General features: G+C 42.2%; 1 protein-coding gene, 1 long non-coding RNA gene and 2 pseudogenes across 12 annotated transcripts; 2 read left to right on the top strand and 2 right to left on the bottom strand.

Annotated features, from left to right (window-relative positions):
- Positions 1-37,746: 37,746 nt before the first annotated feature.
- Positions 37,747-41,372, bottom strand: LOC103563422 (dual specificity protein phosphatase 5 pseudogene; annotated as a pseudogene).
- A 5,558-nt stretch (positions 41,373-46,930) lies between these two features.
- Positions 46,931-49,787, top strand: LOC103563423 (dual specificity protein phosphatase 5 pseudogene; annotated as a pseudogene).
- Positions 49,788-57,281: 7,494 nt separating this feature from the next.
- LOC103563420 (solute carrier family 28 member 3-like) lies at positions 57,282-131,877 on the top strand. Of its 11 annotated transcripts, none has more exons than XM_070590786.1 (20): positions 57,282-57,490; positions 89,773-89,863; positions 93,914-94,023; positions 99,668-99,835; positions 100,829-100,920; positions 102,342-102,531; positions 103,699-103,843; positions 105,095-105,208; positions 105,827-105,904; positions 107,971-108,051; positions 109,425-109,505; positions 111,430-111,555; positions 113,183-113,313; positions 116,056-116,224; positions 116,624-116,821; positions 120,937-121,018; positions 121,749-121,847; positions 122,076-122,196; positions 123,079-123,230; positions 130,610-131,877. In XM_070590786.1, exons 4-19 carry the CDS (start codon positions 99,726-99,728, stop codon positions 123,203-123,205), a joined length of 1,944 nt encoding a protein of 647 aa, XP_070446887.1. In that variant the 5' UTR covers positions 57,282-57,490; positions 89,773-89,863; positions 93,914-94,023; positions 99,668-99,725; the 3' UTR covers positions 123,206-123,230; positions 130,610-131,877. The 11 variants fall into 11 exon arrangements, 9 of the variants coding, with proteins under 9 accessions (XP_070446887.1, XP_070446888.1, XP_070446886.1 ...); XM_070590787.1 differs by having other exon boundaries at positions 57,287-57,490; positions 89,776-89,863; positions 93,784-94,023; XM_070590785.1 differs by having other exon boundaries at positions 57,289-57,490; positions 93,784-94,023.
- On the bottom strand, positions 96,082-117,974 carry LOC139078785 (uncharacterized). Its single transcript, XR_011531899.1, has 2 exons — positions 117,840-117,974; positions 96,082-96,477 (listed from the first exon to the last, which is right to left on the bottom strand). It is a non-coding gene; the product is annotated as an uncharacterized lncRNA (long non-coding RNA).
- Positions 131,878-139,881: the final 8,004 nt, after the last annotated feature.

Below are 139,881 nucleotides of genomic sequence, written 5' to 3'. Positions count from 1 at the left end.
AATGGTGTTGGGTGGGTAATGGGGAGGGGAGATTGGTGGTGGCAACTATCTCAGACAAAGCATAATAAACATTTAGATGAGGATAAAACAATCACTCTGTTTAGGAGGTAGGTGGGGTTATTTCTCTGGTTGAAACTGGTACCCTTTTGAATGTGTCTCTTGATCATCCTTTTTGTCTTCTTTTTTCCTGGAGAATCCTGCTCAAAGGTGACCTGTTCTTCATCCTGGAAATCAAACAGTGGAGCAGAGATGGAATAATGAGAATCCTGGGCATAATGGGCCCTGATCTCTTTTGCTCAGAATTTTGGCAAAGAACTTTTAAAAGGTCCTTTTAAATCATTATGCAAGAAGATGGCTCTGACTGTCTACTGCACAGACAATTTTTCCTCTTGTCACAAAAAAAACAGACCACACATCTCTTCCTTCACTTCCAAAGGAGCTGTTGGTATTATCTGCTTTTCTTTAAGAACAGGCTCATATCTCTGTTTTTTTCTCCTGCCTCTACTGTAATCATGCAACCGTCACTCTGTTTTCAGGCAAGTGTGAAATGAAGTTAACAACAGAGCTGCCTACATATCTCTTTATACTCTGCCAGCCCCAGTTTCCAAAGGACTGAGATGAAGGCAAACAAAATTTGCCACCTCAAAATGTGTCTCTTCAACATGAGAATTATTTTAGCTGACTATTTTTAAGAAACAAAAGACTCAGAAAGTTTTTCTTGTTACTTCCCCCTTAACTGCCTAACAGAATTGAGGAAAAAAACCTGTCTCAGGAAGCACCCTATTGCCTTAGCATAACATGAACTAGGTGGTACACAGGGAGGAACCCAGAAAAGCCTGTTTGTTGGGCTCCCCTCTGTGTTCTTCTGATTCTGTGTGGCCAAATAAACACTTGTTTTCTAAATGTTTGCTTCTTTTTCACCTACCTGTGAATTGCCTTCCTTTCCTTTGAAGTCCCTGACTCTCCCCACCCCCAACATTGTCTTTTGTCTTTAGCTGAGGATTCACCTGAAGATGGTTACTTGGTTTTCCTGGGTCTCTCCCATGTATGTGTGTTATTAATCTTTGTTAGATTTCCTCCTGTTAATCTGTCTCATGTCAATTTAATATTTCCCTTACTCAGCTAGCCCTTTCTCTCATTAACTGAGTGAAGAGGATACCTGGGTCATCTTCCATGGACAATCTTTCTAGATACTGTTGGAGCTCCTAAATATCCATGACCCATCCTAATCTCAGGATGGCCAGAGGATTTCCAACCTCCCTCCATTCTGCAGCAATGTCTCCAATAGGTCCAGTGATTGTAAGCAACGGTGAGGGTACGTGGGGAGGAAGTATGCAGATGTGGAGCAGTTTTGAACATGCTCCAATAGATATCATGCTAAATGTCAGCTTTAGTTTTCTGTCATATTCTATGAGGCCTTTGATTCTCTTTACATCAACAAAAATTATAGAAATAAGTCATTAGCATGTTTCTGAGCCGAAGGGATCCTCAAAGATCACATAATCCTTTGATGCCAAACTCCACTATACTTCTGACTTAGACAGCCTTCATTTTCTCCCTGGGCCTTGGGAACTGGGAAGGCGAGGGGACAACTGCAAGAGAGACCAGCTGAGTCCAAGCTGCAGCTGCTAAGGTCAGGGCTGGACACAAGCCTTATTCATTTTCCCCTCAACACTTAGCTTGGGCAACAAAGTTTGGTAAATTTTTTATTTAAATGATCATTATTATTTTCTTACAGTGAAATTCCCAAGCTACCTACTATCTATGGAACATCTAACATTACTATTGTTTTCTTTCCTTCTTTTTGCCCAACATTCTTATCTTTAAAACAAAACATCAACAAAACCACCACCACCACCTTCCTGACCCCACAGTTATGGACCTCTGCCCCCTCCTTCCCTTCACAGCCAGACCACCTGAAAGAGTTGCCTTTACTCTTCATGATCCGCTCCCTCACATCCTTCTCCCTCAGCCCCCTGTGATCAGGCTTCCACGGAGACAGCTTCTGTCAAGGTCACCCAAGGACCACTGTTGCCAAGTCCAGTAGCTACTCCTCAGTCTTCATATTTCCATTTATGATAGTAAAGTATTGAATTTTTGTTTTTGATTTTTTTGTGAAACAATATTGAACAAAAAAAGACTTTCTTTTATAGAGCAGTTTTAGGTTCACAGCAAAATTGAGTGGAAAGTAGAGATTTCCCATATATCTGCTGTCCCCACACACGCATTGACCCCATCATCAATGTCTCCCACTAGAGTGGTACATCTGCTGCAACTGATGAACCTACATTGACACATCATTATCTCAAAGTCCATAGCTTACATTAGAGTTCACTCTTGGTGTCGCACATTCTAAAGATTTGGACAAATGTATAATGACACGTATCCACCATTATAGTGTCACATAGAGTAGTTTCACTGCCCTGAAAATCCTCTGTGCTCTTTCTATTCATCCCTCCCTCCCCTCTTGATAACCCCTAGTCTTTTTACAGTTTCCACAGTTTTGCCTTTTTCAGAATGTCATATGGTTGGAATCATATTGTGTGTAGCCATTTCAGATGGCTTCTTTTACTTAGCAATAACATTTAATGTTCACCCCTGTCAACAATACAGAGCAGCTCAGCCTGCTCTGTAAACTTAAATGTCACTGAGGAACCCTAGGGCATGATAGACAGTTTTAGAACCACGTCTTAGAGCCTTCCTAATGAGCCTTATTTACCTTAAAATTGAGACGCTTTTGTTTAAGACAGTACCTTCGGCCTTAGGATGGAGCTTGAGATTGGTAATAGTGAGGTGTCAGAGGAAGCCTGGGTACCCTCCCCATCAGAGAACTCTGAGGACAGGTATAGAAACACAAAATCTCTTTTGGGACTATGTGTTTTCTTTATGACTCTGCCTAACACACTCTAATGACCATTTAATTCATTCCTCCGAGTGCCAGCCAAGCGCCATGCTTTCTGTCTCCGTAGATCTCAGGTACTCCTTGCACAGCTGTTCCCATGGTAACAGATTCACTCACCACCCTCCTCCCCTACCTGTTTGGCCCTTCCATGTTCTCCGTTCTGCACACCTCTGCTCCTCAGTGAGTTGTCATTTCCTGGTGTGTTCTGGTTTTCACAAAAGTCTTCTTCACTCCAAGAAAAATTACAGATTGCAAAAGTAAAATTTTATAACCAAGAAAACAAATGTTCATTCAATGAATGATACCTAGAAGACTTTTGAGGGATGGGACGGCAAAGACGAGATGCTTAGACGAGTCAGCTGGTTAAAGAAAGAACCAGTGAGTGGCTGGCCCAGTGGTGTAATGGTTCAAGCTCACATGCTCTGCTTATGTGGCCCGGGATTCACAGGTTTGGATCCCAGATGTGGCCTACACACCACTCATCAAGCCATGCTGTGGCAGGTGTCCCACGTACAAAGTAGATGAGGATTGGCAACAGATGTTAGCTCGGGGCCCATCTTCCTCACAAAGAAACCCACAAGGACCAGTGAATCTTGGCTCATGAAGATATATAGATGAGTTTTGCTTTGTTTTGTTCTGATAGAAAGATTGTTATGGTCCAACTTGAGGGAGAGTTCAAGGAGGACAATTGCCCTCGTCTAGACCACAGGACTTTCTAATCAGCAGAGCTGAGACCAGGGGGCAGGTTTCCAGTCTCCTTTCTATCACATCACACAGTCTTTTAACTTATAAAATAAAACAAAATATAGTAACCCTAGGATGATAATATTATTCTTAGATGTTAGCTTAATGGGATGTTAAAATGTGTTGTGTTTGGTTTAAAGCAGTCTCCGGTAGTAACGAGTACGGGACAAATACCTCCTCTTGTGAGGCTGGTTTTACTTTGAGGAACTGAGTGAGGTGTGCTCTGGGAGGGGTGTGCTGACCCCCAGCTGCTTTTTCCAGATGTGACAAACGCCTGTCTCGTTTCTCTTTAATGCTTTTGGAGGGGGGTCCAATTCTTCTCCCATCTCATCCCAGCTTGCCTTTTTATAAGATACTTTTTATATGGCAACAGATAGATAGATGGTGTCAAGTGAGTCCTTATATCTTTTCAGGAAATGTCCCCTGCTAGCCCTATCCGCTGTGACTTTGTCTTTGAAAAACGAATAAGTATATGACTTGATTTTAACTTTAGGTCTCTGACTGGCCCCAAGAATCTGGAAGAAATTACAGTTCCAACTTGTGTTGCATTTTCCATTTAGTGAAACTGTTGGGGAAGTGGCAGAATTCCCCCATTTTCCTTAAGGTTCTTATGGCTGGTCAAATAATTAAAAAGGCATGTCAGCAGGAGAAAATCAAACAAAGTTTAATAGCATGTATACATGGGAGAAACTCAGAAGAAACTGAGTAACTCAGCCCTCTGGCCAAGGCTGCCTGTTTAAATATCTTCAGTTACAGACAAGGAGGATGTTGGGGTAGTGGTTTGGGGCTTCAAAGGGGAGGAAGGCAACTCACATGGAAATGGAAAAGCGAATGTTTGGTAAATAGAACTTTGGTAAGAGTGGGCTTAGCAAGGCCCCTCCCAGTCTACCGGAACCCAGAGTTGTCTATGGTGATGGTCTGTCCTGGCGACAGGCCTTTATTTTAAATTTCTTTTTGGCAGTTGTGGGGGGAGGGTGGAATGTTCTCCCTGAATCTTCTGAGCCTTATTGTCTTCCACTCTGAATAATCTGCATATCAGAGTGGCACATCTTGGGGCGGCCCCTCCCTGAACCCCATCGAAACACAAGGGTGTATAAGCGTGAATAAAATCTAACTTCCAGGGCACACATGTGGGGGGTCAGAGTGTGTCTCCCACCCCAAAATGCGTCTCGTTGGCTCATTATTTTTAAGGATAAAAGCCTCTGAAAGCAACTTAACCTTCCCCCTAACTGCCTAAAAGTTTAAAATAGAAGCCCTGTCCCAGGACAGGCCATCACCATGGATAACTCTGGGTGTAACAGATGGGAGGGTCCTTGCTAAGCCCGTTCTCATCAATGTTCTCTCTCTCTGGGTCACCTTGTCTATAAATGACCCAGCAAACATCTGTTTATCAAGCATTTGCTTTTCCATCTCAATGTAAATTGCCTTCCTCCCCTAGAAGTCCCAAACCACTACCCCCAACATCCTCCTCTGTCTTTAGCTGAAGATGGTATTTAAGGTGGCGGCTTCAGCCATTTTGCTGAGTTGTTCAGTTTTCCTGGGTTTCTCCCATACACACCTGTTATTAAACTTTGTTTGATTTTCTCCTGTTATTCTGTCTCATGTCAGTTTAATTCTTAGATGAGCCAGAAGGACCTAGAGGGTAGAGGAATAGTTCTTCCTCCCCAACACACACAGAAGTCTTGTTGCCAAACTGCCCTTTTTTCTTACAGCTGTTTACATCTTCCTTTAGGTATAGTTCCTTGCATGTGGCAGACACTAACAATTACTGTTGAATTAATGAACCACAGTGATTTTAATTTTGCACTAACTGGAACAGCAATGTAATACCTCTGGGAACTTGGTATAAAGATATGGCAGGGAGGGACAATATATACAGTATGGAAGGATGACAAAGTGTTGCTAATTGCTGAAGCTGGCTGATGGATACTTAGAGACTCATTTTACTGCTCTGACTTTCATGGATGCTGAAAGTTTCCTCAGTAAAAAGTTAAAAATAAAACTGAGCGTAAGTTGCTACAAAAACAGGACACAGGTAACTGAGGGGCTGGTCCTCAGGGTCCCAAATTACAGGTGTGATGCTGCGCAGGTCCCATCATTCTAAGCCTCAGTCCACTCATCTCTACCACCCTTTCGATTTGGTGTCCTTATGTCCCTTCCAGAATCCTGACATTTTCTGGTTCCATGAGAACCTTCAGCTTCCTGATGCTGATTATTCCTGCCACCTGGTGGCAGAATCTGAAACTTACTTGTGGAACACGTGGATGGAGCCTGCATTGTTAAAGTTAATGAAAGAGGAAGGGGTGTGAGTGTGTGTTTGTGTGTGTGTCTATGTGAGTGTGTGTGCGTGCATGTGTTGAAGGGGAGGGTAGAGTCAGCAGAAGAGGTAACAAGAGCACCCCTGGGTGTATTTTGTATCATGGAATGAGATTGTTCTACTTCCAATAGGATACGTGCTTTGGCTTTTAGCATTTTCAAGAAGAACAATGTCTCCTGTTAGAGGATTTCCAATGGAAAGAAAGGGGGTGTTGTAGGTGTTCATTGGTGCCTGAAAAATGACCATTAAGACACTTGTTTATCTACTTCTTTTCAAATTGGAGTCACAGGGCCAAAGTCTGTGGCCCATAATTGATGCCAGCCCCGATATTAGTTCCCCTAGCTTAGACCCAGCATATATGGGGTTAAAACCAAAGCACTCATTCCCTGCTTACTCCCTGGCTCCCTGGCTCCAGAATCCACTGTCTGCCATGGGCATACATGGCCAAGGTCGCCCACCTGGATTCCTTTTTATCTCTTCCTCCCTGCATATAGCATCCCAAGGCCAAATGCAGGCTGGTGGGAAAGCTCTGACCAGCAAGGCTGCTGACTCCCCCTGCCATCCACAAGCAGCCACATTACTCACAAACCTTTAAAACCCCTCATCTCCCCTCTTTCAGGGAGATGAGATGAAATGAGACAAAATTTAGGGCTCACTCTCGTCTCCCGGCTGATGTCATCTGAAATAAAAACCCTTTCCTTGCCATAAGCCTGGCATTCCGGTTTTATTTGGCTCCTCCTGTGTGGTGGGTAAAGAACCTATGGTTGCAAGTGGTAACTTCTGAGCCCATTGCTTCTTTCCATCTATTGAGCAATTCCGATTACTCTATACCTTACTGCACTGAACTAGAACCGTGACCTTGCTCCAGATGGAAGCCGGTCATGCAACTGAAGCGTAACAACTCGTGGGTGTTGTGTATGGGTATTTCTAGGCAGTTTAAAGCAGGCTACTTTTAATTTCCCTGGTCAGCATTCATTCCTGGGTGTACTCAACCCTGGATTGAGACCTCTCTGAAGGGCACATCCTTGAGCCGGGAGTACAATGTGCCTGGGGTTTGCTCTTGCACTTTCCAAGCTTCTCAAGCAAGTACAGATCAACAGGGGGTGTCACAGGAAGCACAGATGGACAGAGGGATTTTTATGAATTTCTTCCTTTCACTCAGTTTCCAAACCATATAACTTCTAGAACACAGGAAATTACTGAAATCCCTCCTTCTCTCTTTTTGTGATGTCCCCTTCCATAGAATTTTAGCTGAACCCATGGCCACCCAGAATAAAAACTAATTTCCAAGCTTCACTTTCAACTAGATCCTGGCCCATGAAATGAAAATAGAAGTGGAGCCCTGAGTGGGGCAGCTCAGAGATGCTCCTTAGGAGACGGCTGGTGGGTGCTCTTTGTCCCTTTCCTGCTTTCCTCCATCCTGCTGCCTGGTGTGTGGATGGTCCCAGCTGGGCTATGAGCACAAGGGCCCAGTCCTGGTGAGGTCAGAGTGGTGAGTTGGGGGGACTTGAGTCCTAAAAACCTTGAGCAGCACTTCCCCTCCAGCTCTCTCCTTCCTACTGCCTGACTTTTATCTTCAGGAAACAGACTCCTTTGCTACTTTTGGATTTTGCTGTTATTAGCACGTGGATTGATATAACAATTAGTAGGTAAAAGACACTGTGCTAAACCCTTTGCAGATTCTGTATTTGATCCTAAGAGGCCTGTGAGGTGGGTACTGTGATCTCCATTTTACAGATGAAGAAACTAAGGCAAAGATAAGTAATCACTTGACTCAGCTGCACAACCAGGAATGGCCGAGATGGGAGCTGAACTTGGACCTTCCAACCCCAGACTGCATTGTGTCTGTGGTTTTTGACCCCTCCTGCCCAATAACTGGTTTTAAGTAGAGGCTATCCTTTAAATAACATGAGTGGGAACGACTGCATTTGTGGACATGTCTTGTCTCCATGATTAGTCTGATGTTTGTTCTTCGCTCTGTGTCTGCACCACCCACTCCATCTCTCCTTCCCTGTGGCCCTGATGGCACCATGTGGGTCCCGTGTCTCAGCTTTTGTGGCCAGGCTTTCTCTGCTGCAGACTCAACATCACTGTTCCAGGGGAGCCCTTCTTCCATCTTTGTAGAAACTGCTCTGGCCAGCGTGCTCTGACTGTGGGACTAGCCTTGCTGAGGGGGCACAGCCTGGCTTTGAGGCCCGGGGCCAGAACAGACACCTTCACCCCCAGGAGACTTCCCTCCTGACCTTTGGTGGGACAGAGATCGTGTAGGTTTATGGGAAGACGGGACTTGTCCAGCAGGCAAATGTGATGTTGACAAGGACCCTGAGGAGTCGCTGTGAAGACCTTTAACTGGTTCTAGAGCCTGACACTCACACAGTCTTCCTAGAAGCAGTCAATGTGGTGCATTCTGAGAAGGGGTGATGCCTGAAATGTCACCACGGATGTCAGAGTCCCAACGCCTGTGACAAAAGTGGGCATGTGATGATGTCAGTTGGACTGGGGACCGTGTAAATCTCTATTGTAGATTTACACCCACTGGACTCTAAGCCAAGAAGCCAGAGACTCTGTCCCCTGTTCTCTGCATAGCACAGTGCAGGCAGGAAGTGCTCAATAACTGTTTCTGAAAGGATGGGAAACGCATTCCTAGGGGCTGTTGAGCTGATTATAGTAGCAGCTAAAACAGTATCTCTACAACTGAGTAGAGACCACATGGTACAGGACAGCTGTCTCTACTTCTCCAAGACAGTTCCCTTACGTTCTAATATTCTAAGACTTCGGTGCCTACATCAAGGTGTCAGAGATACATCTCTACTTTCTGTTGTTTTTCTCAACATCTTCAATGATCTTCCTGTATCCATTTCTCTGGGCACAGAATGGGACCAGACCAGAGAAACTGCCTCAAACGGTAACTTAAAATTCCAAAGTGCAACACAAATAGGTCATAGGAAGAGGTCATCATAAACCTGAGGTGACTGCTTTTTGGAATATTGATAAATTGTCTACATTAATTGGTGCTCCACTGTGATGAAAATCTTGGGTTCCACCATCCTACCTGGGTTCAAATCCAGGCTTAATTTCTTGAGACCTCATACCTTGCTTCATGGGAATGTAGGATTCCTCACCTTCCTTTGGGGCAGGGGCTGTGGGGCTGTTCCAGGGCCACACGTAATGAGAGCTCCTTGACCTTTCTGTTGATTGTATGGTTTAGTTTACTACTCACTTGCTTATCCTGGAGAATTTGCAGTCAGCTCGCTCTCTGTTGTTGAAATTTGGCTGCCGAAAGTGAACTTCTGTTTCATGAATCTGATGTCTTCATTTTGCTTAAGATCATTCCTCTCTTCTTCCTCTTTTCCTATTTTTTTACTTTTAAAATCTACAGATGTCAGGGGGCTGGCCCTGTGGCCAAGTGGTTCATGTTCCGAGTGCTCTGCTTTAGCTGTCCAGGTTCACAGGTTCGGATCCCAGGTGTGGACCTCCTCCACTTATCAGCCATTTGTGGAGGCATCCCATGTACAAAGTAGAGGCAGACTGGCACAGATGTTAGCTCAGGGAAAATCTTCCTCACAACAACAACAACAACAACAAAATCTACAAATGTCGAATATTTTAAGGCCATTTCTCTATAACGTTTTCCTCCAGATTGCATGGGCTTTGCCTTGGAGTGATTGCATTTTCAGAGGCGGCATTCCTGAAGTCTTTAAGCTTCCCGTTGCCCTGATCCTCCTGCTCCTGTAACTTCTGCCTCCAGTCCTGGGCTTAAGGAATCCTGAATGTGAGTTGTGGGGGCTGGCTAGACGGTTCCTCCCTGGGGTGTTCCTGCTTTTCCGGCTGGCCTGGATGGGCTTATGGACTGAGTGAGGAGCAGCAGTGCTGTGGGAGCGAAGCACCTGGTCAGCCTGGGGCTCACTGCCACACTTCCCTGGCACAATTCTCTGTCGCCCTGAGGGCTCTGAAGGGAGCTTTGAATTGGGTGCAGGGCGTCAGGGCTACAGAACACTGATGACCTTCTCGTCTTATGATCCTTCTGAGCCAGGGGCAAAGGGAACCTCTAAGTCCAGGATGCGAGGGAAAGGGGAAAGAGGCTGAGCTCTGTGCCTGGAGGAGAAAAGTGAGAGGAAGGTTCCTATGCATCAGATTCACAAAATAAAGTGAGCACGCAAGTCCTCCTAGAATGTGGTTTCTCCGAGCTTGCTTGAAGAAAGCACTCGAGGAAGAACTTCAGCCAAACAAATGACAAATGGAGAAATTAGGGCAAAAGCAGTGACATTGTGTGTTGAATCTATTTAATAATTTAAATCTAAGACAACTCCAGAGTTTCTGACTCCAGAAGAAATTACAAACATAACCCCTGACAACGTAGAAAAGATAATCAGAAGACTACTTGAAGGAGAAGGAAGAGATAACGTGGAAGGTAGAGTAAGTAGACCAGTTTCCCCATCTTTGAACTTCTAGGAGCTGAAAGAGTTTGTAAGTAATAGTGTTGAAGATAGAAAGGTAAACGCTCAAAGATACACATTCAGCTAAAATCAACTGGTGGAACAGAAGGGAAGAAAATAAGGGAAGGTGGAAAATATGCTAGTTTTGTGATTACTACTCATAGTCTTAAGCTGGTTATAAACGAAACGATTAAAACAAAACAATACAAGGCTTCAGAGAAAACCAAACAAAAATAAAGAACATGCAAACCACACAGGGGAAAGATTTTTAAAAAGCACAACATGAAATTTGATGAGAGGAGCCAGGAACAAACAAGCACATCTGGCAAATCAGCAGTGGATTTGATGGAGTCAGATGGAGTGACAACAGCACAGCCCTTGACTGAAGATGACTCAGACGGGTAAACCTGCGGTGGTCAGGATCTCAACCAACCTGAATACAGGACCAGAAAAGCAATGAACACGTCCAAAAAGAGGCGGTGGTCAGGACACAATCTCACACTCCGAGAAGCACGGCTCTCTATGGACAAAAGGCATAGATGAACATAAAGGAAACATGAGAGAAATATCTAGAGACACATTTGGAAAGAGGCTGAGAGAAGCTTTAGGTCTGTGACAGACGAAGTGGGCAAAAGTAAGGATAAGGAAGACCAAGATAAATAACATGAATTTTGTGAACAGCTATTGAACTCTATAACCTGAATAGAAAACACACTGTGGCCAAGAATGTTAGCTGTCCCCAGTATCTCTTCTTCCCCATTTCTGTTAGAAACAGAGCCCTGAATTTTAGCAAGGCCTAAGATTTCCCAGAATAAAGGCACATTTCTAAACCGCCCTGTGGCTGTGATTAAGTTCTCCCCTGTGACAGAAGCCGTGTGGAAGTTCTGGGAAGGGTCCTAAAGCAGGACAACCGGTGGAGCCTATGTGATGTGGATTAAGGCTGCCCCAGCTGGAGAAGCCCAAGGTGACCTGGCCTACATGCCAAACTATACGACCCAGTAGACTTTTTTTATGGTATGAATTAGGACTGCCCCAGGGAGAGAAGCCCAGGGCATCCTCACCTGCATGCCGATCTATATGGCCAGATTCATATCTATAGTTATATGACCGCACAATAACCAGACCCCATCTGCACTGAAATCATTTAATGACTTTTTACATCATCTTTTTCTTTTTCTTTTTTTCCAGTAAAAATAAGTCACGTACCCATGCCTTATAAAATTAGCCCTAACCCTCAACTCAGGGCAGCAGCAGAAGCTCTGCCTGCCCATGGGTCCTGTCCCCATGCTATTCCACACTATTCTCTAAATAAAAGAGCACTACTGCCAGATCTTGAGAGTCTAAGAAATCTTTCTTTCGACTCCTGGCTCACCGACCCCGCATCATTTCGACCCTTTCACAATGTTTTAAAATACATAAAATTAAATATATATGATTAAAAGGAAACTGATTATATTGAAATACAGTTATTAACAGATTAAAATTAACTTGTTGATAGAATAATGTATTTGCAGTTTTATTAACACATTAAAAAACAGGAAAAAACCTCCAACAAAGTCCAGTGGGAAGTTCTAATAACTACCTTAATTTTTGTACCATGGGTGTAAATTATATTTTGAGGTATTTGCAACAACTAAGAATTATTTCTACTACTTGTATGTGTTAACTCCATGCAGTGAGTGTCCTTTTGCATCTTTCATATCCATTTCAAACAAGCAGCTCCACCTCCTCTTGGTCGGTGGAATGGAATGTGCCCCTTTCCCCCTCAGGCCACGTGGAAGGCTCTCTTGCCCCTCCCCCACATGAATGTGTCTCTTAGTTGTGAAGCAACTCTCTAAATTGATACATCTGGGAGAATACGGACCTTTTCTCTTATTTGAAATTGGATATCTTGGTTTTACTTCTGAATCCATCTTTATTATCATCCAGTAAACCTACTAGTGGGGAAAATCAATAGCCAGTAATATAGGCCTTAGCATGGTGTTCATATAGATTCTTGAAATAAACAGCAAGTGAGCGATGTTTAAGCATCTTGCAATTTTAATTACCTCTGAGGCTGATGTCATATGATTTTTCTAAAAGTGGTCATTTTTCCTCAGAATTCATTAGAGTCCTGGGTTATATTTATAAGATGAAATGTAGATTAGCTTCTGATGTTAATTCTTGTGCCAGAATAGACAGGTTCATGTAGGCTGGACACCAGTGCTTGCGGCATGACATGTCCACTTGATGGTCTCACTCCATCTAGGCTGTAAGATGCAGCTGCCACGAAAGCCAACGCTTGTCCCCACTTCTGATTCTGGCAGTCTGTTGGCTCTGAAAGCAGGAACCTAATTAAAAGCATTTGTATGCTAAACCAGGGTCTCAATTTTATGTAAATGTTTACTTCATATATTTCTGGGGTGGTTATACCTAATGAATAAATTCAATTTTTGTCAAAAAGAACTCTAAGGTCACTGGCAAAGATTGTTACAAATTGAGCACCAAAAAGTCAAAAACGTAAATAATGTCTGTTACTTACTTGTGTCAAAAAATAAGATGGATTGGTGGGTGGATAGAGGGTAGCACAGATGAATAAATATGTGAGAAAGCAAGTGTAGTAAAATATTACTACAGGATGTAGGTGGTGGGTATATAGGTGTTCACCATGAAATTCTTTCAACTTGTCCTTATGTTTGGAAATTTTCGTAAAAAAATGTTGGAAGAAACAAGTAATGTTGGTATTTGATTATAAAAGATTGAAGAAAAGAGAATGTTAGTCCAAAATGAGACTCAAAAAGAGAAAGAAAGATGAATAATGGAGAAATATATTCTTTTCAGGAGAATGTGAAGTAAGGAATGTTAAAGAAATGAAAATCATCATTTTGCAGCTCCCAAAGTACTAGTTGATTCAGGAAAGGGTCCTTAATGGATGCTAAAACCATCGGGTGAAATGTGTTGGGGAACTGGATATTCACATAGCCTCGAAATATCACCCCCCAGGTTACCTACTAATTAGAAAGAGAGAAATGTACTTTGATAATGAAGCGGTCTACTCATCACCACCCCAACCAAGTCAGGACCAATGGCGGAGTAAATTTCTCCAAATGTGTTTAAGTATCTTTTAGAGCGTCTTTTTTAGGTGTAGTTTCCAGAGCCAGGGGCTAAAAGTCATGTAAATGTAGAATCACACATTCAAAGACTTCACTGCCCCTCTCCTGCTCTGTTGCCTTTCACTCTAATGGTAGCTGTAGATATTTGTGTTGATAGTTTGAGTTTGATATTATAAAATTATTTCAGCCTGGTTCTAATGTCCTGTTATTGTTTCTTGCCTTTCCTTGACTTAGGCTGATTTGTCTGAATAAAGGAAGACCCTCCCAGAAGAGCTTCTACTATATATTTGAGAGAGGGAAGACCAGAAGTCTCAAGACACCCATGGAGAAGCCAATCCTGAGAGCAGTATGGCAGCACCTGGACTCCTGACTCTGGGCCGGGCATCATGCCCTGTGCTTCCACACACACACCTTACTCAACCCCTTCTTCCCTTGATTCTCAAAGATTTGCATTTTTGTTAGTTTTTTATTGCCCTGAAGCCAAGAATTCAAAGATAAGCATCCTTTCTCTTCCCATTAAAAACCAGTCTTCTATCTGCACTTACTCGTTGCTATGGCCTGAATGTTTGTGTCCCTCCAAATTCATATGCTGAAATTCTACCCCCAAAAGATGATGGTATTAGGAAGTGGGGCATTTGGGAGATGATTAGGTTGTGAGGGTGGAGCCCCATGAATGGGATTAGTGCCCCTATAAAAGAGACCCCCACAGAGGTCCCTAGCCTCTTCCACCATGTGAGGACACAGTAAGAATGGGCTGGCTATGAACTAGGAAGAGGGCTCTCAGTAGAATGAGATGACACTGGCACCTTGATCTTGGACTTTCAGACTCCAGAACTGTCAGAAATAAATGTCTGTTGTTTATAAGCCACCTGCCTGTGGTGTTTTGTTATAGCAGCCTGGATGGACTAAGACACTGGTTCCATTTCTTGCCTCATATTCACTCTTCAACCCATTCCAATATGGCTTCCACTTTTACCACTCCATGGAAATCACCCTTGCCAAAGTCAGCGATGGTTTCTGGGTCCCTAAATCCAGTTTTCATCGTACACAGTGGACTGCTTCCTCCTTAAAATATTCTTGTCCCTGTGGGGCTGGCCCTGTGGCCGAGTGGTTAAGTTCGCGTGCTCTGCTGCAGGTGGCCTGGTGTTTCATTGGTTCGGATCCTGGGCGCGGACATGGCACTGCTCATCAAATCTCGCTGAGGCAGCGTCCCAGATGCCACAACTAGAAGGACCCACAACGAAGAATATACAACTATGTACTGGGGGGCTTTGGGGAGAAAAAGGAAAAAAATGAAATCTTTAAAAAAATATATTCTTGTCCCTGACTTCTGTGATATCACACTTTGCTAGTCTCCTCCTACCACCCAGACATCTCCTCTCTTTCCTGTACCATTATCAGCTTTTTCACTAATCCCCAAATGTTATGAATACTTCCTCTGGGTTTCATCCCAGACATTCTCATTCACTCCTCTAACAAATATTTATTGTGTACCTACTGTGGGCTAGACACTGTGTTGATTGCTGGGCATTGCATATATGGTTCTTGTTCTCAGGGACTTTAGAAGAAAAGCTGTCAACCATAAATTATACAATTGGTTATTTAATTATAGTCATGATTGGGAATATTAAGAAGTTCAAGGCACTACCTCTATAGATTAATTGGAATGAACTTGACTGTGTCTGAAATTCCAAAGATGTAATCTGTTTAGTCCTGGAAGAACTGGAACTGCTCTTAACCAGCAAAACATCTTCCAACAGTTGAGAAAAAAAGTAAGAAAGAAGGGTATAATTCTTTGAATCTATCAATCAACTAACATTCTTCTTAGTCTCATTTCTTTCTCTGCTTTGTTTGTAGTAGACAAATCTCTAGTCTGTCTAAAGGGATCAAAATCCAGACTGCAAGATGACCATAGATTGGTTTTTGTTCATAAAAATGCTTTCAACCTCGGCCCACCAGGCCAGCACTGGGAAGTCTTTTTCCTGTAGAGTTTCTGATCTTCAATCAAAGATCAAGAGATTAAGAAACACAATACGCTGTCTAATATTTACAACATACAAAAAGATATGAAGAACCTAACAACACCTGTCTGTGAGGCAATTTGTATAGACAAGTCACTAAATGACTTATTTCTAAAATTAAGAGCAGGAAACATGGCTTCAGCTCTTAAAGTCTGTTATTGGAATAAGACAGACTAAGAAGGAGGAAAATGGAAATAGAGAGGGAGAGACATAAGTGGTGTCAAGAGACATTGGATGTCATTAGCGATACCTTCATCTTGTAACTTTGTGTTGTATCACTTGAGTAGCCCCCAAGCTGTTCAAAATTTCATTTTGCTTTTGCCGCCATTGGCTCTTACAGTGAGTATAACCACTTGGGACCTTCTTGCAAGTTCAGTGACACTGACCTCAAGTCTACATTTGGTCCATGCTTTAGTCACACTCCAGCTCTGTTTATATAAATGAGTCTTTTATGACAAAGCCTGAATCATCTGCAGGATGAAGCCTGGGTTGGTTCTGCCAGCTTACTCTCATGCGATTTTGGAGAATTATAGTCACTTCCGTAAGTATTAGCCTTACTATGAACTAGACTATTTTATGCCATAGTGGTTGACAGTAAAGCACTAAAAGAGGCTACATCATTATGTCAGAGGCATTTGCATTTGCTCATGTTCAGAGAAAAGTTGCTTTTTTGGTGATTTCTAAAATCACCTTGGCCATCAAGCATTTCTTTCCAAAGAATGTTGACTAAATCAATGTAAATTAATTAGAAACACATGGAATAAATTTACAGTATATAAAAATTTTTTAAGAAACACATTTGACTAAATAAGAAGTGGATCAGAATGAACCAAAATATTTGAAAATAATCTTATAAAGTTCTTCGAAGTGACACAGATTTTGGGAGCTGAGCTCTCCCAGTCTGGCAGGGACCTACAGGACTTGAGGTTTTACATTTGGCTGACAGGGTAACAATTCAAAACTGTACGACGGCATCTCCCATTGTTTTTCCATCAGTGGATTCCAGTATTTTCTATTAGAAGAGGTGGACTTCACACCCAAATTTCAAATTTTGGTTTGGTCTGCACCAAAATATCATCCTCCATCTAAAGGATTTGATTGACAGTTGCTGACACTTGAGCAAGTGCTAGATGCTGAAGCTTCACAGTAATCTCCAAACAGTCCCACGATGCAAGGTATTAGTCTCTACTTTTGGATGAAGAAACAGGTGCAGAATTAGGTAACTTGCCTGAACGGTGGGCCTGGCAGTCTGGCTCTGAAGCCTCAACTCTTCATCCAAAGAACCTATGTTTTGCCTTCCTTATAGTGATCCAGTATGTGGCCTCAGCATCTGTGTCTGTTGTCACTCCCTACCCTAATCTGGCTTTTTTCAGAAGCTAATCCCTTTCTTCCCTCTCCCACTTCCTCCCTAACAAGAAGCCCTTGAAATCTCCACCCAAGGTCAAGGCCACATAGAGTAGAGTCAGGACTTGGATCATTGCAGACTATCTCTTACTCCCACCTGTGCTTTGTCAATTCTTCCTCCACTACTCCTTTCTTCCCTCTTCTCTGACCTGAATACCTCATGCCCTGCAGGAGAACAAGGAAGTAGCCCTATGTGCCAAAAGGAAGCTTACCATTTGCTGGCTCCTAGAAATGTCTTTTGTTGGCTTTTTGTGTGTCTTTGTTTATCTATCCCCTCCTTGCTGGATCCAACATACCACGTGACAAGATTTTTGCCCCCACTTGCTTTATCTGCGTGGGTCTGGCCCTTGTTTAGGCAATTTTTTTTTCAAACTTCCCTGGCGGCACAAGTTAGATGGGTGCTCTCTAACCAACTTCCTCCTTGCAAATGTTCCTGAACCAATGGACTCGGGTGGATGAGAAACTCAGGAAGCAATAACTCAAATTAAGAAGACAAGAATCTTTTAAAAGCTAGCAAAGTTGTAAAGTGGTATAATTGAAAGAGAGGGACATTAACAAGAAATGTAGGACCCATCAGTGCACAGCTGCACAACTTCATTGGAGTTTTGTGTGCTTCCAAATTTGAGCCGTTCAGGAGAGTAAGGCAACTGGATAGTCTGAAAGGGGAGCAGATATGTATGTCTGTCTTGGCCCTTTTGGACTGACACTTTCTCATGGTGCACAGAGCTTGCCTCACATTAATGGGTTGCTTTCTGATCTTGTTTCATGGAGAAGTTCATACCATTACTTTAGTTACAACTCCTTATAATCTGGCTGGCTAGCTTATTCTAGAATGTTCCTGAATCCACAGAGTATATGAATTTAATTTCAAACCTAAACTTATCATTGGTTTTGGATTCTTGGGTCCAGGATTTTGAAATTAGCAAAGAGCCTTGAGGGAAATCAGAACTTGCCTCTATTCCCGCTTGCCTCTCTTTACCACCTTTCTGTCTCCCTCCTCATGCCTCTCATGCTTCCTATTCAGGGCCTTGACTCCACCCAGTGTAACATGGAAAACAGTAGTTCTTGACACAGGAGCTTGGGAAATTATATCCTTTGTGCCCTACTGAATATTTTCCTTCCGCCTAGCACAGAAGAAGTGCTAGATATACATTTGAGAATGAGTGAGTGAAGAAATGAAAGCCTGTAAGTGTTCATTTGAAACATCTCAAAAATATCCCCCAACTCTCAGTCTAGGTGAGATCACCTTCTGTCATGAACAGCAATTTTACAAACCATGTTGTGCTCCTTTGCCATTGTTAACTAATTTTAACCCAATAGAAGCTCTCCATTACTTGCTCCTAGCATAATGCCTGACACAACATCAGAGCTCAATAAATTTTTGTTGAATCAATAAATGTCCAGTGGGTCAGAAGCACAGGTGATAACCTGGACTTGTGATTCCCATTTGAAGTCAGGAAGTGGAGCGGGGGGGAGGTGAGGAGAGGGGGTGAGTTGGCGCAGTCTTGAAGGATTGAGCCCTTAACTTGTGGGATTTGACACTATCTGCAGGTAAATAGTGTCAGAATGAGATGAACTGTAGGACACCCTGACGGTGTTGGAGAACCACTTAGACTTGTGGGAACTACACATTGGAGTTGGTGACCAGAACCTTTACATACCATCTTTTTTACAACTTTCTTTCAAAAGAAAAGTAAAGAACGATGAGTCATGCCAAGGCTATCAGTGGCTTCTGAGTCAAACACCTTAGCCCATGTGTGGGGTGGAATTATCTGCCTCCAAATAGGGATCCTGTCTTTCAGTGGAAATTGTGCTGTACTATGTCTGCCTACATGTGCGATCTGAAGACAGAGTTCCAAACTTCTGTGGCACGATAGAGACTTGGGATCATACACACAATTCTCTGCTCTGTATAAAATTCCAAACACTCCCAACTTTGATGTTTTCAGTTTGACAAATAACAGTTTTACTAGCATCCAGGGCCTAGATCTCTTCAACATCAAGAGTGTCTGGATGAGATGGGTCAGCAGGTACCACCATGCTTATTCTAAATTGAGGGACTGTGGGGTGGAAGTTTCATAATCAGTAGTGGAAAAAACAAATCTAGAGCCTGGTAACCAGTCTGGCACTTGACCTACTTGAGACAAGAGTATTTTTCTGAAAAACTCTGCCGCCTACCCTCTGAAGGTTGTGGATGTGGGCGATGTACTTGCAAAACATATTGCCTTGTAAGCCACTTGAAACTGGTGTTCCAATGGCTGATTGGGGGCTTCCAATCATTAATGACACGACATCTACATGGAAATCATTGCAGGACCAGAGATGGACAAAAAACCAGGTTTTATGCCATGCAGTCAACACGTAGAGCCTCAGAAGAAGCCTCTTGGAATCAGGAGGGTATCTCTCTTGGGACACTTATGGTAGAAAACATAGCATTTAATCTCCCTCTTCTCCTTTCCTTTTCTTGTGACCATTAGATGCCTGAATTTGACTCCCAGTTTGGGTAAAAGGAAATGGCGATGGCTGAAAGCCTCAAAACTTCAGTCCTTGCTCTACTGATGACTGATCATCTGAGGTATTCCAGCCTAAGGTACTTTCACTCCCTTGAAACCAGAAATGTAACCAGCACCATTCATCACTTGATCATACATATATCCCCTTGTGACATGCCTGACTTTACTGTTTGAATATAAGGTTGTTGGTGACATGAGCAGGAATGGTGGAATAAGGACCTCCAAAACTCCTCTCCTTCATTAAAGCAACAAGTGGTCCAGCAAAATAACTTCCTTAGAACTCTGGAAATTAAGCAAAGTCTTGCAACAATCCACAGAGTGTTTTTTTTTTCCAAGTAAAACGGTTTAATCTCAGAATAGCAAGCTTTGCAGCATCTTAATTCCCTAGTGCTCTTTCCCTCTCCCCAGACTCATGATAGTCTTGAAAAACAACAACTCTGCAATCACAGTGAAAACTAGCAGCCCAACACCCAATGGAGGGGGCAAGATGGGGTCGGTACTAGATGACTGGCATTATTTGACCTGTCTCTCAGTTCCTTACAAAATCCCACTCACGAAATTTGTCTTTATTTGATCTGACTTACATCTCACTCAGGACTATTTCCAGGGGGCAATTGTTTAACATAGGCAGTTGCCTGAGGTAGTGATAACTGTGGGAGAAAAAAACAAGTTAGGCAAAAATTTAAAGGAAAAGCTGGGGAATGAGATATCCATAAAGGGCTTTGACATTCCTGGGAGTCTAGAAGCCCAGGCATATGCCAAGGTGTGTTCATGCTGGGAAAGACCTGAGAAGAACAAAGCTTTCTCTCTGGCTGATCGTGAGACTTGACAGAAGCAGGAAGCAAAGGTGAACACAGAGCTGTAAACTGCCTGCCTAAGCACTGAAGAAAAGCCTCCAGCGTGCACACAGAGCCCTCAGCAAAGACTCGGAGACTACTGGTTCCATGTATAGTGGAGTCCCAGAAAGAGAGGAGAGAGATAATGAGGCAAAAGAATATTTGAAGAAATAACATTTGAAAAATCCCAGTTAATTAATGAAAAGCATTAATCTACACATTCAAGAAGCACAGAGGGCTCCAAGGTGAATAATCAGACTGTTGAAAGCCAAAGACAAGGAGATAATCTTGAAAGCAGCAAGAGAGAGAATATTCACATACAAGCCATCTTCACAGAGATTAACACCTGATTTCTCATCAGAAACCATGGAGGCCAGAAGCCAATGAGATGACATACATATTCAAAGTGATGAAAGAAAAAGACTCTCAATCAAGAATTCCATATTTAGCAAAACTGTTCTTCACAAAATTAGAAGACATTACCAGATAAACAAAAACAAGATTCATTGCTAGTAAATCTTCTCTTCAAGAAATACTAAAATGGTCCTTCAGGCTGTAATGAAAAAACCAAACAGCAACCCAAATCCACATAAAGACATCATAACACCAATAAACACAACTACACAGGTAAATATAAGGTATTTTTATTTGTAACCTCTTTCTTCCATCTGATTTAAAATACAATTTCCTGAGGCAATAATTATAAAACTGTGTTGATGGGCTTACAATGTATAAGGATGTGATTTCTATGACAATAGCATAAAGAAGGGGGAAGGGAATGAACTATACTAAGTTTTCGTATAGTAGTGAAATTAAATTGGGATTAGTCCTAACTAGTTATAAATTGTCATGTTAACTTTAATCCCTAGGACATCCTCCAAGAAAATAACTTAAAAATATATACTAAAAGAAATGACACAAGAATTAAAGTGGTACACTAGAAAATATCTATTTAACACAAAAGAAGGAAGTAATGGAGAAATTTAAGGAAAAAAACATGAGATTTATAAAACACATTTGCAAAATAGCAGGTGTAAATGTTATCTTACCAGTAATTACGTTAAGTAACCAAAGAGAGCTTGAATGGGACAAAACAGATTTTAAGCAAAAATTGTTACTGGAGACAAAGATAATTCTATAATGTTAAAAGGGTCAATTCATCAAAAAGATCTAACAATTATAAACATATATTCACCTAATAATAGAGCTCCAAAATACATGAAGCTAAAGCTGACAGAATTCAGGGGAAAAATAGACAATTCAACAATAATAGTTGGATACTTCAGTACTCCACTTTCAATAATGGATAGAGCAACCAGAGATGATCAGTAAGGCAGCTGAGGAATTGAACAAGGCTCCACACCAACCACGCCCAACAGACGTACACAGAGCACTCCACCAGCAACAGTAGGATACACATTCTCCTCAAGTGCACCTGGCACGTCCTCAAGCTAGACAACATATTGGGCAAAACAAGTATCAATAAATTTTGAAAGACTGAAATCACACAAAGCACTTTCTTCAACTACAATGGAATGAAATTAGTAATGAATGACAGAAGAGAATGGGAACTTTACAAAATATGTGAAAATTAAAAAAGACATACTCCTAAATAACCAATAGATTAAATAAGAAATCATAAGGGTATATAAGAAATAATTTGATAAGACTGTAACTAAAAACATAACATACCAACATTTATGGAATGAAGCCAAAGCAGTACTTAGAAATTTATAGCTATACTTGTTTATATTACTAAAGAAGAAAGAAAGAAGAAAATCATTAACCTAACCTTCGGCTGTAAAAAAAAAAAAGACTAGAAAAAGAGCAAATTAAACTGAAGCTAGAAGAAGGAAGGAAATAATAAAATTTAGAGTTGAGAGGCTGGCCCTGGGGTCAAGTGGTTAGGGTTCTGCACGCTCTGCTTCAGCGGTCTGGGGTTCCCAGGTTTGGATCCCAGGTGCAGACCTACTCCACTCATCAGCCATGCTGTGGAGGCAGCCCATGTACAAAGTAGAGGAAGACTGGCGCAGATGTTAGCTCAGGGACAATCTTCCTCACACACACACACAAATTAGAGTTGAGTTCAATGAAACAGAGACTAGAAAAACAGTGGAACAATAAATTAGTTCTTGAAAAGAAAAAAATTGACAAATCTTTAGTTATACTGACAAAGAAAAAAGGAGAAAAGATACAAAAATCTAAAATCAGGTATGAAAATGGGGCCATCATAACTATTTCATTGCAAAAATAAAAAGGACATTAAGAGAATACTATGAATAATTGTATGCCAACAAATTAGATAACCTAGATGAAATGGGAAAATTTCTAAAAACACACAAATTATCTAAACTGACTCAAGAAGAAATAGAAATCTCAGACTTACAACAAAGGAGATTGAATTAGTAACAATAAATGCCCCAACAAAGAAAAGTCCAGATAAAAGACCAAGGAAAAGTAAAGACAAATTACTAAAATCGGGAATGAATGAGGGGATATTGCTACTGATCTCACAGAAATAAATCTAAAGATCTTACTTGACTTGTAACTTGGTGACTGGGTGATCAAGTCCTTGAATGACAGGGATCATTGGATTTTGTGTGTTGTGTCCTCCAAAACCAAATGCGTGAATCTTTCCTGATCCATCCAGCACAACAGTCACGAGCCAGCTGTGGCTACTAAGTACCTGGAATGTGACCAGTGCAAGTGAGGGCCTGAATGTTAGTTTTATTTAATTTTAACAAATTTAAATTTAAAAATGGACACTAGGTTTGTTTATTGGAAAACATTTAAGTATGTTTGGAACTTGGGTATGAACTGACTTTTTCAATTATAAACATTAAGAAACTTAAACATAGATCAAGCATTTCTGATAAAAAATTAGCATTAGAATTGACATGTACTATAAGTGTAAAGCACACATTGGATTTTAAAGACAGTATGAAACAAAGAATACAAAAAATCTCATTAATAATTTTTACATTGATTATGCGTTTCAATAGTATTTTCAATATGTTACGTTAAAAAATTTATATTCAATTTACATTTTAAATAGACTTATAGAAAAATTTTAAATTACATGTGGATGCACTATATTTCTATTAGACAGTCCTGTCTTAGCCCTTAGCAAATATCTACGTTTATCCACATTAGTATTGATTTCCTGTTTTCTTATCAATGCCTTACCCACTGTTGAGTAAATGGTTCCTCTTTTTTAAAGGGAACCATTTCAGGAATGCTTGAATGAGGGAAAAAAAGGAATCCCTACATCCTTCCCCTTTGAGATGTCATGGAAGTGACATGGGTTACTGTCATCTGGGCTGTTTCCCCCTGGAAATAAATAAGTCTCAGTGTCATCATACAGATTGGAGGAAAGAGTAGAGAATGTATCTTTTTAAACCTCTTTCACAAAAGTAGATTATTGTCATGTGTTTTCTGTGTTTTAATTTACTTATGGGGGAAAAAAGCATCTCAATAGCTCCAGGCGAGATGGTCTTGATCATGTGAAAACCCACTCAATAATCCGAGTGTGATTCATGTTGGCTTCCCCGACTAGTGTGTTGGAGAAACAATTCTCTTCTTCTTTACTTTGCATAATTACTTCCAACCTCAGACTCTTATCTTCAAAGTGTCTCGGTTAGAAGTCTGTGTCAATGTTCCACACCTACATAACCTCCCAAATTTTGACGTACATTCAACCAACTCTCCCAAGCCGACTGGCTCTCCAGGCGGTTCACGCAGTGGGTCAGCCTCCCTCTGTGTGTGCAGAGTAGAGTCAGTGGGTCCCACACAACTGCCGTCAGAGCAAGTACAGGCTCTGTGCCTCTGAGGGCCGCCTGTGGCAACAGCGATGCTGACTCACGGGCAGGAGGGAACTTGAATTGGGATTCTAATGGACACCCTTTAGTAAAAGCATTCTTTCAAAATTGCCAGAATTTTCTCTCTTAGAAATTCTGAGCTTTATCAGACCTCTTTTGTGGTCAACTTTCATCTCTCCCTCTTCTCTGAATCGTTCCCCTCCACCTTTGAGTTTGGAAAAACCTTTCAATTGCCCTATTCTGAAGACTTGCCCCAAATCTGGACACATGACAAATGTGGTATTTGTCGAGTGGGCAAAAGATGATTTTTAGAAGAATTGATGCTGAAATAATTGGATGTCCATGTAGAAATACAAAAATCTTGACATCTACCTTACACTATAGGTAAAAATCAATTTCAGGGGGACTAGAAGCCTCACTGTAGAGGAAAAGAACAAGTTTTAGAAAATAAGAGAGAGTATCTTTATGATCTTGCAGGATAGGAAAAGATTTCTTAAACAAGATATATAAAACAAAAATACCTGATAAATGGGGCCAAAATATAGTTACCTTTCAAGCTGGCCTGGTGGTGCAGTGGTTAAGTTGGAACATTCCACTTTGGCAGACTGGGGTTCGCCACTTCAGATCCCAGGTGCGGACCTATGCACCTCTTGTGAATCCATGCTGTGGTAGGCATCCCACATATAAAGTAGAGGAAGAGGGGCATGGATGTTAGCTCAGGGCCAGTCTTCCTCAGCAAAAATGAGGAAGATTGCTGGCAGATGTTAGCTCAGGGCTAATCTTCCTCAACCAAAAAAACGGAAAAAAATATAATTACCTTTTATTTGTCAAAATATTAAAGAGTGAAAGACAGTTCAGAATGGTAGAAGACATCTGTAAACCATACAACTGAAAAAGGGCTTGTGGGGCTGGCCCCGTGGCCAAGTGGTTAAGTTCGCGTGCTCCGCTGCAGGCGGCCCAGTGTTTCGTTGGTTCGAATCCTGGGCGCGGACATGGCACTGCTCATCAAACCACCCTGAGGCAGCGTCCCACATGCCACAACTAGAAGGACCCACAATGAAGAATATACAACTATGTACTGGAGGGCTTTGGGGAGAAAAAGGAAAAAATAAAATCTTAAAAAAAAAAAAGAAAAAGGGCTTGTATCCCAAACATTTAAAGAATTCTTTCAAATCAATTGGAAAAAGACAAAATCCAGTAGAGAAAATGGGCAAGAGACTTGAAGAAGTATTTCATAAAGTAGGCATGCAGTGGCCAATAACATAAGAAAATTAAAATCAAACCTCAGTGATACACTACTACATACCTACAACAATGACTGAGATTAAAAAGGCAGATAAATATTGGTGAGGCTATGGAGTAACAGGAAATCACACTGCTGATGGGAGTGTAAATTGGTAAAACCACTTAGGCTTTATTACTAAAGTTGAAAATATATGCACATTCCCAATGACCTAGCAATTCCACTCCTAAGTATGACTGCAGACTGAATTTGTTACATATGCACCAGGAGACATGTAGAGTGTCTGTTCACAGCTGTGTTGTTGCTAGAAGCTCCCCCAAAGCTGCAAACTTGACCAACCAAATGTCCACTAACAGCGAAATAGATAAGTTGTGTAATATTTAAGGAAAATGCTGTGTATCAACGAAAGCGGAGGAACTGTAGTGACATGCAACGCCGGGCTGAGTCTCAGAAACACAAAGCTGAGCAAAGGAACCAGATGCACAAAGATTCATCTGGCCTAATTCCATATAAATGTTTCACGATAAGCAAAGAATTTTTCTTGTAAGTTTCTACTTATATAAAGTTCAAAACAGGCAAAGGCGGTGCTTGAGGATTCACAGCTGGAAGCGAAGGTGTGAAGCAAGCAGGGATTCACCACAAAGTGGGGCGGGTGCTGCCCTGGGGGAGGGAGGCAGTGGGGACAGACTGTGCAGGGTTGGGGCGTCCGAGCTACGGGATGACAGTGTCCTGTTTCTTGACCTGGGTGGCACTTTATTTTTTTATTTTATTTTTTTTCCGAGGATGATTAGCCCTGAGCTAACATCTGCCAATGCTCCTCTTTTTGCTGAGGAAGATTGTTCCTGAGCTAATATCTGTGCCCATCTTCCTCTACTTTATATGCGGGACGCCTACCACAGCATGGCTTGCCACGCGGTGCCATGTTCGCACTTGGGATCCGAACCGGTGAACCCCGGGCCACCAAGAAGCGAAACATGTGAACTTAACTGCTGCGCCACTGGGCTGGCCTGCGGTGGCACTTTATAATAAGTTGCATATTTGGTTTTATGTGCTTTTCTGTATGTTATGTCTCACAACAAAAACATTTTTTTTTAAATAGAACAGCCCCCTGCCTACATTCCTGATCTTGCCTCCCCAAGCCCGTCTCTCTTCCCTCTTCTCCTCTGTGCCAGAGGAGCGTCCTTTCTGCCCTCATTTTCTCCAGTCTCTTAACTCTTGCTCATAGCACAAACTACTCCCTCCTTGCCCGCACCCCGGGGTCACCAGTCGCCTCCTAGTTGTCAAATCAGATGAACTTGTTTCATCCTATGGGACAAGTGGTTGAACTTGCAGTTAGTTCTCCGGACCCTTCCCTTTCCTGGTTCTGCCCCTCTTTCTCTCCCTGTGGCCTCTCTGCTTTATCCTCTGACTTTTCTCACCTTCCTGCTCCTTAAACACTGGTGCTTCCCGGGTTTCCCTCCCTGTGGTCTCATCCATGCTCTAGGCCCATCTCTGTGCTAACAGCCCCCAGATGGATGACATCCCTCCCAGGCTCCAGATGCATATATGCATAAGCTTCCTGTTTCTTCTCCACCTTTCTCTAGATGTTTGGAATCATCTTAATTTCAACCAACAAGCTTCAAAATGAACTCATTCTCTTCCTTGCTCCACCCCTATTTGTGGATTTTCTATCTAAACAAGAGGAATCACTTCTAAGTTGGCATCTCATGCTAGAAATGTTGACTCATCACCCTCTTTAACTTGCCCAAGCACCAACAGCTGCTACTACCATGTTCACACCATGTACTAGGAACTTGCTATGATCTGAATGTTCGTGTCCCCCCAAAATGCCTATTTGAAAATCTAATGCCCAATGAGATGATATTAGGAGGTGGGGCCTTTGGGAGGTGATGGCCAACAGGGTGGAGCCCTCAGGAATAGCATTAGTGCCCTTATTAAAAAGACAATGTAGTGTTCCCTTGCCCCTTCTGCGATGTCAGGTCCCAGTGAGAAGATGGTTGTCTATGAGGAAGTGGGTCTCACCAGACACCGAATGTGCCAGCACCATGATCTTGGGCGTCCCAGCCTCTAGAACTGTGGGAAACCAGTTTCCAAATATGAGCCATCCAGTCTGTCATGCTTGGTTACAGCAGCCCAAATGAATTACGGCAGCACTCTTTTATTTTAGCAGATATTTCATACTTTTGTTTTCTTACCATATATTAACTCATTTAATTCTCTCAACCCCAAGATGGGATATTACTCTCCTCCTTACTGAGGAGAAAAGAGAAATATTCATAAGCAGAGTAGCTCTTACTCCCTCACCCTGACTCCTGCCGATCCCACGTTGAGGGGGCCTCTCAGCAGTGTTAATACTTCCACCCAGCATCTGTTTCCACCACCTCTAACCCAGTTCAGATTAGACCAGCTTCCTAACAGGTGTCCCAACCACACACAATTGTCTTTCCATTTTTGTCCACCTTCAGTGGAGCTGGTAGAGTACTCAATAATAATCTGATAGGGTAAATTTTGATCGATTCCATCTCAAATGTCTTAGCACACAGGCGGCCACGTGATCTGGTGCCAGCCTGCCCCCTTTCCCTGCTCCCCAGCGCCACCTCCACATCTTCTCCATCCTGGAGACACATGCTCTTTCAGGCCCCTGGGCCTGTGCAGACAGTTCTCTGCTTGAATGCTCTGCTGACATCCTTCCTCTTCAGCTGGGAAATTCCTGCCCCTCCTCTAAGTCCTGACAGGTGGCCTCTCTCCCACTGTGACACCGTCACAGACTCCCCAGCCGGCCCAGCTCCACCCACATAATTATTTACCATGTACTGGATACCAACCTCCTGCATCGTTTTGTTTTCCTTTTGTTTTACATCACATCATATTGTAATTGCTTATTTATTTCTTCCTGTCCTGCTCCTGGAGGGCAAGAATACTGTATTATTCCTCCTTGAATTGGGGTCTCTTCCTAGAGGTGGCCTTATCTGGGGAGCAGTTAATGATTCTGCTGAGTAAATACACCTCTCTGGAAATGCTTGTTGAAAAGCAAGCATTGGAAGAAATAACCTGGCTGCTGCTCCTTGGCGTTGGTGCATGGACTCTGCTGGCTCTCACATGCCCTGCTCTGCACCCTGAGGCTTGGAGATGCTCTGCTTTGATAGAAGAGAGTGAGGGATAGAAAGCAGGGCCACGGTTGGTAGGTGCGTGTCCTCCTCACTGACTCTGAGCAGCCAGGCACTGGTGACAGGGTGCCTTCTCTATTGCAGACGCCTTCCTCTTGCTGCCCTCTTCACTCTGACTCTTTATCCCATCTCATCCTTCCCACTCTCCTGAATCATAACAGGCCCTCTACTTCATGCAGTTTTCTCATTTAACCCTTATGAAGGGGATCAGGACATGTCACCTCAAAATATGCCACTTTGGCATAAGAATTCTTTTGAACTGAAGGCAATTGAGAAAAAGAAGATACAGAAAGCTCTCTGCTCTTCCTCTATCTGCCTAAAAACAGGGCACAAACTTCTCCCATACCAGAAAGCGGTGAAAAACCCTTATCACCAGAGACAGAGATGACGCCAAGATCAGACTGCATAAACAAATCTCACTAACAAAGCTTACCTTCCGTTAGTATCCCCCAAATATTTCCTAGTCACTTTCCCACAATTTACTGCCTCTAAAAGCCCAAGCCCCCTTTCCTTAGTCTAGTTACTTCTCCACAGTTTATCATCCTTTGTTAAAATGCTATATAAGCCCTGTCTTACCACTTCTTTGGGCTTTTTGCTTTTTTTCCCCGAAGCCCCATGCAAGTAAAATTAAAAATATTAATAAAATTTGTATGTATTTTCTCCTGTTAACCTATCATATATCAGTTTAATCCACAGATCCCAGGCACTGAATATAAGAGGGTAAAAGCAAATGTTTTTCCTCTCCTACACTTACAACCTATAGGATGAGCATCACTGAGACCATTGTGCAGACAACTGAACTGAGGCTGGGAGAAGTCATAATAAGTCGTGGGTGGAAGACTCAGGACTCATGTCAAAGCCCTTTTATCTTCCTTTTGCCTTTCTTTGCTAGTGCCTAAAAGTTTGTTCTACCTGGTTAGGGACCCTAACTCTCAAGGGGTTGCTGACGTCTGCTCATGCGGGCTCCCATGTTGTCCACTCAGGAAAGGAAGCTCACCCAGGAACAGGCCTGAAAAATCCCAGCCCAGACCCAGTCAGAAGTGCCAGTGTTTCCCGGTGTCAGCACTCCTTCCAGAGCCCTGCAGCACCAGCCCTCACCCAAGTAGCATTAATCACTCCGCGAGTTTTTGTTGAAGACATGAGACTGGTTTGCACAATCCAGCTGCACTGGTGCAGACAGCCAGGCCACCATCTGACAGGGCTCCAGGGCCTCGTTTAAGAGACGGGCCCTGAGGATCTGGATCCCCCTATTCTTTTGCACTGGTTCTTAGGGAAAATGTCTGCAAGTGAATACCGTATCCTGGTGGGAGCCCGTGAGCCGGAAACAAAAGCAGAAGAAGACAGTCTTGTTTCTAAGTGACAGGGCAAGTCAGGGATCAAAACAGCTTCCATTAAAAGAGACTTTTCAGGTTTGTCAACCCAAGAAGAACAAATAGTAGGCTTAAAGAGTGTCATTAAAACCTTATTGTGTTCCAACAGCCCCACTGCTTAGTTAAGGAACTTGCCAAGGAGGCAAGGCAAGAGCATGATTCCCACTTGCATGGTCTTAAACATGAGGTGAAACTCCTGCTCACCTGGTAGCCAGGGTTGCTGCAGCCCTGCACTCCAAGGGCTGTAGTGTTCTCCAGCTCCACGGCATCTGTGATGCTCATGGATTTGCCTGGGCGCTGAAATCTTTTCAGTTGCCTGGTCTGGAAGTGCTCTGTACCTGTGACAATGAACACAGCCTCTGCTGGTGTCAGAATGCCACTAGCTGCCGGGGAAGCTGGGCGCTGCTTCAGTTTGGAACTTCGACAATAATCCCCTGGTCTGGGCGGGGTGGGAATGGTGGGGACAGAGTGGAGCCTTCCAGTTCAGGTCCACCCACCTTCTTGAGCTTTCTCATTGTCCCCAGTTGCCTGCCCATGTTTACTTCAGGGAGAAATTCTTGTACTGCACAAAACAGAAAAGGACGCTTTCTCTACGGTCAGGAGTGAAACAGTTCATTTCCTGCGGGTGGTGTTGGAGCCTAGGAGTTGGGGTGGGGGATGGCCGGGAAGGTCAGGGCTGGTTGCCACCAAGCGACCACCTTCCGTGCTAGGTATGTGCTCCATGCTTTAGATATGGTGGTCGTGGTTTATCTTCAGAACAAGGAAAACTGAGGCGTGGGAAAGTCAACAATTTGCTCAGGCCCATATGGCTAATAAAGGGACAATGAGAAGTCAAATTCAGGTTTGGTGGATTCCAAAGCCTTTTTACTATATCTCTGTCTGCAGACTGGTTGCTTTTAAAAATCGAACTCCTCGAACTGCAAATATGTGGCAGATAAGTGAGGAGTGACCAAGTGCTCACTTAATAGAAGGTTTCTCTGCTTTATGAAATTACTAGCTGTAGGATTCTTCAAGATAGCAATTTCCCCTAGTATGTTTAAAATGAACTGTTATGTGTCTATTAATTATTATAATTGTGTAACCTGTGTGGAAATGTGGAAAATGCTTATGATGAGTGAAAATCTAGAACACATTGAAAACTGCATGTAGTGGACAAAAGAATGGAAGAAAGCATCAGATTTTACTAGTGGTTATTTCTGGGTTATGGTTTTATGGGTGGTTGTTATTTTCTTGTTTAAAACGTTGCTGAGTTTCCTGTAAAGAGCATGATACTATGACTCTCCTGGTACAGCCATGTACACACACATACATGGTTAAGAACTTGCTGGAACCACATTGCCCGGATTCAAGGCATGGCTCCACCACTTACTGCAGCAAACTACCGCTTGAGAGCTGAACCCAGCCTGCTGACTTTCTATACGGCCCAACCTAAGAATGGTGTTTAGCTTTTTAAATGGTTGAAAAAAGTCAAAAGGATGAATATTTTATGACACATGCAGACTATGTGAAATTCAAGTTTCAGTGTCCATAAATAAAATTTCGTTGGTGTGCCAACAGACCCATTCATGATGCATCGTCTAGGCTGCCATCCCTCCACAGGAACAGGGCTGGGTAGTTGAGACAGAGACTGTACGACTCCAGAAGCTAAAATACTCACCACCTGGCCCTTTATGGACAACGTGTGCTGATCCCTGACTTACTAGCAGTGCGAATTTGGACAGTTAACGTATTCTCTGGGCCTCTGATTCTTCATCTACAAGATGCGGGTAGTAGTACCCATTTTACACTGTGACTGAAATGACAAAATATGTAAATATACTTAAAAATACATGGAATAGTGCCTGGCATGTAGTAAATTTGTTGTTATAAGATAATACTTACCTTGAAATATTAAAAAAAGTGCCATGATCTCTCATCAGTGGCTTGCATGTGTTTTAGGAACACGCTTTCCAGGTGCGCCTGTGGGTGAGCAAGTGATGCGTTGCATGTGCACAGGAAAGCATCGCAACCCTCCCCGCCCTGCTCGAGTGGGGGTCAGGTCAGTCTCTCTCCAAGTCCTCCCTTAGTGACATTGTGGGAAAGATGATCTCTGACTTCTCACTTTGTGTTCCTGGAGTCCTGTTCCAATCCTCACCATTTATCAACACTAGCCGAGCTTTCTCTATGCTTTAGCTCTTTACTGATTATTACCGATGAATAGAGATGGGAATTTTTATGTTTCTCCCCATAATTGTGATGTGCTATAATAAGTAGTCACCATGTTAACAAATGTAAAAAACCCAGCTGGAAGTGATGGAGATACAGATAATTATAAAGCAGATAATGTGCGAAACCTTCATCGTAACATTGTTGGATAAACCAGTTGTTGCAACCAGATAGTCTAGCCTTCATGAACTCAAGAGTCAATCTAGGTTAAGGTTATGGAGGATTCTTACTCTTCTCACTGTGGAGGAAAAGGAAAATCTTCCTTCTGCCATTTATGGTTGTAATTGCAGAAACTTGACTCAAATGCCTGACATTCTTGAAGATGCTGTTACATGCACCTTTTAAAATTCAACAACCTGATGTGTTTTCTGCCTCTTGGCTGTGGACAGTGAGTGTGAAGAGAATGCAAGCATGTCTGAGAGCATGTCACAGCAAGCAAGAGCGCTGTCCAGTGTTGATGCAAGGACAGTGACCTGCCCCTTTTGTTCTCCAGGGACACCAGCTCACAGGACCCCTCGAGACCTAAGTAGAGTCAATTGCACACACAATCATGAGACTGAAATGTGAAAATGATGGACACATAGAGAAGTTTTAACCTAAAATGCTGTATGTCTGAAGCCTATGGTTAAAAGCTTTCAGAACCAAGGAAAATTCCGACTCTTTCTTTGCAGCCAAGAATTAACTTGGTTTACAGGGCTGTCACTTACAATGAGGTACCGTGGTAGAAGCTATGGCTCATTTTGTCCACTTTGGAAATAGAAATGGTGATCAGAAATGAGATGAAAGACTCTGTCAACTTTACAAGACTACATTTTAAATCATTCCGCGGGATGCAGAATCATTGTAAGGAAGAGCTCGTGCTAAGGCCTAAGGAAAACTCTTCCGAGCCTGAGCTGTTTTCATTGCAGTGTCCTTCAAACTCAGTTTGATACTGAAAACGTGGTGTAGCAAACAAATTCCTGGGATTTTCCCCCCTGGTTTTATTTTATTTTTATTTATTTATTTTTGATTATTTTATTGAAGTCAAATTGGTTTATAACCTTGTGTAAATTTCAGGTGTCTTATTTCAGCTTCTGTATACATTGCATCACGTTCACCACCAAAAGTTCAGTTTCCGTCCATCACCGTCCACCCGTGCCCCTTCACCCCTTTCCCCCTCCCTCTACCCCCTTGTCCTCTGCTAACCACCAATCTATTCTCTGTATCTATGTTTGTTTGTTTATCTTCCACAATCACTGGGCTTTTTAATCAAACAGTGGCTTATAAAGACTGAGAGCCCATGGGCTGTATATATACGAGCTCATTTCAGAAAAACAAAACAAAATAACCCCCCAAATCTCTCCAAATTAATTAAAAATATGAAAGTAAAATAAATGTAAATAGTTGGCAGTAGATCTTGCCTTATGCATGCAGTTCTAGAGTGAGCTCACTCTGTTTCTTTTAGGGGTAGTGTTTCCAAAATTAGTAAAACGAATTTTTAAAAACTGTGCCTAACACTTGTGCCATATTGAGAACGATGTATTACACATCACAACATGATTTTTATCTGCTCCCTGCTGTCTTCCCCCAAAGGACATTTCATATATTGCAGATTAACATTTGTTTATACATCTTGAAATAGTTTAATAAAGCAAAAATGTAATCCTTGGAGGTTTACAAAGCTTAATCTAATTAACCAACTCCAATTATTCAGATCATCCTAGAGAAAAAAGAAATCAATAGTGTATATTTGAAATAGGAAATACTTTAGAATGTTTTCCCAACAAAATCACCTTTGCAGTTAGAGTTTGCTTTTCAACACTCCCACTGTACAGCAGGAGCTAAGAAAGGCCAGCCAGAGCACTCATGCTGTCAAAGACCGGCCACAGAGTCTGCCGCCTGGACACACCTAGTTGTGATTTAAGATTGTTTGGTGGTCTGCGTCACTTTAGCCAGACCTCTGGGAAGGACAACTTTGGCACAATGGTCGACCAAAGAAGGGCAGAGAACGAGCATCTGTTGAGTGCTACCATGTGCCTGCTAGGTGTTTATATTGTTTCCACATCATCTTCACTACAACTCTGCAGGTGAGAAATTAACATCCCCATTTCACAGATGAAACAGCTGATGCTCAGGGAGACAGAGTGATTTTTCCAAGAACACAAGTAGTAAGTGGCAGAGCCATAATTTGAGCCTACACCTCTGAAATGTAGTCCTGTCAAGCACTAAGTTCTAGAAAGAAATAAAGCCCCGCGGAAGCACAGCTGAGTTAGTACCCAAAGTGCTCATTCTATTAGTGGGGAAAGCAAACCACAGGCAAAGTAAATGCAAAAAGGTCCCCTTTGAATAAAATGAATAAACGATGTGGTTGTCAGGACAGCAGAATTTGACCCCTCTGTGTACTGTGAAATCCTCAAAAACTGTGCCACTGCTTAGGCGAGGTGATTCTCAAGAAGGCCCAAGTATTGGCCTGCCATATTGATTCCATTGAAAAGGAATGCTTGGACCTGCAGGCTGCAGGAGGGCAGGGACTGTCCCCATCCTAGTCTCTGCTCTCTCCTGTTCCTAGCAGAGTGCTTGGAACAGAGTAGGCTCAAGGATGAATAGTTTGTCCATTGACTAAAAGAAGAAAACGGAAATCTCTACTTTCCCACGTATCCTAGGAACATATGTGATTTGCACTGAGTTGTTAGGGAGGCCAGTTGACACTGGCCAGCCCTCCCCGTAACCAGGGCTGGGAGGACGGTGAAGTAAGCAAAGAGCCTAGGGCACAAATTTTGAGGGGGCACCCACTCTCAGTGTCGTGCAAGTGCAAGGTTAGCACCTGAGAATGAGGACCTCCTTAAAGTTTGCTCCCTAGGCACCTTGCCTGGCTCAGCCTCCTACTGGCCCTGCCAAGAAGATCCCTGGGTTTGTCTTGGATGAGTATAAAGTAGCAGTTAAGAGTGCAGGCTCTGGACTCAGTCCAGCTTCCAATCCAGGCTTTGCCTCTTACTAACACTAACTAGCTGGAGCATCAGGCAAGTTACTTACCAGTTATCCCTCTAAGCATCTGTTGTTACCTGCAAAACGAGGTTAATAGTTGCACCTGTCTTACAAGGATCCTGCTGTGAGGGTTAAATGAGGTGCTGCCTGGAAAGAGCCCAGCATGTGTGGGAAGACTGCGTACACTCAAGATTCCAGGGGAAACCGCCAGTAGCTGCCCAAAAAGGAACCCAGAGTTGACTTCTAGGGCTCCCTAAGTGTCTGGAAGTATGTTATTGCTGTATCTAGTCAGATAAGGTTGACGAAGGGAGTGAAGAAAAAACGTTTAGTTTGGCCTGCGTTGTGGTAATGGCAACATACCACTTGTGGACGAACAAATACTTTCCAGGAAGCCCATTCTAGAGTCTGAGAAAATGAGATTACCAGAGGTAAAAATCTTTCCTCTTAATTTGTTATGATCTGTTTGCAGTGTTCAGAGAAAAAGACTGCCATGTGAGAGGTCTACAAAAAACAGTTTTATATCGGGTTGGGTCTATGTATAACTTTTCCCCGGTTCTTACCCATAACAGGGTTAGCGTTAGTGCCAGCTGCATTCGTCTGGTGTGATGAGGTGAGTTAATCTGGTGTGAGTTAAAGGTCCACGGACCCAGCCCAAGGTTTGACCACGTAGGCATTGATTCCTACGCACCACAGTGCTGGTCATTCTGTTGTGGGAAACACTCTGTCTCTTTTCATGGGTGAGAAAACAGGACATGATTCATGAGGGAACGGTGGGTGGTTTGGGATGATCAGCTAAAGAAGGCAGCCACTGGAAAAAAATACTGCAATCTCTGGAAAAGGGAACACTCAGATATGTTTCCTTCACTATTCTGTGACCATGATGGCAAGAATCATGAATGCATGCTAAAACTAGCAGCTGGAAAAATTTGATGAGGAGAAGGACACTTACATATCCTCTCAGTGTCTCCCCCCAAATTGCATATTAATCAAAGAAAAAGAATAGCTGAAACTTTATAATGGGGAAACCTGGAAGACATCATCTTAACCAAATGGTCACCAAGAATGGGACAAAGTGACAGCATGTGCCTCCTGATGTGATGCACTGAGGAGGACACAAGATCACTTTATGGTATTCCTGCCTGAAATGCATAATCTGAATCTAGTCATAAAGACATAAGACCCAACTGAGGGATATTTTAAAAAATAACTGGACCTTATTCTTCCAAATTGTTGAGGTCTGAAAGACAAAGAAAGCAGAGAGACTATTCCAGATTACACGATACCAAAGATTACACAATGAATAAATGCAACATGTCATCCTGGGGTGGATCCTGGACCAAGGGAAATGTTTGTTATAAAGTACGATGGAGGGACAACTGACCAGACTTGCATTTTGGTGACAGTAATGTACCCATGTTAAATTTCCTCATTTGATAATCATACTGTGGTTATGTAAGAGAATGTCCTCAAGTAATAGACATTGGAGTATTTAGGAATAAAAGGTACAATGTCTGCAATTTATTCCCAAATGGCTCAGAGAAAAAGCAACTTGTAAATATATGAGTATGATATATAATACAGCAAGTGAAGCAATATGTTAATGGTGAATCTGATTAACTTATGGGAGTTTTTTATGTTATTCTTGCAACTTTTCTACCCTTTATACTACTATACTGTATTTTGCACTATAAAAATCAATAACAACAACCAATAACATACTACTTTTCTGCATAGTCACATGAATTTTAGGAAGTTTCTGGCTTTTCTCCTGGAGAAATAACTTACAGATAAAAAAGAAGTAGCACCACATTGTGAAATATGCAAATCCAAGAGGTCAATAACTGGAAGACAACTCACAGGGACAGTAAAGAAAACAAGTGTCACAAGTGACACACAAGCACATACAAGGACAGCAAGGTGGGGGAATGACTGTTTTCAGTGCCTCTGACCCGGAATACAAAGTAGGTACCCTTTTTCTCCTGGTATCCACTGCCACCACCTCTAAGGGCTGATTTTTGGTCTGTGTCCTGAAGAACTCTTTTCAAAATGATGCAAGACTTGCTTTGAGGAGACATGCAACTAGAAAGGTTTATGAATAAGAATCAGGCCAAAGTCCAAGGTCAGAGAAGAATGCATGGTGAAAAGGAAACTAAGTCAATGTCTTACTGCTTCAACCAAGCGGGGATCTCAAAAACATTTGAGGGTTCAAATCAGCATATGTATAGTGTCCCTACAAACCCTGTAAGGTTACTTTCCTGATTAGATGGTGGTTAGCTTATGCCCTGAACCAACAGAGACAGAAACCAAGGCTGCCAAGTTTAAGATGGAAATTGTGCTTGCTTCAAAACAAATTGGCTTCCTAGCTGCCTTTTCTCCTGGCCTAACACCTGTTGTTGCAGGTAGTTATTGCCTTGTACTTGAAATGAAAAGGTGAACTTTGAAGTGCAAGGACTGGCTATTCCTGAGAGAGCAGGGAGTCTGGAAGTGAAGGAGTCACACATGCTGTGCTCTCCTAATGGCTCTGCCTTCCTTCAGTGCTGTGAACCTATCCCCCGGTCAGTCTGAAGTTCATCTGCAAGTCTAGTGGCCACTCTCTATCCCACTGGGGCTGCCAGAAAGAGTGAGGTTTTCATTATTGCACAGGTAGGAAATGTCTAGATTCTTAAAAAAATCCCAGTTGCTGGTGGGGCTGGGCTGGTTCCCCAATCCCAGTTTTAGGATGAGGCCACGGTCTTGGGGCTCCTGCTGAGCTCTGAGACTCTAGAGTGCGTGGGCACTGGTGCCAGCAGGGAGGCAGGGCATGTACAGTAGAATCCTGCACTTCAGGCCCAGTGGCTGCAAGTGGGCTGTAAATGAAAAGCCGCTGCCTCACTTGGCAGAAAGGAGCCTCAGGATGGACGTGGAGCATGTCAGATTCATACTGCACAAGTTGGTCCATGAAGGCAAAGTTGGGTGAGATCATATTGTTCTGCTTGATGCAGTCTAAGGCGTCCTTCAGGCCAACTGCTTGGTCTTCATGAGATAATCCTTGCAGATGGAGTATAAACGGGAGATCCCAGTTTCATAGAGGACCAAGATCTTGCTCCCTTTCCCCTGAAACAGTCAATGAAGTCTAGTGCTTCTCGAAAGTGGGAGCTAATGTTAATCACATGGCTGTCTTCCATGGGGGTCCATTTGTATTGTAGGTGGGCCACACAGACCTTGGAGGTCTGCTGAGAGACATTCGGCAGGACCATGATGTTCAGGTTGGTGAGGATTTTGCACTTGGATGCACGGTGGGCACTTCCAAAGTTGAGGCATAGAAGGATTGCAACTGGGCCACCCTGCTCATAAGCCAGCTTGTAGCTGGTTTCAAGTGCTGGTTTCCCACACTGGTTAATGAGGGCTTTTTCATTTCAACCTCCTCTTGTGAAATGGGATTTAAATCCACACAACACTCAGGAGATTCTGAGTAAAAGGTCTCATATCCCCCTTTCAGCAAGTAGACCCACAGGGCTGCTGCTGGCTGACCCAGCCACTCACCACCTCAGAAGCCCTGGTTTACATTTTTAAGTCTCTGAAACTATATATTCTCCAACATATTTCTCCCCATGTGGTTAAACGCAGATTCCTTGCAAATTTTATTATTTTAGTTCAGGGTTGAGAAGGATTTATATAACAACAACAACACAAAAGTGCTGCTGTTGATGGGGGTTAAGATTTTTGGTTTAGGGGTTTCCTCTTACACATCATATCCATAAAACGGTAAGATCTGTCAATACTAGGTCACCTATTTGGCTCAGAATTATAGAGTTGCCAAGTAATTATCAGTGGCGTCAAATTTAAGGAACTTAGAGATGAACCCCAAATATTGTAAGTCATCATTAAAATGTCCTGTTTAAATCTAAAAGTAAATGTATAAATCACATCTTGAGCTCACTTACATTTTCAGCCCCACCCATCTGTACCCAGTTGTTTCACATGTTGGTGGAAGCGTGACATAGTGTCAGGGCTCTTAAACCAGGTGCTGGAACATCTGGAAGTTGTACAATTATTTGACAGGGATATTTAATTTTATTCAATCTCTTATGCTAGAAACTATTTACAAGCAGAAAAGGCCTAAAAGATGGAGATACTATGTTTTGTCAAAATAATTTCCTATGTCCTAAAAGGCTGAAATCTCTCTATTAAAAGAACTAAGGGTTTTTTTTTTTTTAACTGCTTGCCTTTACCATCTGTTCTCACTGTGGTTAAATAGATAACTAAGCATTATTTCAAAGCAGCCCGTGTTTCATAGTGACTCAAGATTAGCAAACACTTGACCTTGTTTGACCAAGTGTTTTAAAACCTTTTGGTATTTTCGATATGCTTCCTCCCTCTAATTCAAGGAAGTTTTTATTTTTGATGTGTTGTTTGTATACATGATGAAGTAATTAATTTGTTGATCTGTTAAGTTGTCGCTCCTGTTCTTTTTTTCCTCCCTTCAATTCAGTGCCAGAAATGAAGAAGGAAATAACAAGTAAACTGTTTATCCCCACCTAGATTCTCTACTGTAAGTTCTCTTGTTTCAGCTGATGCAATTTAAAAGAAGAATGAAACTCCTAGAAATGTCAGCTACCCAGAGACCATAACACATTCTGTGGCCAAGTCAATCGCTAACTTCATCATGCTTTCAGAAAAGAAACATTTCTTTTCTTTTAGTTTTGGTCCCTTGAAAGCCAGTATTTATTATAGGTCAGTGTTTGGGTCCCTGTGTTTCTCCAGAGTGTGGCCACTGTGATAGGAACATGTGATGGGACTAGATCAAACCTTTACATGAAGATGCTCATATACATGACACAATGCATGGGCTTGGCCACTGCCACCTCTTGTCACACTCCCCACTAACTTTTTGGACATGAAATGCACAGGGTTCCAGATCCATTGCTGGTTTTACAAGAAGAATAACAAGGCTGGTATTTTCTCAAAATGTGTGTGTAAAAAAATTCATTCTCCTTTGATCAGGCTGTTAGTATTATAGTGTTGTAAAAGATCTCAAGGGTGATCTGGTCTCCCTTCCTGCCCAAAATAGAATCTCTACAATTTACATTAGCTAAATGTTGGCACCCACCATTACCTACAATGTGGACTTCATTCATTTATTTATTTCTCTTACTCCTTCATTGACAATTGATTATCAAGACTTTCTTTGCAAACTTTTCGTGACAGGATAGCCTTGAATACTAAGGGGATATTTGAACTAACAAATGTTACTTCTTTCATATTTACAAATGTGGGAGTGAGTGTTTGTGTGCTTACAAGTATGCATGCATGGAGGAGTTTTCATGTCAAAAGTGATCACTAATTTCACAAGATTCTCAAGTGACCACTTCTTTTCACTCCAAGATGATGATTGAGAAGTCTTTGTACCTTTTGTGGAGAAACATGTTTTCCTTTTTTTGTTCTTTGGAACTAGATTTCATAATTGGTCAATGTTTGGGTCTCTGTGTCCTTCAGAGTAGTCACTGAAGGAATACAACCTAAATTTATCTCATGTAAATTTGTCCTAAATCATCATTAAACATCAACATAATGGAGCTACCCTTGAACTTTCTTATTCTTCAGGTGATAAGCAGGCCATCCCAGGTTAGTGACCATTAACCTGGGGATCATTAACACTATTTCCCCTCTCTCTTTCTCTTCAAGGACATTCAATAGGCAGGCTTCTCCAGGAAGCTAGCAACTCCATGGGAAGCTTTCAAAGACATACAAAACAGCCTCAAGTGCATCATTTAATCAGTACACATCGAGATCTTGACTAAATTTTATTAATAGCTTGGGAATCAGCACGACACACACAGGGGGAAATTAAAAAAGAAGTTCTACATAAAAATGTGTGATATGATTCTCCCTGACACTCAGTCAGGCGTCTTTATTGGCATCTTTCCATTTTTTTCTATTACCTCCTTCCTCCCTCCCTCCCTTGCCTTTCATTTCCTCCCTTCTCTCCCTGAGAGTCAGACTGGCAGAGTTGGCTCTCTAGTCACATCTACCTTCAGACCCCAGCTTCCAGGTAGGGTAACCACAGATGCAGTAACTGTCAGAGTCCTGTTTTCCATGTCTCTACAGTGACAGAAAATGATTTATCCCTTACAGGACTGGTGTGAGGACTAAATGAGAGGATGTGTGTAAAGTGCACACATAGCAGATCAGTAAATGGCCATTCCTTTCTGCTTCCTTTCTCCTCTCTCCTGATTTCCTCACTTGTTGCCATTCTACCCCATTTCTGAGGTTTTTGCTTTATTTTCCACTCTCTCTTTTCTCTGTTCCATACCTGGAGTAACACCAGGAAGCATTGCCTGGTTTGTGTGATTGTGCTCATGGCTAATAAGCTGCTGATTCTTGCTACAGAGAAAACCACATTCAAAGATAGGTAGATATAGATGAAGATATAGATATAGAAGATAGAGATCAATAGAGGTAGAGAGAAATCACTGTTATCCTGCCATGCTGAGTGGCAGTTTTTCTCCTAGTTTGGAGAGAAAAATCTGCCCTGGTTTTCCAGTAGACTGACTGACTGACGTACTCTCCCTGGGGTATCTGCTAAGAGCTCAATTAGCCTTATGCAGAGCAATTCAAATCAAGGGATTTTCACAAAAGTGGTCTGCATGACTCTTGACATGAGGGAGTCTTTCCCTGAAGGCCTTTTTAACCTGACAACACCACTTAACCCAAGAGAGCAGGCAGCAGAGAGAGAAGCAACAAGTCTGTTGCTAACATCAGTCCTCACTAATCATCAGGGAAATGCAAGTCAAAATCACAATGAGATCTCGTCTCACACCTGTCAGAATGGCTCTTATCAAAAAGGCAAGAGATAACAAGTGCTGGCGAGGATGTGGAGAAAAGGGAACCCTTGTGCACTGTTGGTAGGAGTGTAAAGTGGTGCAGCCACTATGAAAACACTCTGGAGGCTCCTCATAAAATTAAAAATAGAACTACCATTGATCCAGCAATTCCACTTCCGGGGATAGAACGGAAGGAAATGAAATCACTATGGATATCTGAGCCCCCATGTTCATTGCAGCGTTGTTTACAAAAGACACGTCATGGAAATAACCTACATGTCCATCAATGGATGAATGGATAAAGAAAATGTGTACACATAACGCAATGGAATATTATTCAGCTATAAACAAGAAGGAAATCCTGCCATTTGTGAGAACATGGAGGACCCTTGAGGGCATTATGCTGGGTGAAATCAGCCAGTCAGAGAAAGACATATACTGTATTATCTCACCTATATGGGGAATCTTAAAAAACCTAACTCACAGAATCAGAGTAGGTTGGTAGTTGCCAGGACTGGGGTGGGGGTAGGGTGGGTGGAGGTGATCAGAGGGGACAAGCGTCCTGGTGTGAGATGAACAAGTTTTGGGGATGTACGTACAGCATGGTGACTGCTGTTGACAGCACAGTATTGGATACTTACAGTTGCTAAGAGAGTGGATCTTAAAAGTCCTCACCATACACACAGAAAGTTAACTATGGACATGATGGATGTGGACTGACATTATTTTGGTAATCATTTTGCAGTGTATACATATCTCAAATCATCATTTCTTCATGTTAAGCCTGCACATTATGTGTCAATTATATCTCTATGCAGCTGGAAAAAAAGATGCTTACTTAGTGGCTGAGAGCAGTTATTCAAAGAATAATAACGAGATAATATTCATCAGACATTGAGCACCTTGAAAATCTTTAATATATATCCAGGCCATGGGTTTTCTTTTGATTTTATAGTTTTTATACTAAAATGTTGTATATTCCAAATATTAGTTTTCATTCATTTTCTCATACTTGCGTAAAATATGATGTATATATCTACACATATACATGTATTCGTAATTTCCTGTATCTCACATTCTGGCAATTTATTTTGCTGCGATACCCTCGGTATAAGATTCTGTAATGTCCTCATGCCTCCACTAGAGGGTGTTCTGTACACAATTAACAGCAATTCGGGGTGGACAGTGGATAAGGTCATCCTCAGTCAGAGCTTTGTCATAAAAGATTAGTGGCTTAATCCCAACCAGTAAAGTCTGACCTTGATCATAGTTTCTCCTTTTTCTACTCCAGAAATTCTATACTGGACAAGACCTCAAAAAGAATAATCTTGACCAAGCAAATCTAATCTCAGCTCTTCAAAACTTAACTATGGCTCAACCATGTAAAACGGAGGTTCTTTTTATTTTAATTTTTCATTAAATAAACAATACTCACCTGGTTCAAAATGTAGATAAGGCATATACCATGGAGCTCCCTCCCGATCCCTTCTCCACCCTTTTTATACTAACTGTACCTATTCACACTGTTTACCGTGTTGCCCCCTTTTTTTGTAACAGTATATTTTGGAGATCTTTCTCCATCAGTCCATAAGGAACCTCCTCGTTCCTTCAGATGGCTCCACAGTACCCACGGTATGGATGTATCTTGCTTCTTTTTTCTCCTCTCCTGTTGGTGGCCATTTAGTTGTTTCCAGTCTTTGCTGTTTCAGATAATGCTGCCGTGACTGGGAAAACAAAAGGCACTTTTTCATCCTGCTCTTACAGATGCCAGGACACAGGCTTTTCCTGATAGCCTCTCCCAGGAAAACCACTTAGTGCCTCAGGAACGTGCATAATTGTTGGAGAAGTCTCCATGGCTGAATTTCCTCCCAGTCCTTCCCCTCGGGTGCCCGCTGATATTTTATGCCGTGGTCCCCTCCTCTCTCCATCTCTCTCTCACGACATCTGCATCCCCACGTGCTCCTTGCTGCCCAGCTTCTTGGACTCTGATCACAGAGACTCCTGATTGGCTGTGGTCGCCTTCTCCTCCCTCTGGCCCTGTCACCTCTTGTGATTTGAAACTTCCACCTTTGTGGCTCCTGCAGGCGGCTCTTCACCCAAGATGGGCTTGCAGTGGGCACAGCTTCTTTTCTACTAAAAGAAAGAAAGTCTTTTTTTAAAATACATTAAGGATAAAGAAGAAGGTAAACTTTTATAGATGATTTTACCACTCAGACATATCTTCTGTGTATATTTGTTTACATAGATTTCCCATCTTTATATCGAATATGTGAGTATAGTAACATATGTGTATATATGCGTGTAGCCATTTACATCTTCTACATATGTTATACCAACCCGACATTTTGCCTTTAACATTATAAATCTTATAGGCATTTTCTCTTGCCCTTAAAATTCTTCGTGAACATTATTTTTAACGGTTTGTGTATTTATTTGCATGTACTATAACTCTCTTAATTTTTCTTTTATTACACTTTTAGATTGCTCCCTTCCTTTTTTTTTTTTTTTTTTTTTTTGGTAAATATAAATAAAGCTGTCAGCTTCTTCCCGAGTACAAACTCTAGGTTGAGTCAAGACTCTGCCTGACTGCTGGGCATCCCTTCTGACCATTAACTGACCCAGCTGCCTTCCTCCTGGGATTGTCTCTCCCAGACGTGTATTACTCTCTAGGACCCACACTATTTTCTCTCATGAGCTAGGGAGGATGGTTTGAAAGTGACCGAGTGCTTCCTGTTCTGAAACTGGACCAGGTGAAAGGATCAGGGAATGGATTAACTTTTGTTGTGTCATATTACGTGCTGGGAGCTTTATATATACTCTCATTTAATTCTCAAAATGACCTTTTATGAGGTAGTTTCGTGTTCTCACTTTACGGATGGTGAAACTGAGGCTCAGAGAGGATGAGTGACTTGTTCAAGGTCACACAGCTAGTAAAGAACAGAGCCAGGATTTGAACTCAGGTGGGCCTAACTCTAAAGCCTACATCCACTAGAGAGACTTTCAATAATTAAGGTGGATTCTAAAATTGTTTGGTAGAGGCCAAGGCAGTGGTGTGCTGGTAAAATGGATCTTTGGAAAACAGAACAAAACAGAAACTGGATCTGTAGTGTTTCCCAATTCCCATGGTCTAAATATTCCCACCATCACTGATTTCAAGTTGCCAAAGCTTTAAACGATCCGCTTATAAAATTCCTGGACATGTAACAATCGGGGCACGGGGACACACACGGCTCCTTCATACCACGGGGCAAAGGTTCAGTTACTTACTTCCCCAGAGACGTGTGTTTTCTGCACTCTGAGTTCTGATTGGTTAATTAAGTAAAACTGATGTCCTCATTTGTAAGTTAAGTGAGGCAACTGTAGACATCCACAAAGTCCTTCTAAAACTCAGATTTTCGTGGCATCTTTGAAGTTCCCTGAAGTTCAGTTGCTATTAGGCAACATATCTCCCCACTACTGAGGAATTTTTTTCTACTGAGTGGTTTTCAGTGTTTGCGAGTGACTGTGGGAATCCAGTCATTCTCAGAGCACAGGAATTAAGATCAAAAGTCAGGCTAGTGATAAATTGTAGGATGTGGTCAAAGAAAAAAGTTAATTCACCAAGTCTGCCCTTCATAGGTTAGACTATCCATAGACTGTGTAATTAGAGCCTGCACAAACATGGTTTCAGTCAGTGATGGAAATAGGTGGGTGGGGAAATGTAGAGGAATTATTCCTAGGACTTTCCAGCACTACCAGGGGGAACCCACTTGAGAAAATCCAATTAATTGAACAATAATCAAGTAAAGCAGGCTGTTACAACTGGGCACGTAACATGTGGTACCTTGGATTCAGTTGGGGCGGGGGAGAGAGAATGATTGGGAAAGACGTTGTGTCTGTTTAGATGTTGAGGGTGTGAACCCTGATGTCAGACTTAAAGGCATAAAAAAGTTAATCACTCTTGATTGAAATGAACATAATTCCTAAATTTCTATCTTCAACTCTGACTTCACTCCAGCTCCATCCTCATAAATCCAGTTGCCTCCTTCCTCCTCTGCATGAGTGTCCAGTAGGCATCTCAATATCAGAAACAGCCCTGGATTCCACAATTGGTCCTCTCCCAGTCTCTTCCTCAAATCGCCTGAACTCTAGAACCGAGCTGGTGCACTCCACTAAGCAGAGAATCTGAAATTCTGTAGTCAGTAACCTCAGTAACACAAAAAGTACTAATAAGCCAGATCCCCCTCAGAAAAGGTACCTTAATCCTTATAATTTAAGAAAGCAGCATAATAGGATTGCAATAGCTAGGATGTGCCTCTTCAGCAAATTTCCAAACCACAAATTTCCCTTAGTAGTTACTAGGGATTAATTTTTTTTCCACAGCTCAAAAATCAGAGGATCATATTGTCTATCCTTCCAAGGTCTACCCTAGGCTGGGACAGATCAGGGTGGGGTGGAGCAGAGTAGAGGATGGAAACAAACAGCTCCTTTAAAATGAGTTTATCAAAGCAGCCAGCCAGTAGTCTCATAAGGCATTCTCAAAGGGTATAAAGTGTAGGGGAGCAGATTTTGTCATCCCAAAATGTGTCCCTTTGGCTTGATTATTTATTTATTTTGTGAGCTAAATCTGTTGCCAATTTTCTTCTTTTTGCTTGAGGAAGATTGTCACTGAGCTAACATCTGTGGCAATCTTCCTCTATTTTATGTGGGATGCTGTCACAGTGAGGCTTGATGAGTGGTGCTAGGTCCACAGCCTTGGATCCAAACCCTCACACCCTGGGCCACTGACGTGGAGTGCACCAACTTAACTACTGTACCACTGGGCCAGCCCCTGGCTTGATTATTTTTGAGAACAAAAGACTCAGGAAAAAACTTTGTCCTTCCCCCTAACTGTCTAAAAGTATTTACAATAGAAAGCCCGTTTCCAGAAGGAGCTATCACCATAGAAAACTATAGTATAATGTGAACTAGGCCCTTTGATGAAAGTCCTCTCCTTGTCTCATTGTCTCCGCTAGGCATGGCAAACATTTGCTTTCTATCTTCATATGAACTGCCCTCCTCTCCTTTGATGTCCCAAATCACCACCCCCAACATTCTCCTTTGTCTTTAGCTGAAGATGGTATTTAAGGTGGTGGCTTTGGCCATTCTGGTGAGTGACTCAGTTTTCCTGGATTTCTCCCATGTATATACGTTATTAAAATTTGTCTGATTTTTCTCCTGTTATTCTGTCTCATGTCAATTTAATTCTTAGACCAGTGTCACTGCAAAATAGCTGATATCCATTCTATAGATAAAAGAGATAATGTGAGTTTTATTTGAGCAAACTAAGGATTATAACTCAAGAAGGAATTTTCCAGAAAGGAAGAAATCTTCCAGAGAAGCATGGTTTTCAGTACATCTTCTACCTTTTTAGAACAAAGAGCATATATTAAACATGCCCAGGATACGTATTCATCAAAGTTTCAAAGAGCTATTCAGTTGCAAATTAGCAGGTCAACAAGACCCAGATGTCTGGAAAGAGACTAGTATGGGCATTACTGAACACAGAGATGATTAATAAGATATTAATATCCTTGAGATGGTGGCATTTGAAGACAGGGTTTCTTAGGAAAGGGAAAGTGACCTTGCAACCCATGAAGTGTTTTCCCAAGATTATATTTATGACATATAGTACAACGAGCATATGTTTTATGAGACTCTGTGGGAGAAAGTTTCCAAAAATATCGTTTTCCCCATAAAATCATCTTTTCAGGTGCCCAACAGGTAATTGATGTATATGCTGGAGCAGTGACAATTGTGCTCCAGTAGGCACTTGGTTTGTTATCAGATCCAAACCACATCTGCGTGCTTGATGGTGTCAAAAATTCTCCCTTTTTGTTGCCATATTTATTTCTCTTCTTCTGTGGTAATTTCTTGGGCCTGTAGAAGGAAATTTTTCACTGGGTTAGCAGGGTTAACAGAGAACAGTGGACATTCTTGAGGTTGGACAGTATATCCAGCCTGGTTGTGTCCCTGCTTACCTTTTCAGTAAGATCCATCAAATTACATAATAAAATACAGTCATGGTCATTTTCCACCTGTGGTGCTGAGAGCAAGGCAACAGGTTTAAGATAATGAATAACGTTTTCTTATGCAATATAACCCAGGAAGGTTTATCATGATTTACTTGACAATGCTTCCCAGGCAACTTAACATACCAAATAAACCTAATTAGTGTAGTATCTCCCTTTTTATGGGAAGAGAAGAAATTCTTTAAGAAGTCCCCAGGGTCCTCTGAGAATTCTCAAAGTTACTTTCAGGTCAAAAGAAAGACATCATTTAGGAGTTGAATTTTGGGGAAGCATGCTGAAAATATCAAAACAGTTTAAAACAGTTGGTCAAACAAGATCAAGTGTTTGCTGACCTTGTGTCACTGTGAAACACTGGTCACTGTGAAATAATAGTTATCCACTTAACCAAAGTGACGGCAGATGTTAAAGGCAAGCAGTTAAAAAAAAACCCTTGGTTCTTCTAAGGGAGAGATTTCAGCCTTTTAGGACATAGGAAATTATTTTGACAAAACATAGAATTTCTATCTTTTAGGCCTTTTTTGCTTGTAAATTGTTTCTAGCACAGGAGATTGAATAAAATTAAACATCCATATTTCCCAGTCAAATAATACTACAACTTCCAGATGTTCCAGCACCTTGTTTAAGAGCCCTGACACTATCTCAACTTTCCACTGATATGTGAAAAAACTGGGTACAGATGGGTGGGACTGAAAATGGAAGTGAGCTCAAGATGTGATTTAAACATTTACTTTTAGATTTAAACAGCAAATTTTAAGGACAACTTACAACATTTGAGGTTCATCTCTAAGTTCCTTAAATTTAATGTCACTGATAATTACTTGGCAACTCTATAGTTCTGAGACATATGGTTGACCTGATATTGACAGATCTTACCATTTTATGGACATGTTATGTAAGAGGAAACCCCTATACCAAAAATCTTAACCTCATCATTAGCAGCATTCTTGTGTTGTTGTTGTTATACAAATCCTTCCCAAATCTGAATTGAAATAATAAAATTTGCATAGAATCTGTGTTTAAACACATGAGGAGAAATATGTTGGACAATATATAGTTTCAGAGACTTATTAAATGTAAATTAGGGCTTCTGAGGTGGTGAGTGGTTGGGTCAGTCAGTCACAGGCCCATGGGTCTGCTTCCTCAAAGGGGGATATGATACCTTTTACTCAGAATCTTCTGAGTGTTGTGTGGATTTAAAACCCATTTCACAAGAGGAGGTTGAAATGAAAAAGCCCTCATTAACCAGTGTGGGAAAGCAACGCCTGACATCAGCTACAGGCTGGCTAATGAGTAGGGTGGCCCCGTTGCAATCTTTCTAGGCCCCAACTTTAAGTGCCCACCATGCATGCAAGTGCAAGATCCTCACCAACCTGTACATCATGGTCCTGCTTACTCTCAGCAGACCTCTGAGGCCTGCATGGCCCACCTGCACCACAGATGGATCCCCATGGAAGACAGCCACGTGACTGATGTTAGCTCCCACTTTCAAGAAGCAATAGACTTCATTGACTGTGTCAGGGGAAAGGGAGGCAGGTCCTGGTCCTCTGTGAGACTGGGATCCCCCATTCACGCTCCACCTGCATGGCTTACCTCATGAAGACCAAGCAGTTGGCCTGAAGGAGGCCTTGGATTGCATTGAGCAGAGGGGTGTGATCTCACCCAACTTTGACTTCACGGGCCAGCTCCTGCAGTGTGAATCTGACATGCTCCTCGCCTGCCCTGGTGCTCCCTTCTGCCAAGGGATGCAGCGGGCTCTTCATTTAGAGCCCTCTTGCAGCCAATGGGCCCTGATGTGCAGGGTCTTACTGCACATGCCCTGCCTCCCTGCTGGTACCAGTGCCCACGCACTCCACAGTCTCAGAGCTGAGCAAGAGCCCAAAGGCTATGGCCACATCCTGCTAAAACTGGGATGGGGGAACCAGCCCAGCCCCACCAGCAACTGGGACTTTTTTTCAGACTCTGGATGTTTCCTACCTGTGCAATACTGAAGACTTCACTCTGTCTGGCAGCCCCAGTGGGATAGGGAGTGGTCACCAGGCTTGCTGGAAAACTTCAGACTGACCTCAGGGATAGTTCACAGGACCGAAGGAAGGCGAAGCCATTATGGGAGCACAGCGTGTGTGACTCCTGCACTTCCAGACTCCCTGCTCTCTCAGGAATACCCAGTCTTTGCACTTCAAAGTTCGCCTTTTCATTTCAAGTACAAGGCATAAATACCTGCAACAATGGGGGAGAAAGCAATTGTTCAGCCAGGAGAAAAGGCAGCTACGAAGCCAACTCATTTTGAAGCAAGCACAATTTCTACCTCATTTTCTTAACTTTCGCAGCCTCAGTTTCTGTCTCTGTTGCTTGAGGGCATAAGCTAATCACCATCTAGTCAGAAAAGCAACCCTACAGGGTTTGTAGGGACACAATATATGTGCCCATTTGAACCCTCAGATGTTTTGGGGATTCCTTCTTGGGTCCAGTGGAGGCAGTTGGTTGAAGCAGTAAGACACTGACTCTCAGTTTCCTTTTCACCGTGCTTTCTTCCCTGACTTTGGACTTGGGCATGATTCTTATTCATTAAGCTTTCTCATTGCATGTCTCCTTAAAGCGACCTATGTGTCATTTTTGAAGGAGTTTTTCAGGTCACAGCCCAAAAATCAGCCCTTTGAGCTGGTGGCAGTGGATACCAGGAGAAAAAGGGTACCTACTCTGTATTCTGGGTCAGCAGTGCTGAAAACAGTCATTTTCCACCTTGCTGCCCTTGTATGTGCTAGTCTGTCTCTTGTGACACTTGTTTTCTTCCCTGTCCCTGTGGATTGCCTTCAAGCTATTGACCTCTAGGATTTGCAGATTTCACAATGTGGTGCTACTTCTTTTTTGTCTGTAGGTTATTTCTCCAGCGGAAAAGCCAAGGATTTCCTAAAATCCTACGAATGTGAAAAAAAAGCAGTATGTTATTGGTTGTTGTTACTGATTTTTAAATCTAGTGCAAAATATAGGATATAGTACAAAATATAGAAAAGTTGCAAGAATAGCTTAAAAACTCCCATAACTTAGTGAGATTTGCCATTAACATATTGCTTCACTTGCCTTACTATCTATCACACTCATACATTTACAGGTTGCTTTTTCTCAGAACCATTTGGGAATAAATTGTAGACATCGTACCTGTTTATTCCTAAATATTCCAATGTCTATTACTTGAGGACATTCTCTTACATAACCACAGTATGATTATCAAAGGAGGAAATTTAACATGGGTACATTACTGTGACCAAAATGCAAGTCTGGTCAATTGTCCTTTGTAATAAACGTTTCCCTTGGTCCAGGACCCACCTCGGGATGATGTGTTGCATTTATTCATCGTATAATCTTTGGTATCCTGTAACCTGGAATAGTCTCTCTGCTTTCTTTGTCTTTCATGACCTTAACAGTTTTGAAGAATACATTCCAGTTATTTTGTAAAATATCCCTCAGTTGGTTCTAATGTCTTTATGATTAGATTCAGGTTACTCATTTTGGGCAGGAATACCATGAAGTGATCTTGTGTCCTTCTCAGTGCATCATATCAGGAGGCACATGCTGTCACTTTGTCCCGTTCTTGGTGACTATTTGGTTAAGATGATGTCTTCCAGGTTTCCCCATTATAAAGTTTCTATTATTCATTTTCTTTGATTAATACGCAATTTGGCAGGAGACACTGAGAGGCTATGTAAGCATCCTTCTCCTCATCAAATTTTTCCAGCTGCTAGTTTTAGCATCCATTCATGATTCTTGCCATCATGGTCACAGAATAGTGAAGGAAACATATTTGAGTGTTCCCTTTTCCAGAGATTGCAGTATTTTTTCCAGTAGCTGCCTTCTTTAGCTGATCATCCAAAACTGCCCACCATCCCCTCATGACTCATGTCCTGTTTTCTCATCCATGAAAAGAGACAGAAAGTGTTTCCCACAACAGAATGACCAGCACTGTGGTGCTTAGGAAGCAATGTCTACGTGTCTGAACCTTGGGCTGGGTCCGTGGACCTTTAAGTCACACCAGAAGAATGCAGCTGGGACTAATGCAAGCCCCTGTTATGGGTAAGAACTGGGGAAAATTTATACACAGACTCAACCCAGTATGAAACTATTTTTTGCAGACCACTCACATGGCAGTCTTTTTCTCTGAACATTGTAAGCAGATCATAACAAATTAAAAGGGAAGATTTTTATCTCTGGAAATCTCATTTTCTCAGACTCCAGAACGGGCTTCCTGGAAAATCTGTGTTCGTCCACAAGTAGCATGTTGCCATTACCATAACCCAAGGGAAAGTCCACGTTTTTTCTTCCCTCACTTCGTTAACCTTATCTGATCAGGTGTAGTGGTAACATACTTCCAGACACTTACAGAACCCTAGAAGTTAGCTCTGGGTTCCCTTTTTGGGGAGCTGCTGGTGGTTTCCCCTGGAATCTTGAGTGCACGCATTCTGCCCACACATGCTGGGTTCTTTCCAGGCAACACCTCATTTAACCCTCACAGGATCCTTGTCAGACAGGTGCAACTATTAACCTTGTTTTGCAGGTAACAACAGATGCTTAGAGGGATAACTGGTAAGTAACTTGCCTGAGGTTCCAGCTAGTTAGTGTTAGTAAGAGGCAAAGCCTGGATTGGAAGCTGGACTGATTCCAGAGCCTGCACTCTTAACTGCTAAGTTATACTCATCCAAGACAAACCCAGGATCTTCTTGGCAGGGCCAGGAGGAGGCTGAGCTAGGCAAGGTGCCTAGGGAGCAAACTCTAAGGAGGCCCTCACTCTCAGGTGCCAACCCTGCACTTGCACGACACTGAGAGTGGGTGCCCCCTTAAAATTTGCGCCCTAGGCTCTTTGCTTACTTCACCTTCCTCCCAGCCCTGGTTATGCGGAGGGCTGGCCGGTGTGAACTGGCCTCCCTAACAACTCAGTGCAACTCACACAAGTTCCTGGGATGCATGGGAATGTAGGGATTTCTGTTTGCTTCCTTTGGTCAATGGACAAACTATTCATCCTTGAGCCTACTCTGTTCCAAGCACTCTGCTAGGAACGGGAGAGAGCAGAGACTAGGATGGGGACAGTCCCTGCCCTCCTGCAGCCTACAAGTCCAAGCATTCAACTCCAATGGAATCAATATGGCAGACCAATACTTGGGTCTTCTTAAGAATCACCTCACCTAAGCAGTGGCACATTTTTTGAGGATTTCACAGTACACAGAGGGGTCAAATTCTGCTGTCCTGACAACCAAGTTGTCTATTCATTTTATTGACCTTCTTGCATTTACTTTGCCTGTGGTTTGCTTTCCCCACTAATAGAATGAGCACTTTGGGTACTAACTCAGCTGTGCTTCCCCGGGGCTTTATTTCTTTATAGACCTTAGCTCTTGACAGGACTACATTTCAGTGGCATGGGCTCCAATTGTGGCTTTGCCGTTTATTAGTTGTGTTCTTGGAAAAGTCATGCTGTCTCCCTGGGCCTCAGGTGTTTCACCTGTGAAATGGGGATGTTAACTCCTCATTTGCAGAGTTGTAGTGAAGATGACATGGAAACAATATAAGCACCTAGCAGGACATGGCTGTGCTAGTTCTCTGCCCTTCTGTGTTTATTGGTCAACCCTTGTGCCAAAGTCGCCCCTCCCAGGGGTCTGACTAAAGTGACGCAGGCCGCCAAACAATCTTAAATGACAGTTAGGTGTTATCCAGGCGGCAGACTCTGTGGCCGGTCTTTGACAGCGTGAGTGCTCTGGCTGGCCTTTCTTAGCGCCTGCTGTACAGTGTTGAAAGGCAAATTCTAACTGCAAAGGTGATTTTGTTGGAAAAACATTCTAAAGTATTTCCTATTTCAAATACACACTATTGATTTCTTTTCTCTCTTGGATGATCTGAATAATTGGAGTTAGTTAATTAGATTAAGCTTTGTAAACTTCCCAGGATTACATTTTCAGTTTATTAAACTATTTCAAGATGTATAAACAAATGTTAATCTGTAATACATGAAATGTTCTTCGGGGGAAGACAGCAGGGAGCAGATAAAAATCATGTGACGTGTAACACATCACTCTCAACATGAGACAAGCCTTATGCACAATTTTTAAAAATTCATTTTACTCCTTTTAGAAACACTACCCTCAAAAGAAAAAGAATGACCTTACTCTAGAACCACATGCATAAAACAAGATCTGTTGCCCAGTATTTACGTTTCTTTTACTTTCATATTTTTAATATATTTGGAGGGATTTTGGGGGTTTCTTTAACGAAGTTGTACATATACACGCTATGGGTTCTCAGTCTTTATAAGCCAATTCTTGGGTGAATGGAATAGGATTTAGAAATTGTTTGATTAAAAAGCCTAGTGATGATGGAAGATAAACAAACAAACATAGATACAGAGAACAGATTGGTGGTTACCAGAGGACAAGGGGGTGGAGGGAGGGGGAAAGGGGTGAAGGGGCACGGATGGACGGTGATGGACGGAAACTGAACTTTTGGTGGTGAACATGATGCAGTGTATACAGAAGCTGAAATAGGACACCTGAAATTTACACAAGGTTATAAGCCAATTTGACCTTAATAAAATAATCAAAAATAAATGAATAAATAAAAATAAAATAAAACTAGAAAAAAAAAAGCTCAGGGATTGGGTTGCTACTCCGCAGCTTCACAGTATAAAACTGAGTTTGAGGGACACTGTAATGAAAACAGCTCAGACTCAGAGGAATTAGGAGAGCTTTCCTTAGGCCTTAGCACAAGCTCTTCCTTAGAAACAATGATTCTGCATCCTGGGGAATGATTTAAAATGTAGTCTTGTAAAGTTGAAAGAGTCTTTCATCTCATCTTCTGATCACTGTTTCTATTTCCAAAGTGGACAAAATGAGTCATAGCTTCTACCATGGTACCTCATTGTGACAGCCCCATAGACCAAGTCAGTTCTTGGGCTGCAAAGAAAGAGTCTGAATTTTCCTTGGTTCTGAAAGCGCTTAACCATAGGCTTCAGAGATAGAGTATTTTAAATTAAAACTTCTCTGCGTGACCATCGTTTTCACATTTTAGTCTCATGGTTGTACTTGAACTTGACTCTACTTAGGTCTCCATGTGTCCTGTGAGCTGGTGTCTCTGGAGAACAAAAGGGGCAGGTCACTGTCTTTCCATCCACACTGGACAGCGCTCTTGCTTGCTGTGACATGCTCTCAGACATGCTTGCACTCTCTTCACACTCACTGTCCACAGCCAAGAGGCAGAAAACTCATCAGGTTGTTGCATTTTAAAAAGTGCGTGTAACAGCATCTTCAAGAATGTCAGGCGTTTGAGTCAAGTTTCTGCAAATATAATCACAAGTGGCAGAAGGAAAATTTTTCTTTTCCTCCAGAGTCAGAAGAGTAAGAATCCTCCATAAGCTTAACCTAGATTCACTCGGGTTCATGAAGGCTAGACTATCTGGTTGCAACAACTGGTTTATCCAACAATTTTACAATGAGTGTTCCCCACATTATCTGCTTTCTAATTATCTGTATCTCCTTCATCACTGCCAGCCGGATTTTTTATGTTTGGTAACATGTTGACTACTTATTATGGCACATCACAATTATGGGGAGAAACATAAAAATTCCCAAGTCTCCATTCACCAGTAATAATCAACAAAGAGCTAAAGCATAGAGAAAGCTTGGCTGGTGTTGATAAATGGTGAGGATTTGAACAGGGCTCCAGGAGCACAAAGCAAGAAGTCAGAGATCATCTTTCCGACAGTGTCACTACGGAGGACTTGGGGAGAGACTGACCTGACCCCCAGTCCAGCAGGGCAGGGAGGGTGGCAATGCTTTCCTGTGCACGTGCAACACATCACTTGCTCACCCACAGGTGCACCTGGCTTCAGGCGGAAAGCGTGTTCCTAAAACACATGCAAACCCCTGATGAGAGATCACGGCACTTTTTTTTTAAATGTCTAAAGATAAGTATTGTCTTATAACAGTGAATTTACTACGTGCCCCACACTATTCCATGTATTTGTAAGTATATTAACACATTTTGTCATCTCAATCATCGTGTAAAATGGGTACTACTATCCCCATTTTGTACATGAAGAATCTGAGGCCCAGAGAACACAGTTAACTGTCCAAATTCACATGGCTAGTAAGGCAGGGATCAGCTCATGTTGTCCGTAAATGCCCAGGCCGTAGGTATTTTAACCTCTGGAGTCCTACAGTCTCTGTTGCAACTACCCAGCCCTGCCCTGTGGAGCGATGGCAGCCTAGACGATGCATCATGAATGGGTCTGTTCACACACCAACGAAATTTTATTTATGCACACTGAAAGTTGAATTTCACATAGTCTGCACGGGTCACACAATATTCATTCTTTTGATTTTTTTCAACCATTTAGAAAGCTAAGTACCATTCTTAGGTTGGGCCGTATATAAGTCGGCAGGCTGGGTTCAGCTCTCGAGCAGTAGTTTGCTGCAGTAAGTGGTGGAGCCAGGCCTTGAATCCAGGCAGTGTGGTTCCAGCAAGCGCTTAACCATGTACGTATGTGTACATGGCTGTACCAGGAGAGTCACAGTATCACGCTCTTTACAGGAAACTCAGCAAAGTTTAAACAAGAAAATAACCACAACCCAGAAATAACCACCTGTATTATTTGATGTTTTCTTCCATTCGTTTGTCTGCTATATGCAGTATTCAGTTTATTCTAGTTTGTCACCATGATAAGTATTTTCCACATTTCCACGCAGGTCACCCAATTATGGTAATTAATAGATACATAGTTCATTTTAAACGTACTAGGGGAAACTGCTGTCTTAAAGAATCCTACAGCTACTAACTTCATAAAGCAAAGAAGCCTCCTGTCAAGTGAGCAGTTGGTCACCTTTCACTTGTTTGCCACATATTTGCAATTCGAGGAGTTCGATTTTCGAAAGCAACGCAGTCTGCAGATAGGGATGTAGTAAAAAAGGATTTGGAATCCACCAGACCTAACTTGACTTCTCATTGTCCCTTTATTAGCCAAATGGCCCTGAGCAAATTGTTGACTTTCCCACGCCTCAGTTTTCCTTGTTCTGAAGACAAACCACGACCTCCATATCTAAAGCACGGAGCACGTACATTGCACAGAAGGCGGTCACTTGGTAACAGCCGGCCCTGACCTTCCCGGCCCCCCACCCCCCACCCCCCACCCCCCCAGGCTCCAACACCACCCGCAGGAAATGGACTGTTTCACTCCTGACTATAGAGAAAGCGTCCTTTTCTGTTTTGTGCGGTACAAGAATTTCTCCCTGAAGTAAACATGGGCAGGCAACCGGGGATAAGGAGAAAGCTCAAGGAGGTGGGTGGACCTGAACTGGAAGGCTCCACCCTGTCCCCACCACTCCCACCCCACCCCAACCAAGGGATTATTGTCAAAGTTCCAAACTGAAGCAGTGCCCAGCTTCTGCAGCAGCTGGTAGCATTCTGACACCAGCAGAGGCTGTGTTCGTTTTCACAGGCGCAGGACACCTCCAGACCAGACATCTGAAAAGATTTCAGAGCCCAGGCAAATCCATGAACAGCAGAGAGTCCATGGAGCTGGAGAATATGATACCCTCAGAGCGCAGGGCTGCAGCAACCTTAGCTACCAGGTGAGCAGGATTTAAGACCACGCAAGTGGGAATCATGTTCTTGCCTTGCCTCCTTGGCAAGTTCCTTAACTAAAGAAGTAGGATTATTGGAACACAATACAGTTTTGGTTTTTTTCTGATACTTTCAACACAATTCCAATCTTATTGTTTTTTTATTTTATTGCAGTAACATTGGATTATAACATTATATAGCTTTCAGATGTACATTGTAATATATTTTGAATTCTGTGCAGATTACATCATGTTCACCACCCAAAAAGTAATTATGGTCCATCACCTCACTTGTGAGCCTAATCACCCCTTTCCCGCACCCCCCCCTTCCCTTATGGTAACCACCAATCCAATCTCTGTGGCTATGTGTTTGTTTGTGATCGTTTTTATCTTCTACTTATGAGTGAGATCATACAGTATTTGACTTTCTCGCTCTGGCTTATTTCATTTAGCATAATGCCCTCAAGGTCCATCCATGTTGTCACAAATGGCTGGATTTCATCATTTCTTATGGCTGAGTAGTATTCCATTGTGTGTATATACCACATCTTCTTTATCCATTCGTCCCTTGCTGGGCACCTAGGTTGCTTCCAAGTCTTGGCTATTGTGAATAAAGCTGCAATGAACATAGGGGTGCATATATCTTTATGCATTTGTGTTTTCAAGTTCTTTGGATAAATACCCAGCAGTGGGATAGCTGGATCATATGGTAGATCTCTTCGTAATTTTCTGAGGATACTCTGCATTGCTTTCCATAGTGGCTGCACCAGTTTGCACTCCCGCCAGCAGTGTACAAGTGTTCCCTTCTCTCCACATCCTCTCCAATACTTGTTGTTTCCTATCTTGTTAATTACAGGCATTATGACCAGAGTGAGGTGATACCTCATTGTCGTTTTGATTTGCATTTCCCTGATAGCTAATGATGTTGAGCATTTTTTCATATGCCTGTTGGCCATCCATATATCTTCTTTGAAGAAATCTCTGTTCAGATCTTTTGCTCATTTTTTAATTGGGTTGTTGTTTTTTTTGTTGTTGACCTGTATGAGTTCTTTGTATATTTTGGATAGTAACCCCTTATCTGATATATGGTTTGCAAATATCTCCTCCCAATTGTTAGATTGTCTTTTCGTTTTGTTGACGGTTTCCTTTGCTGTGCAGAAGCTTTTTACTTTGATGTAGTCCCATTTGTTTATTTTTTCTTTTGTTTCCCTTGCCCAGTCAGACATGGTAGTTGAAAATATGCTGCTGAGACTGATGTCAAAGAGCGTACTGCCTATGTTTTCTTCTGGAAGTTTCATGGTTTCGGGTCTTACATGCAAGTCTTTAATCCATTTTGAGTTGATTTTTGTGTATGGTGTAAGATAATGGTCTACTTTCATTCTTTTGCATGTGGCTGTCCAGTTTTCCCAACACCATTTATTGAACTGACTCTCCTTTCTCCATTGTGGGTTTATTTCTGGGCTCTCGATTCTGTTCCATTGACCGGTGTGTCTGTTTTGTGCCAGTACCATGCTGTTTTGGTTACCATGGCTTTGTAGCATATTTTCAATCCTGGGAGTGTGATACCTCCAGCTTTGGAACACAATAAGGTTTTTAACAACACACTTTAAGCCTATTACTTTTCCTTCTTGAATTCTTCTTGGGTTGACAAACCTGAAAAGTGTCTTTTTCTTTTTTGAGAAAGATTAGCCCTGAACTAACATCCGCTGCCAACCCTCCTCTTTTTGCTGAGGAAGATTAGCCCTGAGCTAATGTCCGTGCCCATCTTCTTCTATTGTATATGTGGGACGCCTGCCACAGTGTGGCTTGACAAGTGGTGCCTAGGTCCGTGCCTGGGATCTGAAACGATGAACCCTGGGCCGCTGAAGCAGAGCACATGAACTGCTTTGCCACCAGGCGGCCCCATGAAAAATCTCTTTTAATGGGATGTATTTTGATCCCTGACTTGCCCTGTCATTTAGAAACAAGACTGTCTTCTCCTGCTTTTGTTTTGGGCTCTCGGGCTCCCACAGGGATACAGTATTCACCTGCAGACATTTTCCCTAAGAACCAATGGGAAAGGATGGGGAGAATCCAGATCCTCAGGCCCTGTCTCTCAAACCAGGCCCTGGAGCCCTGTCAGATGGTGGCCTGGCTGCCTGTACCAGTGCAGCTTGGTCGTGCAAACCAGTTTCACGTCTTCAACCAAAACTTGCTGAGTAATTAATGCTACTTCGGCAAGGGCTGGTGCCACAGTGCTCCGAAAGGAGTCCTGACACCAGGAAACACCGGCTGTTCCGACTGGGTCTGGGCTGAGATTTTTCAGGGCTGTTCCTGGTGTATGTCCCTTCGTGAGCTGACACTCAACATGGGAGCCCGCATGAGCAGACGTCAGCAGCCCCTTTGGCTTCAGGGTCACTAACGAGGTAAAACAAACTTTTAGGCGCTAGGAAAGAAAGGCAAAAGGAAAGCAAAAGGGCTTTGACACGAGTCCTGAGTCTCCCACCCACGAGTTATTATAACTTCTCCCAGCCTCAGTTCAGTTGTCTGCACAATGGTCACAGTGATGCTCATCCCATGGATTGTAAGTGTAGGGTAGGAAAGACATTTTCCTTTACCCTCTTAGATTCAGTACCTGGGGTCTGTGGATGAAACTGATATATGATAGGTTAACAGGAGAAAAGACATACAAATTTTATTAATATTTTTAATTTTACCTGCATGGGGCTTCAAAAGAAAGAAGTGAGAAGCCCAAAGAAGCAGTAAGACACAAGGCTTATATACCATTTTAACAAAGGACAATAAATTGTGGAGAAGTGACTAGATAAGGGAAAGGGGGGTTGGGCTTTTAGAGCAAATAGACTGTGGGAAATTGACTAGCAAATATTTTGGGAAAACTAATGGAAGGTAAGGCTTGTTAGTGAGGTTTGTTTATGCAGTCTGATCTTGTTGTCATCTCTGTCTCTGGTGATAAGGGTTTTTCACCTCTTTCTGGTATGGGAGAAGTTTGTGCCCTGTTTTTAGGCAGATAGAGGAAGAGCAGAGAGCCTTCTGTGTCTTCTTTTTCTCAAGTGCCTTCAGCTCAAAAAAATTCCTATGCCAAGGTGACATATTTGGGGGTGGCATGTCCTGATCCCCTTCATAAGGGTTAAATGAGAAAAATGCACAAAGCGGAAGGCCTGTTATGTTTCAGGAGAGTGGGAAGGATGGGACGGGATAAAGAATCAGAGTGAACAGGGCAGCAAGACGAAGGCGTCTGCAATGGAGAAGGCGCCCTGTCACCAGCGCCTGGCTGCTCAGTCAGTGAGGAGGACACGCACCTACAAACCATGGCCCTGCTTTCTATCCCTCACTCTCGTCTATCAAAGCAGAGCATCTCCAGGCCTCAGGGTGCAGATCAGGACGTGTCAGAGCCAGCAGAGTCCATGTGCCAACGCCAAGGAGCGGCGGCCAGGTTATTTCTTCCAGTGCTTGCTTTTCAACAAGCTTTTCCAGAGACGTGTATCTACTCAGCAGAATCATTAACTGCTCCCCAGATAAGGCCACCTCTAGGAAAAGACCCCAATTCAAGGAGGAATAATACAGTATTCTTGCTCTCCAGGAGCAGGACAGGAAGAAATAAATAAGCAATTGTAATATAATGTGATGTGAAACAAAAATGATGCAGAAAGTTGGTAGCCAGTACATTGTAAATAAATATGTGAGTGAAGCTGGGCCAGCTGGGGAGCCTGTGACGGTGTCACAGAGGCAGAGAGGCCACCTGTTAGAACTTAGAGGAGGGCAGAGATTTCCCAGCTGAACAGGAAGGATGTCAGCAGAGCATTCAAGCAGAGAACTGTCTGCACAGGCCCAGGGGCCTGAAAGAGCATGTGTGTCCAGGATGGAGAAGACGTGAAGGTGCTGCTGGGGAGCAGGGAAAGAGGACAGGCTGGCACCAGATCACGTGGCCCCCTGTGTGCTAAGGCATTTGAGAAGGAATCCATCAAAATTTACCCTATCAGATTATTATTGAGTACTCTACCAGCTCCACTGAAGGTGGACATAAATGGAAAGAGAATTGGGTGTGGTTGGGACGCCTGTTAGGAAGTTGGTCTAATCTGAACTGGGTTAGAGGTGGTGGAAACGGACGCTGGGTGGAAGTATAACACTGCTGAGAGGTCCCCACGACGTGGGATTAGCAGGAGTCAGGGTGAGGGAGTAAGAGCTGCTCTGCTTATGAATATTTCTCTTTTCTCCTCAGTAAGGAGGAGAATAATATTGAATCTTATAGTTGAGAGAATTAAATGAGCCAATATATATATTTTAAAAGTATGCAATAAGTGTTAAAAAAGAAACAGAGCTGTTGTAGTTCATTTCGGCTGCTATAACAAAACACTACACACTGGGTGGCTCATATTTGGTGCTTAGTTCTGTTTTTTGTTTTTTGTTTTTTTTTTTGAGTAAGATTAGCCCTGAGCTAACATCTGCTGCCAATCCTCCTATTTCTTCCTTTTTTTTTGCTGAGGAAGACTGGCCCTGAGGTAACATCTGTGCCCATTTTCCTCTACTTCGTATGTAGGATTCCTGCCACAGCATGGCTTGCCAAGCAGTGTGTAGGTCCACACCAAGGATCCGACCTGGTAAACCCCCGGTCACTGAAGCAGAACATGCAAACTTAACCACTGCGCCACCAAGCCAGCCCCTCTAAGGGTGGATCGTATTTGGAAATTTATTTCCCACAGTTCTAGAGGCTGGGAAGTCCAAGATCATGGTGCTGGCAGATTCAGTGTTTAATGAGACCCACTTCCTCATAGACAGCCGTCTTCTCACCATGACCTCACATGGCAGAAGGGGCAAGGAAGCACTGCGGGGTCTTTTTTATAAGGACAGTAATGCCATTCATGAGGGCTCCACCCTGTTGGCCATCACCTCCCAAAGGCCCCAACTCCTAATACCATCACACTGGGCATTAGATTTTCAAATAGGCATTTTCGGGGGACACAAACATTCAGACCATAGCAAGTTCCCAGCACACGGTGTGAACATGGTAATAGTAGCTCTAGGTCCTGGGGCAGGTTAAAGATGGTGATGAGTCAACATTTCCAGCTTGAGATGTCAACTTGGAAGTCATTTCCCTTATTTAGATAGGAAATCCACAAATAGGGCAAGGAAGAGAATGAGTTCATTTTGAGGCCTGTCGATTGAAACTAAGGTGGTTCCAAACATCCAGATAAAGATGGAGATGAAACAGAAAGCTTATGCATATCTGCATCTGGAGCCTGGGAGGGATGTCATCCATCTGGGGGCTGTTAGCACAGAGACGGGCCAAGGCTGTGGATGAGACCACGGGGAGGGAAACCCAGGAAGCACCAGTGTTTAAGGGGCAGGAAGGTGAGAAAAGTCAGAGGATGAAGCAGAGAGACCACAGGGAGAGAAAGAGGAGCAGAACCGGGAGAGGGAAGGGTCCGGAGAACTAACTGCAGGGTCAACTACTTGTCCCATAGGATGAAACAAGTTCATCTGATTTGACAACTAGGAGGCGACTGGTGACTCTGGGGTGTGGAGAAGGAGGGGGGAGTTTGTGTTATGAGCAAGAGTTAAGAGACTGGGGAAAATGAGGGCAGAAAGGATGCTCCTCTGGCAGAGAAGAGAAGGGGGAAGAGAGACGGGCTCGGGCAGGCAAGATCAGGAATGTAGGCAGGGGGCTGTTTTATTTTTTAAAAAAATGTTTTTCTTGTGAAACATAACATACAGAAAACCACATAAAACCAAATATACAACTTATTATAAAGTGCCACCCAGGTCAAGAAACAGGACACTGTCATCCCGTAGCTCGGACGCCCCAACCCTGCACAGTCTGTCCCCACTGCCTCCCTCCCCCAGGGCAGCACCCGCCCCACTTTGTGGTGAATCCCTGCTTGCTTTACACCTTTGCTTCCAGCTGTGAATCCTCAAGCACTGCCTTTGCCTGTTTTGAACTTTATCTAAGTAGAAACTTACAAGAAAAATTCTTTGCTTATCGTGAAACATTTATATGGAATTAGGCCAGATGAATCTTTGTGCATCTGGTTCCTTTGCTCAGCTTTGTGTTTCTGAGACTCAGCCCGGCGTTGCATGTCACTACAGTTCATCCACTTTCGTTGATACACAGCATTTTCCTTAAATATTACACAACTTATCTATTTCGCTGTTAGTGGGCATTTGGTTGGTTAAGTTTGCAGCTTTGGGGGAGCTTCTACCAACAACACAGCTGTGAACAGACACTCTACATGTCTCCTGGTGCACATGTAACGAATTCAGTCTGCGCTCATACTTAGGAGTGGAATTGCTAGGTCATTGGGAATGCACATATATTTTCGACTTTAGTAGTAATGACTGAGTGGTTTTACCAATTTACACTCCCATCAGCACTGTGAGTTGCTGTTACCCCACAGCCTCACCAATATTTATGTCTTTTTAATCTCAGTCATCCTCGTAGGTATAGACTAGTGCATCATTGAGGTTTGATTATAGTTATTTTTAATTGAGGTAATATTGGTTTATAATATTATATAAATTTCAGGTATATGTCGTTATATATTTCGTTTTTACTCCAACTACTCAAACTACCATTATTACACAGCCTCAAATGTTATATTAATGTATTACTAGGTCACTTTGTAAGAAATCACACCTGCGTACATACTCATATAATTGGGACAACATTTGTTGGGTCGTGTGGTCTAAAACCAAGACCGATTCCCAGAGCCAAATGTGATCTCAGACTATGAGTCCCTTTCCCTTCAACTCTAGTTTTTGTTTCTTGGAACAATCCCATGGATCATGTAGCAAGAGGAGAGGCTCTTTAAATTAAGACGTAATTAGTTTTGATCCCCCTTTATCAGTCAAATAATGGGAGGTCATCACATGCCAGCCTTACAAAACATTTATAAAATGCACCAGTGTGCTTTTCTCTACTTTTACTTCCTCAAGCAGCAAATTTGGTTGTAAGACTACTCTTTCTTTCTTATTTCCAGCCCGCTGGTAACACGTTTCTAGGTGCGATCCTTCAGAACACAGAGTGTGTGGTGTTCTTTTTTCAGGAAGAAGGCACGTCTCCATGTGCAGCTTAGTTAAGAGTGAGGAAAAAGGCCCTTCTTGGAGGGAAGAAAGAGAAAGGGAAGCCCTGCTCCATTACTGTTCTGTTGCATGGCTCTTATCGTTGCTGGCTTGAACGCTGGAGAAACATATGGCCATCGGGCAAAATAAATTAGAGGGCAAAATTTACACTAACGAAACAAATCGTAGGGCAACTTTTAATGGACTGGGGAAATTATCTTGACATCAATTGGCGGTGCCTGAGGTTGCCCATCTCTCCTTGGACAGCAAATGGGAATGCCCAAGGTGCACCACTGGGTCACTTTGGAGTAATTCAATTCCAAAAGAGCAGGGGCATTTCATGTCCCCGTCTTCAAAGTTCCCTGAGCATTGAATACAAAGGGACCATGTCCACCCTCCAATGGTAAGTGTTCCAGCTGTTTAAAAAAGCTGAATCTTAAAAATTATTTCTGTTTTATGCTTTAGGGGAAGTGAGAACCCAGATGATTTCCTAACACGTCTCTCCATGGTGAGGTTGTGGAATCCTCCCAGATTAGCCATTTGGAAATGGTTAGTTTTAAGAGTCCTTGCTGGGTGGTATTCATGCTAATAATGAGACCCCCCCCCCCCCCGCCCCCGCCAGCAGGTACTATGTTTTCGATCAACATCAACATTTCCCCCCAAGAAAGAATGTAAAAAATGTGAACAATGCATTGGTTTGGCTTGCTTGTATGTGTGTTTTTTAATCGTGTTCCTTGTCTTCCTTTAAGAAAAGGGAAACATTTCTCTGAGTTTCGTTTTCATTTTAATGAAATCTCAGTTGCTACAGGAACAGTGAACTTCCCTCCCAGCTCCCTAACACCTCTACAGGAGCAGATTCACTAACTCTCGTTTTCCACAACACATTCTCTCTTGGAGATCCTGTCATAGTTTTGTGCTTCCTAGGCAGACCTGGAACATACACAAGTCCTTCTTAATATTCCTGAGGTCATTATTTGAAATCCTGGGGTGATGTTAAGTGAAGCATGCGCCGCCTGCAGTCTGAACACCCATGTGTGTGTGGGAGACAGCCCAGACCATTGTCTCGCTTAATCGCAGCAGTGCTTGCTGGCTGCCTCCAGCGCCTTAATTCCTCTGCCTCTAAAGATGACTATTTTTAGAGGCTCAAAGTAAAGAGCCACATGAGTAAAAGCCAAAAAGATCTTGACACAGAGCTGGGACAGGGCTTCAAAAACCAAATGCGTTAGCCTAATGCTGACAGTAGAATAATGACTTGTTTATCCTGTTCTCTACCTATGGCTTTCCCAAATATACACACCACTGACTTTTTTAAAAAGCCTGTTAATATGCTACATATTAACTATCATATTGATGACTATCACAATGTTCCAGACATTCCACACACAAAAGTTGAGAATACAGGTGGGGAAACTTCCCCCAGCCATGCATTCTTCTTAATAAATATTATTGCTAAGATGGTTAACTCATTCTGTATTGCTTGTAATATACTATAACAAGTGCCATAGGAAAAGTATGGGTAATGAACTTTTTTAACAACACCTTTTTGAGACATAATTCATATACCCTACAATTCACTCAAAGTGTACAATTCAATGGTTTGTAGTATACTCACAGATGCATGCAACCATCATCACAATCAACTCCAGAACATTTTCTTCTTGTGTGATGAAACTTTAATGAGTTGCCAAACATCTAACTAGCCAAAATATCAGACTAAGTCATTAGAAAAGCTTGCTGCTAAATGCATTCCCTCTCCTTTTAAAGTATATATTTATATTTGGGCTGTGTTGTAGCTGCTTTGTTCTTTTTCCACTTAACACATGCTACAGAGTTTGGATTTGATTGAATAGCTTATGAGGAGCCATTGAAAATATTTGAGGAGGTGTAAACTCCATCACAGGAATCCATTAAGAAGACAGAGGCAGTCATGAGTGGATAGTTCAGATTTCATGAAGAGAAACTGTTTTTTAAATAGAATGAAAAAAAAACTGTTATAAAAATCCAGGTAAGAGACACAAGCCTGAATTTGTTGATGAAAATGGATAAGAAAGAAGGACTTGAACGATACTGGAAGGGCAGAACAGGCAGGTGTGGCTCTGGTCTGTGATGGAGTGGGAGAAAGAGGAGTCATGGAAGATGATGTGGATTAAGGCTGCCCCAGCTAGAGAAGCCCAAGGTGACCTGGCCTACATGCCAAACTATATGACCCAGTGGACTTTTTTTATGGTATGAATTAGGACTGCTCCAGGGAGAGAAGCCCGGGGCATCCTCACCTGCATGCCGATCTATATGGCCAGATTCGTATCTAAAGTTATATGACTGCACAATAACCAGACCCCATCTGCACTGAAATCATTTAATGACTTTTTACATCATCTTTTCTTTTTTTTCCAGTAAAAATAAGTCACGTACCCATGCCTTATAAAATTAGCCCTAACCCTCAACTCAGGGCAGCAGCAGGAGCTCTGCCTGCCCATGGGTCCTGTCCCCATGCCAGCGGGGGCAGCAGCAGGAGCTCTGACTGCCCGTGGGTCCTATCCCCACGCACCAGCTCTGCCTGCCCATGGGTCCTGTCCCCATGCCAGTGGGGGCAGCAGCTGCTCTGCCTGCCCATGGGCCCTGTCCCCATGCCAGCGGGGGCAGCAGAAGCGGCGGCAGCAGAAGCTCTGACTGCCCATGGGTCCTGTCCCCATGCTATTCCACACTATTCTCTAAATAAAAGAGCACTACTGCCAGATCTTGAGAGTCTAAGAAATCTTTCTTTCGACTCCTCGGCTCACCGACCCCGCATCAGAAGACACCATGTCTCATATAAGGAGACTCAGGGAAAAGGGGCGCCTTTAGTACACATGGGGATCCAGAAGGAAAAACCGATCTCAGGGTGAAGCTGATGGGCCACTTTTAGATGCGGTGTGTTGGCAAATGCATTTCCAGGGTGTGGTAGAAGCTTGAAGTGCAGTTCCAGAAATCATCCTGCTGGGCCTATGGAGGGAAAATGATGTGAGGTATGCACAGCTGAATGTTTAAGACAGGGAACAAGAGCATCTCTGACACTGGTTGGTGCAAGAGGGCTTCTGATGTGGCGGAAAGAGCAGTGGGCACCAGGAAGATGGGACTGAGATGACCCACTCTCCCTCTACGTGCAAATGGCTACAGGAAGGAGGAAAGGGCAGCCTAGAGGAGGGCTGGGTGTGAGCTCCTGCCTAGGCTACTCTGGGAGAGACAAGAAAGAGTACAAATCGAGCCCATCACGCCTTACAGCATCACATCGTTCCCACTGTTGCTTCACTAGCAGGTGTGCCTCTATGCCTTCCTAATGCAGTATAAGGAAGGTTCTAGAAATGCAGAATAAATACATACATTTAGGGCCTTTTATGACAATAGCCATTGTACACCACCTCAGAAGCACGACTGGGCCAGAGGTAAATTTCCAGATTCTATCCATGCACACAATGGCTAGGCTTCAGCTATATGTCTTCAGTTTGTCAGCAAATCGTGATGCTGCATCATGAGGATCTGATTATGTTTCTTCAAACCTCCCCAGGAATATTTCAGTCACCTTATTGAAAGTTCATTTATTTTTACTAAAAGTTTAAAACACTACAATTGATGTGCCAAACTACTGCTCAATGCAAGGTCTTAAAAACTTTACCACTTTGGGACAGTAAAAAGCATAAGTAATTTCATAATATTAAATCTCCCTTATCTCTCTCAACTCATTCCCAGAAACCAATAACCTAAACCACTGAAAGAAAGCAAAGGAAACAATGTTTAAATTCCAAACCACAAATCATTAGCCATCCCAATCAACTGGGGTGAAAAATGATTCTGAAACTTTAATTTCAACCTAATTTTAAAGTGAATAATTATTCTGACCCACTAGAATTAGTAAGTCTTCAGAATCAAATATATAATGCCATAAAGAGAATATTTTATAATCATTATATGCTGGGTATTTCAAGACGTAGCCTTTGAACTCTCTTACATAATAAGAACACAAGACCACGTGGTAAGCTTAATTACCTTTTTTTTAACCAAAACAAAGAAGTGATACTGATTGAAATACCCCAATTTATGTAGTCACTGATGTCCTGATACTTAAAGATTATGGTGACCATATAATTCACCATCCCAAATGGGTAACTTTTGAGAGAGAAAGGGGTAATGTTAAAAATTGTGCTAGGACAACATGTGTAATCACGATAGTCACAGGCGAACTGAGACACAAGGTGACAATTTACAGGTATTCTGGAATGGGAAGAGGGTTGTAACCCAGCATTAAAAAAGCTGAAGAGATGCTCTAAAGGTGAAGAATATAGGACATGGAATAAAAACGAATATCAGGGCTAGCACATCGTCCTAATACCCCGTAAGTGCACACTACAGAGTCAAGAGCTAGATATGTTACCCCGAGAAGTGGTATTTGTCTTACAGACTCTAGACTGGAAGCTTCACTGTCTCCCACTAGAAGTCAGGAAAGGGGATGGTATCGGATAGCTATGCCCTTTTTTAGGTAATGCCTTGTAATGTTATCACAAAAGAAAATGAGAAGACTAACTCCATGCCGGATGATTGATAAGGTCATTTTATAAATTTATAATACTTTATAAAGGTATTAATAAGTAAAATAGTCCCACAGAAATGGGAGACCTCACAACCTTACCTTTGTCCTTTGGGTTAGTTCATGCCGTGGAAGCAATTCCACGAAAGGTATCAACTCCTAGAATACACAGTGCATTAAAAATAGGATCTAACACACCGGGAGAAAATGTTTGCAAAAAACTGCGAAGGCTTCATAGTAAAATGTATAAAAAGCATTTGCAAATCATATTTGAAAAGAAGAAAATCTCCCAATAAAGAAAAGAGATATCAGAAAAAAAAGAACTTTAATCAATTAAAAAATAATTTAGCCTCACTAGTATTAAAAGAATTATAAACTCAAGGCACAATGAGATAATATTTTTCACTTATCAAATTGGCAAAGATTGCTTTTAAATGATCATATTCAAGAATCAGAAATCTAGTGAAAAACTGACCTATGGGGAAATGCAAACAGCTGCAGCTTTTCAGGGAAATTCAGCAACAGCCATCATGCCTTCCAATGCTGCAGACTCCTGCCCCAGTGATTCCATTCTTAGGGACTTTTCCTGAGGAAATAATTATGAATTTGCAAATATTAGCTATGTAGGATATGTATCCTATAATTGGTTAAAAACAGCAAAAATTAAAATCTAAACATTCAGCAATAGGGGATGGATAAAATCATGCACCCTGAAAAAGTGATCTTTTGTTACCTTTAATTAAATATGAAAATGTTCATGACAAATGGACATGGAAATGGAAAAAGAGGATTACAAATCCATGTGTAAACATCATACCAGTTCTTGAAAATTTATTTACACACAAACACATATACACACAAATCTACAGAGAGAGAAAGGGAGGGTGGAGAGACTTACAGTAAAGTATTAAAAGTGATCAGCTCTGGGTGGTGGGATGAGCAACTTTTCTTTTTTTTCATTTTGCTAACTTATATTTTCTCAATTTAACAGATGGAATGGGTATAATTTTGTAAAAAGAAAAAATTTGTTAAAAAAACTTAAAACAATATATTCTACCCCTTTACAGAGAGGACTTTACATCATAGGTGTAACAGAGTTGGTGACAGAGCTGAAAGAGCAACAGGCTTTAAGTCAGAAGAAATAAAACATGAGGTGTCTAAAGCCCTATTTGGACTTCTCCAAGATCCAGTCTTGTAAAGATAAAAATGAGATAAAATACACAAGCAAATCTCAGAGGGTGTTCAAGTATTCCATAAGGAAGGATTCCACTAGACGGCCTGCCATGGGCAGAACATGAACTTTGGGCTGAGCTGTTGTTCTTGTCAAGTCTGCAGCGAGCCATCACTGTGCTTTATGAGTATCACGACGCATTTACAAAATGCCTGGCTGGGCAGAGTTATACAGTGAGCAGGCACGCTGGACTAAAACCATAACCCTCACTTCATTAGCCCCTGTTCTAATCAAAGGAAGAAAAAACAGCTTTCCTAGGAAAGTCACCAAAAACGTAGGAATTAACCCCCACTAAATCTGTTACTAATAGTCCTTGATCTCAGGACCTTGAACAAACACAGTAGGAGTTCAAAGAAAAAAAGTTGATCAATAGTTATTTTACCAAAAAGAAAAAATTCATGCACACATTTTCAAAAATAAACAAAAACTGAAATTTACCAAAAATGTTACCAATCTCTGTGTTTGGCTTATGAGAATACAGGTGAGGTTTATGTTTTTCTCTCTATTTTACAAATTTCAGATGAGCATTTATTAAGTTAAATTTTAAGCAGTCTTTGCAAATTCCAGGAATCTGCTGCACTTGGACCCAGTCACTAACCAGCTGGTTATGTGACTGTGAACAAGTCAATGTCTCTCTCTGGGTTTCAGGTTCTTCAAGTTTATCAGGGGAAGGGCTGAAACACATGTGACTGCTGACTAAAGACTTTTAAAGTGTCTAGTATAAGAGCAGATAAGGATCTAACAGTGATGACTTTTTAATGGATACAAACAATATCCATCTCGGCTGGAGCTATCTAGTTGCGCTTTTTCCCACAAGTGAATTAAAACACAGAAAACACATGACAATAATTTGCTTTTGTGAAGGAGGTTTAAAAAGATACATTCTCTACTCTTTCCTCAAATCTGCATGATGACACTGAGCTTTACTAATTTCTAGGGGGAAACAGCCCAGATGACTGTAACCCGTGTCACTTCCATGACATCTCAGAGGGGAAGGAAGGGGATTTTGTTTTTTCCCTTATTCAAGCATTCCTGAAATGGTTCCCTTTAAAAAAGAGGAACCACTTACTCATCAGTGCTTAAGGCATTGGTAAGAAAACAGGAAATCACTACTAATGTGGATAAATGTAGATATTTGCTAATGGCTAAGGCAGAACTGTCTAATAGAAATACACTGCAGTCACATGTAATTTAAAATTTTTCTACAAGTCCATTGAAAGTGTAAAATGAATATAAATTTTAACATAATATATTGAAAATATTATCATTAAAACATGTAATCGATGTAAAAATTATTAATGAGATATTTTACATTCTTTGTTTCATACTGTCTTTAAAATCCAGTGTGTATTTTACACTTACAGTACATGCCAATTTTAATGCTAAATTTTTATCAGAAACAGTTGATCTGTGTTTACGTTTCTTCATATTTATAATTGAAAAAGTCAGTTCACAGACAAGTTCCAAATGTACTTAAATGTTTTCCAATAAATGAACCTAGTGTCCATTTTTAAATTTAAATTTGTTAAAATTAAATAAAACTAACATTGGGCCCTCACTTGCACTGGTCACATTCCAGGTACTTAGTGGCCACAGCTGGCTCAAGACTACTGAACTGGATGGATCAGGAAAGATTCATGCTTTTGGTTTTGGAGGACACAACACAAAATCCGATGATCCCTGTCGTTCAAGGACTTAATCACTCAGACACAGCGTTAAACGTCAAGTAAGAACCTCAGATTTGCTTCTGTGAGATCAGGAGGAACATCCCCTCTTTCATTCTTGATTTTAGTAATTTGTCTTTTCTTTCCCTTGGTCTTTTGTCTGGACTTTTCTTTGTTGGGAGGTTTATTGTTACTAACTCAATCTCCATTGTCATAAGTCTGAGATTTCTATTTCTTCTTGAGTCAGTTTAGGTAATTTGTGTGTTTTTAGGAATTTTCCCATTTCATCTAGGCTATCTAATTTGTTGGCATACAGTTGTCATAGTATTCTTTTAATGCCCTTTTTATTTTTGTAATAAAATGGTTACGATGGCCCCACTTGCATACCTGATTTCAGTTATTTGTATCTTTTTTCTTTTTTCTTTGACAGGCTAACTAAAGATTTGTCAATTTTGTTCTTTTCAAGACCCAATTTATTGTTTCACTGATTTTCTGCACTGTTTTTCTAGTCTCTATTTCATTTACCTCAACTTTAATTTTTGTTTCTTTTTTTCCTCTTTTTTTAGTGAGGAAGATTCGCCCTGAGCTAACATCCCTTGCCAATTCTTCTCTTTTTTCGCTTGAGGAAAATTAGTCCTGAGCTAACATCTGTGCCAGTCTTCCTCTACTTTGTACGTGGGATGCCTCCACAGCATGGCTGATGAGTGGAGTACGTCCACACCTGGAATCCAAACCCACAAACCACAGGCCACCAAAGCAGAGCGTCTAGAACCCTAACCACTCGACCACGGGGCAGGCCCCTCAAAGCTAATTTTTCTTATTTCTTTCCTTCTGCTAGCTTCAGTTTAGTTTACTCTTTTTCTAGTTTTTTTTTATGGTGGAAGATTAGGTTAATGATTTGAGATCTTTCTTCTTTAGTAATATAAGTAATTATAGCTATAAATTTCTCTCCAAGTACTGCTTTAGCTTCATTCCATAAATGTTGGTATTTTATGTTTTCAGTTTCATTCTTATCAAATTATTTCTTAATTACCCTTATGCTTTCTACTTTAATCTGTTATTTAGGAGTATATTTTTTAATTTTCACATATTTTCTAAATTTCACAAGTTTTCTTCTGTCATTCATTTCTAATTTCATTCCATTGTAGTTGAAGAAGATACTTTGTGTGATTTCAGTCTTTTAAAATTTATTCATACTTGTTTTGGCTGCATATGTGGTCTAGCCTAAGACCGTGTCATGTGCACTTGAGGAGAACGTGTATCCTACTGTTGCTGGTGGAGTGTTCTGTGTACGTCTGTGGGGCGTGGTTGGTGTGGAGCCTTGTCCAATTCCTCAGCTGCCTTCCGATCATCTCTGGTTGCTCTATCCATTCTTGAAAGTGGAGTACTGAAGTCTCCAACTATTATTGTTGAATTGTCTATTGTTCCCCTGAACTCTGTCCATTTTGCTTCCTGTATTTTGGTGCTCTGTTATTAGGGGAATATACGTTTATAATTGTTAGATCTTTTTGTTGAATTGACCCTTTTAACATTATAGAATTCTCTTTGTCTCTAGTAACAATTTTTGTCTTAAAACCTATTATGGCTATTGTAACCCTTCAAGGTCTCTTTGGTTAATTAATGTAGTTACTAATAAGGTAGGATTTACATCTGCTATCCTGCAAATTGATTTTTATAAATCTCATATCTTTTTTCCCTAAATTTCTCCATTACTTCCTTTTTTTTTTTCCCCTGCTTTTTTCTGCCCAAGTCCCCCCAGCACATAACTGTATATTTTAGCTATGGGTTTTGTGTTAAACAGATATTTTCTAGTATACCAGTTTAATTCTTTTGTCATTTCTTTTAGTATATATTTTAAAGTTATTTTCTTGGAGGATGTTCTAGGGATTAAAATTAACATGGCAATTTATAAACATCTAGTTAGGACTAATCCCAATTTAATTTCACTAATACACAAAAACTTAGTATAGTTTCATTCCCTTCCCGCTCCTTTATGCTATTGTCATATGAATTATATCCTTATGCATTATAAGCCCATCAACACAGTTTAATGATTATTGCCTTAGGCAATTATATTTTAAGTCAGATGGAAGAGAGAGGTTACAAAAAAAATACATTATATTTACTTGTGTAAGTATGTTTATTGGTGTTCTTTATTTCTTTATGTGGATTTGGGTTACTGTTTGCTGTTCTTTCCTTACAGCCTGAGGGACTATTTTAGTATTTCTTGAAGGGGAGATCTACTAGCAGTGAGCCTTGTCTTTGTTTATCTGGTAATGTCTTCTAATTTTGTGAAGAACAGTTTTGCTAAATATGGAATTCTTGATTGACAGCCTTTTTTTCAGCACTTTGAGTATGTATGTCATCTCATTGCCTTCTGGCCTCCATGGTTTCTGATGAGAAATCAGGCGTTAATCTCTGTGAAGATGCCTTGTATGCGAATATTCTCTCTCTTGCTGCTTTCAAGATTATCTGCTTTGTCTTTCAACAGTTTATTATTCACCTTGGAGCCCACTAAGCTTCTTAAATGTGTAGATTAATGTTTTTCATTAATTAACAGGGAATATTTCTTCAAATATTCTTTTGCCCTTTTATCTCTCCTCTCCTTCTGGGACTCCACTATGCATATGCTGGTCCTACACTTGATGATGTCCCACAGGTCTCTGAGGCTCTGAATCTCTCTATTGACATTCTCTATACAGTGAGCCATGATTCTCATACTTTCCTTTAGTTCTTTGTGTATGGTTTCCATTAGTCTTTTGAACATATTTAAAATAGTTGATTCAAAGTCTTTGTCTAATAAGGCCAACATCTAGGCTTTCCCATGGACAGATTCTGTTGACTGCTTGTTTTCTGTGTATGGACCATTCTTTCTGATGTCTTTGCATGTCTCATAATTTTTTGTCAAAACTAAACATTTTAAATAATGCGATAACTCTGGAAAACAGGTACCTCTCTCCTTCCCCCAGGGTTTGTTGTTGTTGCTGTTGTTGTCATTGCTGTCACTGTTTGTTTAGTGACTTAACAACTAATTCTATGTAGTCTGTATATTTTGTCATGTGTGGCCACTAAAGTCTCTGCTCAGTTAGCTAAATGATCAGCTAAGGATTACGCATAAATTTTCAAGTGCCTGGAACCAGTAGTCTCCGAGTCTTTGCTGAGTGCTCTGTGTGCACGCTGGGGGCTTGCCTTCAGTGTTCGGGCAGGCAGTTTACAGCTCTGTGTTCACCTTTACTTCCTGCTTCTGTCTAGTCTCACGATCAGCCAGAGAGAGAGTTTTCGTCCTTCTCAGGTCTTTCCCATCATGAACACAACCCTGGCACATGCCTGGGCTTCTAGATTCCCAGGAATGTCAGAGCCCTTTATGGAATCTCATTCCCCAGCTTTTCCTTTAAATTTTTGCCTAGCTTGTTGTTTTCTCCCACAGTGATCACTACCTCAGGCAACTGCCTATGTTAAACACTTGCCCCCTGGAAATAGTCCGGAGTGAGATGTGAGTCAGATCAAATAAAGACAAGTTTTGTGAGCGAGCTTTTGTAAGGAACTGAGAGACAGGTCAAATAATGCCAGTCATCTAGTACCAACCCCATCTTGCCCCCTCCATCAGCTGTTGGGCTGCTAGTTTTCACTGTGATTGCAAACTTGTTTTGCAAGACTATCATGAGTCTGGGGAGAGGGGAAGAGCACTAGGGAATTAAGATGATGCAAAGCTTGCTATTCTGAGATTAAGTCGTTTTACTTGATAAAAAAAAAACACTCTCTGGATTGTTGCAAGACTTTGCTTAATTTCCAGAATTCTAAGGAAGTTATTTAGACAATTTTGCTGGAGTTCTTGTTGCTTTAATGAAAGAGAGGAGTTTTGGAGGTCCTTATTCCACCATTCCTGCTCATGTCACCAACAACCTTATATTCAAACAGCAAAGTCAGACATGTCACAGGGGAGTATATGTATGATCAAATGATGAATGTTGCTGGCCACATCTCTGATTTCAGGAGAGGGAAAGTACCCCAGGCTGGGATACATCAGATGATCAGCCATGAGTAGGGCAAGGACTGAAATTTTGAGGCTTTCAGCCATCACCATTGCCTTTTACCAAAACTGGGGGAAGAATTCAGACATGAAATGGTTACAGGGAAAGGAAAGGAGAGGAGGTAAATTAAATGCTATTTTTTCTACCATGAGTGTCCCAAGAGAGATGCTCTCCTGATTCCAAGAGGCTTCTTCTGAGGCTCTACATGTTGATTGCATGGAGTAAGACATGATTTCTTATCCATCTCTGGTCCTACAAGGATTTCCATGTAGATGTTATGTCATTAATGATTGGAAGCCCCTAATCAGCCATGGGAACACAAGTTTCAATTGGCTTACAAGACAATATGTTCTGCCAGCACTTCCCCCACATCCCAACCTTCAGAGGGTAGGCAGCAGAGTTTTTCAGAAAAATACTCTCATCTCAATTAGGACAGACCCCAGGCTGGTTACCAGGCACAAGTTTGTTTGTTTGGGGTTTTTTTCCACTACTGATTATAAAACTTCCACTCCGTAGTCCCTCAATTTAGAATGGGGGTGGTGGTACCTGCTGACCCATCTCATCCAGACACTGTTGATGTTGATGAGACCTGGCCCCGGATGCTAGCTAAACTGTTGTTTGTCAAATTGAAAAAATCAAAGTTGGGAGTGTTTGGAATTTGACACACAACAGAGAAATCTGAGTATGAGCCCCAAGTCTCAATCGTGCCTCAGAAGTTTGGAACTCTGTCTTCAGATCACAGATGTAGGCAGACATAGTGCAGCACAATTTCCACTGAAAGACAGGATCCCTATTTGGAGGCAGCTAATTCCACTCCACACATGGGCTAAGGTGTTTGACTCAGAAGCCACTTATAGCCTTGGTGTGCCTAATCTTTCTTTGTTTTCCTTTGAAAGCAAGTTGTAAAAAAGGTGGTATATAAAGACTAATCTTCCTCAAAAAAAAAAAAATAGAGACTAATACCCTGCATCGTGGGACTGTTTGGAGATTAATGTGAAGCTTCAGCACCGAGCACTTGCTCAAGTGTCACCAACTGTCAATCAAATCATTTAGTTGGGAGATGCTGTTTTGGTGCAGACCAAACCAAAATTTGAATTTCAGGTGTGAAGTCCACCTCTTCTAATAGAAAATACTGGAATCCACTAATGGAAAAACCATGGGAGATGCCAACATGCAGTTTTGAATTGTTACTGTGTCAGCCAAGTATAAAACTTCATCTTAGGTCCCTGCCAAACTGGGTGGGCTCGGCTCCCAACATCTGTGTCACTTCAAAGGACTTCATAAAGTTATTTTCAAACATTTTGGTTCATTCTGATCCACTTCTTATTTAGTCAAATGCATTTCTTTAAAAATTTTTATATACTGTACACTTATTCCATGTGTTTCTAATTTACATTTATTTAGTCAACACTCTTTTGAAAGAAATGCTTGATGGTCAAAGTTATTTTAGAAGTCACCAAAAAGCAACTTTTTTCTGAATGTGAGAAAATGCAAATGCCTAAGACATAACGATGTGGCCTTTTTTAGTGCTTCACTATCAACCGCCCTGGTATAAAATAGTCCAGGTCATAGTAAGGCCAATACTTATGGAAGTGACCACAACTCTCCAAAATAACCCAAGAGTAAGGTAGGCACAACCAACCCAGGCTTCATCCTGCAGATGATTCAGGCTTTGGCATAGAACACACCTTTACATAAACAGGGCTGGAGTGTGGCTAAAAAATGGACCAAATGTAGACTTGAGGTCAAAGTCACTGAACTTGCAAGAAGGTCCCCAGTGGTGATATTCACTGTACAAGCCAATGATGGCAAAAGCGAAACAGGACTTTGAACAGCTTAGGGGCTGTTCAAGATGATACAACACAAAGTTACAAGATAAAGGTGTCATTAATGACATCCAATGTCTCTTTTTTTTTTTTAAAGATTTTATTTTTCCTTTTTCTCCCCAAAGCCCCCCGTTACACAGTTGTACATTTTTAGTTGTGGATCCTCTGGTTGTGGCATGTGGGATGCCGCCTCACCATGGCCTGATGAGCAGTGCCATGTCCGCACCCAGGATCTGAACCAGCGAAACCCTGGGCAGCCAAAGTGGAGCGCTCAAACTTAACCACTTGGCCACAGGGCCAGCCCCTCCAATGTCTCTTGACACCACCCATGTCTCTCCCTCCCTATTTCCATTTTCCTCCTTCTTATTCTATCTTACTCCAATAACAGACTTTTAGAAAGAGCTGAAGCCATGTTTCCTGCTCTTAATTTTAGGAACACATCATTTAGTGATTTGTCTATACAAATTGCTCACAGACTGCTATTATTATATTCTTCATATCTTTTTGTATGTCATAAATATTAGACGGCGTATAATGTTTCTTAATCTCTCAATCTTTGTCTGAAGATCAGAAGCTCTATGGGAAAAAGACTTCCAGCTGCTGGCCAGGTGGGCTCATGCTGAAAGCATTTTATGATCAAAAAACAATCTATAGTCATCTTGCCATCTGAATTTTGATCCCTTCAGACAGACTGGAGATTTGTCTACTAAAAACAAAGCAAAGAAGGAAATGAGACCAAGGAGAATCTTGGTTTCGATTGATAGGTTCAAGGAATTATATCTTTGTTTCTTGATTTTTTCCTCAACTGTTGGAAGATGTTTTGCTGGTTAAGAGCAGTTCCAGTTCTCCCAGGACTAAACACATTACATCTTTGGAATTTCAGACACAGTCAAGTTCATTCCAATTAATCTATAGAAGTAACACCTTGAACTTCTTACTAGTCATAATCATGACCATAATTAAATAACCAATTGTATGATTTATGGTCGATAGCTTTTCTTCTAAACTCCCTGAGAACAAGAACCATATATGTAATCCCCAGCAACCAGCACAGTGTCTAGCCCACAGTAGGTGCACAATAAATATTTGTTAGAGGAATGTATGAGAATACCTGAGATGGAGCCCCGAGGAAGTATTCACAACATTCAGAGTTTAGTGAAAAGGCTGATAATGGTACAGGAAAAGGAGAAGGAGAAGTCCGGGCAGTAGAAGGAAACTAGAAAAGTATAATATCACAAAAGTCAGGGACGAGAATATTTTAAGGAGGAAGTGGTTCACTGTGTATGATGAAAACTGAATTTAGGGACATGGAAATCATTGCTAACTTTGGCAAGAGTGATTTCCACGGAGTGGTAGAAATGGAAGCCATATTGGAATGGGTTGAAGAGTGAATATGAGGCAAGAAATGGAACCAGTGTCTTAGTCCATCCATGCTTCTGTAACAAAACACCACAGGCGGTTGGCTTATAAACAGCAGAAATTTATTTCTTACAGTTCTGGAGGCTGAAAGTCCAAGATCAAGGTGCCAGCGTGGTCACATTCTAGTGAGGGGCCTCTTCCTAGTTCATAGCCAGCCCATTCTCACTGTGTGCTCATATGGTGGAAGGGGTTTGGGATCTCTGTGGAGGTCTCTTTTATAGGGGCACTAATCCCATTCACGGGGCTCCACTCTCACAACCTAATCACCTCCCAAATGCCCCACTTCCTAATACCATCATCTTTGGGCATTAGAATTTCAGCATAATGAATTTAGGGGGACACAAACATTCAGGCAATAGCAACCCGTAAGTGCAGATAGAAGATTGGTTTTTAACGGGAAGAGAAAGGATGATTATCTATGATTTCTTGGCTTCAGGGCAGTAAAAAATTGATACAGACGCAAATCTTCAAGAATCAGGAGAATGAGGGGTTGAGTAAGGTGTGTGTTGGGAAGCGCAGGGCAAGGTGCCTGGCCCAGAGTCAGGAGTCTAGGTGCTGCCATATTGCTCTCAGGATTGGCTTCTCCATGAGTGTCTTGAGACTTCTGGTCTTCTCTCTCTCTCATATATATAGTAGAAGTTCTTCTGGGAGGGTCTTCCTTTATTCAGACAAATCAGCCTAAGTCAAGCAAAGGTAAGAAACAATAACAGGATATTAGAACTAGGCTGAAATAATTGCATAATATCAAACTCAAATTATCAACACAAATATCAAAAGCTACCACAAGAGTGAAAGGCAACCGAGCAGGAGAGGGAAAGTGATGTTTTGGAATGTGTGACTCTACATTTACATGACTTTTAGCCCCGGGCTCTGGAAACTCTGCACATAAAAAAGAAATTTAAAAAGGTGCATAAGTGGGGGCTGGCCCCGTGGCCGAGTGGTTAAGTTCCCGTGCTCCGCTGCAGGAGGCCTAGTGTTTCGTTGGTTCGAATCCTGGGCGCGGACATGGCACTGCTCATCAGACCACGCTGAGGCAGCGTCCCACATGCCACAACTAGAAGAATCCACAACGAAGAATACACAACTATGTACTGGGGGGCGTTGGGGAGAAAAAGGAAAAAATAAAATCTTTAAAAAAAAAAAAAAAGGTGCATAAGTGCATTTGGAGAAATTTATCTCCACAATTGGTCCTGACTTGGTTAGGGTGGTGATGAGCTGACCTCTCCATTATCAAAGTACATTTCTCTCTTTCTAATTAGTAGGTAACCTAGGCGGTGCTATTTCAAGGCTATGTGACTATCCAGTTCCCCAACACATTTCACCCAATGGTTTTAGCATCCATTGACGACCCCTTCCTGAATCAACTAGAAATTTAGGAGCTGCAAAATGATGATTTTCCTTTTTTTTAAGATTTTATTTTTTCCTTTTTTCTCCCCAAAGCCCCCCAGTACATAGTTGTATATTCTTAGTTGTGGGTCCTTCTAGTTGTGGCATGTGGGATGCTGCCTCAGCGTGGCTTAATGAGCAGTGCCATGTCCGCACCCAGGATTCAAACCAACGAAACACTGGGCCGCCTGCAGCAGAGCGCACGAACTTAACCACTCAGCCACAGGACCAGCCCCTGATTTTCATTTTTTTAACATTCCTTACCTCACATTCTTCCTAAAAGAATAGATTTCCTTTGTTTTTCTTTTTCTCTCTTTTTAAGTGTCGTTATGGACTAACATTCTCTTTCATTCAATCTTTTGTAATCAATTACCAACATTATTAGCTTCCTCCAACATTTTATTTTGAAAATTTTCTAACCCAGAAAAGTTGAAAGAATTTCATGGCAAATACCTATATACCACCACCTACATCCTGTAGTAATAATTTACTACACTTGCTTTCTCACACATTTATTCATCTGTGCTACCCTCTATCCACCCACCAATCCATCTTATTTTTTGATACAAGTAAGTTTCAGACGTTATTCGTGTTTTTGACTTTTTGGTGCTCAATTTGTCCTAATCTTGGCCAGGGACTTTAGAATTCTTTTTGACAAAAGTTGAATTTGTTCATTAGATATAACCACCCAGACAATATATGAAGTAAACGTTTACATAAAATTGAGACCGTGGTTTAGCGTATTAATGCTTTTAATTAGGTTCCTGCTTTCAGAGCCAACAGACTGCCAGAATCAGAAGTGGGGCCAAGCGTTGGCCTTCGTGGCAGCTGCATCTTACGGCCTAGATGGAGTGGGGCCGCCAAGTGGACATGTCATGCAGCAACCACTGGTGTCCAGCCTACATGAGCCTTTCTATTCTGGCACCAGAATTAATGTTGGAAGCTAATCTGCATTTGATCTTCTAAATATAATCCAGGACTCTGATGAATTCTGAGGAAAAAATGACCACTTTTAGAAAAACCATATGACAGTCTTGGAGACAATTAAAATTGCAAGATGCTTAAACATCCCTCATCTGCTGTTTATTTCAAGAATCTATATGAACACCACGCTAAGGCCTGTATTCCTGGCAATTATTTTATTTTCCCCGCTAATAGATTTACTGGATGATAATATGGATGGATCCAGAAGTGAAATTAAGATATTTAATTACAAATAAGAGAAAAGGTCCATACTCTCCCACATGTATCCATTTATAGTTGCTTCATACCTAAGAGATACACTCGCATGGGGGAGGTGCAGGGGAGCCTTCCACATGGCCTGAGGGGGAAAGGGGCACATTCCTTCCACAGACCAAGAGGAGGTGGAGCTGCTTGTTTGAAATGGACGTGAAAGATGCAAAAGGACCCTCACTGCATGGAGTTAACACATGCAAGCAGTAAAAAGAATTCATAGCTGTTGCAAATATCTCAAAATATGATTTACACCCATGGCACTGAAATTAAGGTAGTTATTAGAACTTCCCACTGGACTTTGTTGGGGATTTTTTTCCTGTTTTTTAATGTGTTAATAAAGCTGCATATACATTATTCTGTCACAAATTAATTTAAATCTTTTAATAACTGTATTTTAATATAATTGATTTCCTTTTAATCATACATATTTAATTTTATGTATTTTAAATTAACTAATAAATTACGTATTTACGTTCTGAAAGGGTCCATAGCTTCCACCGATTGTCCCAGACATTGCACACAGCTTCTGTCACAGGGTAGAACGTAATCACAGCCACAGGATGCTTCGGAAAGGTGCCTTTATTCTGGGAAATCTTAGGCCCTGCTACAATTCAACGTTCTGTTTCTAACAGAAATGGGGAAGAAGAGACACTGGGGACAGCTAACAGTCTTGGCCACAGTGTGTTTTCTATTCAGGTTATAGAGTTCAACAGATGTTCACTAAATTCATGTGATTTATCTTGGTCTTCCTTATCCTTACTCTTGCCCATTTGATCTGTCACAGACTTAAAGCTTCTCTCAGCCTCTTTCCAAATGTGTCTCTCGATATTTCTCTCGTGTTTCCTTTATCTTCATCTATGCCATTTGTCTGTAGTGAGCCCTGCTTCTCAGAGTGTGAGATTGTGTCCTGACCACCGCCTCTTTTTTGAAGTGTTTGTTGCTTTTCTGGTCCTGTATTCGGGTTGGTTGAGATCGTGACCACCGCAGGTTTACCATCCGAGTCATCTTCAGTCAAGGGCTGTGCTGTTGTCGCTCCATCTGACTCCATCAAATCCACTGCTGATTTGCCAGATGTACTTATTTGTTCCTAGCTCCTCTCAACAAATTTCATGTTGTGCATATTAAAAATCTTTCCCTTGTGTGGTTTGCATGTTCTTCATTTTTGTTTGGTTTCTTCTGAAGACTTGTATTGTTTTGTTTTAATGGTTCTGTTTATAACCTGTCTATGATTATGAGTAGTAATCATAAAATTAGCTTATTTTCCACCTTCCATTATTTTCTTCCCTTCTCTTCCACCACCTGATTTTAGCTGAATGTGTATCTCTGAACGTTTACCTTTCTATCTTCAACATTATTACTTACAATCTCTTTCAGCTCCTAGAACTTGCAAGTTGAGGAAACTGGTCTGCTTACTCTACCTGCCACATTTTCTCTTCCTTCTCCTTCAAGTAGTCTTCTGATTATCGTTTCTACATTGTCAGGGGTTATGTTTACAATTTGTTCTGGAATCAGAATCCCTTGGATTGTTTTAGCTTTAAGTTATTAAATAGATTCAACACACACTGTCACTGCTTTTGCCCTAATTTCTCCATTTGTCATTTGTTTGGCTGAAGTTCTTCCTCGAGTGCTTTCTTCAAGCAAGCTCGGAGAAACCACATTCTAGGAGGACTTGCGTGCTCACTTTATTTTGTGAATCTGATGCGTACGAACTTCCTCTCACTTTTCTCCTCCAGGCACAGAGCTCAGCCTCTTTCCCCTTTCCCTCACATCCTGGACTTAGAGGTTCCCTTTGCCCCTGGCTCACAAGGATCCTAAGGGAAGAAGGTCATCAGTGTTCAGTAGCCCTGACTCCCTGCACCCAATTCAAAGCTCCCTTCAGAGCCCTCAGGGTGACAGAGAATTGTGCCAGGGAAGTGTGACAGTGAGCCCCGGGCTGACCAGGTGGTTCCCTCCCACAGCACTGCTGCTCCTCACTCGGTCTATAAGCCCACCCAGGCCAGCCGGAAAAGCAGGAACACCCCAGGGAGGAAAGGTCTAGCCAGTGCCCACAGCTCACCTTCAGGATTCCTTAAACCCAGGCCTGGAGGCAGAAGTTACAGGAGCAGGAGGATCGGGGCCACGGGAAGCTCAAAGTGTTCAGGAACACCACCTTTGAAAATGCAATCACTCCAAGGCAAAGCCCATGCAATCTGGAGGAAAACATTGTAGAGAAATGGCCTTAAAATATCTGACATTTGCAGATTTTGTTGCTTTTGTTGTTGTCGTGAGGAAGATTCACCCTGAGCTAACATCTGTGCCAGTCTTCCCCTACTTTGTACACAGGATGCCTCCACAAATGGCTGATGAGTGCAGCAGGTCCACGCCTGGGATCCGAACCTGCGAACCTGGACAGTTGAAGCAGAGCACTCTGAACTTGAACCACTCGGCCACAGGGCCAGCCCCCTGACATTTGTAGATTTTAAAAGTAAGAAAACAAGAAAAGAAAAGAAAAGAGGAGGGAGAAGTGATCTTAAGCAAATTGGAGAGATCAGATTCACGAAACAGAGGTTCACTTTCACCAGTCAAATTTCAACAACAGAGAACAAAGTGACTGCAAATGCTCCAGGGCAAGCAAGCAAGTAGTGAAGTAAAGCGTACAATCAACAGAAAGGTCAATGAGCACTCACTATGTGTGGCCCTGGAACAGCCCCACAGCCCCACAGCCCCAAAGGAAGGTGAGGAATCCTACATTCCCATGAAGCAGGGTATGAGGCCTCAAGAAATTAAGGCTGGATTTGAACCCAGGTAGGATGGTGGAACCCAAGCTTTTCATCAGAGTGGAGCACCAATTAATATAGATAATTTATCAACATTCCAAAAAGCAGTCACCTCAGGTTTATGATGATCTCTTCCTATGGCCTATTTGTGTTGCACTTTGGAATTTTAAGTTATTGTTTGAGGCAGTTGCTCTGGTCTGTGCCCAGAGAAACAGATGCAGACAGATCATTGAAGAAGCTCAGAAAAACAACAGAAAATGGAGATGTATTTCTGACACCTTGATTTAGGCACCGAAGGCTTAGAAGATTAGAACGTAAGGGTACTGTCTTGGAGAAGTAGAGAAAGCTGTCCTGTACCACGTGGTCTCTACTCAGCTGCAGAGTCACTGTTTTAGCTGCTACTATAATCAGCTACTATAATCAGCTCCACAGGCCCTAGGAATGCGTTTCCCATCCTTTCAGAAACGGTTATTGAGCACTTCCTGCCTGGCACTGTGCTATGCAGAAAACACGGGACAGAGTCTCTGGCTTCTCGGCTCGGAGTCCAGTGGGTGTAAATCTACAATAGAGATTTACACGGTCCCCAGTCCAACTGACATCGTCACATGCCCACTTTTGTCACAGGCGTTGGGACTCTGACATCTGTGGTGACATTTCAGGCATCACCTCTTCTCACAATGCACCACATTGACTGCTTCTAAGAAGACTGTGTGAGTGTCAGGCTCTAGAACCAGTTAAAGGTCTTCACAGCGACTCCTCAGGGTCCTTGTCAACATCACATTTGCCTGCTGGACAAGTCCCGTCTTCCCATAAACCTACACGATCTCTGTCCCACCAAAGGTCAGGAGGGAAGTCTCCTTGGGGTGAAAGTGTCCATTCTGGCCCCAGGCCTCAAAGCCAGGCTGTGCCCCCTCATCAAGGCCAGTCCCACAGTCAGAGCACGCCAGCCAGAGCAGTTTCTACAAAGAAGATGGAAGAAGGGCTCCCCTGGCACAGTGATGTTGAGTCTGCAGCAGAGAAAGCCTGGCCACAAAAGCTGAGACACGGGAGCCAGATGGTGCCATCAGGGCCACAAGTGGAGGGAGAGACGGAGTGAGTGGTGCAGACACAGTTGGAAGAACAAACATCAGACTAATCATGGAGACAAGACATGTCCACAAATGCAGGCATGCCCACTCATGTTATTTAAAGGATAGCCTCTACTTAAAGCCATTTATTGGGTGGGAGGGCCAGTATTCTGGCTTCAGAAACGACCACCAGAGTCCACATAGAGTTTAAAAGTGGCCACAAGCATTTCAGGAATCTTTCACCACCTCTGTTATTTCTACTCTTGTCTTTTAATATCTAGAATTCAAATCAGGTATGCTTCATTGAAAGGGAATTTAACCTTTAGGTGCACTACTATGCGCTTTGACACTCCCAAGGGCCAAACACCACAGGCACGATGCAGTCTGAGGTTGGATGGTCCGAGTTCAGAGCCCATCTCAGCCATTCCTGGTTGTGCAGCTGAGTCAAGAGATTACTTATCTTTGCCTTAGTTTCTTCATCTGTAAAATGGACATCACAGTACCCACCTCACAGGCCTCTTAGGGTCAAATACAGAATTTTTAAAGGGTTTAACCCAGTGTCTTGTACCGACTAAATATTGTATCAATCCAGGTGCAAATAACAGCAAAATCCAAAAGTAGCAAAGGAGTCTGTTTCCTGAAGATAAAAGTCAGGCAGTAGGAAGGAGAGAGCTGGAGGGGAAGCACTGCTCAAGGTTTTAAGGACTCAAGTGCCCCCAGCTCACCACTCTGACATCAGCAGGTCCAGGCCCTTGTGCTCATGGCCCAACTGGGACCATCCACACACCAGGCAGCAGGATGGAGGAAAGGAGGAAAGGGACAAAGAGCACCAGCCAGCTGTCTCCTAAGGAGCGTCCCTGAGCTGCCCCACTCAGGGCTCCACTTCTATTTACATTTCATGGGCCAGGATCTAGTTGAAAGTGAAGCTTGGAAATTAGCTTTTATTCTGGGTGGACATGGGTTCAGCTAAAATACTATAGAAGGGGACATCACAAAAAGAGATAAGGAGGGATTTCAGTAATTTCCTGTGTTCTAGAAGTTATCTGGTTTAGAAACTGAATGAAAGGAAGAAGTTCATAAAAAGCCCTCTATCCGTCTGTACTCCCTGTGACGCCCACTGTGGATCTGCACTTGCTCGAGCAGCCTGGAAAGTGCAAGAGCAAACCCCAGGCACAGTGTACTCCCGGCTCAAGGATGTGCCCTTCAGAGGGGTCTCAATCCAGGGTTGAGTACACTCAGCAACAAATGCTGACTAGGGGAATTAAAAGCGGCGTGCTGTAAACTGCCTAGAAATATCCATACACAACACCCACGACATTGTTACCATTCAGTGGCTTGACTGGCTTGCATCCGGAACAAGGTAACGGTTGTAGTTCAGTGCAGTAAGGTATAGAGTAAGTAATGAGAATTGCTAAATAGATGGAAAGAAGCAACCACTGATTCTGGCCCTGCTCTAATTCAGAAAGAAGCAGGAAAACAGGTGTCTTAATGGTCATTTTTCAGGCACCAATCAACACCCACAACACCCTCTTTATTTCTGTTGGAAATCCTCAAATGGAAGACCTTATTCTTCTTGAAAATGCTAAAAAGACAAGGCATGTACCCTACTGGAGGTTAAAGCAATTCCACTACACGTTACAAAGTACACCCAGGTGTGATCTTGTTACCACTTACACCCACTCTACCCTCCCCCTCAACACACACACACCCACACACACACTCTCACACACACACACACACTCACACTCACAAAAAGACACCCATTCCTCTTTCATTAACTTTAACAAGACAGGCTCCATCCTTGTGTTCCACAAGTAAGTTTCAGATTCTGCCGCCAGGTGGCAGAAATAATCAGCGTCAGGAAGCTAAAGCTCCTCATGGAACCAGAAAATGTCAGGATTCTGGAAGGGACCATAAGGACACCAAATCAAAACTGTAGTAGAGATAGGTGGACTGAGGCTTAGAAAGATGGGACCTGCCCAGCATCACACCTGTAATTCAGGACCCTGAGGACCAGCCCCCTCAAGTTACCTGTGTCCTATTTTTTTCCCAACTCATACTTGGTTTTATTTTTAACTTTTTATTGAGGAAACTTTCAGCATCCATGAAAGTCAGACTAGTAAAATGAGTCCATAAGTATCCATCAGCCAGCTTCAGCAATTAGCAACACTTTGTCATCTTCCCACACTGTATATATTGTCACTCCCTGTCATATCTTTCCACCAAGTACCCAGAGGTATTACGTTCCTGTACCAGTTAGTGCAAACTTAAAAACACCATGGTTCATTAATTCAACAGTAATTGTTAGTGTCTGCCATGTGCAAGGACCTGTGCTAAAGTAAGATGTAAACAACTGTAATGCAACAGGGCAGTTTCGCAACAAGACTTCTGTGTGTTGGGGAGGGAGAACTATTCCTCTACCCTCCAGGTCCTTCTGGCTGGTCTAAGAATTAAATTGACATGAGACAGAATAACAGGAGAAAATCAAACAAAGTTTAATAACAGCTATGTATGGGAGAAACCCAGGAAAACTGAGTAACTCACCAAAATGGCTGAAGCCACCACCTTAAATACCATCTTCAGCTAGAGACAAAGGAGGATGTTCGGGGTTGTGGTTTGGAACTTCTAAGGGAGGAAGGCAATTTACATGGAGATGAAAAAGCAAATGCTTGATAAACAGATATTTGCTGAGTCATTTATAGACAATGTGACCCAGAGAGAGAGAACATTGATGAGAATGGGCTCAGCAAGGACCCTCCCAGTCTGTTACACCCAGAGTTCTCCATGGTGATGGCCTGTCCTGGGACAGGGCTTCTGTCTCAAACTCTTTTAGGCAGTAAGGGGGAAGGTCAAGTTGCTTTCAGAGTCTCTTATCCTTAAAAATAATAAGCCAAAGAGACACATTTTGGGGTGGGAGGTACAATTCTGATCCCCAACATGTGTGTGCTGGAAGTTAGATTTTATTCACACTTATACACCCTTGTGTTTCAATAAATGGAAAATGCAACACGAGTTGGAGCTATAATTTTGTCTAGATCCTTTGGGCCAGCCACAGATCTAAAGTTAAAATCAAGTCATATACTTGTTCTTGTTTCAAAGACAAAGTCACAGCTGACAGGGCTAGCAGGGCACATTTCCTGAACTTGATACCATGTATCTATCTGTTGCCATATAAAAAGTATCTTATAAAAAGGCAAGCTGGGATGAGATGGGAGAAGAATTGGACCCCCCTCCAAAAAAAGGGAAAAGAGAAATGAGCCAGGTGTTTGTCACATCTGGAAAAAGCAGCTGGGGGTCAGCACACCCCTCCCAGAGCACACCTCACTCAGTTCCTCAAAGTAAAACCATCCTCACAAGAGGAGGCATTTCCCCTGTGCTCATACTACCAGAGACTGCTTTAAAACAAACAAAACACATTTTAACATCCCATAAAGCCAACATCTAAGAATACTATTATCATCCTAGTGTTACTATATTCTATTTTATTTCATAAGTTAAAAGCCTGTGTGATGTGATGGAAAGGAGACTGGAAACCTGCCCCCTGGTCTCAGCTCTGCTGAGTAGAAAGTCCTGTGGTCTGAACAAGGCAATTGTCCTCCTTGCTCTCTCCCTCATGTTGGACCACACCAATCTTTCTATCAGAACCAAACAAAACAAAATCATCTATATGTCTTTATGAACCAAGATTCACTGGTTCTTTTGTGGGTTTTTTTGTGAGGAAGATTACCCTAAGCTAACATCTGTTGCCCATCCTCCTATATTTTGTATGTGGGGCACTGCCACAGAGCCCCTGAGTGGCTTTATGAGTGGTATGTAGTCCACAGCTGGCATCCAAACCCGTGAACCCCGGGTGGCTGAAACAGAGAATGTGAACTTAACCATTATGCCACCAGGCCAGCCCCTCACTGGTTCTTTCTTTATCAGCCGACTCATCTAAACTCCTCATCTTTGCCATCCCATCCCTCAAAAGTCTTCTAGGTATCATTCATTGAAAACACATTTGGTTTTTGGTTATGAAATTTTATTTTTGTAATCTGTGCTTTTTTCTTGGAATGAAGAAGACTTTCGTGAAAACCAGAACAGATCAGAAACAGCACCTCTCTGAGGAGCAGAGCTGTGCAGAAGAGAGAGCACGGAAAGCCCAAACAGGTAGGGGAGGAGGGCACTGAGTGAATCCGTTACCATGGCGACCACTGTGCAACAAGCACCTGAGAGCTATGGGGGCACAAAGCATGGCACTGGGCTGGCACTTGGAGGAATGAATTAAATAGTCATTAGAGTGTGTAAGGCAGAGTCATGAAGAAAACACACAGGCCCAAACAAAGATTTTGTGTTTACACACCTGTCCTCAGAGTTCTCTGATGGGGAGGGTACCCAGGCTTCCTCTGACACCTCACTATTACCAATCTCAAGCTCCCTTCTAAGGCCAAAGGCACTGTCTCAAACTAAAGCATCTCAATTTTAAGGTAAATAAGGCAGACGAGGAAGGTTCTAAGACATGGTTCTAAAACTGTGTCCATGATGCCCTAGGGTTCCTCAGTGAGACCTAAGTTTACAGAGCAGGCTGAGGTGCTCTGTATTGTTGACAGCGGTGAACATTAAATGTTGTTGCTAAGTAAAAGAAGCCATCTGAAATGACTACACACCATATGATTCCAACCATATGACATTCTGGAAAAGGCAAAACTGTGGAGACCGTAAAAAGACCAGTGGTTACCAAGAGGGGAGGGAGGGATGAATAGGCAGAGCACAGAGGAGTTTCAGGGCAGTGAAACTACTCTATGTGACACTATAATGGTGGATATATGCCATTATACATTTGTCCAAACCCGTAGAATGTATGTTGAGAGATAATGATGTCTCAATGTAGGTTCATCAGTTGCAGCAGATGTACCACTCTAGTGGGAGATGTCGATAATAGGGGGGGCTGTGCTTGTGTAGGGGCAGCAGATATGTGGAAAATCTCTACTTTCCACTATATTTTGTTCAATTTTGTATATCGTTGCTGAGGTATATTATTAGGTTGTGAACCTAAAACTGTTCTAGAAAATAAAGTCTTTTTCTAAATATTGTTTCACAAAAAAAAATCAAAACCCAAAATTCAATACTTTACAATCATAAATGGAAGCATGAAGACTGAGGAGTAGCTACTGGATTTGGCAACAGTGGTCCTTGGGTGACCTTAGCAGAAGCCTGATCACAGGGGCCTGAGGGAGCAGGATGTGAGGGAGCAGGTCATGAAAAGTAACGGCAACTCTTTCAGGTGGTCTGGCTGCGAAGGGATGGAGGGGGTCGGTGTCCATGACTGTGGGGTCAAGAAGGTGGTGTCGTTTTGTTTTGTTTTGTTTTAAAGATGAGAATTCGGGGGAAAAAGAAGGAAAGAAAAAATAGTAACGTTAGACATTCCATAGCTGGTAGGTAACTTAGCAATTTCACTGTAAGAAAATAATAATCATGATCATTTAAATAAAAAATTTACCAAACTTTGACTATTGGCAAAGCTAAATGTTCGGGGGAAAATGAATAAGGCTTATGTCCAGCCCTGACCTTAGCAGCTGCAGCTTCGACTCAGCTGGTCTCTCTTGCAGTTGTCCCCTCGCCTTCCTAGTTCCCAAGGCCCAGGGAGAAAATGAAGGCCGTCTAAGTCAGAAGTATAGTGGAGTTTGGCTTCGAAGGACTATGTGATCTTTGAGGATCCCTTCGGCTCAGAATCATGCTAATGACTTATTTCTATGATTTTTGTTGAGGTAAAGAGAATCAAAGCACTCATGGAATATGACAGAAAACTAAAGCTGAGATTTAGCATTATGCCTCCTGGAGCATGTTCAAAACTGCTCCACATCTGCATACTTCCTCCCCACCTCCCCTCACCATTGCTTACAATAGCTGGACCTATGGGAGACATTATTGCAGAATGGAGGGAGGGAGGAAATCCCCTATGCCATCCCAAGAGTAGGATGGGTCATGGATATTTAAGAGCTCAAACAGTACCTAGAAAGATTGTCCGTGAAAGATGGATGGCCCAGGCATACATTTCACTTAGTTAATTGGAGCAACGGCTAGCAGAGTAAGGGAAATATTTCCCTTTAGCCTGACTGATAGAAGGACTGTAGTTTCAGAGGGGAGTTTCTCAGCTCTTGAAGATGCTGAGCTAGTGTTCACATCTATAGACCAAGCCTTATGCTGCCAGGAAAATAAAACCAGCCTTGGTCTCTGCAGAGGAGGAAAAAATTTTCCTCTACCCTTCTAGGTTCTTCTGGCTGGTCTAAGAATTAAATTGACATGAAATAGATTAAGGAGAAAATCAAACAAAGTTTAATAACATGCATACATGGGAGAAACCCAGGAAAACTGCATAACTATCCTCAGGTAAATCCTCAGCAGAGGACAGAAGATGTTGAGGGTGGGGAGAGTCAGGGACTTCAAAGGGAAGGAAGGCAATTCACAGATAGGTGAAAAGAAGCAAATATTTCGAAAACAAGTGTTTATTTGGCCATGCAGAAACAGAAGAACACAGAGGGAGCCCAACAAACAGGCTTTTCTAAGTTCCTCCCTGTGTATCACCCAGTTCATGTTATGCCAAGGTGATAGCTTCCTGAGACAGGTTTTTTTATCTGAATTCTTTTAGGCAGTTAAGAGGAGGTAACAAGAAAAACTTTCTGAGTCTTTTGTGTCTTACAAATAGTCTGCCTAAAATAATTCTCATGTTGAAGAGATACATTTTGGGGTGGCAAATGTTGCTCCCCTTCATCCCAGTCCTTTGGCAACCGGGGCTGGCAGAGTATAAAGGGAGATTTATGCAGTTAGCACTTGCCTGAGAACAGACCAGGGGCTGAACGATTACAGTAGAGGCAGGAGCGAAAAACACAGGTATGAGCCTGTTCCTAAGGAAAAGGAGATAATGCCAACAGCTCCTTTGGAAGTAAAGGAAGAGATGTGTGATCTGGTTTTTTTGTGATGAGGGGAAAAAATGTCTGTGCAGTAGATAGTAGGAGCCATCTTCTTGCATAATGATTTAAAAGGGCCTTTTAAAAGTTCTTTGCCAAAATTCTGAGCAAAAGAGATCAGGGCCCATTATGCCCAGGATTCTCATTATTCCATCTATGCTCCACTGTTTGATTTCCAGCATGAAGAGCAGGTCACCATTGAGCCGGATTCTCCAGGAAACAAAGAAGATAAAAAGGACGATCAAGAGATGCATCAAAAAGAGCACAGGCTTCAATCAGAGAAATAACCACACCTACCTCCTAAACAGAATAGTTGTTTTATCTTCATCTAATTTTTAAGATTTATTATGATTTATCAGAGATGGTCACCACCACCAATCCTCCCTCCCCATTACCTACCCAACACAATTTTCAGAAAATTAATGGAGAAGAGGTTGGTGTCAAGATGGCAGCATAGGCAGACTCTGAGCTTCACAGGGTGAGACTTTCCTCTTGGTGTCAGTGCTGCCGGCCTGGCATCGCTTCCCCATCAGGAGACCCAGTGCCCCCTCTGAGCATTTTGCTCTGAGAATCTCTTGATGGAGGTGAGTGGCGCCAACCCCACAGCACAACCATAAGCATTATTTCTTTAAGTTGTCTCACAAAATCAGCTGCCTGAACCTTGGGTATAAGGCTGCCCCAGCCTTGGGTTCGGGTCCCAAGGTTCTCTTGTTGGAGCCTGGCTTTGGGGTTCGGATCCCTGTCCAGAGGTGGCCTGGCTCAGGGAAGTGAGAGTCTGCATGTGGTTGGAAGGATTGTGCGACCCGGCCACCCCAGAAGAACTGATGCTCGGCTCTGGCCAACAGGAGCCATGCCTGCTAACTAGTCATTGGGCAGTGAGGGCTTGAAGCCCATTTGAGTTTGTCACTGCTGGGACTTGAAGCCTGTTTGAGGGCCCTTTCTGTGTCAGTGACAGAAGGAGCTGGTCTTTGGAATCACAGAGTCTGAGTCTTATCTTGTAACTGTGGTACAAGGCGGGGTTAGGTCCCTGCAATCTGAGTCTTAACCTTTGAGCCGCCTGGAACAAAGTGGGCGGGCATGACCAGTAGGGGATCCTCATATCCCTCTCTGTTTCCTCAACAGACAGGCTTCCAGGCCTCTTAGATCTCTCTGCCTCAGTTTCCTTACCAGCCGTCCTTGGGGAAGCTTGATGCCCCTGTTCTTTCCCTTGCACTTCCTTCTGGAAACGTTCAATCGGCCTCTCCTCTCCCAGATCGGACCTTCCTGGGGTTGCTTAGTCTCCTTAACCGTCCTCCTTCGAGAGGGCGACTTTGCTTTTGCTGGTGGAAGAAACAAGGCTCAGGACTCGAGAAGACATCTGTGGTGAGTCACGGAACTCGTTCACGAGGGGGCCAAGGTACTTGCCCTCCCAGCACTTGGTCCTGTTTTTCTTTTACTGGATATTGGATCTGTCAGAGTTTTTTGTTGTTTTTCTCTTTGCACTAACCCTTTCCAACAGGACTGGCTAAAAATGATGGGATTTATGTAAAATGATTACATCTCTTTTGCCTAATTATATTTTAAACTACACTGTGGGGATTGTGAGCACATATAAATCCACCTTCAGGAAATATGAATTAACCATGCTAATAGAGACCTCACCTTAAATTGGCCAAAATGGGGCAAGTTCAGTTTACCCAAACTGGTGTATTTGCACATGTAATTGGAGACAAAGCTGGCCATAAAAAACTAAACCACCAATGGGAAGCCTGTTTTAATTTTTGTGTGTGTGTGAGGGAGATTGTCCCTGAGCCAACATCTGCACCCATCTTCCTCTATTTTATATGCAGGATGCCACCACAGCATGGCTTGATGGCAGTGTGTAGGTCTGCACTCGGGATCTGCACCCTCTAACCCCAGGCCGCTGAAGTGGAGCATGCAAATTTAACCACTACGCCACTGGGCCAGCCCTGCCTATTTTGATTTTTGAGTCTTCTAAACAAGATCAAAAGTCCCGTACTGACTCTTTAAGAAAAAATAATTAAATAAACAAACAGCTAGCTAAAGGACACCCCCTCTGCTGCTCCTCCCTCCTTTCTTGCTGGGCTCCACCACTTCAACTTCCCCAAAATTCCAGATCTGAAACTAAGCAAGTGAAAGTAAGTAAACTTTTAAAATATTTTTTAAATTGTAATAGCCACTTTGGGGAAACTCTGTTCCAGAAAAGTCCACCTTAAAAGAGAGGATTCCAAACCTCTCACAATAGCATGCATTCTTTGATTAATACACAGACGCTGCTAAAAGAAAAAATGACCTTAAAACCAGCTATAAAAAAGGATCCTTAAAGCAAAAAGAAAAAAAATCTTTAACACAAATCTTTAGCCATCTGAAGAAGTCACAATCTGGATCCAGCATTCTTTTAAATTTTGTGCCTGAGACATGGCTGAAATTTTTAAAAATCTGTTTCCAATTGTTTCCGTGTCTCTGTGTGTTTGTCCGGATGATGTAATTTTAAAGAGACCTCTATTTAATTGACTTAAAATAAGCACTTATGTAAGTTATTTCTAAATGTGATAAAAAGTAGCCCAAATGTCTTTCAAGTTAGCATGATCTAAAATGATCTTTGGTAAATAAAAACTTGTTGAAGTTTGTTGGTTTATTAAAGTAGACATGTCCTCAGAGTTATCAAATTAGGATGTAATGGAAACATACCATCTTCATGAGTCAAACAAACTCATGTTGTCTCTGTTACAGAATTTGTCAACAAAACTAATAACTTAAAATAATAGCTAATTTTGTCGGATAATTCATGAAGTTTTTATAGGCAATCTAAATATTCATTGGAAACAGGTAAACTAAACAGATGTAAAAAGGTAAAAGTTTGGGGGAAAACTTTGAACAATAATCATGTGTTCTAATATATGTACATACAACAACTTAAAATGATGGCTAACTGCTCTGGTGTCACATAAAGACTTTGTGAGTAATCTGGACATGATCGTTAAAAACAAATGGCTTATGGGGCTGGCCCCAGGGCCTAGTGATTAAGTTCACGCCCTCTGCTTCAGCAGCCCAGGGTTTTGTCAGTTCAGATCCTGGGCACGGACATGGCACAGCTCATCAAGCCATGCTGAGGCGACATCCCACATGCCACAACTAGAAGGATCCACAACTAAAAAGCATACAACTGTGTACCAGGAGGCTTTGGGGAGAAAAAGGAAAAAAATAAAATCTTAAAAAAAAAAAACAAAAAACAAATGGCTTAAATGTAAGTGAGGTAAGAGTTTATGGATAAGCTTTTAACAATAATTATATTTTATAACATACGTATTTAGAATAACTTCCAACATCTCTCTGGTAAGTTAAAACTTTGAAGTTTTACTCGATTAAATTAAATGATAAAAAATTCCTTAAATAGCTAGATAATTTCTAAGGAGGATAAAATACCAGATAAAGGTTAATCTTTTGGCTTCTTGTTACAAAAAAAAACTAAAAGATGTTCAGGTCTATTAGTAAACATGTCCTATATTTTATTAAAAGATTATGCTATGAAGTAACATGTTTCTAAAAATTATAAAAATTATTTATAAATACGCCAAGCTACAGAATACTAACGTAAAAGACAGTATGTAATTACTTACTTCTTAGTTTTCACAGACAAAATCAAAGTTTGTAATGGCTAAAAATTCTAATTAATACATATGATTAAATTTGGGCCCAGCCTTGTGGCCGAGTGGTTCAAGTTTGATGCGCTCTGCTTTGGGAGCCCAGGTTCTCAGGTTCAGGTCCTGGGCACAGACCAACTCTGCCCACCAGCCCGTTGTGGAAGTGCTCCATCTACAAAAAAATAGAGGAAGGTTGGCACAGATGTTAGCTCAGGGCGAAGCTTCCTCAGTAAAAAAAAGCTACTAAAAGTTAATAAGGGAAACATCTTTGTAATCAAGGAAAGTAAAATGTATGTTTTCAGTAAAGAAGACATAAAGATTAGAGATATTTTTATTTTTTCTGTTAAAAAAGATAAGCTTGTCCTAGAGTACTAGGAAAAAAACGGAGGAAGACATAGAACAAATTCTAAATGTAAGAAGCAAGTGACAGAAGGTTTGTGAAAGTAAAAACCCCAAGAAAAGAGTTTTATACATAGTTGACTAAGATTAAAATAAATTCAATTAAATAAATGTTTCTATATCAAAAGCAACTTAAGAAATTAAAAATTTGGGTTTCTCTCTCTTAAAAGGATAATCTTAAAGTTTGGTCCATTCTTGATAAAGAGATTATGAAAGGTTTTTTTTCTTTGCTTTTGAGTGAGTCTACTTACAATGCAGACAATCTATGTTTGGTTAAAATAGCTTGCTATGCTCAAGGAGGCTGAAGTCTCTCTATTCAGGTTTTCTTTTTAGACTATTTCACTCTCTCTGTTTGCCTGTGACATTTTCTGTTGTCACCTTGACTAAATGGATAACTAAACATTATTTCCTATTTGACCAAGTGTTTTAAAACCCTTTGCTATTTTTTTTTTTACAAATTTCCCCAAGGTTCAAGCCCTAAGTAAAGTCTTTCTTTTGAGGGGTTTCCAATAGCACTCTGGGGACTTCTCAAAGAATTTGCTCTCTCTTTCAATAAAGCCAGCGATATTAAACTAGTTAGGCTTATTTGGTGTATTAAATTACATAAATTATCAAATAAATAATAATAAACTTTCTCAGGTTATATCATACGGGTAAATGTTATTGATGTAAGTGGTCCTTGATACCTGTTTCACATCTCAAAGTGCTCCAGGTATCCATAGGAAACTCCAAAAGTTGACAATAGAGCCTGATACCAGGTCTGCACAGTTAGTGGAGGTAGGCTTCAGGGTGTTCAACACCCGAGATATGACAGAAGAAATGAAAGATGACCAAGAGTTGCAGAGGCAAGCTACTCTGCTCTTGGTGGACCTCCAGTCTTCTTGAGGTCACCAAAGGGAGAAGAAGATGCCACAGGTGAGTGACCCTGGCCCCCCACAGCGGGGTCACACAAAGGTCACCAACGAAGTTGGGGCTTAATCAGTGTGCTACTACAGATGAGAAGGGCATTGGGATTGTCCGAACCAACCCCAGGGAGGGAAGGGATCAGACAAGACCAAGCCCATGACTACAGATGAGATGTGATGGGGCCCTGGGGCTCCAAGTTTGGCTCCAGGCAACCAGTCCTCATCTCCCCAGAAGAGCCCCAGGGAACCTTAGCAGTGGGAGGAGGGCATGTTGAATTTTTGCTCAATGCTGGGGCCACATTCCTGGTGTTAAATACCTAAAAAGGAACCCTTTCAAATAAACATGTGATAGACAAGGAGTATTAGGTAGAGGAGAGACCAGAAGTTTTCTGGAGCACTTGACCTGTGAAATAAGATCAAAAACATTAAGATGTTCTTTTCTATATCTGCCAGAATACCCTGTTCCTCTCCTCAGGAGGGACATGTTATCAAAACTAGGGACCTCAATAAACTTGGAACAAGACAAAATAGAAATCCAAGTTCTCAAAAATTGGGAGGTCGAGCTCATGGGTTTGTTACAAACGTACCAGTACCTGAAAAGGAGGAAATTCCCCAAACATTCTAAGCCAAGCCAACTCGGAGGTATGGACACAAGGACAAATGGGACAGGCAGTCACTGCCATACCTGTAAAGGTGGACTTAAAGCAGATAGACCACTGGCCTCTGGCATAACAATATCCCCTAAAGTCAGAAGCCATAAGAAAAATCCCTCCTGTAATTTGACAAACTTTAAAACAAGGAATAAGCCGGCCATATAGCTACCCATGTAACGTTCCCATTTTACCCATTAAAAAGCCAGGAAAGGGGGAGTACAGATTTGTTCAAGACCTTAGGGCTGTCAACAAAATAGTCCAAGACCCACGTCCTGTAGGACCTCATCCTTACACCTGCTGGCTAATCTCCCTGGGACAGCGTGTTTCAGACAGCACTAGATTAAAAGATGCTTTATTTTATGTCCCATTGGACCCTGAGTCCCAAGAGATTTCTGTCTTTGAATGGGAGGACCCAGACTCCCGCCAGAAACAACAATACTGCTGGGCTGTCTTACTCCATGGATTTAAAAACTCCCTTACAATTTGGGGGGAAATTCTGGGCCAAGATTTAAGGGAATTAAAATTAAAACAAAGCACTGTGTGGATGGCATCCTAGCAGCCAGTTCGTCTAAGAAAATCTCTGATGAGAACACGGTGACCATGCTAAACTTCTTAGTCAGTAAGAGATATAAAGTGTCTAAGGGAAAACACTGATATCTAAAGAGACTCTAAAGTACTTGGGGTTTATTATTTCAAAAGGGCAGCACAACCTTCCTCAAGAGAGGAAAATGGTAATATATCAACTTCTCCACCAAGAACATGTAAGCGCTATGAGGATCTCATTCTTGAGATGGCACATGTGGATCCCTAATTGGGGTTGATTGCTAAGGCTCTCTATGACAAATTACAGGGTCCAGAAACGGACCCCTCTGAATGGGATGAGCTATGTGACCAAGCTTTCAGTAATCCTAGAAACTTACTAATAGAAGCACCTGCACTGGCCTTACCAGACCTGAGCAAACCATCTGACTTGTACCTTCATGAAAGACAAGGAGTAACTCTGGGAGGATTAGCCCCAATGTTGGGACCCTTAAAGAGAGTGATAGCCTGTTTCTCAAAGCAGCTAGACACCATGGCAAAAAGATGGCCTTCATGCCTGAGAGCTGTAACTGCCACCTCCCTGTTAATCAAGGATATGAACAACTTGGAGCTATGCCTGGTGACCTACAGACTTACCTTAGACCAGCGGGAAAAGTTCTACTCCTCTACCAGCCCCTATGACAACACCCACACTGAGGAGGAAGTAATTACAGAAGATGAAGCTTTGCTCCACGCCGCAAGAATGAGGAACAGGATAAAAGTAGAGGAGGGATTCTCTCACCAGCCATGGACTTTAATTCGCTTCTCTTGTCCTGCCTAAACTCTAACCTTTTGTGTTTGACCTAATTCTCTTGTCTTCTTGAAGGGCGCGGACATTCTTCTCTCCAACAACTTTGGCGTCTTGAGCTTATGCGGTTTCAGCTATGCACGAGGAAGAAGCTCAAAGTGACAACCACCCTGGACCTACTAGCTCTGAACCTGACCAGAGTGACAAAAATGATGCCTACGCAGACAGGCGGGGAGTTGCACGGAAGTAATCTGCCCTCATTAACATCGTAAATTCTCCTCTGGGAGGGGCAAGGCAGCCATTGTTAGATTATGTGATGCATGTAGATTTCAAACCACGCATGTGCAAGCTTCTGCCAGCCTCTACATGAGATGATGAAAGTTTCCCCTTTGAATATTCATTCCCTATCCCAAATAAATGTACGCACTTCCCATGCTCAGAGAGCCATAGCTTTGTGAATTATTCCCTACGGTCTCCATTTTCTTTCCTGCATGCCGGCAAACAAAATTTCTGCTTTATGTGACAATTGCTTCTGGTGCAGATTGATTGATTAACTCACGAAGAGGGGGACACACATTTAGTCTGGAAACATACCCACCACCCCATAACAAAACTCTGGACACAAAAGAAGACCTGCCAACAATTCTAGAACTTTCTGAGAAAGCTGTATGACAACCTACTGGTTAATAGCTCTCAAATCCACAAAATCCTTCTTTACATTTCAAGCACCCAGTGAAGTCTGTCAGCCTCCCGCTAAAAAGTATGGTGAGCGAGGACAGGGAACCACCGGCTTCCTCAAACTTTGTGTAACCAGAAGGGATGACAGTTCATTGGATTTTTATTTCTTTTGAAATGTTTACATTTAAAGACAGTGGCTTAAAAGCTAATGGAGGCCCTAATAGTCCAGTGAGAAACACCCTCGTTCTATGATTTATTTTCAGTTTTTGGTTAGTTTTCCATCTCCCTTGTTCCATTTCCAGGAGCACATTTTCTCATCTCTGTCACCCCTCATTCAATTCAGCAAATCACATCCATTCAGCAAAGACGGATCGAAACCATGGCTGCTTTTTAGTCTAAAATGAAAGGAGTTTCCCGTTTCTATATTGTAGGACATGTACTTCATGAGTTTGGTTGTTTGCTTGCTTGATATACAAAGCCCCATCCAGCCTTAGCTGCCAGTTCGTTTCATTATTTTGGTGTTGACTTCTGTCTGGCCTTTTTGCTTTTGTCTTCTGACAGGTATCTGGAGAGGAAGTATGGTACAGTTCAGGATTTTTATCAGAAACACAAAACCACCCTTCGGTATATCCTCTGGGGCATCTTATTAACAGGTAAATAACAAAGGGGGATGGATCGCATGTCTCTTTTCATGGATCCCCCAAATATTAGCTTTCTGTGGAAAGAAAATAAGTCTCCCCCCTGTCCTGGACCTCACAGAATCATACAGAAAGGGAGAGAATTCAATCAGGAAGCCCCTGGGCGGAGGGAGGGGTCTCAGCGTGGGACACCTATGCAGAGTGGTTCCCTGTTCAGTTTTTGTGCCAGCAGCTAATGTTTTAGGTCCCCTACTCCTGTGGCTTTTGTGGCTATGGTGTGGATTTGAGGGCTGGTTCATCAAATCCAGGCAACTAGAAAACATGGTGATAATCACAGGGCAGAAACCTAATTGCAGGGGAAATATAAGCAATTAATACTCTATGCAAACACAACACGAGGAAGAGCCGGGGTTCAGGTAGCCCACTCTTCTTTCCTGAAGGCAGAACCGTACTGTCCTTACAGATGAGCACATCTCCACTTTTGCTCCCTTCAAGCAAAGGGCTCTGCAGCCCATTTTAAAGAGCACTCCCGTCTATAAGATGGGACCCTCCCACCCAAGTCCAGAGACATTAACCCAAGACCACTGCTCCCTGAGGTCAGTGGATCTGCTGGTGCTCACACTGCAGGAACAGGGAAGAGCCATAAACTTTCTGTGTTCCAGGCCAGATGGTGTCTCAGGCTTTGCACCGCCATGTGGTGAAACCAACGTAACTGCCTTATGGGACAAAAGCACACAGACAGTGTGGCTGTGTTCCCATGAGACTTTATTTGTAGAAGACAGATACAAACATAAAAATACAGCTGTACTTGCCACCTACAAAGCACATGGCAGGCCACATTTAACCTGCAGACAGTGTTTGGTGACCTTTAACAGGAAACCTTGTTGTTCTTATCCTACAACCTCCTCTTCAAAAGCAGCCCCCTTGGTAATTGCCCCACCCCTTCCCCTTTCCTGTAGAGATCCCGGGACACTTAGAGATTGTTGGTGGGCCCGTTTTCCTACTCAAGCTTAGGCCAAATCTGAGCTGCAAACCAGCGGAATCAATACCTTTAGTCAGTGGTTGCTTCAACGCCTGGCCTTTCGCTGACGGAAGTTTGCCTGCCAAGTCTGAATGCCAGAAAAAAGTGGTTAGCACTGAGTGAGAGGCCCGGTGATGAAGCATCAGGATTTGAGAACTCAGAAGGTTCTATAAGAGAAAAAGACTTAGCACGCTGTCCTCCTAGCGTTCATGGTGACATTGTTAGGGACTTGCTTGGAAAAACAACAGAAGCTCCCAAAATCCACTACTTATAATCAGAGGAGCCCACAGCCCTATCACGAGCTCTCCCGCCTTCAATGCTCCCTTGACTGAACCCCCCTTGGTGGAGCTGATTGGTGCTGTGGCTGGTCTCCAGCTGGTGCTGATGGTCCCCATCTGTGTCTGCTTCCTGGCAGTTTACCTGGCTATGGTGATCGCTGCGTGTGCCCTCAACTTTCACCAAGCCCTTCCTCTCTTCGTGATCACCGTGGCTACCATCTTCTTTGTGGTCTGGGATCACTTTATGGCCAAATATGAGCATCGTGTCAAAGAACTCCTGTCTCCTGGCAGAAGGCTTCTGGACAGACATTGGTCCTGGCTGAAGTGGTAAATGCAGTTGGTTCTCTTACTGCCATTGAAAAGGAGCTTAGTTTTTTCGAAAACTCTTCCAAAACTGTGTTCTGAAATTGCTTCCTCATTGTGGGATATTGAAGCTAGAGAAAACCTAGGAAATAGTCTATTAAAATGCCTTCATTTTATATATTATATTTATATTATATTATATATAATATTATATAGATATTATATATATTATATTTTATTGTAAAATTTTATAAACAGGAAATCAAGACCTCAATAAGGTAATGACTCATTTGAGATATGTTCAAATGTCCCCACAAACTGCCTTACTTTCAACTGCCACTAAATGATAAGATGTTGTCCAAAGGATGGGATGGTTCTCACTTGGGGAGGTGACCCTCTGCTCTAGGCATGAAGCTAGCCTCCTTCAGAGGAAGGGTCTGTGAATTATTAAAGCCAATCCTCTCCTACAGAGCCCATGTCCTGTGGGGGACCACGCAGGGCATTTCTCACAGCCTCTCTCTGTGGGATCTTCTCTCCCTCCAGGTGGCCCTGCTGGGTAGGACCCAGGGCCCATTCTCCCCAGCATAGCCCACCTGGGATCTACCAGGAAACTTCACCCATCCTTGGCCTAATAAACCAGGGTTGTGTAATCCCAACACAGCACCCTTTCTGGTTCTGCCATCCAAGCTGTGAGTCAGCCTGGCCATGCCCACCTGATTCCCCAGGGAGTTGAATCTACTGTAAGGTCCAACTTGGCTCTCTGGGGCTCGGGTGAGGTCCCCCAACTGCAGAGAATGCATTTCAAATTCTCCCTTAAAGGGAAGAAAGTAACACCTCACGCATCCTCCAAAATGGAGGTGAGGACTCCCCATAGATCTCTGAAAGAAATCATCAGACTTCTCTCCAAACATCCTTTCTTCTCTCTGACCCCTTTAGATGTCCTTGAACGGCCCAAGGGCTGTGGAATGAGGGGGACACATTGCTTAATGTTTTCGCTCTTTGACTTTATAGTCACACTAAAAGAGGGTATGTTGCAATTTCTAGAAGCATAACTTCCTGGTGCCAGAGTGTGTTACTCTTAATATTCTTTGTTTGTTGGTTTAAGCCTGATTAAGATTTCCAAGTTAGCACTTGGATGCTACAAATGAGCCACAAATACAACAATTGATTCCCCCTTTCTGGTTCTCTCAGGGTGATTTGGAGCTCTCTGATCCTGGGAGTTGTCTTCTGGCTGATCTTTGACACTGCCAAATTGGGCCAACAGCAGCTGGTGTCCTTCGGTGGGCTCATAGTGTACGTTATCCTGCTATTTCTATTCTCCAAGCACCCAACCAAAGTAAGTATCAAATTCATCTTTTCTGTTTTTTTCTCTCTTTTTTCTCATGTGTAAATTGCTCAAAGTAATGAGTGTGAGAGAATTTAACTGTTATTCAGTATTTTTCTTACCTTGCTATGATATTTTGAGTGCCTAGGGGGCACTTCTTCCTGAACTTTCATAGAACCGTCACGTTCTCATTGTTCATTCTCAGTAATTTTCCAGTTACACACTCAGTGAGATGTTGTGTACTGTCAAGTCGAACTTCTACTCGTGGCCACCCCTCTCCCCATCAAACACACATTCAAAGAGAATGCATCCATTTTGATCCAGATTTCCCCAGGCCAGTAAATAATCTAATATTCTACCATTGGATTCTGCAGTTTATCAAATTCCCATTTGTAATTTTGGCTATTTTACTCCAAAAGTTTGTCGTTGAACAGTTTTGTTCACATTGAATTCCAACCTCATCCTTGTTCTGTCAGTCAGTAACCCAACACATGGGCAAGAATTCTGAGACATCAGTTCTTCACAAATGACTCATAATGGCAAATTCTGGAAGACTTCACTGGCTGAAAGGTGACCACTCAAAAGAAAGCGTTAGGCAGAGATCACATCACCTAATGTGATCCACTTCTTTGCCCTGTGAACATCTCTGCTGTGTTCTATGCCTCCACTCCCATAGTTCTTTGCAGGCCACTCAGCTCTGCACCAAAAATGAACGCAGCTGATTGTCCATGACTCTGCTCTCCCTGGGTCTGCATTAGAGATAAGAGGCTCCTTTTACAGCAAAATGAGAGCCCCTCAACAAGGTGGAATTTCTTTCACTTAATTCACTTACAGTTTGTCAGATCAACAAACCTAGGATGCACAGAAAAGTCATGTTCTGCCTCTCCATCTTCCAGACAGTGGAAATAATTATATGTATTAAATATTTACAGTGTAACCAGCAAGGGTAGATCCTTCCTCCTTGTGGCCCTGCTAAGACACCTCTTTGGGTCTAAGTTGTTTTATCATGACATAATGATTACATACTCCCTTGAGACTGAAGGCTTCAAACTCAGATTTAGAAAGAGAGAATACAACCTTGAGATTTCTGGGTATGAGTTTATTAAGGGACTCTCTATTCATAACTGCTTGGGTCTCCCAGAGAAGGTGGATCACAAGCCACGTGTGAGAAGCTACTGAGGAAACAGTGAGGCTCTGGGCGTTTATGCTGAGGTCAGCACTCACCCTCTAATAAGATACATCTCTCTCCATCTTTCTCCATAGGTTCGCTGGAGGCCTGTCTTTTGGGGAATTGGGTTACAGTTTCTTCTTGGGCTCTTAATACTAAGGACCGGCCCTGGACTTATGGCTTTTCAGTGGTTGGGCAACCAAGTTGAGGTAAGTTGGGTTCAGAAAGAATATCTTACTTTTAGTGTTTTAACATTTGAATATAATCGTCAAGATATGTCAGAAATAGGTTTATTTTTCTGCATGAGTTGACTCAAATTTCAATTTCATAGCATGAGTTAGACAAATAATTTTATGTGTCAAATGTTAATCTGTCCAGTTTATTAATCTTATTGTTGCCCCTCACCCATACCATCCACTACATCTCTCCCCTCTCCCAGTTGCCCCCTTCATCCTGCCAAAGGGGTGTCACAATTCTAAGACGGTTCCACAAACAGAGAGACAGACTCTCTTTGCATCTAGTGGTCAGCAGTGCCACTCATGTGCCATCTATTGCTTCTGCAGCAAATTACCACACCCAGCTTATTCTTTAGCACCCTAGACTCACACTGAATGTTAGAAATGCCGGGAAGTCTGTGCACAGTTATAGTTCAAAAATACACTCTCGTGCCACCCACTGCGGGGAGAAAAGCTGACAAAATTAACTCTCCAAGTCTACCCAACAAGTTTGCTGGGTCCTCACCCTCTGCAGGGCCTGGTGGGTCCTGGGGACAGTAACCACCACTTCAGGGGTTATAATGGTCTCCTCTTGCCCTTTCTTTATCTCAGAACTTCTTGGAGCACACTGACGCTGGTGCTTCATTTCTCTTTGGTGAGAACTACAAAGACCACTTCTTGGCATTTAAGGTAAAGCCAAACCCTTTTCTATGGAGTCACATCCTTTTCAGTAACTTCTCAGTCTTTGTATATGTTCGGATAGAACCCAACTACCAGAAACCAGGCGTACAGCTGCTGGGCACATCATAGGTGCACAGCACACCACTGTCCTTTCTCATGACAATTTTATCTGAAGTCAGTAGATTATAAATGTTTACTTTGTTACTATAGCATTAAGAGAAACATCTAGAGGGGTCAGAAATTTTGGAATACTTTTGGAGGGCTTGTAGCATTGTCTGAGATACTTATGAAAAACCACGTGGGGCAACAGTATCTGAGATTTCAGGGAAAAGAACATTAGGTACCTGGCCATGAACAGGCATATGGCCAATAATGGCTGCTAGGTCCAGGATCGGTGACAGGTCTGTGCTCAGGAAACTCTCAGTCCTAGGCCAATCAGGACAACTGGACACCCACATCGGCCTCTGTTCTTCCAGAACCATACTCGTGCTAAACCATTCCCATTTTCCCTCAGCACAGCCTTTGCCTAGGGAGGCCTGGGGGCTGGACCTTCTCCCAGCCAAAGAAGGATGTTATTTTACAGTGGAAAGGCAACCTGGCCCCATGCCCAGCCTCATCAATTCCCTCTCAGGGCTCCCACAAGCCCCAGGAAGTCACTGTCCTCTGGGAAGTCCCTAAAGATGCTGGTCAATGAGTCAGAAAGATGCATTTGGCTTTTTCTTCAGCTTTTCTTTTTTTGGTGTATTATTGTTCCTATACTTCTAAACTGTCTTCTCACTTAGGGACTTCCAATTTACCTCCAAATTACCCCAGTTTCAGTTAGGCCAACTGTTAGATTGGACATTTTCTTAAACTGCTGATTTGATGCTTTGGTGCTGAGATAACTTAGCCATCTCTGAAAGGTCAAGTGTTTACAAATTGAGATGAAAATATGCTGATATTGTGATCTGAATCCAGAATTAGAAAAAATAAAGTCACAAAGAAGGCATCTCAGACCTCCCGCCCGCTCCCCCCAGGGCAGTAGCCTCCATCCTCTCTGCCAGCACAGAATCCCTGTGGGCACATTCAAGAGATGAGCCCCTTCGACTCCCTGACACTTTCAGGAAGGTTCTGCCCACCCATTAAAGCCAACAAAAGCACGCAAGTGCGTGAGCTCTGAATGATGGCGCAGAGTGTCTTCTAATATATAGTATAAATAGAGTTTCCTAAATTGGATCCTGTACAAATTGTCCTAGTCATTCTGAGCCTCTGGTGGCAGCTTGTCCCTGGCCATTTAGCTGGGGAGCAGAGGGGAAGGGGTGTGGAGGGGTAGGGGTGGGGAGGGACTGAGACCGCAGCTCTGTGTGGTCTCTGCAGGGGAGACACGGCTCCCTGTAGACACACAGGCTGCACTGAAGGCACCCAAAGAGCATCAGGAAAATAGGATCTAGGAAAGGACAACCTTTGTGAACACAGAAGTAAGCTGGTTTCCAAAGTTTAACCGTTTCTTAGTGATTCAAAAGTCTATAAGTAAAATAATTATCTTTCTAAAAGCTAAAATAATTCTCTCTCTAAAATAATTATCTTTCTAAAATTTTCCTCCATAGGAGGCACTGTGTGTGAGGACCTACTATGCTCTATCTGATCTGTGCAGCCACTTTGAATAAGGATCTGAGGTTGCTGGCACTTAATCTTGACCCAGGTTACTCTGCTAATAAGCGGTGAAGCTCGTGTCTATTTAATATCAGAACAAGAACATCTGCCAGTGGCCTTCGGTTTGTTAAGCCTCCCTATTACAAATTCCTCCAAACCTTCATTCCTTCTCTGAGACACTAAAGGAAGAAAAGATCATTACAGCAGAGGGAAAAAAATGTTGTTTACGATGAAATATACTCCAGCTTATCTAGAGCAAATTAGAATAAGAGACTGTAGATGGGGCAGCTGCCTGATAAAAGTGTTGTTTAGTTCAAGGGGAGTTTCCAGTATTTTTATGACGTTTCAGAGGAGGCAAAGGAGGTAGAAAGGAGACTGATCTGAAACCTACTAATTCTCCTGAGGCCAACGTTAGCCCACGATTGCTTTATCTCCTCCTCCAGGTCCTGCCAATGGTGGTTTTTTTTGGCGCCGTCATGTCCATGCTCTACTACCTCAGACTGATGCAGTGGATCATTAGAAAGGTACAGGACCAGAGGGTTTGGGTGATGGGTGTACAGCTGATTATTTCAGGGACAAAGTCCTATTTATTCAGAGTCTATTTATTCAGAGTTTTCCAAAGTGCTTCTCTCTTCCTACCAAGCTCTACCCTCTACCCCGAGTTATTGGATTCAAACCCAAAAATCCTACATGTGTCCCTAGAGGGAACTCTATCTCAGGGACTTCTGACAGGGCTTTGACTTGCAACCCACTTATATCTTCATGACACCTTAACAATTACTTCTTTAGCCACAGAATTGACTCCTACAGGTCCCACACCTGCCGGGGGAAACAGCACTGTCCTCCGTCTTGGGACCACCCTGTGCCTTATGCAGAGTCACTGCTTTTCCACAGGAGGTTCCAAAAGGGGGCACTCTGGTCTGGAAGCTGCTGGGAATCAGAGCAGGAAGGGGAAGCTGCTTTTCACTCCTCAGGGAGTTTTATAAGCCCATAAATTTTTTTTTAAGTCTAAAAAGTTAATCTCATTCCTGCTGGCCCAATAACTGTCAGTCCTACAGTCACATGTTAGACCAGAAATCTACGAAACGTGTAAGCTGATTTGAGCGCACACGAGAGCGAGGCCGTGCACACAGGGTTTGGGCACAACCCAGCCTTCCTTGGATCCCTGTTGATAAATAAAATGGAGAGAGAGAGAGAACCAGAATACCAGCAGAATTCACAATTTCAGCAAGAGCACCAAGGCCCACAATTTTCCAATTGTTGATTTAAGCATTCAGAACTACTGTGCCCATGTCTAAGGAGAAAGAATGCCACAGGAAGTCCCCATCCTGAGGTGGACACCACAGTCTCCCGTCGGAAGGGCCACTACGAAAGTGGGACCATAAACCACATCTGCTTGAGCGTTAAGTAGAAAAGGGCAAATGTCAACTACGCGCCACTACTTATTAGCTGCGTGGTTTTTGACAAAACAGCTAAACTCTTCTGTGCCTCAATTTCCTCTTCTATCAAATGGGCATAATTATAGGACTTTCCTTTAAGGGTTATTGTGTGGATTAAAGTGTCACTCAGATCAAGGGCTCAAAACTGCCTGGAATGCAGTAAGCCTGCCGTTACTGTCAGCAATTATTATAACTTATGACTCGTCCACAACGCTTCAGTGGAAATTCATTCGCATGATGTTGAAAGTACGTACAATGACTCAGACTTACCCCTCCAATAGGAGGGTGTGATTGGCCTGCTCTGAGGACTAGGTAAGATGTCCTCACAGTTAGCACATTGCTGGCCTGCCCACAGTTGTTGAAGGCCTCAGCGTTTTCCTCCAAAGATTTTATCCCTACTCTGAAGTTTTGTGTGTACAAATAGCTCTTCACTGACTTTGTCCCTTGTCCCCTTTTAGATTGGATGGGTCATGCTGGTTACTATGGGATCATCTCCTATTGAGTCTGTAGTTGCTGCTGGCAATATATTCGTCGGACTTGTAAGTTATAATATCAACAAAACAAAACACCTCTGAAATGGACTTCCAGAAAGTGAAATAAAAAAATATGATGGTTTTATTTCTTTTAGTGTAGAGGGAAGAGTGTCAAAATAAGGACCCCTCGACATTAAGAAAGTCCAGATTCCAGAGAGAGAAAAAGACAGAGACAGAGGGAGAGAGAGATCCCTTCCAAGAGTCTCAATTCCGATTGCGGCATTGGGGTTCTGGAAATTTGATGGAGAGGACGAAAAATTGAGTCATTTTGTCAAAGCTTCTCATGCAGAGATTCTCCACCAGTCTTTTCTGAACTTATAGAATTGTTGAGGCCTCTGGCCCACCCTTCAGAGGCGAGCAGCTCATTCGCTCACATGGAGTTCACCACTATCTCGAGCCTGCAAACCCGTAGCAGGCAGCCTCACCTGCTGTAGTGTAAGGCTAGGGCGATGAAAGAGACCAGGAAAGGCTCCCACCTACAACCGTGCAGCTGTATAGATACCTAAGTTCATTCTCAACTTGTCTGAACTGGCCAACAGTCTGTCTTTGCTGAGCCTGAGGATCAATGCTGATGAGCAAAAGCATTTTCACTCCCCATTCCATCCCATGGTTAAATGCTCTTTTGCCTGAAGTCCATTTAAGCAAAGAAATATGATGCAAAAGGAGTGTCTCTCAAAACAGCGGCATTCCTAAGGGACGGATGAGTGAGAAATAGCAATAGTCATCCTCATCACTCTGCACATGGAGCTTCAGGCAGAAGGGAGTCACATACCAAGGAAACCAAGTGTGAGTGCTCGCTAGCACGGCTGCCCAAGGAGGTTGGATTTGAAGCAAAAATAGTCACCCAGAAAAATACATGGCCCCGGATCCCAGGCTTATGACTGCTCCAAGCAGCTGAGCCTTCTTCTCGGCCAGCCCAGCCTGCTAACCTGGAGCACAGGCTTTAGAGCAGGGCCCATGCTTCCTTCCCTAGAAGCTCAAATTATTATAATTATAGTCGTAAGATCTCTCTGGACTAATTAGGGCACCATCTTGAGTTGATTACTCCTACCTGCGGGGTAAGAGGGCTCATGTACTGAATTTCTATTCAGTCCATAAATTGACGCTCAACACATTCACTCTTATAGAACAATTAGAAATAATAGGGGAAAATTGTAAAACTGCACACATGCTCAATTTGATACCTAATATGCTAAAAGGTCAGCTATTATTTATGAAGAGCCCGAGGCTGCAGGCCGCCTGCCTTCCTTGAGAGGACTCAAGCCTTTACAACTACACGCTACCTGATTCCTTTCCACCCAGGGGGAAGAAGGGGTCTTGATTCTCAATTAGGAAAAGGCCTCTGGGCACCTGACCTTGTTATTTTTTTTTCTGCTTGCGTCTCTATTTCCCTGTGGTGTCAGCAAAGAGGTTTAAGGTCTATCAAGATGAAGCTGGAAGATGCGAAGTCACGGTGGCTTCAGAATCCCCAGTTCTCAAGGCCAGGCCACTGGGCAGAGGTTCTTGGCCAATGATTTTCCAACCTTAGAAAAGTGTCCCCAGCCAGCAGAGTCCAGTCCCAGGCTAAGTGGGGGCCTTGTGTGAATTGGCCTTGCACACGTTGCAAACTTTACGCATGATTTTATATGCACATTCACCTAGAGTTCAAATGACCCAGACAGCTAGGGTGTAGTTCTCAAAATCGAGCATGCATCAGAACCACCTGGATGGCTTTTTAAAACAAGATTGCTGGCTCCAATGCCCAGAGTTTCTGATTCAGTAAGTCTAAGAATTTGCACGTCTATGGAGTTTTCAGGTGATGCTCATGGAGCTCGTCTGCAATCCACTCTTAGAAATACTGCTTTACAGGATGGAATTTTGAATAGATTGGCATACCCTCCTAAGACTTAAAAGGGAACACTTAATCTGGTCACTCACTCTTCATTTCCAGACGGAGTCTGCACTGCTGGTCCGACCATATTTACCACACGTCACCAAGTCTGAGCTCCATGCAATCATGACCGCTGGGTTCTCTACCATGGCTGGAAGTGTCTTAGGCATATACATTTCTTTTGGGGTAAGAATGTTTGGGGATCAATTCATGGAAAATGCAACCTCTTCTTTCTTTGCTATTGTCATTTCTCTTTTTCTTTACCATTGCTGCTGGATAAGGAGGCCAAAAGAGTGTCCTTTTTTGCTGGATGGCTGCTCACAGCTCCTTTGGCATTTGAATGGAGTTCCCCAAAGGAGTTTTGGGGCTTCACTTTTATATCCCTGCCACCCAAATGTGAATCATATCCAACCATGGCAGAATGCAATCATATTATGAGGCTACTTTGGCTGAAAATATAAACATGTGAAGAAAAAACCTGTTACACTAGTAAAGGCAATCTAAACCAGAGGTCAGCAAAGAATGACCCATGGGCCAATTCTAGATCACTCCTCTTCTCTTGTAACTGAATGTATACTGGAAACCAGCTACTCCTATTTCTTTCTTTATGGCAGCTTTCATGCTATGGAGTTAAGTAGTTGTGGCCCAAAAAGCCAAAAATATTTACTCTCTGGTCCTTTACAGAAAAAGTTATCTGACCCTGACCTAGAGCAGTGGTTCTCAAGCCTTTACTGCACATTAGAATCACCTGGGAGCCTTTAAAAGCCCAAATACCCAAGCCCATCCCCCAGAGTAATTAAACCAGAATCTCTTGGGATGAGACCCAGGCATCAGTATTTTTTTAACTCCTCAGATTCCAATGTACAGCCCGTTTGAGAACCGGTAGTCAATAGCATAGGGATGGAGAGCCTTATGATAACTGGGGCATGTGCCCCAAGCACAGAGCCAACAAGCCACATACAGATGCAACCCCCATGGGAGAGATGAGATCAACAGCAGCCGTGTGACCCAGGCCACTGGGCGTTCTTACAAGATAGGTGAGTTTCACTCCAGGACTTCATCCAGGCCTCGGAAGCTGATCAGCAAGAAAAGGGAAGAGGAAAAGGGTGAAGGAGACCTCAGGAACAGCACTGTCACTGGATCCCCAGATGATCCACTCTGCCACCACTGTGGGAACACTGCCTGCGGAAATGTGCTGGGTGGAATGGGAGTAGGAAGGGGTGCTGATTCTGGAATTCTGAAAAGATAGGCAAGAGAATCCAGAAACAATAAAGGTGTGTGGAGGGGAGGGGAAAGAGTGTAAGTAGACCTGCAGTGAGGAGAGCAGAGATGCTTACACATCACAGGGACTCTGCGTAAAGGAGTGTTATGTAAAGGCACAAACTTTCAGAAGAGCACGAGGAAGACAGAGAGGGTGGTTTCCATGCCCGCAGCCCCAGACATCCCCATCTAAATCGAGATGTGATGAAATATGAGCTCTAGGGACTGTTTGAACATTCCAAAGGACCACAGAGAGGTGGAGGGATCTGTGAAAGCTCCTACAGAACGGGATTAATTCTCTTGTAAAATAATCGGACTTTGGTTTTGTGCCTCTCTCCAGGGATGTGGTCAATTCATACCAATTCCTCCCTCTGAGTCTCACGGTGATGCCAACTTGGCTCCCTGAGCTCCTCCAAGCCTCCAAAGAAACACTGTTTTCTGGCATAGACACAGTTCCTGCCCTTCTCTTCCCTAGTGAGGCTTTTGGGACATTCTTCCTGAACGCAACAGAAAAGCTAAACCTAAGTTGGCCTTCTTTCTCCTAAAATTGCAGATTTCACCTGCCCACTTATTAACTGCTTCAGTTATGTCAGCGCCCGCGTCATTGGCTGTGGCTAAACTCCTTCGACCTGAGACAGAAACACCTAAAATAACCCTCAAGAATGCCATGAAAATGGGAATGAGGTAAGTGAGACACATTCACCTCATTAATGACTATACAAGCTGGGGTGTCAGGGAGTTCCACATTCAAAGTACAGCAAAAAATTGACAAAGGGAGCATAATGAATTATAGTATTAAAGTGAATTTAATTTCCCAATGACTATTAGACTTCACCCCCAAAAATCCTGTTTCAACACTTGAAAACCTTTTTTTTTCATTGAAATATAGCTGACATACAATATTAGTTTCAGGTGTACAACATAGTGATTCAACATTTATATAAATTATGAATTAATGACCACAGCAAGTCTAGTAACTGTCAGCATACAAAGTTATTACCATATTATTGACTGTATACCCTGTGCTGTACATTACATCCCCAAGACTTCTTTATTTTATAACTGGAAGTTTTTACCTCTCAATCCCCTTCACCTATTTCACCCACCCTCCCCCACTCTCCTCTAGTGACTACCAGTTTGTTCTCCGTATCTTTGAGTTTGTTTCTGTTTTGTTATGTTTATCCATTTGTTTTTTAGATTCCACATATAAGTGAAATCATAGAGTATTTGTCTTTCTCTGTCTGACTTATATCACTTAGCATAATACCCTCTAGGTTCATCCATGTTGTCACAAATGGCATGATTTCGTTCCTTTTTATGGCTGAGTAATATTCCATCGTATGTATATGCCATGTCTTCTTTATCCATCCATCTATCAATGAGCACTTAGGTTGCTTCCATATGTTGGCTATTGTAACTAATGCTGTAATGAACATAGGGGTGCATATATCTTTTTGAATTAGTGTTTTCATTTTCTTTGAATAAATGCCCAGAAGTAGAATTGCTGGATTGTATGGTAGTTCTATTTCTAATTTTTTGAGGAATCTGCATACTGTTTTCCATAGTGGCTGCACCAATTTACATTCCCACCCACAGTGTACGAGAGTTCTCTTTTCTTCACATCCTCACCAACACTTATTTCTTATCTTTTTGATAATAGCCATTCTGACAGGTATGAAGTGATAATTTATTGTAGCACTGATTTGCATTCCCTGATGATTAGTGATGTTGAGCATCTTTTCATGTGTCTGTTGACCATATGTATATCTTCTTTGGAAAAATGTCTATTCAGGTCCTCTGCTCATTTTTTAATTGAAGTTTTTGTTTGTATCCTATTGAGTTGTGTGAGTTCTTTATGCATTTTGGCTATCACCCCCTTATTGGATACATCATTTGTGAATATCTTCTCCCATTCAGTAGGTTGCCTTTTGGTTTTCTTCATGGCTTCCTTTGCTGTGCAAAAACTTTTTAGTTTGATGTAATTCCATTTGTTAATTTTTGCTTTTGCTGCCTTTGCCTGAGGAGACGGATCCATAAAAATATTGCTAAGACCAATGTCTAAAAGCTGACTGCCTACATTTTCTTCTAGGAGTTTTATGGTTTCAGGTCTTACATTTAAGTCTTTAATCCATTTTGAATTTATTTTTGTGTATAGTATAAGAAAGTGGCCTTGTTCCATTCTTTTGCATGTGGCTGTCCAGTTTTTCCAACACAACTTATTGAACGGATTATGTTTTCTCCCTTGTATATTCTTGTCTCCTTTGTCATAGATTAATTGACCGTATAAGCAGGGGTTCATTTCTGCACTTTCTATTCTGTTCCATTGATCTCTGTGTCTCTTTTTGTGCCAGTGCCATACTGTTACGATTACTATAGATTTGTAGTATTGTTTGAAATCAGAGAGTGTGATGCCTCCAGCTTTGTTCTTCTTTCTCAAGATTGCTTTTGCTGAAAACCTTTCCAAATACCTGAATGTCATTATATTTCCTTGACTTCAATGTAGATATTTTATTTTAAATATAGTGTAGTGTTCACTGAGCTTTGATTTAAAACTGTTACAAAGCCATAGAATGACCATTTCTGGAAGTGGCTTATATGATAGGGAAAGAAAGTGTGATATAGGTATCCTTAACCCCTATTTGGTTCATTTTCTTTTGCCCTGTGCAAAACAAATTAAAAGGGTGGAAAAGACTAAGGTATTTAGGATGTTCAAAAGTATTTCATTAAAGAACAGAATACATCAACAAACATGTTTCTGAGATTCACCCCTTGTTTGCATGTGGGTAAAGTCATAACCATGAATGAAAAAGCAAGTTGTCAAAAACTATATATATGGAATATGTGTGATTCCACTTATAAAGTTAGCAGATGTGTGAACCTACACAGCATGTTATTTAGGGATGCAGACATATAGGGAAATTGACAAGAAAGGGAATGATGAGCAACTTCTAGGGAGTCAGTTACCTCAGATTAAAGAGGATGAGATTAAGGAAGGGCACTGGTGGGGAGGGGGCCTCAAAGGTGAGGGTGACCTTCCATTTCTTACCTGATGGATGTCCTGGGCTTCCATGAATTATTAGTGTTTATACCATGAATATTTTATAAATATTCTCGGGTAGCTACTTTTAATTAAGTATAATTTTTAAAACCTATAATATTTTTATCTTTTCTCAACTTTTTAATAATAAATGCCCCCAATTAAAAGAGTAGTGTAACAGTTATATACACATAAGCCCATCACCTACACTCAGTAATTATAAATCCCATCATGATTTCATGGAATCCAGGTGAGGATTTTGACCACAGCATGGGCCTGAGAGTTTGTCTCTCCATCCGAATGAGCTCCGATTTCCCCATATCTACACCTCTGATGTCCATCTGCTGACAGCTCCTTGTTAATTCTGCCATTGCTATTTTTCGATAAAGTGATTCAAGGAATCTCCTAGAAGCCGCATCACATGGAGCATCCTCATCCATCTCCGTGGTAGCACACATCGCTGTGAATCTGATTGCCTTCCTGGCCCTGTTGTCTTTTGTGAACGCAGCCCTGTCCTGGTTTGGAAACATGTTTGACTACCCACAGCTGAGTTTCGAGGTATATTCTATCATGTTTCTCCTCCATTTTGTTTCTGCCCATCTTTGTTTAAAAATAAAATAGGTTTGTGAATCCCCTTCCCTTACTGCCTCTAGTGCACTTGTACACAAGCACCAACCTCTCATGTATCCCCTATCTTCCCACAGCTCTTTCTCTGTCTCCTGTGAGACTCCTTCCCCCAACATACAGTCATTCTCTCCATCCCAAGGATCCAGGTCACTTTATATGACTAATTCCAACCTTGACTCCTAATGAATAAATATGGACAAGGGTATGTGAAGGGATTTCTGTGCCCACAGGTGACACAGAGAGGGTGGGAACAATCTCTTTGTGAGGGTGAGGCAGAAGAACGGGAGCAAATCACAACTCTAATAAAGTATCTATTTTTGTTTTTTGTAGATAATATGCTCCTACATCTTCATGCCCTTTTCCTTGATGATGGGAGTAAACTGGCAAGACAGCTTTATGGTTGCCAAACTCATAGGTTATAAGACCTTCTTCGGTGAATTTGTGGCCTATGAGTACCTCTCAAAATTGGTGGATTTAAGGAAAGGATCTGGACCCAAATTTGTGGATGGTGTGCAGCAATATATGTCAGTGAGTAAATATTTTGATTTTTCAGTGCACTTCTTTATCACATACATATGTTTCATCAAATCGTTACTGGTGCCTCTTTATGTTAGGCAAGGCACTTAGAATATGACAAAACAGACCCCAAATCCCAGAGCTCATAATGAACACAGCACCTCATAATTTTCAGTTGCACTGAATGTGTGTTTTTGTGTGTGTAGAAGCACAACTAATCTTTACCACTGTGATCATTTACTGTTGAGTGCTGTGGGTTCAAACCCAGAGTGATACAAGCTGGGACTGGAATAACCCCATCAACAAGCATTTATCGAATGCCTTCTGTGTGCAATGTACCTAGGAACTGAGGCCACAGCATTGAACAAGTGATGAGGCCTCAGCCCTCGTGGGGCTCAGAGTCTAATGATGAGGAAGCTCTCTTCCTTTCAGCTTAAGCAATTCTTTGGACTCCGAGAAACTGCCTAAAGGCAACCTAGTGCCTGGACATCCTAACGAAGTAGTGAGACACAATTGCTGCTCTCCATGTAGGTGAGGGAAGAGAAGCAGCTCAGGGTCTGTGGTCTGAACCTTTGAGACAAGCGCCCTAGAACTATGCCAAGACTTAGGTCAATAGCCTGCAAGGAGATGCTCATGCCCCCTTGGCCTTGGATGGGATAAGGGAGCTCAGGTGAGGCTCTTACTTGGGCCATATTTGCAGCTGAGTCTCCAACTTCTATTTTCCTAATGAACAGAATTGTCACACACGGAAACCCCCAGGGAAATGGTGAACATTTCTGACCGCCACCGTTACTCCTGGAAACAATCTATTTGGAATTAATGTCCTAGGCACATATTGGGCTTTAAAAGGAAAGGGGAGGGAAAGCATGCTGCCCAAGCTTCTAACTGAGATGGCCCACCTCTGAACAGCCCCCACTCTCCAGCCTCGCAAAGACCAAACATGCACATTTACTCCCACGTGTTACACTAAATAACAGCACACCCCAAGAAAGTGTTGATTTGTGTGTTCTAATCAGGGCATTTGACTCACATATCCGATGTGAACAGTGGCTCTGTAGGTCTCCTGTTTCTCAAATGCTCATTCTTCAGCTGAGCACGCAGTGGGGCTTGGCCAAATGTCCTCATTGTCTGGATGCCACCACAAACCAGCTCGCTTCCCTGCCAAAAGTAAACCATAGGCTCAATTAAGTGAAATGTTTTCCATCCCCAACTGCCAGTTGCCAGGAGAAAGTAGTTTTGTTAACGAGCAAAGCAAGCTCACAGGTCTGGCAGTGCTGAGCAGGTTTGTGAGCAGGTTAGTAAGAGGATAGAGACAGGCCAAGAGAGCTGATTCGGGTTCGGGGTGAGCCCCAACAGGGGCAAGATCAAAATGGTGATGAGTCCCTGAAATTTCTGTTTATCAACCAAGAAGTCGTGGGGATGTCCCAGTAGTCTGGAAAAGGTACCATATGACTGAAGTGTAAGATCTGGGTCCATGAGGCAAAAATCCCCTGTGTGCCCACTGCTGACCTCCATCTAAGGTAAGAGGTCAGAATGTGTATGTCACACTTTATTACTCCATTTTCTCTTTCTTAGAGTAAAGATGAAATTTTTGCATGTTTGCTTGTTTGTTTATACATAATACATTTCATGGCACAGAAGTCAAAATGTACAAAAAGGTAGAGAGGGAAAAGTGAGTCATCCTCCCTATTTCTCTGGCACTAGCTCCTCTCCCTGTGCCATATCATGCTCACTGTTCTTAGCCTTGCTCTTTGCACTTAATAACATATCTGGAATGCCTTTCCATACCAGTGCCTGTGACACAGAATTCTATTGTATGAGCACACCATAATTTATTTTATCCAGTCCCCTGTTGATGAGCACTCTTATTGATATTTTGCTATTGGAAGTAGTGCTACAATGACCGTCCCTGTACATATGGCATCTTTGCTCACGTGAAGGAGAGCTGTAGGATGTCCTATTAATTTCCTAGTGCAGTTCTTTCCACCATGGAGTCTTGCACATTTATGGGCAAAGACAGAGCGGAATCATCCCAGCCTCCTTTTCCTCTTCTCATAAAACCCTACGTGGCCCCATCTGTGTGGCCCCATCTGTGTGCCCCCTCTGCAGATCCCCAGAAAGGAGAAAGAGGACTCTCCAACACTTCATGCCCTCTCCCTCCCCGTGGTCTCCTAATAAATTGCCTGTTTTTGAAGCCAATTGAACTAAATGAAAAGCACTAGACAGAGCAGAGGACGAGGATGAGCTTTTCCAGAAAAAGTGGACTGCTCAAATACTTGATATATTTTATTTTCCTGCCTGCTATATGCACGCTGAATGAACACATCAACAAAGGAGTTCTCAGAAACCATGAAAAGAAGAGGGGCTTTCTCAGCAAAAACTTACCATGACCACTCGAGTCTTGAATGTGGGCTTTAAAAAATCCAGTTGGTGAAAGAAAAGAAAGGCACTACCAGTTTTGAATGTAGCATTAGCCTGGTTTGTTCTTTGAGCCAAATCATAGATTTTTCAGGATTTGGGGGTAAAAATTATTGCCTCAATTGTGTGAGTGCCTTTGCCAGATTGGGTGTGCCTCCAGCGAACAGTGAAATGCCCTGGCTCTTCCAAGCCTCTGCAGTCAGTCCCTCACCCTGAGAAAGAACCATCTGGCCTGAGCAGCACCTCTTGCCTTCAGAATAGAGATGGAGGGGCACGCTCATACTTGGACAAATTCACCTTCCATCCTCTCACGGCCCTGTGAGACAACAGTCCATTCTTCCACCTCCAGGGGGCACCTAATGTTCTTATGGGCTGCTCAGAGCTGAGGAGCAAAGACAAGCAAGCATACCCCATGGCCAGATGGAAAGGACTCCTGTGATAGCTGTGAGCTGCCTTTTTACTGATATGATTCCTTTCAAATTATATTCTTTTTACTGAAGTACAATTTACATACAAAAAAGCTCATTTTTGGTGTACATGTGAGTTTTGACATATGTATCACCTGTATTACCACGACCACAATCAGATATAGAACATTTCCATCTCACCTAGAAAATCATCCTCATGGCCAGTTGTAGTCAACAGCCCCCACCCCCCACCCCAACTCAGTCTCAGCAGCCACTGATCTTTCTTTCACCATAGATTACTTTTGCTTCTTCTACAATTTCATACGAGTGGACTCACATAGCATTCATGTTGTTGCCTATATTAGTCATTTTCCTTTTTATTGCAAAGTAGTTTTCTATTTTATGGAAATCCACAATTTGTGTATCCATTTGCCTGTTGAAAGATGTTTGAGTTGTTTCCAATGTGGGACTGCTAGGAATAAAGCTGCTGTAAATATTCATGTACAGTCTTCTTGTGAGCATGTGTTTTTATTTCTCCTGGGAAAATTCCTAGGAGTGGACTGTTGGGTCATGCAGGCAGTGGATGTTAACTTGATAAGAAACTGTCAAGTATGTTTGTATCTTACAAACAGGCTGTCAGGTTACATTCTCACCAACAATGTACAAAAGCTCCAGTTGCTCCACATCCTCACGAACACTTAGTATTGTCCACGTTTTTAGCCATTTTAGTGGAAGTGTAGTGGGATCTCATTGTTTTAACCTGCGTTTCCCTGGTGACAAACACTACTGAACGTCTTCTCACGTGCCTATTGGCCATTTGCATGTCCTTTGTGAAACCTCTGTATTCGTTTATTACGCACTTGTCTTCTTATTGAGTTACAACAGCTCTTTATAATTCTCAATAAGTCTTTTGTCAAATAAATGTAACGTGAATATTTTCTGGGACTAATTTTGTGTCTTCCGGAGCTGGTCCTGTGCCTGGCACATTGTAGCAGGTGACCAGGTCACACTGAATATTAAAAGTTGTCATTGAGCAGAAAGTAGCATTTGTAGAGGCCAAGATTACCAATTCCAAGTCCTTTGTAGAGAGTCTCTGAATCCACACAGCCCCTTTCTCTCCATCGAAATTGAAGGGGAAATGGAAAAAAGAGTCTAGGAAGCAACAGGTGTTTGACACCGTGCACTGTGCACTTATTTGTCAGTATCGATTCTGTCATCAGAATAGGAAGCTCAGTTAGGGTGTCAGATTTACTAAGCTGGTCACACCATGTATGCATCTGTGTGTTTATGCTTATTTTACAGATTCATTCTGAGACAATTGCCACTTACGCTCTCTGTGGCTTTTCCAATATCTGTTCCCTAGGAATGGTGGTTGGCGCATTCAGTAAGTGAAAAGAATATTCTTCAACAACAGATGTGATGTGAACATGCTTCAGATCTCCACGTTGCTCTGTAACATTATTCAAATCAGGAAAAGAAGGCCCTGCAAGGGCAGTAAATCCTTTGGGGTCTATTTGTTATCCCTGCTCTGCAATGTAGTTCCCTGTTAGACCCAAGCTAACATCAGGAAGAACCTGCCCAAATGCACAGGTGCTTCTCCAGCCAGGGGTGACACATGGCTTTCACTTCACATGCCAATTCCAATAGACTTATAATGGACACTGGAGAAGGATTCTGAGGTCCAATGGAAGTTAAGAGGGAAAATGCTGTGATTCATGAGTGATGTCTGCCATGGGCACAGACGTGGATGGTGACAGATGAGTTGCAGATGTTTGGGATCCTCCCTTGCGATGCATTTGCCTTGCTGTGCCCTCAATATGCTGTGTGTGCCCTTTGGATGAAACTTAGGATTTGTCTCTTCTGTAAAGAATGGAAGCCTCTGGGCCTTTCGGTGTGGACAGACTTCTTTTCCTCACACACCAGAGGACTTCTTTGGATGTGGAACTTATCACTAAGCTCTTGAATCTTGAATTTCTGAGCTAAGTTTAAAAAAAGAAAAGAAAAGTTAGCTTATCTGAGACTCCAGCCCCAGAACAATTCTCAGAGGCTGAGAACTTGGAATTCTAATCAATAAGCCTCAACATTAACCTGATATCTGCTTCCATGTTTCCCAGCATCCATAGCTCCTACCAGAAAGCGTGACATCGCCTCAGAGGCAGGGAGAGCTCTGATTGCGGGGACCATCGCCTGCTTCATAACTGCCTGCATTGCAGGTACTGCTTCCATTCGTTGTGTCCTGGGTCCCTGTGCCCACAGCTCCCAGGGGGCGGTGCCTCCAACCTTATATGCAGTGTATGCTGTGCAAAGAGCTGAGAGGCAGAGCCGTGTTAAGCATGTCGTGAAGTGAAATGTATGGAGCTTGGTGGACAAGCTAAGAACAGAAGGAGACTTCAGTGACTTCATGAATTGATAAAATCCGTGGCGCTCTGTCCCACTTCTAGGCATCCTCTCCAGTACTCCTGTAGACATCAACTGCCATCACACATTAGAGAACGCCTTCGCCTCCAGCTTATCTCAAAACACAACTGATGTGGTGTCCTGTTGTCAGAGCCTACTGAGCAGGTATTGTATTCTTGATCATAACTTCTTTATATTCATTATTAATTTAAAAATTAGACCTAAAGACCTCATCCACTTAGCTTTATGGCTTCATAACGTACTTTATTTAAATATGAGAACCTCTGTGGCAATTCTAACCTCCTTTCATTTTGACGTTTCTCAGCTAAGACTAGGACCCATAGCCATCTAGTGTCGCTCAAGCATTTCACACGCCCCCACTGTGTGTTGGGCACTTGGTGTGAATTAGCTCGCTCACACCTTGCAGACACTGTGTAAGTTAGGCACTGTTGCTTTTTTAAGCGTTATATAAAATCAGGCCCTGGGGAGACTATGTCACTGACCCAAGCAAAATGAGTGCAAGCACAGTCAAGATAGAAAGACCCAAGAAATCTGGGTCTTTCTGCTCACAGAGCCCATGCCCTTAACTGGGACTGTAGTACTCTAGTACTAGTTATGAGGTGCTGCCTCCCTTTCAAGGGGATCAGGCAATGCAGACTGCCCTGACAACGTGGTGATGGTGATGGGTCATGGTAGATGAGGGGCTGCCAGTGCCCCATGCCGGCCACCCCCTCCCTGTACAGTTTCTATTTGCAAAATCAATATCCCCACCCCATCTGCCCTTCTTAATGTGCAAGTGTTTTATAAGGATTAGTTCTATCCTTTCTTTGTTTATTCTGGAGAAAATAGGTAGAGTCCTTGAGGCCAAACAGGATTTGAGAGTCAAAACTAATTCTTTGGTGCCTCTGTCCTTAACACACCCTAAGCTGAATGTGAGGGCGGAAGTCAGCTCCCTGTCCTATGCTATTTTTAGTGTGTCATCTTCTGCTGATCTACTGTTTCCGTCTTCTAAGGCTCAGCTAACTGTTTCATTCTACTTTCTACCAGCACTGTTGCCATGGGTCCCGGGGAGGTCATCCCAGGAGGGAACCACAGCCTGTCTTCTTTGAAGAACTGCTGTGAATTGTTGAAGCCATCAACACTGAACTGCACTTGGATCCCTGATCAACTCTGAGTTCAGCCACTTCTCCAACAGAACTGTAAGTGCAGATGCTGAACTTTCCGCTTGGGGGAGAAAAAAAAGTTATTCTCCACAGATTGGTGTTTCCATCATGGAGTCAGCTTTACCTGGAAAGAAGAAACACAGGAGTGCACCCTTCAGATCTAGAGCATCTTCCTCCCCTCCTCAGCCCCGTCCCCGCTGAGAACTACTATAGTGTCCCAAAGTGAGGTGTTGTCTCCAGTCCCGCAAATGTCTTCTGACCTTAGAATTTCAGGACGTTTAACCAGAATGCAGGTATAAATGATGGCTCATAACAACTGGGCTGTGACTCAGCCATACTCATTATTGTGAGTTTCTGAGTAGCCCAGAGTGACCCACTTTGAAAATATATCAGGTGAGGTCTCTCTGCTTTCACCCTGGCTGAGCTAAAATAGCCTAAATATGAATCTCAGGTGGAGCAGGACCAGTCACATATCACCCACTCATTACCTGCCCTGAGGAAGTCCCACAGAAATCAGGAGTCCTTCAGGAGAGTGCCTAGAGCATTCCAACACTAGGTTTTAAATGCTGTGTGCTTCGAGTCAGCTTAAGCTGAACTATGCTGCAATAACAAATAATTCGAAAACCTTGGTGGCTTACAAGTTTATTTTCACTCATATTATGTGTTTATTGAGGGCCAATTTTGGTCATATTCCACGTTGTCTTCATTTCCAGGACCCAAGCTAAAGGAGCAGCCCCTATGTGGGGCATGTTGGTCTTATGGGAGAGGGAAAAGAAAGGTGGGGACCACATTATGGCTCTTAAAACTTCTGCTAGGAAGTGACACCCTTCACTTCCACTACATTCCATTATCCAAAGCTAGTCATGTGAAAAGCATGAAACAATAGCCATAGATGAATTATCCTGTCATAGGGAGGGATAGAGAATATTTGGAATAAATAATATGGTATACCACATGGGTATATAATATCCATGTCTCCCTTCAAGAAGTCAACATGTTATAGAGCATAACTGTAAGCATATTTATGTGCAAATTTGGTTATGTTCCTGGTGACAAGACTGGAAAATGGTGCTACGCTTTAGTCAAAAAACCATGTAAGGACCATTTGAAGAACAAAAATAAGTTCTGATTAAGATGTGAAAACCTTCCATTGATACTTCCATTGACCAGGAGAGCATCAGCATCAAACTTGCTTAATGGGTATCAAACAAGAACTTTCCACAAACAATGGTGGGGTGCTCTTTAATGAAATGCTCATCATCAATGCCATTAACAGCATAAAGACCACATTTTCTGAGAAAACACAAACACTAATGACTGGATTAAAGGGTGATGCACACACAAAAAAGAATGTGGAAAATGTTTCAGAATATCTTAAGTAATTTATATGTTTTCCTTTTTGTTCACTCACAAGAGTAATTTTTTAATCCATGTGTAAACAGTTGTGGTTTCTTTATGATAGTGGTGGTGGTGGTGAAGGAGGGAGTTAAATGCCCAAAGGACTCTTAATCTCTAAAGTACTATATATTAGGATATTTCTACTTATTGATCATTTCTATCAAATTTTTCTTGGAACTCAATGTGTCCCTTCAGTATTTAGAGTTTGTTTTATGAAAATACATTTACCTCTCTCTCCCCTCCGTTCTCAGTGCTCTGGTGTCAGCCTTCATAAAAGCCTGTGGCAGAGTGTGTCAGGGATGCCAGTTATTCACATGTTGGATCTCCTTTGTCTGTTATCACTACTCTTTTTTTTCTCCTTTTAACTCTTTGCATTTTTCTATTCTGTTTTAGTCCCAAGAATCTCTTTCTAAGAGAATCTCTGTGCTGTTTCTAGTGTGCCTCTCTGGCCCAGTAATTTTCAAATTCTGTCTGTTGCCATTATTATTCCTTAGATGTTTGTAGCTCTTCTTTGAGCTTTTTTTTTTGTTTTAAGGAAAACTTAATTACTGCCCTGTTTTCTTCTTTTTCAAATTCAAAAAGTAATATCTATTTGTAATAAAAAATGATGATATTATATGCACACACATATCTTTCTCCCTACTCTGTTCACCTCAGCTCTCTTTCTAGTGCCACACACCTGAAATTATTATTAATTAACCAGCCTATGCACCTTTCTCCAAACATGTATAAAAATATGGGAATTTGTTGTTTCTACACAAATAGAATGAGCCTTTTTACATATCATCTTCAACTTCTTTTCACTTGGCAATACACTTTGGAAGTTCCTACAAGTCATTGTATATAGTTCTACCTGTATCCTTCCCTTCCTCCTAGTGTGTGTGTGTGTGTGTATGTACAATTCTACATAAATGAGATAATATACATGCTGGGGATGGGAGGAAGTTAGACATTTTATTGTCTCTCTACTTGCTTTCCTCTTCCTTTCTCCTGCCCCGGCCCACCACACACAGGTAACCCAGGTTCAATAACTTGATGTATAGCTTTCCATACTTTTTTCATGTTTAGGTCATATTTTACAAACATGTCAATCTATGGAGGATTGGGATGGCACTTTTACAATACAAATCTTCCTCGACTTACAATGGGGTTACATCCCAATAAACCCATCAAAAGTTGAAAACATCTTAAGTCAAAATTGCATTCAATACACCTAACCTACTGAACATTATAAGAGCCCAGCCTACCTTAAACATGCTTAGAACACTTACGTTAGCCTACATTTGGGAAAAATCACCTAACACAAAGCCTATTTTATAATAGAGCACTGAATATCTCATGTAATTTGTTGAATACTGTACTGAAAGTGAGAAACAGAATGGTTTATGAGTACAGAATGTGTATCGGTGGTTTACCCTTGTGATGGCGGGGCTGACTGGGAGCTGCGGCTGCCCAGTGTCACAAGAGAATGTTGTACCATATAGAGTATCACTAGCCCAGGAAAAGATTAAAATTCAAAGTACAGTTTCTATGGAATGCATATTGGTTTTGCACCATTGTGAAGTCAAAAAATCATAAGTCAAGCCATCATTAAGTTGAGGACCATCTGTACTGGGATTGCTCACATTTCTATGCAGTTTCTTTTCTTCTATAACAATACTTGGTGGATAGTCAAGTCCACTGGCATAATTTTTCTTTGCGAATGCTTCATAATAGCCCGTGATGTGTACATTATGTATGAGCCATTCCTCTATGAACAAGGATCCACTTTCTTTCCAGTTTGTTTTTCTTTTGCTTTTGGGCTACTTTGAATATTTTTTTGTCCATTTACTGTACATACTGCTGCTTTTATTTTCTTTAGGAGTGCTGTCTGATGGAAATATAATGCAAGTCACATGTAATTTAAAATTTTCTAGCAGCCACGTTAAAAAAGTAAAAAGAAACTGGTAAAATTAATTTTAACAATATATTTAACCCAATACATCCAAGATATTATCTCAATGAGATATTTTACATTCTATTTATTGAATAAGCCTTTAAAATTGAATGTATATTTTATACTTAGAGCATATCTTGAGACACTAAATTTTCATTGGCAATACTTGATCTGTATTTAGATTTCATAGAATTTACAGTTAAAAAGTAAATTTACCTACCTAAGTTGCTCCAAATACACTTAAAAGTTTTCCAATGGAAACTTCCATTTCGAACTGAAATGAGCATGATTTTTAAATTGAAATTTTAGGTCCTCTGTTCCATATATGAAAGAGTTCCATATTTCAAGTCTTGGTTACCATACTAGATAGTGAAATTCTACGACATGATTTCCCAGGTGAATTCAAGTGTGTGTGGATATTTGATATTAATATAGGTTGCCAGATTTCTTCTTAGAAAAATATATTGTCTTAATTTTCATCTGCTTCATGGTACAATCTTTCTGATGTGTTTTATTCATCTACCTCTGTGTGTATCTGTGATATTTTTAATGCAACATGTTCACATAAGTCTCATGCTGATTTCTTTTTTTAATATTGTCCATCCTTGAGCTGAGGATGGGGTTACTATTCATGAGCCGTATGAGAAAAGATAGTAAGGGTACGGACCAGGTGGGTGAGCTGATGAGCACTTTGGGCTTGTTACCTCCAGAACCTTCTGAATCCCCTGTGCATGTTGTGAGTGGCTCTGGGCTGGCTGGAAGTTTCCCTCCTCCCAGTGAAACCACCTGATGGAGGTTTTGGACATTTTGGGTGATGTCCTCGCTTTTCTCTAGCAGACACAGAAGGTGGAGAGCTGTTTGCTCCCCCAAATTCATCCTCCACCCACCCACTCATAGTCTCCTATAAGAGCAAAGATGGAGTGTTCCTGTGTTTCCTGGGTGTTTTCTCAGTTGTTGTCTGAGATCATCAGGGCTGACAGCAGGTTGCTGTCCATCTATGCACCCTGACCATGTTTCAAGCCAAGGCTGTGACATCTATTTTGAAGAATTCTGTACTTTGTCTAGTCTGCCCATGATATTTGAAGCCGCCAGCCTTCTCTCTGTGTCTATCTTCACACTAGGTAAAGTTTTCACTAATCTGAAAACCCTTTTTCAAACACAGCATTATGGGTCCAGACATGAATTTTTCCAAATTTCAATGAAGAAGGAAGTTTGCTTTACTGCTTCTGTTCTCCTTGTTGTTCTCCATTCGTTTGCAAAAGGAGAGGGAGGTGGTAATGGCATTTCTCTCCCCAGTCCAGAAACCATGGTTATAAACAAATTTTCTGACCCTGCAGAGGCCTTAGGGTCTCAGCCAAGAATAGACTGGAGTCATGGGATACGGGGAATTTTCTTTGATTTTTTTTTCCATTGGTCAAATCAGCACATCCACATAGTTAGATCTAAGTGAGAAGGTCTCTGGAACTACACAGATCACCAACATGCATTCATTTTGCAAATACCTCCAACTAATTGCTTCTATATTTCTGTAGTTTAGCTAGGCTGGTAGGCCCCTGTGAAGAGCTCAAGACGCGCACTTGCCCTGTGAGGCTGACTTCCAATTACAGAGCAATTCCGAATCAGGCACGCTCATGAGGAAGGTGCTGAAAGACAGTGTGCCGGGAAGGGTTAAACTACCCGCGTGCACTGGAGCAGAGGAAGGGAGGCAACCAAACACATTTAAACAGGCAGGAGCACAGGACTTAAGGAAGGAATGCCTGGTACGGGGGCACTACGGGGAGCTAATGAGCCATGTGGTCCTGAGAAAAGCTACTTTTTACAGCTTGTTACTTTAAAAAAACAAAACAAAACTTTGATGCTAAAGCAAAAAGAATACATTTACCCATTCTTCTTCTGGCTCTAAAGACAGCACAAGCTTATGATAATAATTATCCTTTCCTTTACATTACAAAGGCACTGTGACTGCCCCCTGGATGTAGGGGGACTGCTTTCAACCCTGGTCATTAGTGGGCTACTTGGCAATTTCATTTCAAGAGACTCTAGAAAGTAAACAAAGAGTCTGCTCCAAGCCAGCCCTCTTACCCATTATGCCTTTTGCAAAATGCGAAGACAGTGACTGATTTTAGGGATCAGCCTGTAGCCATGGAACAGAGAAAAGCCCTCAGATGACAACCTTGAAATGTGTTCCTCTGAAAACTGACAACCAACTGCTTTACCATAAGAAAGTAGGATTAGGAAAAAACTGATGTCTTACAAGCCATGTTAACACGTGGAATCAACCCTACATCTTCCATGTTCTGGGCATGCTTCTGGAATATTCATGAAATAAGAGGATGGCAGAACCCTAGGTCATTCAGAAATGCTTCAGCTCCTCTCACCACCCCCCCACCCCAGTCATGTAGAACCACCAAACCCATGGCTAACAGCAGAGCTGGGGCAGAGTCCCTGGGTCTAATCGGAATCCCTTCAACTGCAGAGCGCCTGCCTCCTTCCGTAATTGTCCATACTTCTGTCTCACTGCTAGACGACTAATTCCTGTGTGTCTCCAGTACCTAGGATCTGGCATCTAGTAGATATTGGGCAAATGTTTATTCAATGAATGGATGAGTGAATATTGCAAAATGGCCAACTTTGACATAAGCAGGAAAAGTTAATTGGTTCACCATTAAAAAACTTTTTAAAAACCTCATCTAAAGTGCATACTCCTAATAAAAGTTGCAAATGATACACGTGTATAATTGAGAAATTGGAAATTTCCACCCACCTCAATCTCATTCCCCATAGTTGGGCACTGTTAACACTTTGGCATCAGTATTACTTTTTCTCTCCATCTTATAAACAATACAGTAAGCTACAACTATCAAGCTGGAGTGGATGAGTCTTCTTTCCAGCCCAATGCCTCAATCACTTCCACTTTCCATTTCTTGGCAACTTCAGGCATGTGATTTTTCTTGTCTACAATATTAACTGTGTTCTACAATGATCAGTAAACACAGTTCCGGAGACTGGCCTTCCTGATAATCTATGAAGCCAGCCTGCAGTTTAGTAGTATTGTCTACACTGAAGCTAAATGGAATCATTAAAAGCATCCCAATACCCAACATAAATAGGCATATTTTAAATAACCAGATTCTTTCTGCCTATATGAGCAATTGTTCTATCACATTTGGAAAAGCTGTTGATAGGAAATGGAAAACCACAAGCTGGTGGCTATTTCCTGCAGGTGTGGAAGTATAACTCAGCAGCTAAGAGTCCAGCTCGGGAGCTGAACTTTTAGGGTTCAAATCCTTGCCCTAAACACTAGCTTCATTACCTTAGATATTTATGCAACCTCTCTGTGCATCGGTCTCCCCATCTGTAAAATGCAAATAAACATCTCCTCTCTCATATTTTTCTGAGAATTAAGTAAGTTAAATCATGTGCAGCACTTGGAAGAACGCCTCACAGAGAAAGGCTGTAACATGCACTCTTCACTGAGGTATAATTTATACACAGTAAATGCACAGATCTTAAGTATACAGCTTGATGAGATTTGACAAATGTCTACACCCAGGTGACTTTCACCCCAATCAAGACGCAACACATTCCCATCATTTTGGGAAGTCCCCTGGCGCCGCTTCCCAGGCAATCTCACCCCCTATCCCCCAACATAAGCCTGATTGACTTTCTTTCTCCCAAAGATCAGTTCGGATGAATGGTTCGGAGAGAACTTCATACAAATGGAGTCACACGTGCTCTTTTGTCTCTCATTTTTCTGAGTGTGATGTATTTAGGTTTTATTCAGTAGGTCGTTCTGTTTATATTGCTGAGTATTATCCCATTGTATGAAGAAACCACCATTTATGAATCCATTCTACTCTTGATGGACATTTAGAGTATGTTCAGTTTTTGCAGAATATTTGTTTTTGAAAGAAGCTTCTATTTGCTGCCATTGTTTGGGTGTTTCAGAATATTTCGAGCTTTGGAAATATAAACTGGAGCGTGAAGAAGACGTGGTGCCCTCATGGGGGCTACTACTTACCGCCCTTTCTCTCCCTCGTCATCTTGCCGAGTCTCTTTACTTACATGTTGTTCTTCACAGGGATTGTCAAGATCACTGGCTTCAGGCCACAAACTGGAAGATCAGTGATGCCAGAGCCTCAAAGGGAACACCAGGCCACTCTCGGTTGAATAGCACGTTGATGAGCCTGCTCCCACACGCTACATAATGCTCCTTTCACTGTGCTGCGTTCTGAGAAAATCACTTGGCTTTTCTAAGTCTCCAATAAAAAAGAGTTACATTAGCATTTGACCCCACAGGGCTATAGAGGAGGAACATGAGTTAAAAGAATACAAGAAATGCAAAAAGAACACTTTGTAGTTTGAACACAGTGTAGGAAAGCCTGATGCGCATGCAAGGTGAGCTCTGATCGTAACAGACTTGCAAGGTATAGAAGCATCCGTCAGCTGGAAACTTTGTCACTTAGGAGCTGTAATAAATTTTATGCCATTTATGGGAAAGTTTGGCCAGTTCTTAAAAGCACTTGTGCATAGCAAAGACCCTAATTTTCATCAGAGTTCACGCATCAAAATTCAACCTGTCCTTTTTGAGAGGGACATCTCAAACAGCTGAGAAGTATTTGCTCTCTTTGACCACCCATTCCTCAATGTCCGGCCATAGAAAACACCTTATCCAGAAAGTGAGGGTTTCTGCATCTACTTAAACCAAACAGAAGGAAACTATGCTTTGGGGATTCAGGAAAGGTCCTGCTGTTGCTGTCTGACTTGTTTTCATAGCAATAGACTCCAAAGTCCTCAGACAAGCACAATGTGCTCACAGAGGCTGCAGCTGGACCCTCAAGAAAGTTCTTTCTTAAAAGCTACTGAAGTATTCAGAAAGAATTCAATCGACGTTCCCTCTAAAATTCACAAGAGGTGATCATCTAGATGACCTGAAGATAAAGTGAATTTCTTAAACGCTTTCTCCTCCCTCTTACCAGTAACATGCTTGAGGGGAATTTTATTGCAGTTATGGGTTTTTACAAGTGCCTCTGCTCAGGTGGATGGCACAGACGCAGTCCAGACATCAATAGTGAGGAACAGGGCAGACCCAGAGAGCTTCCCCAGCAACTGGCCGGAGCCCGTGTGGGCCTCAGAGGATAAGGCAGGGGTCCAGGTTCTGGAGGAGGCTCCCTGCGTTGGCCACTGCGACTGTACCAGGACAGGCGCTCAGAGGCATTTTTGCCCCTCCCGTTCTCACAATAGCTTTTATAAGATGCTTTACTGCAAAAGTAATCAGTTATATTTGTTGTATAAATATATGCATAATCTTAAGAAAATAAAAACTTTACCTATATCCTAGCACAAAAATATGAGTGCTAACAATCTGTGATTATAGCAATTCAATGTATGTGTGTGTGCACGTGTGTGTGTATAATACTTTTAAAGTGAGATAACTACTGTGATTTATTTTGAGGCCAGCTTTACCAACTTAAATATATCATGAACACGTTTGCACATTGTTAAACATTCTTCTACATCATATTTTTAAGTGGCTGCTGAGCGTCCCGTGTGTGACTGTACCATAATTTATCCTGTCTCCTGTGGTTGGCTGTTATGGACATTTCCCATTTTTCATGATTATTAACACACCAGCAATAAACATTCTTGTAGCCAAATCTTTACACAAATTCACGATTAGTTCCTTGTAAAATATACAAAAATGCTGGAGACACATAGAGATTTATTTCCCAACAGAATGTTTCCTATCTTATGCTAAGCTTCAGGGCGAAGCCAAATGATCCATCTTTGAATGGATATTTCTCCAGGACAAAGCCAGTCTACCTATGATCAAACTCCTAGACTCTGCTGGCCGTCAAGAAGGTGGTTGAAACACGACAGCAAGCCTTGGCTCATGTGGGATTTCATGTAACCACTGACATCCACTTTGTAAAAATCCTTGGTGAATGACACACTGGGTTATCTTCATCTGATTAAAGGTGAATTTTCTAGTGTCAGAGTTGGAACTAAAAATTATTTTTCCTGCCAGCCCTGGTGGCCTAGTGGTTAAGTTCAATGCCCTCCACTTCAGTTGCCTGGATTCGGTTCCCAGGCAAATCTTCCTCAGCCAAAAAAAGGATGATGTTTCTATTTCTTCCGTGGGCTTTTATACTGCCAACACAGATTCATTGGGTATGAATAAAACAAAAGTAAGTTTGAAGGCTAACTCCCAACCATTCTTAGACCCAGTCTAGGAGGAAAGAAGTTCTAGTCCAGAGAGAATCAAAAAGTATGGTCCCCACCAGCACAGTTGGATACAGGGTGTAGTGACAGCAGGGGAGGGGTGAGCACTGTATGGGTCCCCGAGGAACGGGTCTGTTCACCTCATCAAGGGAGGGCCAGCAATTTCACCAGCAAAGGCAAGATCCAGAATTGTGTGTCCCATCTCCTCAGGTTTCCCAGGAGAGCAGCCGTGGGTTCCCCTTTGTGAGGAGAGGGGTCAACTCCCCATACTCATGGTTCACAAATGGCAGCCTACTGTACACTGTTCTGTATCTGGGCTCTTTTTCACTGAATAATATATCCTAGAGCGCTTTCTAAATCACTACAAAAGATTTCGTTCTTTTGTACATATCATATGGATTTACTATAATTTGTTTAGTACTCTTCTGTTCATGTTGTATTCCATGTTTTGTAAAACAAACAAAAATGCTGCAAATATGTGTGAGGATACTTGTGGGAGAAATTTCTAGAAATGGAATTGCTGAAACCTAGGGCATGTACATTTATGATTTTGGAAGATGTTGCCAAATTGTCCTCCATAGAGTTTTTTTAATTCTTTTTTTATTGCGATAACAGTGGTTTATAACATTATGTAAATTTCAGGTATACGTCATTATATTTCGATTTCTCTGTTTATTCTGTCATATTCATCACCCAAACACTAATTGCAATCCATTACCACACATGTGCCACACACCCTTTTGCCCTCTTCCTTCCCCACTTCCCCTCTGGTAACCATTAATCCGTTCTCTGTTTCTCTGTGTTTGTTTGTCATTGTTTTTGTCTTCTATTTATGAGTGAGATCATGTAATATTTGACTTTCTCCCTCTGACTTATTTCACTTAGCATAATGTCCTCAATGTCCATCCATGTTTTCACAAATGGCTGGATTTCATCGTTTCTCATGACTGTCTAGTATTCCATTGTGTATATATACCACATCTTCTTTATCCATTCGTCCCTTGATGGGCACCTAGGTTGCTTTCAAATCTTGGCTATTGTGAATAATGCTGCAATGAACATAGGGGTGCATCTATCTTTATGTATTTGTATTTTCATGTTGTTTGGATACATATGCAGCAGTGGAATAGCTGGATCATATGATAGATCTATTTTTAATTGTTTGAGGAATCTCCATACTGTTTTCCATAGTGACTGCACCAGTTTGCGCTCCCACCAGCAGTGTATGAGGGTTCCCTTCTCTACATATCCTCTCCAGCACTTCTTATTTCCTGTCTTGTTAATTACAGTCATTCTGATGGAAGTGAGGTGATATCTCATTGTACTTTTTTATTTTTTTTTTAAAGATTTTATTTTTTCCTTTTTCTCCCCAAAGCCCCCCGGTACATAGTTGTGTATTCTTCGTTGTGGGTTCCTCTAGTTGTGGCATGTGGGACGCTGCCTCAGCGTGGTCTGACGAGCAGTGCCATGTCCGCACCCAGGATTCGAACCGACGAAACACTGGGCCGCCTGCAGTGGAGCACGCGAACTTAACCACTCGGCCACGGGGCCAGCCCCCTCTCATTGTACTTTTGATTTGTAGTTCCCTAATACTTAGTGACGCTGAACATCTTTTCATGTGCCTGTTGGCCATCTGTATATCTTCTTTGGAGAAATGTCTGTTCAGATCTTTTGTCCATTTTTTAATTGGGTTGTTAGTTTAGAGATGTATGAGTTCTTCATATATTTTGGATATTAACCCCTCATCAGATACATGGTAAGAGGGGGGATGAAAATTAGGGTCTTTGCTACGCACAAGTGTCTGTTGTATGTAGTATATATACGAGTCTTGTTTTTTTATCCAATTGGCCACCCTGTGCCTTTTGATTGGAGCATTTAGTCTGTTGACATTTAATGTAGCTATTGATAAATATGTAGTTATTGTCATTTTGTTACTTTTTTTCTGGGTGTAGTAGTTCTTCTCTGTTCCTTTCTTCTTCTCTTGCTTTCTTACCTTGTGGTTTGATGGATTCTTTAGTATTATGTTTGGGTTCCTTTCACTTAGTTATTTGTCTATTTATTAAAGGTTTCTGGTTTATGATTACCATGAGGTTCGCATAGAATAATCTACATATATAGCAATGTATATTGAGTTGATGGTCTCTTTAGTTTGACCTCTTTCTAAAAACTCTGCTCTTTTACTCCTCTCCTCCCACACTTTATGTTTTTGATATCATATCTAACCTCTTATTTTGTGTGCGTGTATCCATTACCCCCTTATCATTGAAATATGTAACTTTAGGACTTTTGTCTTTTGACCTTCATATTATCTTCATAGGTGGTTGATCTGCTACCTTTACTGTATTTTTGCCTTTATGAGTGATTTCACTGCCTTTCTCTTTTTTTGATAATTTTCTTATTCCTATTTGTGGTCTTGTGTTTCCCACTTCAATAAGTCCCTTTAGCATTTCCTGTAAGACTGGTTTCTTGGTGATAAGCTCCTTTAACTTTTGTATGTCTGGAAAACTCTTTATCTCTCCTTTCATTCTGAATGATAACCTTGCCAGGTAGAGTATTCTTGGCTGTAGGTTTTTTCCTTTCAGCACTTTAAATGTATCATGCCACTCCCTTCTAGCCTAAGCTTTCAGCTAAGAAGTCAGCCAATAGCCTTATGGGGTTTCAATTGTATGTCACTTATTGCCTTTCTCTTGTAGCTTTTAAGATTCTTTATCTTCAATTTTGATATTTTAATTATAATATTTCTGGGTGTGGGCCTCTTTGGGCTTATCTTGTTTGGAGCTCTCTGTGCTTCCTGCACTTGGATGTCTGTTTCCTTCCTTACATTAGGAAAGTATTCAGCTATTATTTCTTCAACTAGATTCTCTGCCCCTTTGTCTCTCTTTCTTCTTCTGGGACACCTATAATATGAATGTTAGTGCACTTGATGTTGTCCCAGATTTCCCTTAGACTGTTCTCATTCTTTTTAATTCTTTTTTCTTTTTCTTTTTTTTTTTGATTTTTATTTATTTATTTTTTTATTAATGTTATGATAGATTACAAGCTTGTGAGATTTCAGTTGTACATTTTTGTTAGTCATGTTGTGGGTACACCACTTCCCCCTTCGTACCCTCCCCCCACCCCCCCTTTTCCCTGGTAACCACCGATCAGATCTCCTTCTCAATATACTAATTTCCACCTATGAGTGGAGTCATATAGAGATCGTCTTTCTCTGACTGACTTATTTCGCTTAACATAATGCCCTCGAGGTCCATCCACGTTGTTGTGAATGGGCCAATTTCGTCTTTTTTTATGGCTGAGTAGTATTCCATTGTGTATATATACCACATCTTCTTTATCCAGTCATCAGTTTCTGGGCATGTAGGCTGGTTCCACGTCTTGGCTATTGTAAATAATGCTGTGATGAACATAGGGGTGCAACGGACTCTTGAGATATCTGTTATCAGGTTCTTAGGATAGATACCCAGTAATGGGATGGCTGGGTCATAGGGTATTTCTATTTTTAACTTTTTGAGAAATCTCCATACTGTTTTCCATAGTGGCTGTACCAGTTTGCATTCCCACCAACAGTGTATGAGGGTTCCTCTTTCTCCACAACCTCTCCAACATTTGTCGTTCTTGGTTTTGGATGTTTTTGCCAATCTAACGGGGGTAAGGTGATATCTTAGTGTAGTTTTGATTTGCATTTCCCTGATGATTAGCGATGATGAACATCTTTTCATGTGTCTATTGGCCATATTCATATCTTCTTTTGAGAAATGTCTGTTCATGTCCTCTGCCCATTTTTTGATCGGGTTGTTTGTTTTTTTGTTGTTAAGCAGTGTGAGTTCTTTGTATATTATGGAGATTAACCCTTTGTCAGATAAGTGGCTTGTAAATATTTTTTCCCAATTAGTGAGCTGTTTTTTTGTTTCAATTCTGTTTTCCCTTGCCTTGAAGAAGCTCTTTAGTCTGATGAAGTCCCATTTGTTTATTCTTTCTATTGTTTCCCTCAACTGAGGAGTTACAGTGTCCGAAAAGATTCTTTTGAAACTGATGTCAAAGAGTGTACTGCCTATATTCTCTTCCAAAAGACTTATTGTCTCAGGCCTAATCTTTAGGTCTTTGATCCATTTTGAGTTTATTTTGGTGTGTGGTGATAATTCTTTTTTCTTTTATCTGTTCAGTTTGGGTGATTTCCTCTAGTTTTTCATCCAGCTCACTGCTCAGTTCTTCTATATCACCTACTCTGCTATTGAGTCCCTCTAGTGAATTTTTCACTTCCAATATTGTATTCTTCATTTCTGATTGGTTCTTTTTTATATTTTCCAGTTCTTTGTTGATGTTGTCAATGTATTCATCCATTCTTCTCCCAAGATTGGTGAGCATTCTTATGACTTTTTGCTCAAACTCTTTGTCTGGTAGATTGTTTATTTCTATTTCATTTAGTTCTTTTTCTGGGGTTTTGTCCTATTCCCTTGCTTGGAACGTATTCCTTTGCCTCTTCATTTTGCCTCTTTCTCTGTGCTTATATCTATGTAATAGGTGGGTCAGCTACATCTCCTGATCTTGGAGAAGCAGCTTATGTAGGAGACACCTTTTGAGGCACAGCAGGGCTTCCTTTTCATCACAGTTCCAAATATTCCAGGAGTGACCTGTGTGTGGGCTACATGTGTCCTTCTGTTGTGACAGGGTTGCTCTTGCTTCAGGTGCCCAGGGTATCTAGGCTGTCCCCCTAGCCAACCACTGGTTGTAGTGCTCAGCTGCCTGTGACTGCTATGGACCCTTCAGTCAGTTTATCGGGTGTGGTGGGCCCCAGCACAGTTAGCTACCAGGTCTAATAGAACATTCCTGTTGCAAATTTTTCTGCTAAGTGAGTAGACCCCCAGCATGCCTGCTTGCAAGGCTCAGTGACTTACAATTGCTGTAGGCCCCAGGCCTGCAAGGCTGTTGTCAGCGCTCTCAGGATTGCAGCTGAGTGGGGCTGGCCCCGGGCATGGGAGTACCCAACTGCTTCAGGCTTTAGAAGGCAGGTCCAATTCCCTATGTGGCTGTTTAAGAAACACAGGTCCTCTGCTGCTGATAAGCCCCACTGCCCACAGGTCCACACCCACTGTCAACACAGTCCTGGCCCATGCAACTTCTTGACCCCCTGGAGCAGACCCAGTCACCCCACTGCAGAAGCCCCCACATACTCTACCAACACCCCACACTCTCCACCAGCTCCTCACACATGCCTTGCCAGACAGAGTTGGACCTACTTGCCTGCCTGTAGGGGATCCAGGCACCCAGTCTATGTAGGCCAAAAAGTTGTCTGAGGGCTTGCTATTGGGTGGGGCCAGTCCCTAGGGTGGACTGCATGCCCTGGCTGAGCTAGATTAAATCAGCACTCTAGTCAGGGGGCAGACCCTGGACTAAAAGGCCAAGGGAAAAAGTCCAAAGGCATCTCAAGCATCTGTGTCAGCATGCCTATACTAGGTCACAATAATGGCTGCCACCAATGTCTCAGTCCCTGGACAGGCCACCTCCCACCAAGAGGCGCCCAGAGCCTATCAGAGGAGTCTCTTTTCACCAAAGGACTGTGCACCTTTCTTTCTGGTGATTTTAGGTTGCTTTCCAAAATGGGTAAATTTGTGCATGGGCTCTTTAAGAGCTGGCTTTTTTCCACTCATGTCTGAAATGTTTTTGGGGGTATTCCCCATTGTTGTTAATAGCCAGCAAAGCCAGATACTATGAGACTTGTCTCAGTTGCACTGAGTCCGAAGGTTGCTTATAGCAGCAACCTTCCCCTGCTCAGTTCCCTCACTCATCTCCATGGAGATTTGACTGATATTCTCACTAGCCAAACACAGTGCACTATTTTATTAAACTTGTGGATTTTTCCAAATGCAAAGGAAATGGCATCTCAGTGTTGCTGTAATTCACATTTCTCTTGTTTAATGAGGCTGAGGATCTGTTTGAATGCTTAAGATCCATGTGCATTTCTCCTTTTAGGACTAGTCTATTCCTATCCATCATCCATTCCTCTGTTGGGTAAGTTGTCTTTTCCTCAGACATTTATAGGTGCCATTTTCCTATTGAGGAGCATAACCTTTTATCTGTGGTAAGAAGTGCACATATTTTCCTCAGATTGTCATTTGTATTTTTACTTTTTTGTAGTGCTTTTTTACCATATAGAAGTTGGCCCTATACTGATAATTTCTATTTTCCCCATTTATTTGAGATGCCACTTTTATCCCATACTAAAGCCTCATTTGTTGGAGTGCACATGGACTTTCTCTTCTGTTCTGTTATCTGTCAGTCTACTCCAGTGAGGATAAATTGTTTCATCTTGAGGGGATCAAAGTGTTCTACCTCAGAAGATGCCATTTTAGTGTAAGGATTGTTTTGAGCTGAAAGCAGTTCGTTCTCTGCCCTCCCGCTTACTCACTGGAGATGACTCATCAAAGGAGAAGGCACCAACTTGAGTCTTTATGACACATCTTACTAAATAATTCTCTTCCTATTGTTCCCCCATATATTTACCTTCCCACAATTTACTGCCCCTGGAAACCTGGAAGCACAATTTGCTGTGACTTTTCTTCCCACAATTTACCCCCATTACTTTGTCTAGTTACGTTACAATTTATCAATCTTTGTTAAAATGGAATATGAGTCTCCAGGTCTAATCACTTATTTGAGTTTTCCTTTCTTTCTTTTGGAGCTCCCATATATGTGCAAAGTAAACCTTTTCTCCTATTAATCTGTCTTTTATCATTTTAATTTGTAGGTCCCAGTCACGAACCTAAGAGGGTAGAGAAAAAGATCCTTTCCCTCCCCAACAATTTCTAAAATGGAGATTATAATATCTACCCCAGAGAATTAGCCTTAACAATTAAATGAATGTGGAATGTTTGGCCCATAAGTTTCACCGCTTATGATGAAGAGAATGAGAATACTGCCTACTTCAGTCCTGTGCAAAGAAATGCAGGTACCCAGAGGGTTCACAGATAATCACAGTTCAGGGATTAGCCTTTCCATTACCCTCTGATCTAACGGCTTCTCTACATGCAGAAAGTGATGTTCTCAATGATTTTCATAATAGGTTTGAGACGGTCTTAGTGAATTTTTCACTAACCCAGTTTGAAAGGGAATCTCTGGGCTGTTGTTTCCCTG

This window comes from Equus przewalskii, chromosome 22 (genome assembly GCF_037783145.1).
Source record: "Equus przewalskii isolate Varuska chromosome 22, EquPr2, whole genome shotgun sequence".
In the NCBI taxonomy this organism is placed as follows: domain Eukaryota; kingdom Metazoa; phylum Chordata; class Mammalia; order Perissodactyla; family Equidae; genus Equus; species Equus przewalskii.
This window is presented reverse-complemented; position numbering and strand designations above follow the sequence as displayed.

Coding starts and splice junctions, on each gene's coding strand:
- LOC103563420 (XM_070590782.1), top strand. CDS start 99,712: ATGCGGTTTCAGCTATGCACGAGGAAGAAGCTCAAAGTGACAACCACC. Junction 116,822..120,936: donor GTGTGCAGCAATATATGTCA/GTGAGTAAATAT, acceptor CTTATTTTACAG/ATTCATTCTGAGACAATTGC. Junction 121,019..121,748: donor AATGGTGGTTGGCGCATTCA/GTAAGTGAAAAG, acceptor CATGTTTCCCAG/CATCCATAGCTCCTACCAGA.